At 38.6% G+C, this 144,179-nt stretch overlaps 2 protein-coding genes across 3 annotated transcripts in view; one reads left to right on the forward strand and one right to left on the reverse strand.

Annotated features, from left to right (window-relative positions):
* The first annotated feature begins 5,592 nt into the window (after positions 1–5,592).
* On the forward strand, positions 5,593–78,452 carry PCOLCE2 (procollagen C-endopeptidase enhancer 2). The gene is made up of 9 exons (XM_011958077.1): positions 5,593–5,967; positions 6,981–7,089; positions 46,165–46,420; positions 52,084–52,208; positions 56,503–56,639; positions 66,243–66,397; positions 72,579–72,662; positions 75,125–75,292; positions 77,850–78,452. Exons 1-9 carry the CDS (start codon positions 5,885–5,887, stop codon positions 77,978–77,980), a joined length of 1,248 nt encoding a protein of 415 aa, XP_011813467.1. The 5' UTR covers positions 5,593–5,884; the 3' UTR covers positions 77,981–78,452.
* Positions 78,453–92,239: 13,787 nt separating this feature from the next.
* The window catches only part of TRPC1 (transient receptor potential cation channel, subfamily C, member 1), an 81,841-nt gene continuing 29,901 nt past the window's right edge, over positions 92,240–144,179 (reverse strand). For both annotated transcript variants that reach the window (XM_011958079.1, XM_011958078.1), the window contains 9 exons: positions 121,325–121,456; positions 118,006–118,201; positions 113,975–114,311; positions 107,564–107,703; positions 105,795–105,938; positions 96,340–96,515; positions 94,680–94,881; positions 94,230–94,424; positions 92,240–92,866 (listed from right to left, as the gene is read on the reverse strand). In XM_011958079.1, the coding sequence (XP_011813469.1) occupies positions 92,639–92,866; positions 94,230–94,424; positions 94,680–94,881; positions 96,340–96,515; positions 105,795–105,938; positions 107,564–107,703; positions 113,975–114,311; positions 118,006–118,201; positions 121,325–121,456 (1,750 nt within the window). In that variant the 3' untranslated portion in view covers positions 92,240–92,638. The remainder of the gene's footprint in view (positions 92,867–94,229; positions 94,425–94,679; positions 94,882–96,339; positions 96,516–105,794; positions 105,939–107,563; positions 107,704–113,974; positions 114,312–118,005; positions 118,202–121,324; positions 121,457–144,179) is intronic.

Consider the following 144,179-nt stretch of genomic DNA (forward strand, 5'->3'; position numbering starts at 1 on the left):
TTCCAGAAGAAAGAAAAGGAAAGAACCTCTTAGGCAGCATCTCCAGAGTAGCAGGAAGAGCTCTCTGATTGGACAATCCTTGGTCGCATGTCCCACTGGGGCTGGAGAAGCAGTGAATGGAATCAGTGCTCACAGAAGCACACGGCATAGGGAAGGGTGGCGTCCCAAGGAAGGGATCCTGAGTAGATAAACAGCATAGGTCTGTTCATGCTGTCTCCATGTGTACTGAGCATTCCTGAATTCCCAGAAAGGCTCTGATGGATTTGCATGCAGTACTGATGAAAACCTTGAGTTTTCCAGTTAGCCTGGGTTCAGATCCCAGCTTTTCTTTTTCTTTTTTTGAGATAGGATCTTGCTCTGTCACTCAGGCTGAGTTGCAGTGGCAGGATTGTAATTCACTGCAGCCTCGACCTCCTGGGCTCAGGTGATCTTCCCATCTCAGCCTCCCAAGTATCTGGGACTACAGGTGCACACCACCATGCCCTGCTAATTACAATTTTTTTTTTTTTAGTAGAGACAGGGTGTCACTGTGTTGCCCAGGCTGGCATTGAACTCCTAGGCTCAAGTGATCCTTCCACCTCTGCCTCCCAAAGTGATGGGATTGCAGGCATAAGCCACTGTGCCCAACTCCCAGCTTTTTTTCCCCCCAGCTTTTTATTTATATATTGTAGGTCTTAAGACCAGACATGTTGGCTCACACTTGTAATCCCAGCACTTTCAGAAGCCGAGTCAGGAGGATCAATTGAGCCCAGGAGTTCAAGACCAGCTTGGGCAACATAGTGAGACTCTGTCTCTACAAAAATCATAATAATAAAAAAAATTAGCCCAGGCTGGGCACTGTGGCTCATGCCCGTCATCCCAGCGCTTTGGGAGGCCGAGGCAGGTGGATTACTTGAGGTTAGGAGTTTGAGACCAGCCTGGCCAACTTGGTGAAATCCCATCTCTACTGAAAATACAAAAATTAGCTGGGCATGGTGGCAGGTGCCTGTAATCCCAGCTACTCAGGAGGCTGAGGCAGGAGAATCATTTGAACCTGGGAGGCAGAGGTTGCAGTGAGCTGAGATTGCGCCATTGCACTCCATCCTGGGCGACAGAGACTCCCTGTCAAGAAAAGAAAAAAAAAATTAGCCTGGTGTGGTGGCACATGCCTGTAGTCCCAGCTACTCAGGAGGCTGAGGTAGGAGGATTGCTTGAGCCCAGGAGGTCCCAGCTGCAGTGAGCCATGATCACACCAGTGCACTCCAGCCTGGGCGATAGAGCAAGATCCTGTCTCAAAAGAAAAAAAAAAGATTTTGGGTTATAAATCTCAGAATGTTCACCTGTAAAATGATGATGCTTGTTCCTACCCCGTAAGTTTGTTAAGATAATTATACAAAATATTGTTTGCAAAGCACTTAGCACAGTTCCAGGTGTATAATAAATGCTCAGTAAAAGTCTGAGCTAATGATGATAATGACAGTTCATTATGGAGGGACTCCACTAAACAAAGTTTCATTCCACACCAACAAGAAGCAGCTAATTCCCTTGTGTTCCGTTTGGCCGGCTTTCACGTGGTTGCCTTTGACTCAAACAAAATGCCTGACCCAGTCCAAGGTGGATAGGTGAGTGGAACTAGTTTCATTCAACACATCCTATTAACTCTGCAACTTCATATATCAAGACTTCCTTGGGGCTGCTTTCTTCAGCAGGGAGACAGGCTAATTGAACTTTGTAGATCCCTATCATGGACATTAATCATACTTGTGCCTGCCCATTTTGTTTTAGTAGCCTTTTAATATTTGGAGGTATTTCTACATTATGTAACCTCACCTCCTAATAGTGTTGAATTTCCAGCCTCCCTTGTGGCTGAGACACTGCAAGTCATGTCACATGGACAGTACCAATCATATAGGCTTGCATGAGAGTTTGACCAAGAGATCACTGAGCAGAGAGGTTCTGTGATTCTCTTATTCTGTAGGAGGCAACAGGCTGTCTGGTCTTTGGGGCAGAAGTGTGGCAAGGTTGAATTTCCCAAGGCAGAAATGTATCTGAAGTGCTCAACAACAGTGGCGACTGCATTCAGTTCAAGTACCTGCATTTAGTGCTTAGTCTTGGTGGCAATAATGACAATAGAGTTCTCACTGGCCATTTCTGAGGCGAGGTTTTGGCTATTATCCCAGGAAAATGAGCTTTAAGACTGTTTCTATGATTCTTTTGATGGTAATGTGAACTTTCTGCTTTTACTGCTTGAACCAGAAGAGGGGAATCATTCTGAGTGGACTCAGTTGTTTGTAGCTAAGAAATCTGACCAGTACAATTCCTCTCTAATATCTTATTCTTGGCAGAGAGGTGTGTTGGGGTGGGGCAGGGGAAAGAGGAAGGTCTACATTTGTTCCTAATGTATATTTACAGACATCAAAAAACACTGAACTTTTTTTTTAGACGGAATCCCACTCTGTCGCCCAGGCTGGAGTACAGTGCTGCGATCTCGGCTCACTGCAACCTCTGCCTCCCGGGTTCAAGCGATTCTTGTGCCTCAGCCTCCCGAGTAGCTGGGATTACAGATGCCCGTCACCACACCCAATTAATGTTTGTATTTTTAGTAGAGACAGGGTTTCATCATGTTGGCCAGGTTGGTCTTGAACTCCTGGGCTCAAGTGACCCGCCCACCTCTGCCTCCCAAAGTGCTGGGATTACAGGCCTGAGCCACCGTAGCCAGTGTGAACTAACTTATGAAAATTCTGGAATTTTTACAAGATGAGTACCACACTATGGAATGAATGTGCACTGGATTTACACGACATTTTCAGATGTTTACAAGGTTGATGAGTGAATCAGAGATTAACTGACAATGATGTTGACATATTGGGCCCAGCTGGATGCTAGTATTATGTAGCAAGGAATGTTTGAGTGGGGCCTAATTTTATAAGTGGTCAGTTCATTGGTGAATATTTTCATTTTCCTATGATGTTGATGCTCTGTGCAACCTGGTAACTGCAGAGGCTGGATAATAAGGATCAGTTCACCCAGCACTCCACTTTTTGTTTTAAAGAATCTACCCACAGGGCTTTTGTTCTTTCTCTCTCTTCACTTTTCTACTGCCTGTGTGGGTAGCTCCCTGTCCATTATACTAATTGTTATCACGAATGTCCAGAAACTGGTCTTACAGACATGGACCTCACAAATACCTTCAAAGTGCACTTGAGTCTTGATATGGTTTGGCTGTGTCCCCACCCAAATCTCACCTTGAATTGTAATAATCCCCAGGTGTCAAGGGTAGGACCAGGTGGAGATAACTGAATCATGGGAGTGATTTCCCCCATGCTGTTCTCCTGATCGTGAGTGCTCATGAGAGCTGATGGTTTTATAAGGGGCTTTCTGCCTTCTCCTATCACCCCATGAAGAGGTGCCTTCTGCCATGATTATAAGTTTCCTGAGGACTTCCCAGCCATGTGGAACTGTGAGTCAATTAAACTTCTTTTCTTTATAAATTACCCAGTCTTGGGTATTTCTTCATAGCGGCGTGAGAACAAACTAATTAACAAGTCTCTCTCAATTTTAACACATCAACTTCTCAGGACATTTAAGGTTTATAATTTTGGTCAGAACTGTAGTTCCAAGTCAAATACATGTTTTTAAGAGCAAATAATATGGGTCTTAGTAAATTCTAAAATCACATGGTAAAATCAATGTCTTTCTTATGAGTGTCAACAACAACAGAATGATTGGTGTTAAAATCCTAACTCTTTAGTAAGCATATGAACACAGCCATCAATCTATAAATTAAGAAATGGTTGTGTATCTTAGTTCAAACAGTTTCCTATTTATTGAGGCACATTTAATACTTTGTTTTTTATTTTAAATTTTGAAAGCTTAGCTTAGTCCTGAATGAAGTATTTTCTGGCTTACGAGGACTGCAAATCATTACCAGAAAGTGAATTGAGCAATATTTTCACTTTATAATTTAAAACTATGACTTTCAAATAAACAATCATGTAAAAACACTTATGCTATTAGATAGCATATTCTTGAAATGCATGCAAAATAAACCATTTACTCTCCTCTTCGCTGTTTTAAAGACATTTTTATTGGGTTGAGGGTGTTTCAGGATATAAAGCAGTTTGCCAAATTCTGTCATTCTTTTTTTTTTTAATGTCATAAAGGGTGTGGTGCCTGTAGAGAATTTTTAAATTTGTACTTTATGATGTTTTTGCCTTCACTTTTTAAAAAATTGGTAAGACAATCTAAGTCCTGTCGGTATATTCTGGTTCCTAGTATAGGCTTCAGGGTTCCCTCACTATGAAAAGTCAGAATATTTCCTGTAGTCAGTTTTACTTACTTCCTTGCCAGGAGTGTTTTCTTTTTTTTCTTTTGTGAGACGGAGTCTCACACTGTTGCCCGGGATTGGAGTGCAATGGCATGATCTCGGCTCACTGCAACCTCCATCTCCTGGGTTCACGCGATTCTCCTGCCTCAGTCTCCCGAGTAGCTGAGATTACAGACGCACACCACAACACCCGGCTAATTTTTTGTATTTTTAGTCGAGGCGGGGTTTCACCATGTTGGCCAGACTGGTTTCGAACTCCTGACCTCGTGATCTGCCTGCCTGGGCCTCCAAAAGTGCTGGGATTACAGGCTTGAGCCATCGCGCCCACCCGTGTTTAGATTCTTAACAGCTCATTATTAGAAATAAAGTCTTGATAAGAACCACTTTAATACTTAATTGTCTTGCTTAGACAGGTGAAAACAATTTAAAAGGAACAACACGAGGCACCGAAGTTAAGTTGTATCTACCACGGCTGGTGATAATTGAAAATCTCAATGAATCTAGTCTGTTCTGTTATTCTTTTATTAATCCCTGGTTATTGGGAAGCTCTTAACAAAATAAATGTTTCAAATTCTTTTCTGTAATTAAGTAAAAGAGAGTATTGATTCCACAAGGCTAGAATTGTTCATCTAAGAAAAACAAATTCTCCATAAATTTTAACCCGTTAATACCACAGAAAGATGTTGGAAAGGTCTAAGAACAGAGATATGCCAGCAGAGAAACACCATTTTCAGAACATGACATGAGATGGTGAGATTTGCTGATTTGGTTCCGTCCTCATTATTTGACATTTAATGACAGTTCACACAGAAATCGCTCGTCTGAGAACCCGTTTAAATCCCCGCACAGAGACTATCTTCCTTGTCATTGTCACACCAGTAAAAGGAAAAGAACCTAGAGAGAGAGAGAATAAGCACAAAAGTTAAAATATGATAAAATCTCTCTCCTTTTCCCTTTCTTTCCTTGGATCTGGGTTTTGAAGGAGACAAAGAAGGACCCCCAGGCTTTCCAGCAGCCAGCAAGCACTATTACTTTTTATTTAAAAGCAACTGGGAGAAACATTCCCCAAAGCAAAACCCGAAGCCCTCCCTGAGAATCGTCTGTGGGCGTCCGGGCCCGGGCCGCTGGGGTGCCACTCCGCAAGGGGTTCCTCTTCTCCCCGGGGTCCCTGAGGGCTGGACGCGAGAGGACCCGTCGATCCCGGGGGGCCGGGAGGAGACGCCCGCCCTCCCCACGAGAGGGGGCGGCTCTGGCCTTGGAGCCGCCTCTCCTGCCGCCAGAGAACAAACGGGATATTCAGCAGTGGCCTGTGGCTGCCAGAGCAGCTCCTCAGGGGAAATTAAGCGTCGAGTCAGACGGCACCGTAATCGCCTTTAAAAGCGCCTCCGCCCCGCCGGCCGCGCAACCCCCGGCTACCTGGGCCGCCCCACGGCGGTGCGCAAGTGAGAGGAAGCGCGCGGGCCGCCGAGCGCCGGTGTGAGCCAGCACTACTGCCAGTGTGAGCGCGGTGGGTGCGGAGGGGCGTGTGTGTGCCGGCGCGCGCGCCGTGGGGTGCAGACCCCGAGCGTCTACGCTGCCATGAGGGGCGCGAACGCCTGGGCGCCACTCTGCCTGCTGCTGGCCGCCGCCACCCAGCTCTCGCGGCAGCAGTCCCCAGAGAGGTAACGCGACCCCCGCCCGGGCTCCCTCTCTCTCCCCTCCCTTCCTCCACCTCTGCAACCTCGCCGGCTGCTTTACTCAACCCGCTTCGGCGCGCCTGAGTGACCCAGCGCTCCCCGAGCGGTGCAGGCGTCCGCCACCCCCGCGTGCGCTGAGCCCCAGACCTGGGGACCCATCCCTGCTCGCAGGGCTCCCTCCTGGGTCTCCGGCCCGGCCTGCCTGATGGCCCTGCAGCTGGCTTGGCCACCACGTGGCGGGGCTTAATCTGACTTGTGTCTCCCCTCTCCTCGTGTCTATGGGGGCGGAGGGAAGCACTGGGGCCCAAATATGTGGATTTTGGTTTACCGCTGTTTTTTTTTTCTTCCCGGAGAGGCTTTGCCCAGAGACATAAACTAGGGAACAACCCTAGCGGCGCGGCGCCTAGGGAGCCGCTCTGGAAAGTTAACTCTTCGCCAACCTCGAGACGGCCCCAGGAGCTGGGCTGTGGGACCTGCCCGGTGGCCAACGTTGGCATCGCCTCTTCAGCCTCCGTCAGTATCAGCCTCCCTTTCGATGGGAAGCTCTGCCAATGGCCAGTAATTTTCAGAAAGGGGGAGGAGAACTGGGCATGTCTCCAAATATGGGAACGGCAAACTTTTTTATATTAACCAGTTGCTTGCCTATCTTTCTTTAAAACCGTGTTCTTCATTCAGCCTGGCTCTTACCTTCTCCCAGTTAAACTGATGTATTTACCATTTTCCTACAAGACTTTGCCACAATGCCGAGGACTTGATTATATATATAAAATCTTGTGTTATTGTGATGGAGACAGATGGCAGCTGGACAGAATGCTTTATCAGGCTGTAATTTAAATATTCTAAAAGCTAGCAAGCTTTCGGATCCCATTATGGTGCAAGAATTGATTAATCAACATTAACTTTTATTTATATTAATAGGCTACACCTTTCTGAAGGTAACATCAGATTGTTAGACCATGTTTCAAATTACATTATCTTTTCTTCTTTTATGTTCCCAGACCTGTTTTCACATGTGGTGGCATTCTTACTGGAGAGTCTGGATTTATTGGCAGTGAAGGTTTTCCTGGAGTGTACCCTCCAAATAGCAAATGTACTTGGAAAATCACAGTAAGCATTTTTAAAAAAGGTATTCTCCTGGAAGTGGGTGTTGGAAACAGTGGGAGGCTGCTGCCTTTTTCCTCTGGTGGTAGGATTTCAGTAAGAGGCAAATGCCTGAAATAGTGAAATGTTGGATTTACCCCAACTGTTGGGAAGATTTGTATTCATATAATAGATCTAGTCGCGTCTTGCATTAGTGATTACAGAGGGCACAAGGTAATGCTTGAAGGAATAAATTCTCAAAGCAGATGTGTTCTGAAAGCCCAGTGTAACTCAGTTGAGTTTTATAGATTCATAATTAAAGCTGTTTTCAGTCAAAGGCCTGTTGTAATGACCTTTAGAGGTTTTCTGTTGCTCGTGCCTTCATAAATTCCCAGTGGGAAATAGAAGATCAAAGATAGTGCTTTGACTACTCTATGCCCATTAGGAAAGGAAAAAGAAAAAAAATTTAAAAAGCCCACTTAATGTTCCTGGGTTGAAACCACCTCTAAAGGCAGTGTAAGAATAGAGAATTAATGGGGGGGGTGGGAATCTAAATAGCAGCCAAGGGCCAATAGAAAGTCCATGCTGATTAGTAATAACATAGATGATGCTGAGTCAAGATAAGCTGGATTTAGAGACGGCCATTTTTTTTTTAAAACTGATTTAGAGTCAACTAGAGTGAATCATCTTTGCAGTCAGCTTAGCATTGACTGTTATCTTCACGTTTTGCATTGTTGGGAAGTTGTTTAGTAATTGAATACATTGGTTCACTGAGAACTTCTTTCAGTCAGGTTGTGCCACTGGAGGACTTACGTACGATTTTTTAAAAAGTAGCCCCCGCTGACTGTGTAAACTAGCAGTTACTGTGTGCAGGCATTTACCGTGCCAAGTAGTTAACAAGTATAATCACCCAGAATCCTCAAAACAACTCTATGAGAAAGTATCTATTATCATCCCCATTTTATAGATGGGGAAGCTGAGGCCTGAAACAATAACAGAAATTGACTTAATCAGACAGTTGGTAAGCCCAACTTTATGTAAAGTAAAACCTACTCCCACTGAGGTCATTTTGCAGGCAGATATGAGAGATCCCCTTCCACAATATAAAACTCAGCTCTTAAATACCTTGACAACCTCTTGTAAAATACCAACCATGTCACAAACTGGTACAAATTTCATTATGTTATAGCACATATGGCCAGGAGAGAAGTCATAGAAAATAAGTTTGAAATAACATAAATGTGAAATAAGGCTCTGAAACAAAAATAAAAGCAGCTTGATTTTCATATCGTAATTGTGTTTTAAATGTAATTAAATGGCTGTAAGTTTTAAACGACCCTAGAAAATCAATGGCTCAGAGGCGCCATGTGCCCAAGAAGAAATTCATGGTTGGCTATGTGTTCTGAATATTGTGGACAGTGTTGATGTGACAGTAAACTTTGACTGAGGCTGGGGGACACGTCCAGTGAAAGCTTTCCTTGATAAAGGAACGGTTTACCTCAGGAGAGGCATGATTTCCTGTGTAGGAGTGAGGAAGTTAAATGGACGCTCCATCTGGATGTCTTGTGAAGGGAGAGCCTGTGAGCTCAGCAGTCACTTCCCTGGATTCAAATTCCAGTTTCACTGTCATAAACTCTGTGTCCGGAATTTACCTCCTTTAAACCTCAGGATTACTGTGAAGACAAAATGAGATAGTGCAAAACGCTTCAACTCAGTGCCTGAGTGGGGAAGAAGCTTGATTTGTCGGAAGAACAAATCAAGGAGGTCGGAGTGGCTGGAATGGAATGAGCAAGGGGACAGTGGGAAGAGAAGCGAAGGTGAACAGGACTCTGTAGGCCATGGTGGGGAGTTTGAACTTTGTTTTGAGTAGGAGTCACTGGAAGATCTTAAGCAGAGGAATGAGCTTATCTGGCATCTGTGTGGAAGATGAACTGTAGGGAGTTAGGAGTAGAAGCAGACCAATTAGGAAGCTGTTGTGGTATCCGGGAGAGGGAAGATGGTGGAGTAGACAAGGTGGTAACAGAGAAGATGAAGAAATGCGGAGTCTTCTGCCTACATTGGTTTGTCAGCAGCTCTGCCTGCAGTTAGGGTATAGTGGCACCCCCTAGGAGGATACGCACCAGGCTCTGTCTCCTTGCTGCAGACAGGACTGTGCTCTACTATGGCCTTGTCCAAGGCCATCTATTAAAGGTGTTTCCAAAGCTGGTTGGTCCAGCCCATTTTTCTGTTCCTGCTGTCTCCTCCTGTCTGTCTCCTTGCTGCAGACAGGACTGTGCTCTACTATGGCCTTGTCCAAGGCCATCTATTAAAGGTGTTTCCAAAGCTGGTTGGTCCAGCCCATTTTTCTGTTCCTGCAGTCAGTAAACCAAGAATAGTGTTCCCATTGGGTGATTCAGTATCACTTTTATTAAAATATCACAGAGACCAATGGACATGGGAAAGCCTCAGAGTGGTCTTTAAACTGTAGTTCCTGTAGCTGGGGGGAAATATCTTGCTTTCACTCACTGGCCTCCCATTCTGTTCGTCCAAACTGGAGGTGTGTCCCAGCATGGTAGCTTTCACCACTAAATGGTTTTCATTAAACTCTATCTTATCAATGGAAGAATGGGAAATGTCTGATTTTAACTTTTGCTTTAGGAAAGGTGAATCCTAGTTGTTACCACCAAACTTCCAGTCCTTCGTATTGGACTTTCTGATATGGAAGTACAGCCCGCAGATTGGAAATTTAGATTTGTCCTTACATTATAGTACTTTAAAATTTTTATAGCAATTTCTTAGACAGCTGTACTGTTCCAACACACTATATTGGCTATTTAAATGTAAATTAAGTTAAAAATTTAGTTTCTTAGTCATAGTAGCCACATTCAAGTGCTCAATAACCATATGTGGATAGTGGCTGTCTTGCTGGACAATACGTAATATGGGTATTTCTGTCATCACAATTTTTCTTGTGGACAGTGCTGTGCTATTAATAGAAAAATTTTATGCTTAATTTTACTCACGTAAGGATATGTTGAAGACAGAGGTGCTCTGTGCTGCTTAGTTGTACTTCTGCTTTGCAACTAGGGAAGCTTTGCAAATAGGGAAGCTGCATTGGTTCTTTGTAGTTGTTGCAGCTTTAACTGGAACTCAAGACTCTTGATTCAGCTTTATCACCAAGAGTTGATGGCCTTAACTAGTCTTAGGTTTTTTTCTTTTACTGTATGTGTTCTCAAAAAATGTATGCTTAGAGACTAAATTAGAGAATTTGAGTGTTAAGAAACAGTTGAATATTTTGTAATCCATGATGGGGTTGAGAGTTTCTTAGTTTCCTGTAGGAGTTGATTCTGGGGACTATAACCTAAAAGGCATCTGCATAAAATCCCCTAATTCTCATATACGGGGATGTGGGCATGAGTGAAATGTGATTTGACAGCTAAGGTATATATAATCCTTTGGAAAGTAGTGACTGGTCTTCTAAGCAGGCTTGGAAGAACAGTAGGATTGGGGTGAGGCATAAGTCACCCTAATTTATTTAAGAATAAGAATCAGTAACTCCACCTGTATTAAGCCCTGCAGCAAGAAATGAAACTCCAAAAGTTGACATCCCACCACCTGGACCCCTCTATTACAGTGATTTTTCTGCAGTTCGAGATCGTGTGCAGGAGACAACAGTAAGAAATCTCCGAGATCCATAAAGGAAGTAGGGGAGAGTGGACCATTGTGAAAAAATAAACACAGCTGGTGTGATGTATTTCACTGCAACATAGGCAGGACATATTTAGAAGAGCCCACAAGGCATGGTGCTGGGTGCTGGAGACACATAGGTGAATTTGGAGGGGATAAGCACATGGGGAGCTACCTGCTAGGATGTCTTCCCAAGGCCCTAAGTGGGAAGTGAGAGAAATCCCACCAGGCATCTTATATTCTGTGCTCCACAGGCACCCCTGGCATAAAGATCACCATTCCATTAATAGCTTCATTATAAATTCATTGCAAACTCAGCAAATCATCAATACTTCTGTTCCTTGATATTTTCATTCATAACTTGTTCATTTTATAATTCCCATAATAAAATTAGAGATACATATTGATGATTTGACACAAATATGCATTTTGTTTTTTTTTTTTTAAAGAAAAATAGACATACGTTGAGAGGCTGAGGTGGGTGGATCACCTGAGGTAAGGAGTTCAACACCAGCCTAGCCAATGTGGTGAAACCCCATCTCTCCTAAAAATACAAAAATGAGCTGGGTGCGGTGGCAGGCGCCTGTAATCCCAGCTACTCAGGAGGCTGAGGCAGGAGAATCACTTGAGCCTGGGAGGCAGAGGTTGCAGTGAGCTGAGATCCCGCCATTGCGCTCCAGCCTAGGCAAAAAGAGTGAGACTCCATCTCAAAAAAAAAAAAAAAAAAAAAAAAAAACAGAAAAAGAAAAAGAAAGATAGACATTAATAGCAAAAATTAGACCTTGTGAAAGCAACTCTATTTAGAGTTTGACTTTGGATGCATATGGTATGGGTGGCTGAGTGAAACCAGCTGAAGCTTTGTTTATAGTAACTGCAAACTAGAGGAAACTTAAAGCCTAGAACCTTCTGGGAATTCTCCTTAAACAGGTATATAGGAATTTTTGTTTAAAATTGGTTCCCAAACTTAAAACTAAAGATCACATCTGAATGTGTAATGCAATTGCTGTTACATTATCTAATTGAAACAGCAATTGTTATGCAGAGATCGCTGGAATTGATTCTGTTCTTAGATTTAAAACTGGGCATAATTTACAAATCTGTTTTAAAAGGTGATGATCTGGCCAGGTGCAGTGGCTTACACCTGTAATCCCAGCACTTTGGAAGGCAGAGGCTGAAGGATCACTTGAGCCCAGGAGTTCAAGGCTCCTGGAGTGAGCTGTGCTCACACCATTGTACTCCAGGCTGGGCGACACAGTGAGACCCCTTCTCTAAAGTAGAATAATAATGATAAACAAACATAAAATAAGGCAATCCATGTATGTGGTCCTGTTGTTAAAAATCATTAGGTTTTTATTATTTATAATTTAAAAGTACTGAAATTGGCCAGTTATTTAAGGTTTCAGTCATTTCATTCTCAGCATAAATCTAAGAAGAATCAGCAAACATTCAGCAAAGATTTAGTCTTGGGGTCCACCTAGAATATAACTTTTTATCCCTTTATGAAGAAAATATGGGAGAGGCCAGGCATGGTGGCTCACACCTGTAATCCCAACACTTTAGGAGGCCGAGGAGGAGGATTGCTTGCAGCAAGGTGTTCAAGATCAGAGTTCAAGATCAGCCTGGACAACGTAAAGAGACCCTGTCTCTGCAAATTTTTTTAATTTTTTTTTTTTTTAGCCAGGAGTGGTGGTGCGCACCTGTAGCCCTGAGGTGGCTGAGATTAGAGGCTTTCTTGAGCCCAGGAGTCAGAGGATATAGTGAGCTATGATTGTGCCACTGCACTCCAGCCTGGGTGACAGAGCAAGATCCTGATGATGATGAGGATGATGATGTGGGAGGGTCAGAGAGTCAAAGACCTTTGACAGAAATGGGAGGAGAATGTGGCAATGGGTAGAGGCAGTCCCATTAAAGCAAAAAGTATGTGGCAAAATTTTCCTTACTTAGCTACTTCATGAAGAAAAAAGCGTTAAGTTGTCTTACACAGAAAACTCTTCAGATTCTCCAGGTAATTCCAGTATTATCATGTTTATAATTACATATATTTTTCTGTTCAGTTAGAGTGAAATACAGTCACACATCCCATAACAATGTTTCAGTCAATGACCACCACATACATGACAGTGGTGCCGTAAGATTATATTGCCGTGTTTTTTTGTACCTTTTCTATGTTTAGATATGCAAGTATTTACCATTGTTTTACACTTGCCTGCAGTGTTCAGTACAGGAACATGCTGTACAGTGTCGTAGCCTGAGAGCAATAGGCTATACTATATAGCCTAGGTGTGTGGTGGGTTATACCATCTAGATTTCTGTAAATGCACTCTGTGATATTTGGACAACAGAGTCACCTAGTGATGCGTTTCTCAGAATGTATCTCCATCATTAAACAACACCTGACTCTGTACTTGTGATAGAAATCATGGAACTAAAAATAATAATAGTATTTATAGTTTTTAGCATACCTTCAAATGTATTGAATCATTTTATTTTATTTGAATACAATTCTCTGGGATTGGGGTGACAGACCTTAGTATGACCATTTCATAAGTGGGGAAATTGAAGTCTAAAGAACTTGTATCTTAACTAATGTCATACTTGTAAATGGTATGAAAACGTCAGCACATAATGTTCTGACTCAGGATACCATTATACTTTCACGCACTTATTTATCAAATATTCACCAAGATTTTTTGAGCACCTCCTATGTAGTGGGCATTGCATTGGACCGTGGGCGTAGAAAGACAAGGCATGATTTCTGTCCTCAGGGAGTTTATAATCTTGGGGGGAGCAGTTAGACGAGAGAATCGGTAATGGTTATGTGTGTGAATTATTATAATGCCCACTGTAAGCAGTTTTAAGTGTTAATAATTTGGAATAAACCTCATTTTCACTTTTAAAAATTATTGAAGATCTTAAGATTAGTTAAGGTGAAAATAATAATTGCTTCGTGCAGAGTATGACCTGTTTTACATGTGTGCTACTCTAAGACTGGATAAGTTGTTATTGTATCCTTTGTAAGGATTCGTTTGACTTCCCAGGATTATTTTACATGTACCTTGATATTTCCAAAGATGCCTAATAAACAATTATGTGAAGGCATTCCTGTAACATTGCCTTGAGGGCAATTTTATAACTTACATATGTTAAAGTCATCATACTTAATCCATCCTCCAGATACCTGATTAATTTTAAATGGCATTCGTATTTAGTTGAAGGAACTAGTAGATTAAAAATGTGATTGGGGGCCGGGCGCGGTGGCTCACGCCTGTAATCCCAGCACTTTGGGAGGCCGAGACGGGCAGATCACGAGGTCAGGAGATCGAGACCATCCTGGCTAACACAGTGAAACCCCGTCTCTACTAAAAATACAAAAAAAAATTAGCTGGGCGCGGTGGCGGGCGCCTGTAGTCCCAGCTACTCCGGAGGCTGAGGCAGGAGAATGGCGTGAACCCGGGAGGCGGAGCTTGCAGTGAGCCGAGATCGCGCCACTGTGCACCAGTCTGGGCGATAGAGCGAGACTCCGTCTCAAAAAAGAAAAATGTGACTGGGATTATGTCTTCCCAATAACTTTTGTATGGCTTCATGAGAAGAGTCAGCAGTGGTGAGCAAAGGGTTTGCAAAAATTGAGACATAGTGATAGTCTGGTAAGATCAGTACTAGGTGTATAATTTGAGAAAACAAATAGTGAATTTAGGCAGGAACTCAACTTTTAAGTCACTTAATTATACCTAAGGGTATAGCAAGGGGTTCCAAAATTGCTGTAACTATTATTTGCCTGGTATAACCACAGCAGGACAGACAGGGGAATGGAATTTTGACTTTAAACACATATTTCCTGACTTTAAACTGCACATAGGATTTAGAATTATATAGAGACTTAAATTCCAATCTTAACTATGGGCTTTTTAAAGAAAATATATATGTATACATTGGTTGCACTAGGCTCATTATTTCAGTTGTCTGAATAGTAATTTAATCCAATGCTTGAGCTAGTATTCTTTATATTTAAGAATAGTAAAAATGAGTATAACTAACAGAAAATGTTTGCATATCCAGACTATATGAATGGGATAAGAGCACTATAGCTTGTTTTTTTTTGGGGGGGGTGAGTGGGATGGGGTTGTTTATTTTTATTAATTTATTTTTTTATTATTATTATACGTTAAGTTCTAGGGTGTATGTGCATAACGTGCAGGTTTGTTAGATATGTATACTTGTGCCATGTTGGTGTGCTGCATGGGGTTGTTTATTTTTTAATCTAGAAAGTATAATTTGGAAACTTTACAAATCTTTTTTTTTTTTTTTTGAGACGGAGTCTCGCTTTATCGCCCAGGCTGGAGTGCAGTGGCGTGATCTTGGCTCACTGCAAGCTCCGCCTCCTGCGTTCACGCCATTCTCCTGCCTCAGCCTCCCCAGTAGCTGGGACTACAGGCGCCTGCCACCACGCCTGGCTATTTTTTTGTATTTTTTAGTAGAGACGGGGTTTCACCGTGTTAGCCAGGATGGTCTCGATCTCCTGACCTCGTGATCCTCCCGTCTCGGCCTCCCAAAGTGCTGAGATTACAGGCTTGAGCCACCGCGCCCGGCCTACAAAAATCATTCTTTCCTGAAATATCACTATAAAAATAAAACATAAAGATAACACATTTTTTTAAAGTAGTATAAATCAAGAAGGCATTTAGTATAATTAAAACACTCAAAGGATTTTTAAGAATATATTATTTAAAAGACAGATTAAGTTACTTTTATATCCCTTGACCACCTCCAGAGTTAAATTTATGATGTGAAATTACGGGCAAATAAGAATTGTACCATAAATTTGAAAATGCCTTAAAATCTCTCAGATTTTGACAGTAAAAAAGGGAAGGGTCTCGTTTATTGGTTGCTTAATGCTGAAGACCAGAGAAACATTTAGAGGGCTCCTAATTCTAAGGAGTTCTTTCGGGTTTTTTTTGAGACAAAGTCTCACTTGGTCACCCACTTTGGAGTGCAGTGGCGTGATCTTGGCTCACTGCAACCTCCGCCTCCTGGGTTCAAGAGATTCTCCTGCCTTAGCCTCCCAGTAGCTGGGACTAGAGGCACCCACCACCACGCTCGGCTAATTTTTGTATTTTTTAGTAGAGACGGGGTTTCACCGTGTTAGCCAGGATGGTCTCGATCTCCTGACCTCGTGATCCTCCCGTCTCGGCCTCCCAAAGTGCTGAGATTACAGGCTTGAGCCACCGCGCCTGGCCTACAAAAATCATTCTTTCCTGAAATATCACTATAAAAATAAAACATAAAGATAACACATTTTTTTAAAGTAGTATAAATCAAGAAGGCATTTAGTATAATTAAAACACTCAAAGGATTTTTAAGAATATATTATTTAAAAGACAGATTAAGTTACTTTTATATCCCTTGACCACCTCCAGAGTTAAATTTATGATGTGAAATTACGGGCAAATAAGAATTGTACCATAAATTTGAAAATGCCTTAAAATCTCTCAGATTTTGACAGTAAAAAAGGGAAGGGTCTCGTTTATTGGTTGCTTAATGCTGAAGACCAGAGAAACATTTAGAGGGCTCCTAATTCTAAGGAGTTCTTTCGGGTTTTTTTTGAGACAAAGTCTCACTTGGTCACCCACTTTGGAGTGCAGTGGCGTGATCTTGGCTCACTGCAGCCTCCGCTTTCTGGGTTCAAGAGATTCTCCTGCCTTAGCCTCCCAGTAGCTGGGACTAGAGGCACCCACCACCACGCTCGGCTAATTTTTGTATTTTTTAGTAGAGACAGGGTTTTGCCATGTTGACTGGTCTCAAACTCCTGACCCCAAGTCAATCCGCCCACGTTGGTCTCCCAAAGTGGGATTTCTTTTCCCACATTGCTCTACTTAGAATCAGGAGAGTGCTTTTGTGTGCTGTCACTTTTCCATGTTTCTTGTACAGAGAAATGTTACATGTATGGATTGCTCCTCAATCCTATGAAAACTGTAATAACCACTGTCAACTTAGACAGTTGCAACTTATGAGTTCACAGCTTTATCAAGGGTGGCAATAGCACTTTGAGGGACTTTTGAATTTCTTACTCTAGGAACTTGGGAGAAAATAAGTGTTTTCCTCAGATACATTATTTGGTTGATCATGAGAGTCAGTATGGCAAGTCTTTAGGAAACAAATATAAACATCCCAAAATAAATGGAACACCCACAGAGAAGTGGGGAGTTGGAATTATAACTGCCCAAAGCACAAGCCCTGCCACTAAATATCACCTCTCTTTTACCACCTCACCCCCAAGCCGCTCTTGAGTACTGCATATAATAAAATAGTGTTTTCAAAAATATGAAGGGAGGGAGAGACCATTTAATCAAAGATGGGCTGTTACATGGACCAGACTGACAAGAAGAAAAGCACAGGAACCCAGGGGCAATCTTACTCCTGCTAAATGCTTCTAGAAATGAATAAGGGTTTGATTGCTAGACACAGACCTTCTAAAATCCCTGGGCTACAGTTGAGCGCCTCCAAATAAATTGTAATTTGTTAATTCATTAAAATTCTAAAGTACCCACCAGAGATCAGGTGCTGGATTGGACACAGAAACTGCAATAATTGAAAAATCACATTCCTGAATGGGGCTGGGTGAGGTAAGGAGGCTCTTACTAGTTGGAGTGATGGCCCAGAAACAATGAACAGTGGCACAGGGTGACAGGGATCATGGTACAGGGTTATATGTGTGATATTACTCAGTTACTAGAAGAATGGGCATTGGAGAGTTATACTGACATGGGTTCAAATCCCTGTTCAGCCATTTAATTTACTAAGTATGTGATTAAGTTTCTGGAACTTTCTGAAGTTAGTATCCTGGACGTAATGGTCAAACCTGCCTTGTAAGTTTGATCTGAAGACTGAAGGAGGCAGTAGATGAAAGGCCCTCGGCACAGCGCTTGGCACAAGCAGGCACTCAATAAATGGTAGTGTTGCTTTATTTATTTATTTTTTAACCTCTCTTCCAGGTCTGTAATAAGGAATAGAAGTGTGGTGTTTGTGTAGAACTTGTCTACAAGCCAACTTGTTTCAAGCTGGATGGTAATCCCTTTGGGGCATGGCGAGTTCCCATTGGAAATACCCATTCCTACTCACTATGCCCTTTCTTCATTTAAAATATGATCTTTCATAAGATCTGGACTTTGTCCACAGAAGCGCTTCCAAACCCTCCCTACTTCAACCAGCCACCGCTACCCCATCACCAACCAAGGGCATTCCTTAACCGTTAAGTTTTCAAAGTAGAGAAAAGATTGTCAGTTAAAAATTGCAAATAATTTTCTCTGTTTACAGATGGAGATTTTATTTTACCTTTGGAGTCCCAAATCATCAGAATAGGCCTCACTAATTATACAAATTAAGTAAAGACTGTATTCACTTATTCCTAATAGAGACACAACATGATATGGTGGTTACAAGTGTATTTTCTAACAGTGTAGTTTCTGGAGCCAGACAACCTGGTTCAAATACCAGCTCCACTATTGTGCTGGTGAGTCTCCAAAGATGACCTCCCCAATCACCACACCTCCTGGTATTCATGCCTTTTTCTGGTATCCCCCAGCATTGAATCTGGGCTTGCCCTTGGAACAAATCGGATGGAGCAGAGGTGACACATTGCATGACTTCTGGGGCAAGAACATAAGAAGCTGCCATATAAGGACCACCATGCTGTGAGGATGCCCAACACAGCCGTGTAAAGAGGCTTTGTGGAGAGAAGGAGGGGCCCAGAAAGTCCGTAGTAGTTCCAGTCTTCTCAGCTGAGGTGCCAGACATGTGAATGAAGTCGCTTTGAAGGCCTAGTCCAGTGAGCCTTCAGATGACTCAAGCCCAAGCTCCTAACTGATAGTAAATGCATGAGAGAATTCAAGGCAGAACCATCCAGCTGAGACCAGTGACCCACAGAACCATAACAAATAAGAATACATTATTGTTTTAAGTCACTGAATTTGGGGGTTGTTTGTTGTGCAGCAGGAGATTACTGTAATAGTTACGAGCTGTATGACTTTGGGCTTGCTATTTAACCTCCCTGTGCCTCAGTTTCCTCATCTATAAAATGTGGATGATAATACTCCCTACCTCATAGGATTGCTTTGGGACTGAAATTAGTTGTTATGTGTACGGCATTAAGAACAGTGCCTAGCACATGGTAAATACTCAAAAAATGTTATTTCTTCATGAAATATTAAACTTATTGAACACTATGTGCCATGGCCTGTTTCATATCCTGGGCACACAGTGAGAAGGTTCCTGCACTAATGGTGCTTGCATTCTAGAAGCAGGAGAGAAACCATAAAATAGATAGGATGGTGATGTTAAGAGTGACACTGATGAGGTGACATTTGAGTGGAAACCTAGATGATGCAAAGAGTCTACCAACTGATGGTTCTTGGAGAAACTGTGAGGTCACCACTCCTTTGGGTGCAGTGATTTATTATGTGGCAGCAGACAGTATCTCTGGGGCTTCTTGCCCATCATAAGTAAAGCACAAAATGTCTCCTGGATGTTTATAAATGTAAAGGCCTTGCTCATGGATTAAGGTTAGCTCCTGTGGTGAGGGTGGTAGGTTTGGATTGCTTCTTTATGTTTGGTTTCTTTGGTTTTTGACTTTTGAGAGATGCTTTGGGGATGTGACAGGGGGAGGAGGGAGCTGAAGGGTCTGTTTTTATGAGTAATGTTGCCTTGGGTTCTGGGTGCCAGAACTTTGCACTGTGGTGCAGAGTTGGGAGGAAGCTGTTTTCATCATCTCCATTCACAACTCTCTGCAACCTTTGTTGGGGGAATCTTAAGAACATCAAGAAAGAGCGCCCTTGGAACAGATAGAGATTTCCTCTTCATGGGTCTGTTCAGGGTACTTCCATCAGCAGGGACATTTCATTTATACATTCATCTGTTGATTGACACTTGGGTGTGCTTCTCCCTTTTGGCTATTTTGAGTATTTTGAACCATGCAGTGCTTTCACTTCCTTTGCATATGTAGTCAGGAGTGGAACTGCTGGATCATGTGATAATTTAGGTTTTGAGGAATCGCCAAACTGTTTTCTAGAAGTGAAAGAGAAAAAACCTGGTGAACACTGTTACCAGGAAGCCAGACTGCTTTGTAGGTCAATGTAGATGTCCCCTGGAGTTGCTCCCAAACAACTGGCATTTTGAAGAGAATGCTGGCACAGTCATCAGCTGCTACAAATTTGAGCCATTGTGCTTTAGTGGTTACAACTTATGCATTGTTTAAAGATACATATATTTGTGGTTGAAAAAATGTTTTTAAACAAGAGGATCATCAGGAGCCAGGCAGCTACTCCAGGATATGCCCAATATGCTTGTTTTCATTATGATACTATAATTTTAATGAACTTACTATTTCCCCATAAATCTTAGATACATGAAAATTTGTTCCTATAAATCTTAGCTATGCATATACTATTTTATTATTCCTTATCAATCTCAACTGTATACATCTGCAAATAATAAAACTATATTTCTTAGAATAGAAATAACAGAATTATAAAATCAGAAGGGAATTATCAGACAGTCTTCCTAACTACCTCTCTGTACCCTAGTACACACCGAATGTCCACTTCCTCTGTGTTCCCATAGCATTCGGGGACATCTTTATTATAGCACTGATCACCCTGTATTATAATCATGTTTATTAATCTGCCTTCCCTACTAAACTATAAAGCTCTTGAGGACAAGGCCCTTGTTTTGGTTGTCTATTTTCCTGGTAGCTAACATAGTGGTTGACACATACAGTAGTAGGTAAGTGAAAGAATGAATTGATTAATCAATCAATTCATAGCTCCATCCACCTGCTTCTGGGCAGAACAGCACAGAAATGATAAATCTCTGAAGAAAAATATTAATTCGTTTCCAAAGATGTCTGAAGAAAGGAGATGTATTAGTCCATTTTCACACTGCTATAAAAAACTACCTGAGACTGGGTCATTTATAAAGAAAAGAGGTTTAATTGACTCACAATTCTACATGGCTACGAAGGCCTCAGGAAACTTAACAATCACCATGGAAAGTGAAGGGGAAGCAAGGCATGTCTTACATCATGGCAGAGAGTAAAGGGGGAGTGCCACATTTCAAACCATCAGCTCAGCAGAACACAGTGGCTCATACCTTTAATCCCAACATGATCCGAGGCAGGTGGATCATGAGGTCAGAAGATCGAGACCATCCTGGCCAACATGGTGAAACCCCATCTCTACTAAAAATACAAAAACTAGCTGGGTGTGGTGGTGTGCACCTGTAGTCCCAGCTACTTGGGAGGCTGAGGCAGGAGAATTTCTTGAACCCTGAGGCAGAGGTTGCAGTGAGCCGAGATTGCACCACTGCACTCCAGCCTGGCAACACAGCAAGACTCTGTCTAAAATAAAATAATAAAATAAAATGAAATAAAATAATAAATAAAATAAAAATAGCAAAACCATCAGCTCTCACGAGAACGGCATGGGGGAACCGCCCCCATGATCCAGTCACCTCCCACCAGGCTCCTCCTGCAACATGTGAGGATTACAATTTGAGATGAGATTTGAGTGGATACCCAGAGCCAGACCGTATCAGGAGACTTCTAAGTTTTTGTACTCTGTAGAATTCTACATTGAGAAAGATGTTCTCTTCCTGTGTCCTCCCCTGCTGTGTGTCTAGTTGCATTCCATCCCCCAAGTGTGTCATTTTCTGTCACCATATGATTGTATTGAATGACTGTCAGTCAGTGTACCAACATGGGTGACATGAACAAAGCAGCAGGCTGTTTGGACTTATTGTTGGTTTCTGAATACTCACTTTCCAGTATAGGTGAACATTCCAGATACATCATTAACTGAAGCTCCTATGTGCTTTCTCTATTTACATTCCACTAGTCAGTTGAAATATAAATATGTATTATGCTTCTCGTAGATGCAAGAGTATAATGCTACAATTTTAATGTTAACTTTGTTAATTATATGTGTAAAACTATTTTGTGTTGAATTTTCCAGTCATCAAATAAGGAAATAGGTTAACAGTTAATATGAATTAAGAAAATATATTATATAGGTAGTTAACTTTAAAAAAAATTTTTTTTTTTTTTGAGATGGAGTTTCGCTCTAGTTGCCCAGGCTGGAGTGTGATGGTGCGATCTTGGCTCACTGCAGCCTCTGCCTCCCGGGTTCAAGTGATTCTCCTGCCTCAGCCTCCTGAATAGCTGGGATTACAGGTGCCTGCCACCACACTCGACTAATTTTTGTATTTTTAGTAGAGATGGGGTTTCACCATGTTGGCCAGGCTGGTGTTGAACTCCCGACCTCAGGGTGATCCCCCTGCCTCAGCCTCCCAAAGTGCTGGGATAACAGGTGTGAGCCACCATGCCTGGCCAGTGTTTTCTTTTAGAGTCAACAAGTGCTTATGAAAATGTAAGTAATATAAGGTTGAATGATATAGATGAGGTTTTATCATAGTTCTAACATTTATAAAATTGAATATTGAACTAACATTTATAACATTAAATAAAATCACCTTCAGTATGTCTTTAAGTTTTCAGTATTTCTTTCCATTTGGACCATAAGGGAGGTTTTATCATAGTTCTAACATTTATAAAATTGAATATTGAACTAACATTTATAACATTAAATAAAATCACCTTCAGTATGTCTTTAAGTTTTCAGTATTTCTTTCCATTTGGACCATAAGTCTTTTGGGGGAAAATTAAAGCACTTTTTGGGGGGGATTTCTTTATATCTTCTCAGGATGAATTAATAGTAAATCTTATTCTTTTGATGATACTTGGCTCTGGCTAAACTGTGATTTTCACACTTGCCCAAGACATGTATTCAGTGATCCTGGAGTAAATATATGAGGGAAACAGGCATTGTGGCTTTGTGATGTGGAGCCATGTAACAGGAGAGAAGATTTTTTTCCCTTAGTGGTTATTTGGTGAGCTATATGAAGACAGAAAGTTGAACACCTGCTATGGATGCAACAAGGAAGGATGTTGGAATGGGGATCAATGAGATTATTTTATTCGGTTCATACAACAAATATTTACTTAGCTTGGACTGTTCTAGGCACATGGGATATATCAGTGAGCCAAACAGAGACTCTTGCCCTTGAGAAACTTTACATGCCTGGGATGTTCTAGGAGCAGCAAAGAGGCCTATGGGGTGAACAAGCAGAAGGTTGTAGAAGCTGAGGTTGTTGAGAAGGAAGTGGGGGTAGATCCTGAAGAGCCCAGTGGGCCATTGTGAGTGAAATGAAAAGCCTATCAATAAGGGCTCCCGTAGAAAATAGCACAGTCAAAATACAGTGATTCAAGGGGGGTTGTTTACAAAGGGACTATCCAGAAAGAGTAGGTAGGCTACAAAGGATAGTACAGTAACACAGAAAGTGGCAGACAGGCTGTCACCGCTTCTAGTCCCCAAAGGAGGTGTGGAGGGTGTTGGTACTAGAAGCCAGGAGTCAGCACAAAGTGACCTCACAGAGAAAGATACAGGAAAGTAAATGCCCTGACCTGACTCTCCTCCCTGTTTTCAGTATCCTGTTGGGGCTTTGGCCAAAAGCAACTGAAAGACAGTTGTTGATGCATTCATTTAGGTCAACCACCCAAGAAGAGTAGGGTGAAGATGGGAGGAGAGTGGATCTGGAGGGGCAAGTGGACAATGTTTGGCACAGGGAGTCTGTATCAGGGTTCTCCAGAAGTAGAACCAATAGGAGATGTAGATATATAAATGTATATGTATATAAAAATGTGTATGTCTATATTAATGCAAGTACACATGTATATTGAATACACACACACACACATATACACACATATAAAGAGCTTTATTTCAAGGAATTCGTTTATGTGATTGTGGGATTAGGGAATAGTCAGTCTGAAATTTGCAGTGCAAGTCAGCAGACTGAAAACTCCCAGTGAGAGGATACTGCTGCAGTCTTGAGACAGAATTTCTTCTTCCTTAGGGAAACCTCAGTTTTGTTCTTAAGGCCTTCCAGCTGATTGGATGAGGGCCACCCATATTATCGAGGATAATCTCTTAAGGTGAACTGATTGTAGATGTTAACCGCATCTACAAAACACCTTCATGGCAATACCTAGATTATTGTTGATTGAATAACCACTTACTATATATAGTCTAGCCAAGTTGACCTAGAAAACTAAACTATCTCAGAGCCACAGCCACTCAAACCCACTGCAGGGTTTTAAGCAGAGGAGTGCCATAATGTGGCTTGTGATTTAAAAGGATCACCCTGAATACTGTGCTGAGAACAGATCATGGGGTGCAAGAGTGGAAGAAGGGAGAGCAGGTGGGAGCCTTTTGCTGTAACTCATATGAGAGATAATTAGGGCTTGGGCCAGCATGGGAACCATGGAGGTGGTGAGGGGATGGTCAGTTTTCTGGATATATTTTAAAATAGAGCCAATAAAAATTATTAATGGACAAGATGAAGAGTATAAGAGAAAAAAGAGGAGTCAAGAATGACCTCACAGCAAACTGGAAGGATGAAGATGCAATCAGCTCTACAGGGAAGACAGAGGTGGAGCAGCTTTGGCAGGGGAGGCCAGGGGTCTGTCTTCGACATGTAAAGCTCAGCTGTACATTAGACATCATGATGTCACAGCAGATAGCTGTTCCAAATATGATTTTATCATCAGGGAGAACAGGGAGCAGGTAACAGTTTGCTTCCTGTTCTTGGACCAGTACTTCAGGATGTAACAAAAATTGGAAACATGATAAATGGCAGCTGGTGAGTCTGTGTCTTTAAAGCATGCAGTTCAGGGAACTGGGTGGCTGTATCCAACTATGTGTAGGTGTGCTGGCTGCTGAAGATAAAGCTGCTCTTGACTTAGGTTTTGAGAAGAACAGTATATAGTTTAAAAAAAAAAAAAGCCTCATTCACTGATAATGGCAATAAAGACACTTCTGTTTCAAATGGCTTGCTCTAGTGTATCACAGGAATAAATCCTATTTCTTGCCTAACCTGAGTCTGTTATTCTGAACCAAATGTCACCATTTTACATTGAAAGTAAGACATCAGGATTTTTTGAGGTTGAACTGTGGTCAAAGGGCTTGGTTGTTGAGAGTTTGGAGTCTTCCTAACGCTTGATGTTTTTCTTCACTCTTCAGAGAAATCGTAATTTTTTATTGCACAAAACCCTACCCAGATGCTGCAGCAAAACATGAAAAATACTTTCTAGAGCTAAATGCTGTCAGAGATAGAATCAGGGACACGTTCACTGCTATTGTCCAAATTTAAACAGTCCGCTTTTTAGACCTTGAGTGTGATCTATCCATGAACCTAACACATTTTACATAATACTGGAATTTGTAATGAAGAATCATTCCGTTACTTCTGGGTCCTAATTTGATTTGACTATCCAGAACCATCTGATGAAGCTAGCAAACACTTTGCCACCGTTGACAGCCTGTTATTTTGAGTTAGGATCTTCTAACTTACAGAGACAGAGAACAAAAAAGTGACTGCTTTTGCGATAATTACCTAACAGATTGACATATGTTAAAATTAGCCCTCTCATTCATGTGAAAGTAGTATTAATTTTAAGATAGGATGGTTAATTTTTATTTTTAAAAAACAGGCCTACTATTGATGGTGTTGACAAAAAGAGAAAATCTCTGTAAAATATTTGGAGAGATTTATTCTGAACCAAATAGGATCATGACCCATGCCACAGCCCCAGGAGGCCCTGAGAACATGTGCCCCAGGTGATTGGGCCACAGCTTGGTTTTAGGCATTTAGGGAGACAGAAGGCATCGATCATTACATGTAAGGTGTACATTGGTTTGGTCTGGAAAGGCGGGACAACTTGAAGTGGGGGGGCTTCTAGGTCATCTGGATTCAAATATTTTTCTGATTGGCAGTTGGTTGAAAGAGTTAAATTATTATCTTTAGACCTGGAATCAATAAAAGTAAATGTCTGGTTAAGATAAAGTGTTGTGGAGACCAAGGTTTTTATCATGCAGATGAAACCTCCAGATAAGAGGCTTCAGAGAGAATAGACTGTTAAGTGTTTCTTATCAGATTTCAAAAGGTGCCAGACTCTTAGTTGGTTCTCTCCTGGATCAGGGAGAAGATCTGGAAAGGGAAGGAAATTCTCTACAGAATGTAGATTTTCCCCCAACAGACAGCTTTGCAAGGCCATTTCAAAATATATGAAAGAAATATATTCTGGGGTAAAATACTTGGAATTCTTTCAGGGCCTGCTATCTCTCATGTTGATATCTTATTGCTACAAAGAGTATTTTGTCAGTCTTAAGGTCTCTGTTTTAATATTAATGCTGGTCACCTGTGCCTGGATTCCAACGGGAGGAGAGTATAATGAGTCATGTCCGACCCTCCTGTTATAAAGTTTCGGTGCTGCAAAAGAAATAGCACTCAAATACAAAATTTTCTTTTAATTCTCAGCAAGGCAAGTTACTTCTGTAGAAGAGTGTGCCCTTACAAATGGAGCAATGGTGAGCACACGCTTGGACAAGGGAGGGGAAGGGGTTCATATCCCTGACGCGTGTGGCCCCTGCTGCTGTGCCGTTCCCCTATTGGCTAGGGTTAGACTGCACAGGCTAAACTAATTCTGATCGGCTAATTTAAAGAGAGTGATGATGTGAATGCTTTGGCAGGGAAAAAATGGTTGTGCAAGGTGGAGAATGAGTCAGGGTGGAACAGGTAGCAGGTAATCTGAATAAGTTAGGGTGGAGCAGGTGATTGAAAAAGGTTGCTTTACCCGGAAGGTGAGTTTAAAAGTAGAAGGCAAGGAAGTGAACATACTGACATATTGATTCTTTGAAGAGAAATTTAGAACTTATATCTAACACCCTTTCCCATCATGGCTGAACTAGTTTTTCAGATTAGCTTTGGAATGCCCTTGGCCAAGAGGAGGGGTCCATTCAGTTGGTTGGGGGGCTTAGAATTTTATATTTGGTTTGCAATGAACTGTGTATATTACCAGTATCTATTAAGTGGTCCTTGGCGGCCATAAGTTTGAGAAACACTATCCTAGACAGTGCTGTCCTTGAGAGTAGAAGCCACAGTTACCTTTGTCCTTTCCTTAGAGCCCTGCACCTGACCTGACACATAGTAGGTATTTAATAAATATTTGATTAATTTATTTTAAACATTGTGTGGCCTTTATGGGAGAAACAAAAGAATTGTCATTGTTTCCTCCTGTTCCTTGCCTTCTCCTCAAGTAACTTATATTAATTTGGGAAGAGTTTATAACCATTTCTTTTCTGAGTTTTACATTCTGCTTCAGTTTTCTCAGACATCTCAGGTACTTTTCTGAGCTGAAACCAAAATGAAGTCACCATCCTCCACAATCGGGAAGCTACCAAACTAACCACTGATATTTATAATTTATTTATACATGTAGGTATATGCTTTACTTCACGAGAAACTACCAGACCAGTTTCCAAAGGGGTTGACCATTTTGCACTCCTATTGGCAATGGTTAGAAGTTCTGTTTGCCCCACATTCTGATATTTGGTATCATCAGTCTTTCTAGTTTTAGCTATTCTACTGGGCAAAATTATAGTCATATCACATTGTGATTTTAGTTGGCATTTCCCTGATGGCTAATAAGGTTGAACTCTTTTTTCATGTGCATATTGGTCTTTGTTTGTGAAGTGTACGCTAAGTCTTATGTCCATGTTTTTTATTGGATTGTCTTTTATCAGGAAGTTGTAATTCCTCATTCCGAATACAAGTTTGTCAGATATATGTATTGCAAATTTTTTTCCCATCTGTAGTTTATCTACTCATTAACAGTTACTTTTGATGAGCAGAAATTAAAACTTTTGAAATCCAATTTAGTAGTTTTTAACTCTTGCAGTTACTACTTTCTTGATACCCAAGATTGCAAAGATATTCTTCTGATATGGCTCTGTTGTCTGGGGAAACACCCAGGGTCCTTTATTTCGCACCGAGAAAATTAGCGATATGGACACACTTGTGGAGTGGATTAAGGAGCAGAAAGTTTAATGGGCAAGAAAGAAGAGAACAGCTCCCCAGACAGACGGAGGACTAACCCCCGTGTGTGGCAGACAACAGTCAGTTATAGTGGGAGGCTTGAGGAGGTGGTGTCTGATTTGCATAGGGCCCAGGGGATTGGTTTGATCAGGTGCATCATTCACACAGCCCTCGAAAAGAGTGGCCCTCCCACCCTAACCTTTTATTATGCAAATATGGCTTCTACCTGGCGGGTTGCCATGATGTCTGTACTTGTGGCTTCTACCTGGCTGGCCACCATGATACCTGCACACGTGGCAACAAGGAAAAGGGAGTGGGAACTGCCCTGTTGGGTGGACCTGGTTCTTAGCCACCTGCATTTACATATGCAGGCCTGTGGCTTGCATATCAAAGCTTGCAGGTCTGGTTTTTCAGGCCATTTTCTGTTAGAAAAGAAATGTTTTCTAGAACATAAAGTATAATAAAAAAAAATAAAATTGTGAAAAAAAGAAAAGAAATGTTTTGGGGGCTGCTTTTTTTTTTAAAGTAAAAGCCTTACCAAAGACTGTTTTACCCTTTCTAGCTGCCTAAAATAATTTCTTAATAACTCCTATAATGTGTCTATGTTTTTTTTAGAAGCTTATAATTTTAGCTTTTACATTTATGTCTGTGATTCATCTCAAATTAATTTGTGTGTGGTGTGAGATGGGGTTATGATTCATATTTTTCAACATTTTTTGTTGAAAAGACTGTTCTTTTACCCATTATATTAGTCAAGATTCTCCAGAGAAAGAGTCAAAAGATTTTATTTATTACTGATTGATTGATTATGGAAATTGGCTCATGTAATTATAGAGGCTGAGAAGTCCCACCATCTGCTTTCTGCAAGCTGGTGAACCAGGAAAACTGGTGGTGTAATTCAGTCCAAGTTCAGAGACCTGAGAACCAGCAGGGCCTCTGGTGTAAGTCCTGGAGTCCCAAGGCCTGAGAACCAGGAGCTCTGATAATCCGAGGGCAGGAGAAAAGGGATGTCCCAGCTCAAGGAAGAAGAGAGAGAGAATTTGCCCTTCCTCTACCTTTTTGTTCTACTTGGGTCCTCAACAGATTGGAGGACGTGCACCCACACTGTTGAGAATGGATCTGCTTTACTCAGTCTTCTGATTCAAAAGGTAGTCTCTTCCAGGCAAACCCTCATATACACTCCCAGAAATAATGTTTTATCAGCTACCTGGACATTCCTTAACCCAGTAAGTTGACACCTACAAATCAACCATCACACTTACTGAAGAACATTGACACCTTTGGCAAAAATTGATTGACCATTATATATGTGGGTCTATTTCTGAACTCTTTTCTATTCCATTGATCTGTTTGCCTATCCTGACTATTTTTCTCTTGCTAACAGGGAGTCTTTTTAGACATCGTTATTATGTTGATACTTAACAATATATTAAGTAAACTACTTTTTTAAAAAGAGAAAAATAAGCCTTAGATTGAAAGACTATATCTACATTTCCTTTCTTCCTATCCAGTCACACAAATTATTCCAAGTTCTCCATACATTGATTTTGTTGACATATTTATATAATGAGCATGTTGACTACATAATACCTGTATTTGTAGTTATTTCTAAAACTTCACCATGTGTTTTAATTTTTGCTCTTTCATATTATCCTCTAAAAAGCAGTAAGAGGCCCTCCATCCTTCACAGGATGTTGTTTATTTTTATATTCTGTAGAAATTATGGCTGATCCAGAAATTAAAGTGAGAAACCAGTGTTCCTAGCCAATGCATTCTTTAAGAGATGTTGTTGTCAACTCACTTATTTTGTATAGGGTAACTTCATTAAACAAGCTTGTAAGGGGTTCCTTGCCTCTCACTCTTGGCATAAAATGGATGTATGAAACCAGATTTTGCAGTGTGACTCAGATGTTCATCTTTATCACAAGTTAAATGTTGATGCTTTTCTATTTGTATTTTAAAAGTGCTTTGGGGTTGACAATTTTAAAAAAACAGGCAAAAAGATTTGAATAGAAATTTCACCAGAGAAGATATATAAATGGCCAATAAGCACATGAAGAGATGCTCAACATCATTAGTCATTAGAGAAATGCAATTAAAACCACAGTAAACTATTACTTCATACCCATTAGGATGACTTTAACAAAAAAAAAAACCACAGAGAATAACAAGTGTTGGTGAGGATGTTAAGAAGTTGGAACTCTCATACACTGCTGGTAGGAATGTAAAATGGTACAACCATTTTGGAAAACAGTTTCTTTTAAAGTTAAACATTTACCATATGACCCAGCAATTGTACTTTTAGGTGCAGGAGAAATGAAAATACATCCACATAAAGACTTGTACAAAGATGTTTATGGAAGCATTATTAATAATAGCCAAAAGGAGATACATTTCAAATACCCATCAACAGGGTAAATGGATAAATATATGGCATATTCATACAATGGAATATTATTCAGCCATAAATTGTATGCAGTACTAATTCATGCTACAACATGGACCTCAGAGACACTATTCTAAGTGAAAGAAGCCAGATGCAATAGACCACATACTGTTTGATTCCATTCATATGAGTGTCCAGAAAAGGCAAATCTGTAGAGACAGGAAGTAGATTAGTGCTTGCTTGAGGCTGTGGGTGGGAATGAGCAGTGACTGCAGATGGGCATGAGAAATCTTTTTGGAGTGATGGAAATGTTCTGAAATTGGATTGTAGTGGTGGTTGCACAACTCCGTACATTTTCTAAGAATCATTGAAATGTACACTTTAAAATGAGTGGGTTCGTATGGTTTGTAAATCATACCTCTGTAAAGTTTGTGTGTGTGTGTGTGTGTGTGTGTGTGTGTGTGTGTGTTTTAAGGAAAAAAGTGTTTTATGATTGAAAAACCCTGACCTGAATTGGGTCTGAAATACCAAGGAAAAACACCAGGACCCTGCCTGAAACTTGTGGCCAAGTGGGGAATGATAAAAGCAGAACTGCTCTATATGGCATTCTAGGACTCTCAGTTTTAAGAATCAGCTTCTCCTTGAATTGAAAAACCACAGCATCAGTGCTTCTCATCAACATCAGCCATCTCTTCAGACAGTTGAGGGCTTTGAGGAAAAGGTGCTTGATGAAACTTGAGTGTTCGCATTTTATGAATAACCCTAAGCTTTGCAATTGTACCAGGTCACCATGCAGGAAGTACCAGGCATGTTTGAACGTAATTACCCTCAGCCTGCCATAACTTTCAAGCCATCTGTGCCAGTTGCACGCAGTCTGGACTAGTAAGTTCTTTCTGAGATGCTCCCCAGTCTTATTTTCCTGCCTGCTAGTGTCTTCTTTTTGTGATTTTTTTTTTCTTAAATGTGTTGTTGTCACAGAACATTTAATTTAAATGCCACACCATCTGAGCAAAATGATTCACTGTCTTTTCTTCTGCTGACTAAACTCTCCTCCGGGAATCATGAGGTTTTTCTTAAATAGCATGCTAGTTTATCCACTTTTGTTTTTAATTTCATTTACATTTTTAAAAAAGCTTTGTGTTTGGAGGAGTCTGAGTGGAAAATTATTTATTTAGCTAGCTTGAAAAGAATTTATAAGCAAAGTTAGCTAGGTTGTTGGGAGGCTTGGGCAGACGGGTGTGGAAATAATGAAGGTGCCTCCTCTGTTGATGCTCCTAACCACCATCCCAAGGATGTGCCCTCGGGTTGTTGCTTCTGGCACCTCTTAGCCCTTCCCACACCCTCTTCCTCTCTTACTCGCTATTTGAGGCTACACATTTGTGAGCCATCTGGCTAGAGTAAGACAGTCGTCTGTGGCCTCAGACGTTGTTTTCTCTTGTAAAAGTTTTTCCATGTCCCATCTATCTGATCAAATGTCCTCTTTCCTGAGAGAACTGGACCTTTTGAAATGTTTTTCCCCATCATTCTAACTGCCTTATGATGTTGCAGCATTCAGCTCAAATATCTTAACCTGACATGTTCAAAAGCAAACTTTATGACACCCTCTGTCCCTCTGCCCTACTTCTCTCTAAAGCAAAACAACATAAAACCTTTCTCACCTTCTTACTGCCTTTGTATTGTGGATGGTACCTGCAGGGCTTGAAACCCTGAAGCTATCTCCAATGTTTTTTTTTTAACCTGCCATCAGACATCTGGCCTCTGCCACATTAAGTGAACCAAGCTTTCCCATGCAAATGCCCACTGTGAAATTAAAACAACAATGGTGTCTTCTTTTTTTTTTTTTTTTTGCCTGCTGGATTGATAAGTATTGACAGGCATCCAGTGAAGGAGAGGGTGTGAAAAATGGGAATTAAGACAACTTTTCTTGGGGGATATTCTGTAATCATCTAAAATGCCCAACTCCTTGATTTAGCAAGTCCATTTCTAGGAATTTATCCTATAAAAATATTCCCTTAAGCACAAGAATATTTTTATAATTATGTTTATAATAGCATTATTTATATTAATGAAAATTTGGAAATATGCTAAATTTAGAGAAACTTGAGATTTCTTGTATAAATTATGGTACAAGTGTACATTAGAATAGTATAAAGCCATTACAGATGGTAGTATAGCGTCTTTCAGTCTTTTGGAGGAGTTATCTGGATATTCGATAGGTACTTAACAGATCTGGCTTCCATTTTAAAAATATACTCATATATTATTTTATAATGTTATACATGATATTTTCTTCTAGATAACCTACAACTATAGCATCTATCATTCTTATTATATCCTAATAAAAATCACCTCAGTGACTTCTGGTCAAACATGATGAATTAAGCATTTATTTACATATTTAAGCATTTATTTAAATATTTCTCTTCCCACCAAAATTGCAGTAAGGGAATTGAAAAGTTTAAACTCATAGGACAAATGGAATTGGAACAGAACTAATAGTACATGAGAGATACCAACAAGATTTTGGAAGGTAAGAAAGCAGATGGTCAGTGGTGACTGAATTAACAGAAGAGAGAGAACGAACACTCCCCTGCCAGAGGGGAAGGGAGGTGTCAGTAGGAAACAAGCCGATTTGTGCCACAGAATTCTAGAAAAGCTCTGGAGCTGGAGGCACCTGGTTTCTTGGAAGGCAGAAGGGCAGATGAGGTTAGAAATTTTAGTTCTGTTTGAAGGCCTCTATAAGAGCGGTCAACCCTACAGGTTCCCTCCTCTACCTTAAGCAGCAAGAGTGCTGTCTCTCTTCCACCTCCCCACCTTCTCCCTCCAGCCTGGCAGGGATTATGCTCTGGGAACCACAGGGGTTCTGGGCTTCAGAACTGCAAGGCTAGCAGAAGAGGTGAGGCCCAGGTGTGGCACTGAAAACAGGGTAATTACAGTCTGCGTGCATACTAGAATGGTGAGACCCCTGGCCCCACCTCTCCCTCTGTTCCCACGAAAGCTGCAGCAAGGTCTTTACCCCTCAGGCGAGGCATTGAACAATCTTAGAGAAAATGAACAGCCCTTGAGAAAGGACCTCTGTCCAAATACTGACATTGGGAGGCCCAAGGAAAAAGCCAGCTTGTCCCCATCACACTGGTGATAAGCCCTGCCACAGAGCTTCCAGTCAGCCTCACCTCAGTTCTGAATATGAACAGGCAGTTGAGGATTATTAGACATTTGAGGAAAGCCTCTTACATGAAAAGGCAGAGCCCAAACCGAGGGAAACAAAAACTCCAAGGAAACAGAGACAAGGCAGAGCAGAAGAAAATGTCAAAATAATGATCATTATCATCCTCAGGGAGATGCGAAAAGACACTGTGCACATAAAATCAAAGCAGGATACTAAAAACAAAGGAAACAACAAGGAAAACACTGTTGGAAATTAAAAGCTTGATAATAGAAATGTAAAAAATTATTGTTAGGGCTGGGAGATAAACTTGAAGACACTCAGCAGGTAGAACAAAATTAAGAGGTAGAATATTGAAGAGAAAAGATAAGAATATTAGAGAATCCTGTCAGGGAAGTCCAAGTCTGACTAATGAGAGTTCTAGAAAGAAAGAACAGGGAATTTGGAGAGGAGAGAATTATCAAAGAAATAACACTCAGCACAAATGAGTGAAGGAAGATAAACACCAAGGTGCATCTTTGTTAAATTTACACACAAAAATCCTACAAGTCTCTGCAGGGGAGGACAATCACATAGAAGGGGGAAGAACAGCATCAGCCTATTGCTGGAAGCTAGAAGGCAGTGGAGCAAAGCCTTTAGAGTTCTGAGAAAACAATTTAAAGCTACAATTCTGTACCTTGCCAAACTGGCAGACAAGTGCCGAGTAGGGAATAAAGACATTTTCAGAGGTGTACTATCTTAAACTTGTAATCTCTGTACACCCTTTGTAAGAAACCCAAAGGAGGATGATCTCCAGAAAAATGAAGGAATAAAGCAAGGAGAATGACATAGAATCCCTGGGAACGGGGGTTCCTGAATTGGTGAAGAAGCGAAGTCTCAGCCCACAACTGTGCTGCAGGCCTTGAGAGTGGCCAGTCCAGACTGGATAGAGGGTGGGCAGGAGGAAGGAGAGCTCCAGAATGGGTGTTTCCAAGAAGAGAATGGAATTGATAGAATACTGGTGCCTGGCCAGTATTGAGACAGGTTTTAGTGATAGGCACATAGAAAACTAAGCTAACCCAAAGAACAAGGCATGGGCCGGGCGTGGTGGCTCACGCCTATAATCCCAGCACTTTGGGAGGCCGAGACAGGCAGATCAGTTGAGGTCAGGAGTTTGAGATCAGCCTGATCAACATGGTGAAACCTTGTCTCTACTAAAAATACAAAATTAGCTGGGCGTGGTGGTGGGCACCTGTAATCCCAGCTACTTGGGGGGCTGAGGCAGGAGAATAGATTGAGCCTGGGAAGCGGAGGTTGCAGTGAGCCGAGATTGTGCCATTGCACTCCAGCCTGGGCAACAAGGGCGAAACTCCATCTCAAACAAAACAAAACAACAACAACAAAAAGGCAATTATTAGCTTTAGGAAAAGTGAAAAAAAAATTAGCCGAGCAGTGAAAAATTTAATATTCATGTGGGCGTAGTCATGAAAATCTTGAATATGGATTTAACCAGAACTTTTGACAGAGGAATGGGGGGAATAACAGAAAGTAAAGACGTAAATAAAAGGGCTAAATCAACAAGTAGCAGCATAAGCATATAATATATGAAGCAACAAGGAAATAAATTTCAGGCAAAATGTCTGAAAGAATTACACTGGTTGCTTCTGAGGAGTGGCTGTCAGGGGCAGGAAAAGGGCAAGGACTTATTTCCCATTGCTGTTATAAACTATGGACATACTTTTATATTGTAAGCTATGGACATACTTTTTAATATGAGAACTGGATTTGAAAACAATTTTAGTTTTCTCTTGTAGCAATTTAATGCTACCATTTAAAGCCTGTCTTTTACTCATTTAAGAGAACATTCGATACTCACATATACATCTGTTCTGTTTTAAATGTGCTTGCTTCTTTACTCTGATTTCTCTTATTCTAGAAGGGAAGGGCCTTTTGTTTCATTCCTAATAAAATATTAGTATAGCTGGGTGCAGTGGCTCATGGCTATAATCCCAGCACTTTGGGAGGCCAAGACGGGTGGATCAGAGCACCCTGGCGAACATGGTGAAACCCTGTTTCCACTAAAAATACAAAAACTTAGCCGGGCGTGGTGGCGCGTGCGTGTAATCCCAGCTACTTAAGAGGCTGAGGCAGGGGAATCGCTTGAATCCGGGAGGCAGAAGTTGCAGTGAGCTGATATCATGCCACTGTACTCCACTCCAGACTGAACGACACAGACTCCGTCTCAAAAAAAAAAACAAGAAAGAAAAGAAAAAATTAGTATAATTTTGTGTTCCTGACCAATAAAAGATTTATCAGATGAAATTCCAGTTTATGGAGATATTTTCTTGAAAATATTTCAGATTTGTTTCTTAGATTATTGCATAGAAGTCAGTTCTGTCCTATAAACACTTTTGAAAAAATATATATATTTATGTGTCATTGAGAAGAAAACATGGGCCAGGTATGGTGGCTTATGCCTGTAATCCCAGCACTTTGTGAGGCTGAGGCAGGGGGGTGGGAAATCACTTGCGGTCAGGAGTTCAAGACCAGCCTGACCAATATGGTGAAACCCTGTTTCCAATAAAAATACAAAAGTTAGTTGATAGTGGGTGCCTGTAGGTAGTCCCAGCTACTTGGGAGGCTGAGGCAGGAGAATCACTTGAACCTGGGAGGAGGAGGTTGCAGTGAGCTGAGATCGCGCCACTGCACTCCAGCCCGGGCAACAGAGCCAGACTGTCTCAAAAAAAAAAAAAAAAATAGGTGTTGTATGACAAAAAGGCTCCTAGCTATAATGGCAAAAGTCTCCCCCAGCTTTTATGTCTGTTACCTTTAAGAATATCTGCCAGACAATATGTACTAGTGGTTTAGCCTACGGATGCTTTTTCTCCAGGAATCTCCACCTGTCATGTCTGTCTTCTGGATGAATTTATGTTGACAGCTTCTGGAGAATTGAAAGAATGCCCTAAAACGGCTTAAGTACTTTGTTTCAGTTTTCAAAGGTATAAAGAAATTGGCTGGGTGATGGAGCGAGACCCTGTCTCTGTCTCTCACACATACACACACACACACAATCCTTTATACATGGGTTGAGGGAATATAACAAAGCAGACTGCTTAGAACGGGCATATGAACAAACTGTTGGTGCCATCTCGCACATGTCTTAGTGGGACCCCCCACTTCCCCCAGGGAGGCACTGCCAGGTTCTGGGTCACATGGACCCTTGGAGTTTATGTTTTGTCCTAGTTTGATACACACACACACACACACACACACATGCACGCACATATATGTGTATGTGTGTGTGTATATGTTGCTGTGCCAGCAGCTGGTATTTGATGAATACTTGTTGATTTGCAAAATAAATAAATAGCAAAGTAAATCCCAAAACTATTCACAGATTTGAGACCAAAATATATGAAGATAGGAAACTTTTCTCTATCTCCATCTTCACCTTCATTGTGCTTTTGGGATGCCGGCTGCCAGGGGCACATGGGTTCAATTACTCAGACACAAATGACTAGAACATTCCTGTCTGTGCAAGGTTCACAGTCGGCTGCAGGACCAGATGCACACCGCAGACACCTGCGAGACCTGTGGATGCTGAGGAGGTACTGAAGGGGGAGAGGGAACAGTGGACTCTGTCTCTGGGAGGTGAAAGAGGGAAGATAACATCCCCCAGGTCTAGGAATTGGGTGGGAGAGGATGAGTTCCTGGAGAAGGTGTATTTGGCCCCAACTTTGAAATTGGAGCGGAAGTTAATAGTCTGAGAAGGGAAGAAAGAATATTCCAGGCAGGGAATTTACATACGACCTCACGGAGGTGGGAAAGGAAAGGGGCCAGGTGTGTTTGAGGATGGACAGAATGATCCCAAGACAAAGGGCTGGGGGGTAGATGAGGCCAGAATGTCAGCCTGGGGTGGGCCTCGTGCCCTTATGATTCTAAGGAGTTTGGACTTCATTCTGCAGGTAATAGGAAGCCCCTCTGTTGTTCTTTCATTCTTTTATTCATTCAACAGCTATTTATTCATTCAGCCTGTGGTTGTTGGGAATTCAATGGGGCAGCTTCAGACATTAGAGGAGAGGCCTAGAGGTTCTAAGGCCAGGGTGGCCCTGTGTCCACATTTGTCCTGGACAGTTCTGAAGTGTACTTGTCATCCAGGGCATCATATGATTTACCATTTGTCACGGATTCTTCATTGTTTTAAAATAAGTATTACCTTTTTTCCCTTTTTAATAGTCATTTTAAGGACTTTAGAAATATTGCTCTTAATAGTTGCTTTAAAATAATCTAGGATGGGTTTGGTAGAGCTTCACTTAGTACTTCCACCTTTTACCATGGTCTTGTCTAGAAGTGTTTCACACACATATGCAGTGCCCAGAGTTCTCCTTCAACACATGGCAAATGCGACAGACAACCAGTGATAACCTGTCTCTCCTTTCCCAGCACAACTGACACCTTTCAAGGACAGCAGACGGGGCGCACACTAATCACATGAAACAGCTTGGGCTTTAGCCACTAGATACTGCTACTCCTTCCAGTCTCGGGTTGTGGAGGACTGAGCATTTGCTGCTGCTGTTCCTTGCAGCCAGGGGAGGTGCCAGTGCTGTGATTGATGCCAGGCCTGGTAAGGCGCCCGAAGCACCAGGCTCGCACCAGCTGGTTCAGTGGGAGGCATGGGAAAGTACGGGTTCACTGCACACGTACGATAGATTGGGAAATGGGGACTCTTACTACAGAGTATATAGAATATCCTGGATGCTCTTGCCTAGAGTATTTTTGAAATTTATTGCTCGGTGTGTATCTACAGCTCTTTATCTTATCATTTGGTAATGCTTTTAAAAAGTTTTTTGCTGTAAACCCTTTCAGGAGCAAATGGCTAAAAAAAAAAAAAAAAGCTCCTGTTTAGAGAAAAACTGAGTAGTGAATTTCCAGTTTTCTCAAGAACATGGATGAGGAATGTATAACTTACTAGAAGATTTGCCACCACTAATGTCCACAGTAGGATCTCAGGGTATCATTGGCCAAAGGAAAACTGCAAGACAAATGTATGTGAAAAGGAATACTCTTCGTTTTCAACGTTGTCTCTTTCCCAACCAAAACCTAAGGCGGCAGCTCTTGGCACGATTGCCTGTCTCCTCATCCTGCTGCATCTACCTTAGCCTTCCTGCTTCTCTGGGTTCTGCTTTGTTGTTCCTTCACGTTTTTCCCATTTGCCTTTCCACTTGGCAAACTTGAGTCTGAACACCCTCCCAGTGCCGAAGGGCAGGGCCTGGCCCAGCCGGGATCTTTCTGACTTCTTCATGCTTAGGCAGCATTTGTACAAGAAGCATAACCTGAAGTCCTGTCTCTTGTTTGTTTTGTAGCCAAGTCTTCATTCAGCTCAAGAAGTACTAGTGGCTGCTGATTGCCTGTCACCCCAGCTGACCAGCCACAGATAAAGGACTCAGGGGTGATAACTCAGAGGTGATAACAGGGGCTAGTTACACTTTTGCAGCGGCCATGGAAATTACAGCATGTGCCTCGATGATTCTGAATTTTCTCACCTTTGTGGTTGCTCCAGATCATCCACGTCTACTCAAAAGTGAGGTGCTTTGACCTGAATTCAGCCCACGGTACTCCAAGCAGTCTACAGTTAGGCAAAGCTGGTACCTCCCTTACTATTCACACAGCCTGTGTGGGCTTCCTTGGTGGCCACGTCACACTGTTGATTCCTAGGGAGCCTATAGGCACCCCAAACAACAAGGGTGTCTATACAGTTACCTGCCACAGGGGTGCTGGGTAAGGACACCTGGTGAATGTCACTATCCATTTGTTAATCAGGGTAATTAACACAAAGTGCAAAACGGCTCTAACAAACAACCTCCCAGTCTCAGTGGCCTAACCCAACAAATGGCTGTTTCTTGCTCCCTTCACAGTCCAGTGCAATGGGAGAGCTGTTCTGGGCAGCTCTCTTTTAAGCACTGACTCCTTCTTGGGTGGCTCTGTTGTCTTCTAGCACCTCCACGTTTCTTCTACTGAATCCCCTCCTTAGAGCAAAAAGAGAACTCTCCAAAAGGATTGCACGGGGTGTATTATGGCTAGGGCTGGAGGGAATGGGTGCATCACTTCCATCCACATTCCATTGACCAGGACCCAGACTCGTGGCCCCAACTTAACTGCAAGGGAGGCTGGGAAATGTCGACTCCATGTGTGACCTGAGAAGAAACAAGGTTTGGGAGCATCTCCTCTGCCTCTGCCACAGTCAGGTCATGGAAAAACACAGCAAGGTGGAAGTCAGGTGACCTGAGTTCTACCATTGACTTTCTGGGTGGCCTTAGGCAAGTCATCATAACCGCTCTCAGCCATTTCTTCCTCCCTGTAAGGATCTTAATGATGCTTGCCCTGTGCTTGTTGAGTTTACATTGTTATATAAAGGTATGTGCTAGTAAGAGGAATCATGGCCTGCACTGTTTTTTTTTATAAGATTATAAGGATCCCAGTCATGTATTCAGTGAATATTTTCTGAGCACCTATGGTAGCCAAGCATTGGACAAACTGTAGACCCACAGACGAACTGTTCTCTGTAGCTTACATTCTGATGGTGAGACAGATGATAAATAATCTGTGAAGAAATAAGAGGGCTGTGTGATCTAAGTGACTAGGGGTGCTCAGGATAGGCTTCTCTGAAACGGTGACTCTTGAGCCGACCTAGATGATGAGGTGGAGTCAGACCCGTGAATATCAGGAAGAAGGCTGTGCCGGGCAGAGGACCAGGCTGTGCAAAGGCCCTTAGGTAGAAACCAGCTCGGAGGGCTCCTTGAACAGAAAAGTGGCATGACAGCCAAGTTGTTGCTTGAAGGAGAAAGATGAGAGATAAAGGGATATATCATGCAGTGTTTTAACCTCTCTATGCCTCAGTTTCCTCACCTGTAAACTGTAAAGTTGGGCCAATAATAATATCAACTTCATAGGGTTGCTGTAAGGGATTAAATTAAATGATACATATATACTGCATAGAAAAATACCTGGCACCTGATGTTCACTAAGAGTGTGAACTATAATTAAGGTGAAGATTTTATTCTAAAGTGCAGCAGGAAAGTTTTGGGTGGTGTTCAGCGGTTATCTCCACTGGTGTCTTCATGCTGGGCTCAAGGTGGATGGGAGTTTCCACGCTCCTTCTAGATATCCGGGGTAAAGTTTTTTTGGTGAAATCCCCAAAAACAAAAGAAAATGTTCAAAACATCACGTTATTTCTGCTAATCAAAATATGTTTTATTTTTAAACGTGTATGAGATTTACCTTTAAAAAAGTAGTATTGAAATATACCTAGAATATAGATGAATAAGATCTTGTAAGCTTCTGATTTATCCCCCTCTAGAAAGACCGCCAAATATTTGTACATAACTTGTCTATAGATCTTTCTGGAATACCTTTGGAGGTACATGAGAGAGGTGACACTGAGTGGCTGTGCCTCGAGCTTTACATAGATAAACTGTGGTTTGCATTTTAGAATGCACGTTCCCAAAGGTTTGTTTGTGGAAGAGGGAAATTGTAGAAGATTAGAATGATAGCTTAAAAAAAAACACATGTGCTGCAAACACAGTTCTTTTTGATCCAAGTAGTAAATGATGTGTTTGGGGAGGAAAACCTGCAGACACAAAGGAACATTCCCATTCCTGCAGAAACGCACTCCTCCACACAGAAGAAGCTGGCCTCCTATTTTCATTTTGCTCGTAGTGTCCTAAAAATGCAAACCATCAGCTTAAAATGCAGTTCCTCTGTCCTCTGGCAGGAGCCCCGGCATCGAGAGCCTTGGCATGTTTGCCTGTGACAGTGAGGACATCCCAGGAGCTGTGGGGTGAGTTGAGGTCACTGTGGAAGCTCTAGGTTTTGGCCCACACAGGACTTTGCTGTTGATAGGAAAACACACAAACATCAAATTGTTTCTCTGCAGGCAGATAATGAATACCCAAGTCAAGATAATCTCACAAAACAGTAGCTTCATCTAATTGCCACCAAAAAAGCACCTTGAGTTTCTGCATTAAGTGTTAGCATTTACAGGAGATTTGAAATATAAAGTTTCCAAAAAGATATTCATCTTCTTTTTGCAAAGAATGGCTTAGAGAAGAGGGTGGTCTTTTGGAGCTCCGCTCCCAGGCAAGGTAGGATATATTAGAATGAAAGAGGTAGAGCCAGCAGTAGGTATATTGTCTGTGATTTGTGCAAGGAAGCCAGTGATTCATTGAGTACCTAATGGGTTATTCATTTAACAAATATTTTTAATGTTAAGCTTCAACTTGGGGCCATGTCAGATCCTGGTGATGCAACAGTGAACAAGGCAGGAAGGATCCTTGCCTTCTCGAGGTTGAGCTTTATAACATACAGTGAGTGAGTGGGCTTAGCCTTCCCATGCTCACAGACCTGAGAGGTGCACTGCTAATTGGACAGTGCCCACCTTGGGGTTTGGGGGTGTCTAGGCATGTCTCCAGGAGGAAGTGACCTTGAAACTGAGACCCTAAGCATGAGTGAGAGAAAGGCAGAAGTGGGAACATGTTCCAGGTGGAAGGAATAGCTTGTGAATGTCCTATGTATTTTTATTTTTCCTTCTTTTCTTCCTCAGCCAGAAAATACAAGGATGCCCAGGTTGTGGAGTTATATGTACAATATTATCCCATTTTCCTTTTTTTTTTTTTTTTTTTTTAAACAGGGTCTCTCTATCCTCTAGGCTAGAGTACAGTGGTGTGATCATGGCTCACTGCAGCTTTGATGTCCCAGGCTCAAGTAATCCTCACACTTCAACTCCTAAGTAGCTGGGACTACAGGCATGCACCACCACATCCAGCTAAATTTTTAAATTTTTGGTAGAGACACGATGTCCCTACGTTGCGCACACTGGTCTTGAACTCCTGGACTCGAGCGATCCTCCTGCCTTGGCCTCCCAAAGTATTAAGATTACAAGCATGTATACATAATGTATACATAAATATTTATGTGTATAGATACACATATTTATGTGTGTGTGTATATATATATACTCATACATATATATATATAAATTATATATACACACACACACACACACACAAATATTTTGATCAGCATGGAAGGAAACACACTAAATTTGTAACAGTGCTTGCTTCTGAGGAAGGAGGAGGAAATGGGGCCTGGGATGAAGACAAAGGAAATCTTATTTTTATCTGAAATGTTTTATTTACTTCATTAAAGGAGACTTTAAAAATATATTAATAAAATGTTAACAAAAGTCAATTTTGTGTTTGGTATCTAGGTGTTACATTATTCTGTGTATCTTTCTGGTTTTTTCTTTTTTTGCTATTCTTAACAAAATTCAAGGATACGAACTGTAGATTCTCCAAGTGGAAAGGCCATCTTCAGAGAATATTCTTTCTAAAGTCCTTTAGAATGACAATCAGGAGCTCTTATCAAAGCTTGCTTCAGAGGGCATCAGACAATCTTGATCACTCATATAAAAATGAAGAACAGATGTTGTGTTATACTGAAAAGGCTCACAGCAGTATGCATCTCATTTGCAATAGAATTTCTCTCTGGCCTTCAGTGCGAGATGACGTTTGTCTCTGGTTCTAGGAGACTCACACGGATACAGATTACCTCTGCATCCTTCTTTCAAAAGAAACTTTGCCGGGGTTGTTCGGGTCAGCATGTGTTCAAAATTGCATTGATGTAATATCTGTGTCTCATTCTCAAATTTTCATTGCCATGGGAACAGGTACAAAACTTTTTGGAACAAATAATTTATTTTATTGAGAATGAGTATCCAAGTCCTGTAGTTAATTTCAACACCTGTCTACAGGAGAAGTCGACAGAATTGTCTAAATAGTGTCAGAGGACTAAGAACCTGCCAATGAAACATGATTATATCTCCCTGTTCCTCTCCTCGTTGAAATCGTCTAAAGCCTCCAGGACAGTCTTCCTCACTTCTTGCAAATTTTAACTCCTGGTTCACTGTCACTGTCTTCAACACTCTTCCTTGTCCTAATCCACTATAATTTCAGTATCTATATGGGTGATCTTCTCGGGTCTTTAACCTCCTTTCCGCCAAAGAACATATCCTCCATAATTCCTCAGCCTCCCACCTCCTTATTTTGTCCTTACTCCACCACAGTCTTGGTTGTTACTGTCCTCACCCCACTGGGTCCTGATTTCCATCCTAACCCAGTTTGGATTGCATGGCACGTCATTAGGGTCACTCTCTTGCCTATGTCTTCAACTCCCTTGTCCCTCTCTCCCGCCATATCCTCACTTGGCAAAGCTCACCACTCTCCCCTACTGTTTATATCCAACTCTCCACCTGCCCTGTACCTCTGCCCACGGAGCTGAATGTGGCTGGGGAAGAAGACCATGAACAAACAAAAACTAATACCTCCACCTTGCAGAGAGGTCTTAATTTTAATTCATTTACTTGAAGTGGGCCCCCAGCAGTCCTGGTACTCCTGCTGCATTTCCTTAATCCATTTCCTCACTTTCTCTTCTGTTATCAGATTCCCAGTAGCTCCTCTCTCTTCCACATTTGCTGCTGGTGACCTTGTTTTCTATTTCACTAAGAAAAGCAATCCAGAAAAAAAATTCTATGTGCTTTCACCACCTTACCTACATCTGCCTTCCCTCCTCTCACTGGGCAAAACTGTCCATGCTCCTATTAAGGCCAACTCCACAGCTGTTCCTTCTATAGATCAGATCCCTCTTTGCCTGCTCAAGGACATCTCTTAAGCAATCCTCCCTCTCTTTTGCTTCATCAGTTTTGCCCTCTCTACAGAATCTTTCCCATCAGCATGCAAACATGCCTTAGGAAGCACCCATTGCAAAAACCCTGCCTAGACCCCATATCCCCTTCCAGCTACCCCCATATTACTCTGTTCATCTTTATAGCAAAACTCCTTCAAAAGCTTGTCTATATTTATTGTCACCATTTCCTCTCACCCCATTTTCTCATGATCCTTCTCTTACACAGTTTTCTCCCCATGGTGCCACCAAAACAGCTTTGTCAGCATTACCAGTGACTTCTGGTTGATAAACTTCTGTGTTGCTCAATCCGCTGGTCTTTCTCAGCAGCAGTGCTTAACTCAGTTGCCCATTCATTCCTCCTTGACGTACTCTCTTCACCTGGCTTCCAGATGCCACACACTTTGGTTGCCTTCTACTTGCTGACTCAGTCTCTATTGTGGTTTGACCTCTTCACAGAGTTGATGACATTGGAGTGTTCCAGGCCTCTATACTTAGACCTCTTCCTTTTTTTCTATCCATATTCACTCTGTGAGTGACTTCACCAAGTTCCATAGCTTTGAGTTACTTAACCCCCTATACATTTACACAAATAGTCACTGTTCATACAAGAAAAAAACAAATTAGTTTGAGATTCTTTTCATGGCTAGGACTTTTTCAGTGATTCATAGAGAGCCTGCTTATATTTAAGATTACAGATGTGGCATCATATTTTGATAACTTTCTGATCATTGTACAAATAGAGGTTGTACGCAAAACAATAAAGCAAAAGACAGGAAGTTCTACAAGAGATATCTTGGTGATAATGTTTAAAATTTAAATTGTTCTTTATGCTGTTAGCTTCTTAAGCTGTTGTAAGTTCTTTGGAACTCGGATATTCACACCACTAAGATAAGCTTCTAGGAATTAGAATGCAACCATGGCAAAGCCAAACGTATCCCTTTTGGGGACTATGCCATTACAGTTTCTACCATGAGGTGTGTAGATGTGTTTGACACAAAAATTAAATAGCACTGAAAACACTTCATCTTACCGTAGGAAAATAAAATATATGGCACTGTACTTACCAACATGGGGAAGCCGCATTGATGTCAAAGCATCTATTGACCCTTGAGTCTGAAATAGTTAATTAAGATGAATGTAAACCAACCACTTTTGATTGTGTGTGTTTGGATTTTTCATTTTGGTTTGTTTAATCACTGAGTTTTGTTATATGTAAGTTTTTACAGAATGGAATTCTCCACTATTAAGTGGAGACCTCATCTGATTAAAGGAGTAAAACAATTATGATCAAGACTTTATGACTGAACAACTTGAATGAAAATATTAAAAGGTAGTGTGAACTGGGAAAGAAATGGGGCTTTTGTAACCTGAGAATCCTACCAAATGCTTTTATAGCCATTTTTTTTCTACCTACTCAGGGAATAAGGAAGGAACCATCATTAAGAATTTTATGGGGAAATTATGATGAATAAAATATGAGAAAATGAAAGCTTATCTTTTTCTTCATTAGTGCCTTGTGTTTCAAGGCTTCCTGACATATAAAGTCTTCACCTGGAAAACAAGTGAACACAAAACTCAGTGACATTCAGAAGAGATGATTCAGCAATTACTCAGTTCGTTTATTCAGTATAGTTAGTTCATCTGGATGTTTCAGGACCCAAAGTGAATTACCTGTAAATTAACTACACAATTACCAAATAAATTATTTATTTTGAACTTCATAGAAACATTCTATACACAGACATTGAGTGTGTTCTACTGTATTATTTGTAAGAAATGATATTTTAAAATGTTTCTTTGCTAAGCAATATCTCTAGGTGCCATGGTGTTTTAGAATATGCAGATATATGCTAAGGTCCAGTCAGGACTGGTATTCTTTCTACGCAATGACTCATCCATTAATAAGACTGATCTAATATTTTGCAACTTTGTTGACGTAAGTTCTTAAGGAATAAGATTGTGAATCCTGGAGAATTGTGGAATTTGTCAAAAGAAAATAAGTACTTAAATTTTTTAGGAATGCAATATGCTAGAAAACTTCCCTTGGGTTGGTTCAGATGTGAGAGAGGAAAAAGCATTATCTTGGATATTATACTTTAATCTACACACTGAAGTAAGTGACTAGATGTCAAAGCCTCAGATATTGTTTTCATGACAGTTTTCTAATTGGCCCTTTTCTTGGCAGGTTCCCGAAGGAAAAGTAGTCGTTCTTAATTTCCGATTCATAGACCTTGAGAGTGACAACCTGTGCCGCTATGACTTTGTGGATGTGTACAATGGCCACGCCAATGGCCAGCGCATTGGCCGCTTCTGTGGCACTTTCCGGCCTGGAGCCCTTGTGTCCAGTAGCAACAAGATGATGGTGCAGATGATTTCTGATGCCAACACTGCTGGCAATGGCTTCATGGCCATGTTCTCCGCTGCTGAACCAAACGAAAGAGGTACTGTTTCCACATAATGGCAATAACAACAGTAACGTTGGTTCACTGTTCTTGGCACTTGATATTTATTTACTCCTTTAAAGCTTAAGAGTAGTTCTCAAAGAGCTAGTGAATGCCATCAAACCATGACAAGACCAATAAAAAAAGAAATCAGCCTTTTAAGTCCACATGCATTCTTGTAAAAAATCAAATATAGAAACTCATAGAGTAAAAATGTGGAGCTTGCATACATAAGCACACATGCAAATATACAAACACACCCCTACACCACTCCATAGTCCCTTCTCCAGAAACAGCCATGGCCAGTGGTTCCCATACCTTTCTATGTGTGCTTACTTTTATTTCAGTGCTTATATAATAGCTTTTAAAAAATAAAAGTGGAGGCCAGGCATGGTGACTCATGTCTGTAATCCCAACACTGGGGGACCAAGGGCAGATGGGTCTCTTGAGCTCAGGAGTTCAAGACCAGCCTGGGCAAAATGGTGAAACCTCATCTCTACAAAAAATACAAAAATTATCTGGGTGTGGTAGCACACACCTGTTGTCCCAGCTACTCGGGAGGCTGAGGTAGGAGAATCACCTGAGCCCAGGGACATCACAGCTGCAGTGAGCCATGATCGTGCCACTGTGCTGCAGTCTGGGTGGCAGAGTAAGACCCTGTCTCAACAACAAATATGTGTATATATATATATATATATATATGTATACACACACACATATGCTTATTTATATGGAGACATACACTCATATTATTTTACAGCCTTTTCTTTTTACTTAACGCTAGGTCTTAGGATATTTTCACGTTAGTACATGTCTCCTAAGGGTGGAAATCTCTACTTTTGAAAGATCACTGCAGTGGGCAATATTTGTATGTTTTCAGCCAAAGAGCAGTCCATAATCTGCTTTTGGATTGGACTGTAGTGCTGCATTTTTCTTGAAAGGTCAGAGGACAGAATCTGGGGCTGAAAGAGTAGCCAGAATGTTGGGGAAGAAATCCAGGCAGGGAGCTACAGAATTGAGGCGCAAAATATTCATATAAAATCTACTGAAATCTTTGACAGCTAAATTCTACATGTGTGGAGGAGAGCCCAGTTGGCCTGGCACAAAAGCATCAGCTGAAAAATGAAAGAACTGAAGAGAGATTACAGCTGCTGCCTGCTGCCAGGGAAACAGATTTTAAGTTTGAGTCTAGCCAAGTTAAATGCCTGCTAAAACAAAATCATTTTTATCAGAACACAACAGAATCTAGAGTATAATGTATCATGCATAATGTCCAGTCTATAGTTATGTAATGAAACAGGAAACGTGTGTCCCTATTCAAGGACAAATGCAGTCAATAAGAACTGATCCCAAGATAACTCAGATGTTGCAACTAGCAAACAAGTACTTTAAAGCTGCTATTACAAGTTTGTTTCAGGATTTATAAAGGGAAATATGTGCATAATAAACAAATTGAGAATCTCAGAAGAGAAACAGGGACTATTAAAAAATAAAGTCATTCTAGAGATAAAGGAAACAGGATCTGAAATTTTAAAATGTACCTGTTGTGCTCACAAGTAGATTGGAGATGGCAGAAAAAAAGAGTCAGTGAACTTAAACACAAATCACTCAATCTAAAGAAAAAGGAAAAAGATTGAAGAAAAAGGGCTCGAGAAACCAGTGAGACGATATCAAGTGGTCTAAACTAATCTGTAATTTTTCTCCCAGAAGAAGAAAGTGATAATAAAGTAAAAAAAAATTTAAAGATATAATGACTCGACTCTGCTCAAATACAGTGGAGAACATCAACTTACAGAGTCACGAGGGGCTGGGCACGGTGGCTCATGCCTGTAATCCCAGCACTTTGGGAAGCCAAGGCAGGCAGAACACCTGAGATCAGGAGTTCAAGACCAGTCTGGCCAACATGGTGAAACTCCGTCTCTGCTAAAAAATACTAAAAAAATAGCCAGGCATGGTCGTGTGCTCCTATAATCCCAGCTACTTGGGAGGCCGAGGCAGGAGAATCGCTTGAACCCGGGAGGCGGAGGTTGCAGGGAGCCAAGATTGCGCCACTGCACTCCAGCCCAGGCAACAGAGCAAGAATCCGTCTAAAAAATAAATAAATAAAAATAAAAAATAGAGTCAAGAGCGTCAACACACTCCACAGGACAAATAAAAATGAAGCACCACCTATGCAGCTATGCACATTATAATTAAATTACAGAAATTTAAAGACAAAGAGAAAATCTTGAAATCAATCAGATGAAACTAAATTACATACAGAAGAACAGTGATAAGAATGATGGCTTCCATTTCATCAGAAACATTGGAAGCCAGAAGGCAGTATCATAGTGTCTTTTGTTTTTTTATTTTTGAGACTGAGTTTCACTCTTGTTGCCCAGGCTAGAGTGCAGTGGCGTGATCTCAGCTCACTGCAACCTCCACCTCCCAGGTTCAAGTGATTCTTGTGCTTCTGTCTCTCAAGCAGCTGGGATTACAGGCGTGCACCACCACGGCTGGCTAATTTTTCTATTTTTGGTAGAGACGGGGTTTCACCATGTTGGCCAGGCTGGTTTCGAACTCCTGACCTCAGGTGATCTGCCCACCTCGGCCTCCCAAAGTGTTAGGATTACAGGTGTGAGCCACTGCCCCTGGCCTGTCATAGTATTTTTAAAGCACTGGAATAAAACTGTCAACCACTATTCTATAGCCGGCCTTAAAGAATGTAAGTAAAATAAAGACATTTTCAGATTAACACTACAAATCTCTGAAAGACATTTTTATACTTGCACTGGTAGAAATATTGAAGAGAATTCCTCAGGTTGAGGGAAATGACCTTGTAGGGTAAAATGAAAGTAACAGAAGAAATGAAGGTCAATGGAAATAGTAAATATAAAAAGGCATATATTTTTTCTTCTCTTCTCTTAATTTCTTTACATGTATCTGTTCAAGACAAACCTTAGCACTGTGGTGTGGAATATATAGTGTGTGATATAATATGTTTGACAACCAAAGGATGGACACATAAATGTAATTACACTGTTGCACATACATATACAACACATGGAGAAGTACAATATTAACTGAGTAAATTTTGATAAGTTAAACATTCATATTGTAACTCCTAGAGAACCCATTAAAAATGCAGGAGTTATCACTAAAAGCGAAAAGATTAAAATAGAATACTAAAATTATCCAACTAACCCAAAGAAGGCTGGAAGGAAAAATAGATGGAATAAAAGAAAGGTAAAACAAATAGAAAAAAATAGTAAATCGCACATTAAATCAAGAAGATCAATAAATATATTAAATGTAAATTATTAAATACTCTGATTAGAAGACAGTTATTGTTAGAATGGATTGAAAAGTCAGACCCAGCTATATGTTGTCTACAAGAAAGCACTTGAAATACAAAAACCAAGCTGGTTGAAAGTAAAAGGAAAAATATGAAACTTCACTAAAATTAAAACTAATGCTTATAAAAAGACACAGTTACAAATATGAATAGGCAGCCTACGGAATGGGAGAAAATATTCACAGAAGTATCTGGTGAAGAACTTGTATTCAGAATATACAAAGAACTCATACAACTCAATGATAAAAAGATAAAGATTCCAGTAAGTATAAAAAGGCAAAACACTTGGACACTTCACAAAGGAAGATATGAATGGCCAATAAGTGCATGCAAAACTACTCAGTATCTCTCATTAGTCATCAGGGAAATGCAAATTAAAATTACAGTGAGGTGCCATTACTTACCCACCGTGTTGGCTAAAAAATCTGACACCATCAAGTGGTAGCAAGAATGTAAAGCAACCAAAGTGTTCCTACTCAGAGAGGTGCAAAATGATACAGCCACTTGGAGAAAAGTTGCAGTAGTTTTTCATGAAATTAAATATTTGCATCTACTCTTGGCCCAGCAGTTGCAGTCCTGGGTATTTATATAAGAGAAATGAAGACACATGTACAAAAGTGTACAAAACTGTTCATAGCAGCTTCATTCACAATAGTCCAGACTGGAAACAACCCATCAGCAGGAGAATGGGTGAACAAATTTACATGGAGCTGTGAAATTAAACTCATCTGATGCAGCTGGAAACCATCATTCTCAGCAAACTATTGCAAGAACAGAAAACCAAATACTGCATGTTCTCACTCATAGGTGGGAATTGAACAATGAGATCACTTGGACACAGGAAGGGGAACATCACACCCCGGGTCCTATTGTGGGGACGGTGGGGGAGGGGGGAAGGGAAGGATGGCATTAGGAGATGCATCTAATGTAAATAATGAGTTAATGGGTGCAGTACACCAACATGGCACATGTATACATATGTAACAAACCTGCACATTGTGCACACGTACCCTAGAACTTAAAGTATAATAATAATAAAAAATTAAACTCATCTACGGGGAAGTTTTTCAGAAAAGTAGTATAGAGAACTGGCAGGATGGGCAGGGGTGCACAAATTTAGTGGGAAATGGATTCTGTATCATAGGCGTGTGGTTTACACAGGTGTATCCATTTTTCAAGTTTGTACAGCTAAGATTAGTGCATTTCAGAGTATGTGAATTTATCTCCCAAAAACCTGTAAAATAATAATAATAAAAACAATGAAGCCGGTGGTGGGGAGTGGGTAACAATATAGATAGAATAATAGAATGATAACAATTATTGTAACTGGGTAATGGATATGTAGGAGGACGTTATATTATTCTACTTACTTTGTATATACTTGAAATTTTTCATTAAGTGGAGATTTAGAAATTATTCCAACCTCCATTTTTATAATACATTTTCTTAAATTTAGAAGTTTAAGAATGATTATACTCTGTGTCAAAGAAATATTCCATTAAAGTATAATTATTTTAGTTTCAGTTCAGTTTTTGTTATTTACATTCAAGTAAAATTAAATTTAGAACTTCGTATTAAAATAATTCTTACATTATTTCTGCCAACCTATAGGTACATGTGCAACCTATGAGTACAGATGCCTGAAATGTTATTTGTCACCTATTAAATGTGATTAGTTTTCGGTGGCTGAAACTAGGGATTTGGGGGTAGATTTTTACTTTCTTCCTTATGCCTTCCTGTACTGCTGAAAATTTATAAATGTATTATTTTTACAAACCAAATTTATTCTTAAAACTTATTAAAAATATATATATAATTTACATGTTTTATATATATGTATATATATGTATACATATATATGTATAATTTACATGTTATATATATATATAAAACATGTAAAGTTTTCTAGTAATGAGAGCTGTCTATATCAACTAATTCAAATTTTGTCCCTGGGTATTTACTAAATACCAGTGCCTTGAGGAACCCTCACATCTCTGTGATTATTTGAGCCTACAAGCTTTCTGAATGAGTGCAAATTCAAATGTTTTGTCTTCCTTGTCTAAGAAGAAAAAAAAAAAAGAAAAGAGGCCCTGAGTCTACTTCTCGCCTCTCTTGTGTTGATACGCTATGTCAGGTAAGGGAGACATTTATTGTGTGTGTTGGGGGGTTATATATGTAACCATATTTTTAAGACAAAATGTAAGCGCTTCTGCCATTGCCTTTATTTACTGTACTCTCACCAAAGATCCCACATTCCTAATCTTCACGTGGTTGTATTGCTGTAATCTACATAAACTTGTGGACTTTTTTCCTTGTTTAATACTTGAAGGGGATCAGTATTGTGGAGGACGCCTTGACAGACCTTCCGGCTCTTTTAAAACCCCCAACTGGCCAGACCGGGATTACCCTGCAGGAGTCACTTGTGTGTGGCACATTGTAGCCCCAAAGAATCAGGTGAGATTCCCTGGAAGTGTAAAGAAAGCATGCATGTGTGAATTGCCCAGACAGTGGGAGGGGCCCACGAATTCTCAAGAGCCTCTGGTTGTGGGGTCTATTCGAGAGCTAAGGGATACAAGAAGAGGAAGGCTCCTGGACACAGGTATTTCTTCATGCGAAAACCCCAGATTGATTGATTGATTGATTGATTGATTGATTGAGACAGAGTTTCGCTCTTGTTGCCCAGGCTGGAGTGCAATGGTGCAATCTCAGCTCACCGCAACCTCCGTCTCCTGGGTTCAAGCGATTCTCCCCCTTCAGCCTCATGAGTAGCTGGGATTACAGGCATGCGCCACCCCGCCTGGCTAATTTTGTATTTTTTTAGTAGAGACGGGGTTTCTCCATGTTGGTCAGGCTGGTCTTGAACTCCCGACCTCAGGTAATCCGCCTGCCTTGGCGTCCCAAAGTGCTGGGATTACAGATGTGAGCCACCACTCCCGGCCTAGCCTTTGCATTTTTTGACTTGCAAAGTCATGCATTTAATTTCCTGCTATATAATGACAATTTTCAAAACAGTTTTAAAAATACAAATGGTAGGCAAATGCCACATAGGATTGTTTAACCCTGCAGTGGATATTATAAGCAGCAACAACTAACTGTGGGAGGATAAAAATCCCTGGGTCCATGGACATTTCAGGTTACCATTTGCTCACATCACAAACCCATCATGTCCTGGTAATAGTTATCCTAGTCACTAAATCAAAAAGTGTGGATGCTTTTCCTTAACAAAGCCAGCAAAAGCAAGCCACATTATCTCTTCAAAGAACAAGCTGGTCTGCTTTAGGGTGTTTTTGGTTGTCATTTAAAATAAAATATGTGCAGATTCCCCACAAAAAGCTTTATTCATTGTTCTAAAATAATCCACAGAGAGGGTCAACTTTTCTAGTATTTATTAATTTGTGGTTACATACACAATTTTTACCCTTTCTGGGAACCACTTTTACATATTAATTGCAGGAAAGAGCTTAGCATGGAAACAGATGAAATCTACTTTGTGGACCGTTAAAGATAACTTTATAAAAATTATTACTATTAGAAACACTATAGACTTTAATCCAAACACTATGAGGTAAACATTATGATATTGTTTTTAAAAAACTTTTCTAAATTGACCTTTCATATGGCTTGCACAGATACCATTTGTCATATATTTCTTTTTTTCATAGAAAATTATTTAAGCTAATATACCATGCAAGTTAGTGATTTGAACATATACACAGACATAAACACTGATCATAATCCCAAAACTTGGTTTTATTTTTAAGAAGAAATATATGGCCATTTATTTAATAATGGAAGATTTTATAAGTCTGTTGAATGTTTTATAGTTTAAAGTAACTTTAAAAATTGTGTTTCTGAAACTTTTTTTTTTTTTTTTTTTTTTTGAGATGGAGTCTTGCTCTGTCGCCCAGGCTGGAGTGCAGTGGCTGGATCTCAGCTCACTGCAAGCTCCGCCTCCCGGGTTTACGCCATTCTTCTGCCTCAGCCTCCCGAGTTGCTGGGACTACAGGCGCCCGCCACCTCGCCCGGCTAGTTTTTTGTATTTTTAGTAGAGACGGGGTTTCACCATGTTAGCCAGGATGGTCTCGATCTCCTGACCTCGTGATCTGCCCATCTCGGCCTCCCAAAGTGCTGGGATTACAGGCTTGAGCCACCACGCCCGGCCGTTTCTGAAACATTTAAACCTTTATGTATTTCTTGAAATTGTATTGATCATTTTCTCTGTAACATTTGTAAATATATTTGACCAAATAATTCCAACTTAATTATACTTGCAGATTATGGTTAAGCATCTCTTTCCCATTCTTCCCTTTGATCATTTATATTTTATGTTTGATGTTTATTTTATTCATGTGATTTTTGGCTTCAGTCAATTGAGTTCTTAATCACTGTGTTTGAAATCACTGGCAGTTTCTCAAAGGAGAGAAATAGAATGGGAAAATTAAGTCCTAAATAGTTTCTATGCAAGGGAATGATTCTACTGAAGGAATTTTACTGGAATTTTCTTCTATTAAAGAATCACCTTACCTTCATTTGTTACCACAGTTTTTTTCTTTATCTTCTTTACTTTTTAAAATCTTCTCAGCAAAAACTGTTGTGACTTATTTATTTATGTATTTTGAGACGGAGTCTCGCTCTGTCGCCCAGGCTGGAGTGCAGTGGCGCGATCTCGGCTCACTGCAAGCTCCGCTTCCCGGATTCAGGCCATTCTCCTGCCTCAGCCTCCTGAGTAGCTGGGACTACAGGCACACACCACCACGCCCGGCTAATTTTTTGTATTTTTACTGGAGATGGGGTTTCACCGTGTTGGCCAGGATGGTCTTGATCTTCTGACCTCGTGATCCGCCCACCTCAGCTTCCCAAAGTGCTGTGATTACAGGCGTGAGCCACCACGCCCAGCCTTTGTGACTAATTTCTAAGTAGAAAAAGTTCGCCAATTTTTTTGATAACCTGGAAAGCATTTTATTAGTAAGTGGTGAGAAATCACTGGACCCAAAGAGGAAATATTTTAATACAATTTAAAGCCGCGTTAAGTATGAATAAGCATTATTCACCTATCACTGGCACTGACTTTTTAAAAGGTAGTTCAGTATGAAGATATGCGGCAATTATGTTCAAAGCCAAAATTACCTTTGTGTCCACCTGTGATGCTGTTGCTATTATCATCTTCAGCTGGAGTACTGTGTGTGAGTCTTCTTTAGCTAATAGGAATTAATGCCCTTTATCTTCCCTGAAGTAGCAAGGAGGGTTCTTGCTCACTTGCTGCCCAGCTGTTGTAGGTAGTAATAAATCCAGTGAGATTTCCTTTCATTCACATGTTGGAAATGTTCTTTTAAACATCTGCTTGTATGGGGAATGATTGATTGCCTATTTAATCAAAATTTCCTATTCACTTGAATAATTTAGGATACTATTACTGGTACTAGTGCAAAAAATGGAGAAATACTAAAATCCTAACACTGACTTTGTAGATCAGTGCTCCTATGCAACTTCTTCAAAAATAACCACATCCCGATTAGGCTGTGCACGGTATCACACATTTCAAACATACTTCAAGAAGACACTGCCGTCAATTCCACTTCCCTGAATAATTGGTCCTGAAAATTTGACTCCTTTACATCGGATAGAAATGTCAGTCTCCTTCCCTCAAAAGAGGAAGAACTCTCTCACTCAGCTCACCCTCCTACAACATATATGCACACACACTGCTCCTCCCTGACATAGGCTAATATAAGGAGCATCTTAGATAATACTTTTTATTTCTATTAGCTTCTATTAGGGTATATAGACTCTTTTCCCACTACAACACACATCCAATTATCCAATTACAGTCTTGTTTTTCTCTTTTTCTTTTTTTCTGCAACTTTATTGAGTATAGTTGATAAGTGAAAATTATATGTATTTACTGTGTGCAACATTGTATTTTGATATATGTATACATTGTGAAATGATTACCACAATCAAAGTAATTAACATATCCACCTCAAATAGTTATTCTTTTGTTTGTGTGTGGAGGGTGGTGGTAATATTTAAGATTTACTCTTGGTTGGGCATGGTGGCTCATGCCTGTAATCCCAGCACTTTGGGAGGCCGAGGCAGGCAGATTACTTGAGGTCAGGAGTTCGAGACCAGACTGGCCAACATGGTGAAATCCTGTCTCTACTAAAAATATAAAAATTAGCCGAGTGTGGTGGCGGGTGCCTGTAATCCCAGCTACTCAGGAGGCTGAGGCAGGGTAATTGCTTGAAGCCGGGAGGCAGAGGTTGCAGTGAGCTGAGATCATAACACTGCACTCCAGCCTGGGCAATAAGAGTGAAACTCTGTCTCCAAAAAAAAAAAAAGTACTCTCAGCAATTTTGAAGTTTATTATACATTATTGTTGACTATAGTTACCATGCTGTACAATAGATCTCCAAAACCAATTATAGTCTTAAAGTAGGTTGCTAGCATTACATAATGTTCCCATACTTTTGTAGCTGTAAGTGAACAGAATTCTTAACTTTAATATCCTAACTAGAGTGAGTTTGAGATGATCTTTTGGAAAGATTACAATGAAAAGCAAAAGAATACCACAGTTTTTTTTTTTTTTTAACTAAAGAAATATGCAACAAAAAGCACTTCAACATAATGCATACTTTTTTTACAAAGGAAAATTGTAGTATCCTCCAAATCTGGGGAGAGGAAGAATTCCATTTGAGGTTATTCAACAATGCTATTAATATTTGACACTTCTATTGTGCTTTCTCTAAAGCTTATAGAATTAAAGTTTGAGAAATTTGATGTGGAGCGAGATAACTACTGCCGATATGATTATGTGGCTGTGTTTAATGGCGGAGAAATCAATGATGCTGAAAGAATAGGAAAGTATTGTGGTGATAGTCCACCTGCGTAAGTAGCACCTGTTTATGTCATTAATAGTTTTATGGCTCTAAACTTGTTTCTTGTTCAGTTTCCCAATCACATTTATTTTCTGGAAAATTTTATGTTGTTGTTGTTTTGTTAAATTATTGGGTCCTCTGTTAATCAGTTCTTGCACTGCTATAAAGAAATACCTGGGTTATTTATGTATAAAAGAAGAGGTTTAATTGGCTCAGGGTTCTGCACGCTGTACAGGAAGCATGAGGCTTCTGCTTCTGGGGAGGCCTCAGGAAGCGTACAATCATGGTGGAAGGGAAAGAGGGAGCACACACATCACATGGCCTGAGTAGGAGCAAGGTCTGGGGGAGGTGCCACATGCTTTTAAATGACCAGAGAGCAGAGAGCTCACTCTGGCAATGGCAGCATCAAGGGGGATGGTGTTAAGCCATGAGAAACCGCCCTCATGATCCAGTCATCTCCCAGCACACATGCCCCTCCTCAACATTGGGGATTACATTACATTTGGGCAGGGACACAGATCCAAACCACTACAAGTCTCATAACCATGGAGTCAGCACCACCAACGAAGAATAGCCAGCCCAGACCCTGAGACAACATTAACAGGAGTGTCAACAGCCAAACAGAAACGGGTAGAGCTGGTGATACCCCAGGGTAAGATGCAGAGCCAGGTACCTGGATACATCACTGCCCTGTAAGAATGAGATCAAGCATCAGAGTGGAATGGGAAAATTCTGAAAACAAGATAAAACAAAAACAACCAGGGGGCCGAATACCAGGGATCCAGACAAGGAAACCCAGAAGTTTACGACAAACCCAAATGATTTTACCTTATCAGAGATCTGTCCTGGACTGTCTGAGGCCTTATGCCTCCCCCTCACATTGCTATCCAAATTTTTGCTAAGTGGACCTTGAAGGTACCATGTATTTATTCAACAAACATTTATGGAGCCAAGAGTTCTGCCACTTAATAACTGTGTGACACTGAGCAAGTTACTGAACTCTGCTGTATTCTGGTCCGATATATAACTGTATTTTGGTGCAAGGTATTTCACAAGTTCACTGACAATATTAGTAAAAGCAACAGCTGAAATTATTGCAGCTTGCCTTCAAGTCACCATTATGCCAATTTAAATACCCTTTTCTACTCTGTTGCTTAAACATAATTAGATTATATGCATCACTTGATTTTATATGCATTACTATGATTTTTCATTGACATATTTGAGTTAAAGGAAGGTATTTTTCTATTGCAATTCATTTACATTTACATTGATAATATTAAGAATGTTTTAATACATACAAGATAGTAGTTATAATTTAAGCATAACCATACCCAAATTTGGTTTACAGATGAATATATTGGAGAAGGGCCTATTTCTAAACTCCTAGATAATTATTTTCCCATTGCTGCTGTAACGAATTGCCACACATGCAGCGACTTAAAACAGCACAAATGTATTCTCTTACAGTTCTGGAAGCCAGAAGTCTGAAGTCAGTTTCACTGTACTAAAGTCAAGGTGTCGGCAGGGCTGTTTCCTTCTGAAAACTCTGAGAGAGAATCTGTTTCCTTGGCTTTTTCCGCTTCTAGAGTCTGCCTGCATGCCTTGGCTTGTAGCCCTCTTCCTTCATTGGCAGAGCGTGTCACTTCAGTCACTGCTTCTGTCTCCTCTTCTTAGTCAAATCGCCCTCTTACAAGGACACTGGTTACATTTGGGGCCTACCTAGGTAATAAAGGACACTCTCCCCTTCTGGAGAGTCTTACTCACATCTGCAAAGCCCCTTTGCCATATAAAGAAACATATTTACAGGGTCAGGGATTAGGATGTGGACATTTTTGGGGACCACCACACCCTGTTGAAAGCCAACACATTCATCTATGTCTTCCTTCCTCCTTTTTCCCCTTGAAACTTTCCTCCATTAATTAACCCTCCTCTTTTTCTTCATGTTTATCCTCTACCTCCCTTTTTATTCCTTCCCCATAGCCTATAAACCTAAGTTCTCCCAAATTAAAAAAAAAAAAAGTTATAAATTCTGTTGACTGTGTCCTGCTCTAGCTTTTCTTCCATGTCTCTCCTCTTCATTTCCAAATACCTTTAAAAAGTAATTTCAAGTTGCATTTTCTGGCAATATGTAAGATAAGATATCCTTAAAAACTTTTCATAAACACTAAGCAATGTTCCTTAAAGTTTAAGAAAAAATTTTGAAAACATTGCTGAGTTGACAACAAATAAGAGAATTCATCAGAGGTCAAAAGTGGTAAGAAGCCCAAAGCCAGAGAGAGAAGCACATGCTGAAGGTGGCAGCTCCCCCAGGGCATGTGCCAGTTCCTGGAGGCCTAGCACTTCATTCTAACAGACCGTGCTTGCGGACAAGAGACAAAGCTCGGGGTCCAGGCAAGGGGAGTTCGGAGCAAAGACCACACAGCATGTATAGAAAAGGGACCCAGAGAAGGTGACACCAATATAAGTAAGCTAACTTTCTCTCTTCCTTAAGGGAGATAAGGAAAACTGGCTGTTTTTTGCCTTGGCTTTTGGTGAAGGAAAGGATAGTCTCCGATGAGAATTTCTAACCAAAAACCAGCCAGCATTTGGGGTTAGAATTTACACTACCTGACTGTCCCCAAAAAAACAGGTCAAGAATTTAGTTTAAAGCTTCCAAGTTGATAATGCCCACAGGAGCTGACAGATGAAAACACAAGTCTCTGGAAGAATGCATCTGAACTTAAGCTTCAGAATCCTTATAAAGTTTCGAGGAATGTAAACTCCCAATCAAAAAATCACAAAACTGAAAGGAAAGCCAAGATAAACAGAGTCAGTAGAAACAAACAGTATAATCAGACCCACAGAGATTATATTTCTTAAAATTATTAGATACAGAATGTAAAATCATTGTGCTTACAGAAAGTCAATCAATAGCCTACAAAGTACAGGCCATTGAAAGTATGACTAAGAAACAAGAATCTTTAAGAAATGATCGAACAGATTTAACAAGGAACCAAGTAGAATTCCCAGAACAGAGGCGTAAGAATTTAAAACAAGAAACTTAGTACTTGTGTCAAATAGCTGATAAGACAGTTACAGAAAGAATTAGGGAATTGAGAAATATGTCTTGAATGAATTCAGTCTAGAGATTCTGAAGGAAATTTGATAATATAACATACCAGCAGACCCTCACTGCATCCTCATGTACTAGACGCAGAAAGATAATGATCACAGTATAAAGGACTGACATGCAAAAGGAAGCACTCCAAAGAAAATTTGAGCATAGGGTGAAGATATTAACTTTATAATATGCTAAAGAAAATGTGGATGTTAAATTTGGAATGACCTCTGAGAAAAGTAGAAATACGGTCTTTAACTTGCAAAACAGTGGAGGGAAACGTGAAGTGACAAAAAATTCAGTGCAAAAGAAAGTAAGAAAAGAAAAAATGAGAAATATTTTCAAAAGCATGACAAAGCAGGCGTGGTGGCTCAAGCCTATAATCCCAGCACTTTGAGAGTCTGCGGTTGGAGGATCAGTTGAGCCCAGGAATTTGACACCAGCCTGGGCAACATGGTAAGATACCATCTGTACAATTTTTTTTTTTTTTTTAATTAACTGGGAATGGTGGCATGTACCTGTAGTCCCAGCTACTCAGGAGGCTGAGGTGGAGGATCCCTTGAGCCCAAGAGATCGAGGCTGCACTGAGCTATAATCGCGCCACTGCACTCCAGCCTGGGTGACAGAGCAAGACCCTGTCTCAAAAGACAAAAAGCACAAAATAAGATGGTAGAAATGTATCTACCGTCTAGATAGATATACGAGTATATCTATAAATATGTCTGTAATCAATATAAATACAAATGGACCAAATAATTAGTAGAAAACAGTGTTACACTAAATAACAAAACAAGGTCCAGTTATATGTTGTTTACAAGACACATCCCCCAAAATAAAAACAGAGAGTTTGAAAATAAAAGGATATAAAAACGATTAGAAGCAAACACTAATTGAAGGAAAATTGGCATAGCTTCATTGATATCAGGAAAAAATCAATTTTAGGCAGAAAGCATTACCAGAAATAGTTGCTATATAAATGATAAAAGATCCAGTTTATCAGGCAGGTGTAATAATTGTAAAATTGTAAACTTGTACATAAGATTATATGAAACAAAAAAATTTAAAAAATTAAGAAAGGCAGACCTACAAAGTTCATTATTATAGTTGAGATTTTTAACACATCTCTTTCAATAATTAACAGATTAACTGTTAATGAGAGAAAGATGGGAAATTAGGAGGTAGAAGATTTGAAAAACAATGAACAGGCTTGGTTTAATAGACAAATAGAGAACACTGCATCCAGCAACTGGAGAAAATAGTTTTTTCAAGCAAAAATGGACACAGGAGAAAGAAAAAGCCATATTTGCCAAATGATCACTAAAGAAATTTAATCAGTAGTTAAAGGTTTTCCTGTCAAGGAAGGAAAAGTTCTGACAGATATTTGAGATACAGATGTTTCTAATACTGCACAGAATCTTCCAGAGAAAAATAGTGATTGTTCCACTTCTAATTTTATAAAGCTAGTATGAACCTGACGCCAAAAACAAGGTAAGGACAGTACAAGAAAAGAATATTAGAGACCAATCTCATTTATCAGTATGATATAAAAGAAATCTTGAAACAAAAAACTTGGCAAGCCGAATTTAGCAATGTATGAAAAAATACTCTGTGACTAGGAGTTCAAGGTTAGTTTGAATTTAGAAACTTTATTAATTTAACTTTGTACCTTACCAGATTAAAGTGTGACTTGTGGACTTATAATGGAAACATCATTTTATTCACAAATATTTTTTCTTAAATAGCTTGAACTTAAAAGTTTATATATTTTAAACATATATGATTTTAAAAGCACTAAAAATGTTGCTCAGGAATAAGTATAAAAATGTGCCTTAATAGGGCAAATTATGAAACCTTGCTAAAACATATTTTAAAAGACCTAAATAAATGGAGCTATATACAATGCTCATGAATAGGAAGACTCAATATCATTTAAAAATGTTAAAAATGGTTTTCCATTAAGCCTAGCAATCTAATTCTAAAATGTGCATGGGATTGCAAGGGGATAGGAAGAAGGGGGCAAAAGTAAGACAGTTCTGAAGGAGAAGAACCTGGCAGGAAGACTTGCTTTACCATGTATGGAACCTTATCAGAAAGATGTTGTAATTAAGACAGTGTGGTTTTGAAAGAGTGATGGGCAGACTGGCTAATTAAACAACAAGGAGATGCCAGAAACATATCCACATATATCTGCGGATTGGGCCTGTCACAGAGAACCATCAGTCAGCAGGAAAAGGATGGCCTCATTGAAAAATGGGGCCTAGACTATTTTTATTCATATGGAAAAAGGAAATTATATTCATAGCTAATATCACACAAAAAAATCAATGACAGATGGATTAGAAACTTAAATGAGAAACTTAGATGAGAATTTCTGTTCATCAGAATATACCTGAAAGAGAGGGAGAAGAAAAGGCACAGATGGAAACGTATTTATAACATACATTTGACAAAGGCCTAGGTTCCAGAATGTATTAAGAAATCCTAAAAATTAATAAGGAAAAGATGACCACCCAGTAGGAAAAAAAAAAAGGGGGTAAAAGACATTAAAAGGCATTCCCAAAGGAAGAAAGCTGCGTAGTGAATAAACCTTTGAAAGATGTGTAAATTGGTATAACCACTTTTGCACCCCAAGACATATACACGAATGTTCTCAGCAATAAGGTTTGTAATGAGGGTGGGAGAGAGTAAATAGCCCAATGTTTATCAACAAGAGAATTTTTAAATTGTGTTATAGGGCACACTAGATAGCAATGAAAACAGTGAATGAATCTCATAATGTTGAATTTTTTTTAATATGTTATAAAAGCAGTTATAATGTTGAATGAGCTTTTTTTTTTTTTAATTAAAAAAAGGCTGAGCGTTGTGGCTCATGCCTGCAATCCCAGCACTTTGGGAGGCCGAGGCAGGTGGATCATTGAGCTCAGGAGTTCGAGACCAGCCTGGGCAACATGGTAAAACCCTGTCTCTAAAAATACAAAGCAATTAATGTCACCTGGTAGTGCATTTCTGCCTGTAATCCCTGCTACTTGGGAGGCTGAGGTGGGAGGATCCATTGAACCTGGAAGACGGAAGTTGCAGTGAGCCAAGACCACGCCACTACACTCCAGCCTGGGCGACAGAGTGAGACCTTGTCTCAAAAACACAAAACAAAAACAAAAAGAAAAGAAAAATGCACACCATACCCTTTCATTTATGACGTTTAAAAACGTGCAGACCTATACAACATATTGCATAGTGATGCATATGTGTGATAAATCTATAGCTAAAAACAAGAAAATGAGAAGCACAAAATTCAGGGTAGTGGCTGCCTCCACGAGGGTGGAGGAAGGGCAGCACCGGCAGCCACTGTTGAGCGTCACTCATTTACCAGGGGTTTGACTGGAAGAGCTTGGCTGCCAGCTCACCGACTAACACTTTTATCCAAAGGAGTATTTTTCACAGTTAGAATACTTCTGGGTTAGAGCAGTGCAGAAAATGAGAAAACCTGTTTGGGGAGCTTTTCCCTGTTAAAATATGAGCAGGAGGAGCACTGGGGATAGGTAGACGGCACCCCATCATACTTGGTTTGATTCAATGTAGATCAACGCCATTAAGAATTCTGTTCAGAAATATTGATTACTCCCCAGCTATGTGCTGGGCACCTGGAATACAAAGATAAATTAAAACTGCAAAGATAAGTACTGGGACGGAACAAAACAAAGCAGATAAGTAAATTGGCTAATGAATGTCCTGGGTGGGTTTCTGAGTTCTTTGGCCCAGTCTGGACAAGTGATTAGGGAAAGCTTTTGAAAGGAGACTGCGCCTCTCAAAGATGAGTCTTGAAGGAAGAGTTGGAGTTAAGAGAGAGCAGGGAGGACAGGCTCATCTCAAGCAGAGGTAACTCCATTAATAAAGATATACAGGAGAGATGTATGTTATTTCTACAGACAAAACCTTGAGTTGGGGCCTCTATAGAGATGAGGCAGGAGGGTTGAGTTGGCTTCTGTGTGCTGCAGAGATGGTAACACTCAACTGAATTTAGGCCAGGCGTGACAGGACCAGAGGCTCTAGAACCCCCGTCCTAGACAAGGTGAGCAGGGAGGCTAGTTTGGAGGCTGTTGCAATGGTTCAGGTACAGTTGAGGAGGTGGAGAAGGGTGGTAGAGATGAAGAGGAAGATGTGGATCAAGAAATATTTAGGAGGCAAAATTGGCAGGACATGGTGTTTGGTTGGCTATAGTGACTGAAGGACAGGATGGCTATGGAATGATAACTGAGCCAGCTAACAGTAACTGTCTCTATACGACATGAAACAGCATCTCAGTCCGTTCTTGGAATTTGCCAATGTAGAGCGGATCTAAGTGAAATTTCCTCTTGTCTGCCTAGTGATTTATAACAGTTTGCAGATGTAACATGGCCCCCAGTACATTTGTGGCACTGTGGTTCTGTCACATTTATCCTAAAGCTCAGTTGCAACAGAACAAAAATATGTCTTTGTTCCTAAAATACTCTTCCTTGAGAAAATTCAGTTTCCAATATAGCACCCCCAAAGTTAATTCATAGAAAAGGCAGTGAATGATCATATAATTATAACATTGTGTCTAGAAGGCTGACCTGATTGAGTCTTTCCTTTGCTGCTTATAAGTGCTTTTTTTGTAATTTTATTTAAACAAAATTAACATGTTTTATTTGTAATTGTGAGAATTGTGTTTAGTGCATTGTTTTTATTTATTTAATGGAAGTGTTTTTCAAACGCATGATAGAATATTTTCATGAAAGGCTTGAATCTCAGAAGCAATATTTAAATAACCTGATCACTTTTGTGGCTGGAACTGTCTTTGTCCATTTTGTGTTGCCTATAACAGAATACCTGAAACTGAGTAATTTATAAAGAAAAATAATTTCTTGATTGTAGTTATGGAGGTTGAGAAGTCCAAGGTCAAGGGACCACATTTGGGGAGAGCCTTCTTGCTGGTGGGGACCCTCCGCAAAGTCCCCATGTGGCACAGGGCATCCCATGGCAAGGGGGCAGAGCGTGCTCACTCAGGTGTCTCGTCTTATAAAGCCATCAGTCCCACTCCCATGATTACCCATTAATCCATTAACCCACTTATCCATTAATCGATGAATGGATGAATCCATTCTTGAGGGCAGAGCCCTCATGACCCAGTCACCTCTTAAAGGTTCCATTTCTCAGTACTGCTCCACTGGGCATTACATTTCAACATGAGTTTTGGAGGGGACAAATAGTCAATCCATAGTAAGCTATAAATGTAGATCACAAAGCTCACTTTTTGATTCATCCCATCCCCTGGATCAGAAGGGTATATTCAGGATGGACAAGATCATGCAGTTTTTCTAACTGGTTGGGTCAGGTAGATCTACCCTCTCTGCCACCCAACCCCACTCAGCATAGCTGACAGTAGGGAAAAAAAACAAAAGAGGTGCCTTATTATTTGCTGTCCACGATGCATAAGAAGTGATTGGCTGAGAAGATGTCTCAAAAAGGTGTTCAGTCAAACCACTGGGTAATTCATTTAAATAACTTGTTAACTTTTTTCTACTTCTGAATTAGTTTTTAAACAGAATTCATCAGACAGCATTTTTTTTTTTTACCATTGTGTAAATAACAATAGCAAACCTTAAATGAAACTATCTTGTGTAATATAGTAATCCCCTAAGATTTAAGAGAGCTTTCGAGCCTCAGTTATCATTTCCACTTAATCTTTAGTGCCAGCTAACCAGGAAGCTCCTAAAATTAGAGCTCTTAATCAGTGATGCCGTTCATGAACACCAAAACAGATTCATCACTCTCTTTTTTTTCCTTTGCAGCATTTTGCTAATGGAGATTATAATAGAAATATTTCCATTTCAGGCATACCTAAGAACCGCCATTGAAAATGAAATGGAAGTCCTTTGCATGGCCTTCTTAGCCCAGGGTGGATAGAAAAGATAATCAGCCCACTGAGTGAATCCCTCAGCTGTGTCCTTACAGGGTGTGGGAATTTGTTCACCAGATTTGTCCATTTTATGCTCTGTAGCCAACATATGGCAAACCCAGGCCAGCTTGGACGCAAGAGTCTTAGTTCAAAGAAACTGCCTTTTCCCAATCAGGCAAATCATGAGGTGCTTTTTGAAAACCAGCGATGTCCCAGTGTCTGCCACAGTCTCTGTGGTAGGAGTTATCTGGTCCTGGGTTCAAGTTCTGACTCTCCCAACATACTAGCTGTAGGGCCTTGAATAAATCACTTGAACTCTCTGAACTTCAGTTGCCTATTCCATAAAAAAGAGATAAAAATAGGGTTGTTGTGAAGGTGGAATGTGACAATTCACATAAAGCACAGTGCCTAGCTGAGCAAACACGCAGTAAATGTTAGCTATTAGAATTGGTATTTTTAAACGTTTTAACTTTTAAGTTTAAACAACTGGTAATTCTATTGTCAGAAGTTAATGGAGAACTAGAAAATTTTACATTTTCAGAGAGGCACCACTTTTAAGTATTTATATGTTTAAAAACACATTTTTCTTTTTTTAGGCCAATCGTATCTGAGAGAAATGAACTTCTTATTCAGTTTTTATCAGACTTAAGTTTAACTGCGGATGGGTTTATTGGTCACTACAAATTCAGGCCAAAAAAACTGCCGGCAACTACAGCACAGCCTGTCACCACCACATTCCCTGTAACCACAGGTAAGTTTTTCTGTTTGGAAGTTTGTGGCAAAAACTTTAGGAGTTTAAGAAGAATTCTTTTAAAGTAGAAAAAAAATAAGAGAAAGATACTTGAAATTAAATAGGATGAAAGCTTTGGTAAGAGAATAATATGACTGCATTAATCAAAGAAAGGTGTAGGGGGTAAGAATGCTTATAAGCTAATAGTTTTAAAATATCCGGTGAGAAAATTATGACCATTGAACAATGACTAGGAAGCCTATTATAAGCACAGATCATTCTAAGCCTAAGTTTCCATTTCCGGAACTGACAAAATTGTCGTTTGCTTTTTATTACATAGAATTGTGATATTTTAGGTTGAAGTTTTAGGGCCTTGCTGTTTTTCATATTCTACCAATGTTTGTTTTTGATTTTTTGTTTTTTGTTTTTTTTTTTGCTTCTCAGCAAAATGTCATATAAAATGTTATTTATTTATTTATTTTCAAATCGGAGTAAATTAAACAACAATATTCAATAAAGTACAGAGGCTGGTTGGGAAACTGGCCTGGGTGCTGAGGCATGATGTAGGGAGGCAGGGTCTCTGTAGCTAGTACCTGGCCTATCAGTTCCACCCCCTGGGATTTCAGGCCTCAGATCTAAAAATCCAAATCTAGGGAGGAGGGGGAAAAGCAGGAAGGAAAGACTGAAGGTTAAGATATAAAATAGGCTGAAATAAGCCCAGCTTTATTGCCCCCATTTTCCATGTACACCCAGACTGAGGCTGAGTACAGGCAGGCACCTCTGGGTCTAACGTTTCCTCTCACTCCGCAAGTGCGCCACCGTGTGGTCTGGATGTGTACTGCCTCTTTGTAACTGCTGTGTTTCTACAGCTCAGCTCAATAAGCCTTGGTGTCCATGTTCTTTCCAGTGAATTATCTGGTCACACCCATTGAGCTAGTGGTTCCCCTGCTTTTATCTCCATCCTGAACTTTCTCTGAAATCGCAAGCATGGATTTGTAATTCTCTCTTGGACACAATGTGACTGTAGCTGTTTAAATGAAAGCATATACAAACTTGTTTTTGTCACACTATTTTCTGCCTCAAACCTACTTCTCCACTTATTTTCCCAAGCACGTCCACAGCATCAGTAGCCTCACTCAGGGTCATCTTTGATACCCTCTGTCTTTTCTCCCGACCTCATGCCCCACCCCGCTCCCATCACACCGAATAGACCATGTTGTTCTTCCATTAAATGTATAGTCTACAGCTATGCTATCCAATATGGCAGCCACTGTGAGCACTTAAAATGGGGCTAGGATATTGGGGAACTGAATTTTTAATTTAATTTTGATGAATTTAAAATTGAAAAGCCTCATGTGACTAGTGACTACCAGATTGGACCACATGGGAGCCCAAACCCCTTCCCGTGGTATGTCAGACCCTTCACACTTTGTCCCCAGCCTCTCTTTCTAGTTTCATCTTCAGGCCTTGCCAACTCTCTCCTATGCTCTAAGTATTTCTGTTTTCATCCTATGTGTGGGGGAAACTGTTGATGGGTTTAAGCAAAGTTCAGGATTCGTTCCACATTTTACAAAGATCACTGTGGCCACTGCCAGGTGAATGAATCGTAGAAGTCCAGCGGGTCATCAGAATCTCGTGCTGGTCCAGGTGAACTGTGCTACGGCACAAATTCAAAGAGAAGTCAAGAGATGAGAGGGAGACAGTGACAGGCCTTGGTCTGTCAATTTACAAATAATTTTACAATTATTTGTAAAAATACAAATAATTTTGTATTTTTAGTAGAGACGGGGTTTCTCCATGTTGGTCAGGCTGGTCTTGAACTCCTGACCTCAGCTGATGCACCCTCCTTGGCCTCCCAAAGTGCTGGGATTGGACTAGGGAGGTCAGGGAGGTGTCAGGAATACTTCCCAGGTCCTGGGCTTGCACAGCTGGGGTGATACTGCCACTGTTCACTGAGGTAGAGAACTGGATTTGGAGGTGGATTTATAAATTAGGCAGTGGCTTTGTTGGGTTTGAGGTGTCTGTGAGATTTTCCAGTGAATATGCTATGCATTGGGATACATGGGTCTCCAGACCAAAAGAAAGATTTTTTGTTTTGTTTTGAGATGGAGTTTCACTCTTGTTGCCCAGGCTGGAGTACAGTGGCACGATCTCGGCTCACCGCAACCTCCACCTCCCGGGTTCAAGTGATTCTCCTGCCTCAGCCTCCTGAGTAGCTGGGATTACAGGCATGTGCCACCAAGCCTGGCTAATTTTGTATTTTTAGTAGAGACGGGGTTTCTCCATGTTGGTCAGGCTGGTCTTGAACTCCTGACCTCAGCTGATGCACCCTCCTTGGCCTCCCAAAGTGCTGGGATTACAGGCCTGAGCCACCACGCCCGACCATCCAAAAGAAAGATTTAAGCCAGATTTAAATTTAAGAGTGACCCATCACCCACAACCCAGGCCACAACGCACGCCTCGCCAAGGTGGTCTTCCGGGATCCGTACCGGTTTAAGAAGTGGGTGGAGCCGTTCATTGCTGCCGAGGGCATTCACACGGACCAGTTTGTGTATTGCGGCAAGAAGGCCCAACTCAACATTGGCAGTGTGCTCCCTGTGGGCACCATGCCCGAGGGTATGATCGTGTGCTGCCTGGAGGAGAAGCCTGGAGGCCGTAGCAAGCTGTCCCGGGCGTCTGGGAACGATGCCACCATTATCTCCCACAACGCTGAGACCAAGAAGACCCGTGGGAAGCTGCCCTCTGGCTCCACGAGGGTTATCTTCTCAGCCAACAGAGCTGTGGCTGGTGTGGTGGCTGGAGGTGGCCGAATTGACAAACCCATCTTGAAGGCTGGCTGAGCCTACCACAAATATAAGGCAAAGGGGAACTGCTGGCCACGAGTATGGGATGTGGCCATGAACCCTATGGAGCATCCTTTTGGAGGCGGCAACCACCAGTGCATCGGCAAGCCCTCCACGGTCTGCAGAGATGACCCTGCTGGCTGCAAAGTGGGTCTCATTGCTGCCCGCCTGACTGGACGTCTCTGGGGAACCAAGACCGTGCAGGAGAAAGAGAACTAGTGCTGAGGGGCCCAATAAAGTTTGTCTTTATGCCAAAAAAAAAAAAAAATTAGGAGTCATCAATACATAGATAGTTGAAACAATGATCAAGAATGAGATGACCTAGAGAGAGATTGAGGGCAGGAGGAGGAGAGGAGCTGAGATTAACCCTCTAGAAACTTCCAGCTTTTAAAAAAGAAGGTTACACTGGCAAAGGAGACTGAAAAGGAGTGGCGAGGGAGAAGGGAGGAGAACTGGGAAGATGTGTTGTGAAAGCCGAAAGCCGTGGAAGGGAATGTTTCAAAAGGGAGTGATCAGTGAGTCAAGCGTTGGTGAGACTTCCAATAAGGGAGGACAATATTTCCATTTGGTTTCATGACATGGAGGCTACTGGAGACGCCAGCACAATCTGTGTATGTGGCGTTGTGCTGGCAGAACCCAGACAGTGTGTGCTGAGGGGAGTGTGGAACACGGCAAATTGAAATAGGAAATTCAGTAGCTCATTCCCCAACTTCGGCCTTAAAGAAGAAGGAGAGGCTTTGAGAGTCTTAAGGCTACTTATGTTGATGGGAGTAACTAGCAAAGAAGAAGAAGGCAATGGCAGACAGAAGCAATAAACTGAGAAGGAAAGTTTCCACAAAGGTGCGAGGGGCTGGCTCCAGAGGACTCGCAGAAGGCACGACTCCAGTTCGGAGGCGGTGTCCCCTCTCTCGGAGGAGGAAAAGAAGAGAGATGGTATAAAGATGACTCGGAGGTTTGGTGGGGATCTCGAGGACATTTTCTGCTATGCTTCTCTTCTTCCTGGAAAATAGGCAGGGTCACCTCTGAGAGGGAGAAGGGAGTGGCAGCACGGGAGGTTAGGAGAATGAGAAAGAATCTGAAAAACCGCTGTGGAAATCGGAGAGTAGGCTGATCTCCAGCCTGTCACTCTGCTGAAGGCCCGTTTGTGTAATCAGTTGTCTGAGGGCAGGCACAGGAAAAACAGATTTCTCTGCAGATTCATACAGGGCTAAAGGACAGAGGGGAAGGACCTTAAGGCATTGTGTAGAAAATAATTGAAATAATGGACCATGGAGATGAAATAGAATTGCTAAGGAAGTAAAGACAGGCTAGGGTTGATGGGTTGGGAAAAATGAGAGCAGCCAATGTGTTGAACCATCAAAGATGGAAGAAAACGTAGTCATAGAGTAATTAAATAAATAAGCTTGAAGGGGAGAACGCAGGATGCCAGCAGGTCTAAATTTGATAGACTGACAATGAACAGCCATAGCATGAAGACATCTGAGGCCGGAACTGAGTGTCTAGGAAAGTCCCTGGCGTAGATGAGGCCACGGGACTGCGGGATCAGGCATGGGAGGGTGAACCCACAGAAACAGTCTCGGGGACACAGCCAGGGAGGGCCGAGAACCGGGGACCAGCTTTGTGAGTGAAGGGCAAGGAGACAGGTGACAGTTAAAATGAGCAGGGAAGGAGAGAGCCAGTGACTCGCAGGCCAGACAGCAGGCCCCACCAAAGCGGGAGAAGGGCATGTGGGACGCCCACCCCACTTCCAGACTGACCTTCCGAGGCTGAGAAGCAGTGGGTTCCCACTGGGCCCGGGAAAGGGCCCGCCATCAGAGACACCACAACTTTTTGACTCGGTTAATTGAGTAAATTTAAAAATTTACGGCTGAAGTGAGTTTCCCAACTTCTGGAACAGTGGTGTGACTCTTCCCTTGCAAACACCTTCTGAGCTCTTTTTAAAAATGCATATTTAACCTATTATATGTATTTTAACATTAAATTACATATGTTTTAATATTGCTATGTGCTTCAGATTCTTTTTGGAGTTAAGTAGGGGGTACAGGCTGGGCGCTGTGGCTTACGCCTGTAATCCCAGCACTTTAGGAGGCCAAGGCAGGCAAATCACCTGAGGTCAGGAGTTCAAGACCAGCCTGGCCAACATGGCGAACCCTAGTCTCTACTAAAAATACAAAAGTTGACCACGTGTGGTGGTACACACCTGTATTCCCAGCTACTCTGGAAGCTGAGGCAGGAGAATCACTTGAACCCGGGAGGCAGAGCTTGCAGTGAGCTAAGATCACACCACTCCCAGAGTGAGACTCCATCTCAAAACAAACAAATAAATAATAAATTAACAGAGGAGTTGGTGGGGCCTGTTGGAAGAGCAATGTTACAATTGCGGATATTCACCCAACAAGGGCAATTCTGTTATCGCAGTTCTGTTTAGTTTTTCCTAGCATATTGTCACACAGAAAGAAACAATTAGCAACTATTTTTGAAATATTTTTAAGGTGATTATGAGGATGAACTATTTTCACGTTGTTAACCCAGGGTTTCTCAGCCTTGGCACTGTTTATATTTTGGGCCAGATCCTTCTGTGTTGCCGGGACTGTCCTTTTCTCTATGGGATGTCAGCAGCGTCTCTGGCATTTACCCACTAGATGCTAGCAGCACCCTCTAGTTGTGATAACCAGAAATGTTTCTAGATATTGCCAGATGTCTACTGGGGGCAGCATCACCTGTACTTACTTGTACTTAAGAACTGCTGTGTGTGTTTTGTCTGTTTGGTTTACTTTTAAATTTGTCTGCTTCTTAGTTCTTAAGACCCTTATAGCCAGTGCCAGGCTCAAAATAAATATTTAGTGATTGGTTGCATCTAATTACAGATGTAACACACTTTACACATGAACAGTATTTCTAAAAACCTATACTACTCATGTTGAGGCAATTGCATATTTTAAGGACGTCCTCAGGGGAACACCCTAGGATTCCTTTTGTAAAGTGAGGGATTAAGCTACGTTCTGTGAGTTCCCATTTGTTGTTCTGGGTTTTTCTAAACAGGGCACACACTCAGAGTATGTCTGTATTTTCTTATAGCATTAGTTTTATACAAAGGAAGAAGAGAACAGGGCTACATTTGTGCTATCTTTGATCCCAGGTTTAAAATTCAGTAGAGGGTATTGAGTTGCCCTGGTGAAAGTAGAGCAGTAGTTGGTAGCATGGAGAATTTCTTTTGCATGGTTTTAAATTTTGTCTTCGCAGTGATAGATGGGTGGCTCAGGGAAATAAATGATAAGTTTAAATGGGTGGATTCGGAACTAAAGACCAGTTATGCTTGAATTCACTTTTCCTGAAACTTATGTCTTCTTTGAATTAAGGTTTAAAGCCCACGGTGGTCCTGTGTCAACAACAGTGTAGACGGACGGGGACTCTGGAGGGCAACTATTGTTCAAGTGACTTTGGTAAGAAAGAAAAGCCAGTCTTTTTCTCTTTAACCAGAAACTTGAGGCTGCATGCTTCATCTCAAAGGAATTCCTATGAATTTATGGCGAAGGGTCAGTAACACCACTCGTTTATCCAAGAAAATACTTGCCTGTACACGAGAATGGTCAAATTGTTAGATTTCACAACTGAGAAAAATATGGATTTAGAAAATATAATTTTTGTCCTGTAAGTTTAATAATTTGGGTCTTGTTACATGGTACTGCCACACTGTGTATTCTGGCTGACTATTCCTGCAAAAAACCTATATACTTTTTTCCTCACATATTTTTCATATGCAGAGTATTTTTTCACACATCTGTACTTCAACTTAAGTAAATTAAAAACATACCCAAACTTATATTCAGAAGCTGGCCTCTCTCAGAAGAAATTCAAGTATTTCCCCTGTACTGCCTTTCCAAAGTACTGAAGCAAAAGTTGGAAATCTGGAGTCCATTTGGAAACTCTTACAAACTGGAACCTGAGGAGGTATTCTTTAATGATTTAGAATTTTCAGAGTTTTTTCCAACGGAAAAATTGTACCATCTATGAAAGCTACTTAAGAGCGAAAGATACAAAATTTAATTATCTCAGTTATTTTTTAAGTGGCTTAAAAGGAACATTTAAGACAAATCTGATCAGGAAGACCAAGTTGCTATGGCCTAAATAGGTTTCCCCAAACCAGACTTCCCCAGAGAGGCTTTGCTTGCTTTTTCTGTGCCTTGAAGTGACTTCTGTAGTCCAGACGAGCTGTATCATAGTGAAGGTGGGAAGACACTGAAGACTCTGGGGCCCTAAACCTTACTAGAGTTCACATGCTGAAATTCAGATAACTGGCATAAAAGTGAAAGCAACACCACGTGTAACTGCTACCACGTCCGGTTTACTCTTCTGTAGGAGGTGCTTCAGGAAGTCTCCCTCCCTGTGTCTTGGGAGCCACTGATTCCACCTGACTATACACTGAATTTTGCAGTGAACACTCATCACACAGGATCGAAGTAAAGCATCACAGGAATTCTGATTTTACGAACACTGCACACTGCCTGAGCAGTGAGTGTTCACTTTATTCTGAAGGAGTCAGATTAACCCAGTCCAAAACTTGATTTATTCCATTAATGTGACCACTTACATGGCAAAATGACCAAATCTATCACTAGCCACTGGTTCTCAACCAGGGCTGGTAATGGTTCCATGTTAGATTACTGCATTTTTCTGGTTGTCACAATAACTAGGAACTGCTACTGATTTTTCTAGGAAGGACAAGGCTGGTAAAAAATGTATTCGGTCCAGGTGAGGTGGCTCACACCTGTAATCCCTGCACTTTGGGAGGCTGAGGCAGGCGGATCACCTGAGGTCGGGAGTTCGAGACCAGCCTGACCAGCATGGAGAAACCCTGTCTCTACTAAAAATGCAAAATTAGCTGGGTATGGTGGCACATGCCTGTAATCCCAGCTACTTGGGAGGCTGAGGCAGGAGAATTGATTGAACCTGGGAGGCGGAGGTTGTGGTGAGCTGAGATCACACCATTGCACTCCAGCCTGGTCAATAAGAGTGAAACTCCATCTCAGAACGAACAAACAAACAAACAAACAAACAAAACCATATTCAGTGCAAGTCCTGCACCACGAGGAACTGTCCTCACTCAAGCCCCCAGAATGCCGGAAGCACCTGCATGAGAAAGACAACATCTTTCCTTCTGTGGCACTAAAGAGAGACTTTTCTCAGAGTGTCTGATGGAAAAAATGGGATTACGTAATGAAAATCAACTGAATTTCACTAGAGTTTTTTTAAGAAAAAAAATGTTTAAGTTAATACCTCAGTTCTATACTTCAGCTTGTTAAATGAAATAAACAAGAGTGGATAAGAAAGAGAATAGAGCACAGAAGACAGAGCTTTACTGATAATTAGACAGAGGTGAGGACCCAGGGAATGAACAAAAGTTCGGGAAGAAAGGACAGCTACAGAGAAGGGTGAGGAGAACACAGAAAGGTGGCTACACACCCACACCGACTCAAAGACTCACATCTTAGTGGCCCAAACCCCCATTGCGCAATCTCTTAGCATGGTGTTGGCTCTACAGATACAAGGTCTTTTTGAGTATTCACAGGTAGAGCCTCATAAGCCAGACTATCCCCTATCTGACAATCAACCACATGTTGGATAAAACATTTTAAAGAGTTTCAGCCTTGGCAATCGACCGCAGTGTGGCAAGTATTTAGGCTTCTCTTCTAGTTATCAGTCCCCAACAACCAGGGTAACGTGACAGCTCCAACCTGCATTTTGGTGACAAATGTACAAAAGCAAATGTGAAACCTCTATGAGGGCCTTTTCTTTAACATTAAAATATTTCGTATCTGAAACTTAGAAGAATGTAAACTTGTTTTTCAGTTCTGCTTGCATTTGTCTTCACTGTCACATCATTTCAAAATGTTTTCTTCTGCAGTGTTAGCCGGCACTGTCATCACAACCGTCACTCGTGGTGGGAGTTTGCACGCCACAGTCTCGATCATCAACATCTACAAAGAGGGAAATTTGGCGATTCAGCAGGCGGGCAAGAACATGAGTGCCAGGCTCACTGTGGTCTGCAAGCAGTGCCCTCTCCTCAGAAGAGGTGAGTAGGGAGAAAACTGGGTCTCTCTGAGCAAGCCATGGATTTTCCATGCTATGGTTGGTCTAGGGAAGTAAAATCAGGGCTAATATGTTGCCCACTTCTTTCAGAGCAGGAAGGCCTTTGGAGTCAGGAAGGATTGGGGTCTCATCCAAGTCCTTGTAACTTGTGGCAGAAGAAGGGGTAGTGGACATGATGAACAAGTGAAAGAAGTGTTTGAAGTTGAGTCAATAAGCAACAGACACACAGAGCAGTGCAGGGTGGAGAGATTTTAGATTATTGCACTTAAGGTGCCAGTACTATCTAGGTTTAAAGAAAATATCCAGCAGCCAACAGGAAATGCAGACCCGACGTTCAGAAGAGGGAGGTATATCTGGGCTAGACTGAAAGATCTGGGAATCATTTGCAGAGATAGGATATTAAGTCCATGGATGGGAATGAGTTTATTGAAAGAAATTACGAAAAACAGTTACTCTAGAGCTAGAGGCACATGACTTTTTAGGAATATATATTTAACAACTTATAAAAGTAACATATGTTTCATGGTTTTTAAAAAGTTGAAATAAGTAGGTAAGAGTATTAAAAGTGAAACCCTTTTCCTTTCCCTAGAAGTACTCTGAAAAGTTCCTTCCAGCCAGACATGGTAGCTCATGCCTGTAATCCCAGCATTTTGGGAGGCCAAGGTGGGAGGATTCTTGAGCCCAGAAGTTCGAGACCAGACTGGGTGATGTAGTGAGACCCTATTTCAAAAAAAAAAAAAAATTTAAGTTCCTTCCAGAAAGTTTCTATCCGTATAAAGCATAGGCATATACACTTATGGAATCATACTACACACAAGTTCTGCAATTTTTCCCCTACATAAGCTCTAGACATCTTTCCATAACAGCACATAGAGACAGATTTCTTTCTTTGGAATGGTATCATGCCTGGTATTCCACCACATGATATACCATGATTTCTCAGTTCAACCTCAGCTCATTCCTTTCCTCAGTCTTGTTACGAACATCTCCGACAAGAAACCAAACCAAACCACACACATACACACTCACAATGAGAGAGAGAGAGAGACAGAGAGACAGAGACAGAATATCCACTTCAAGAAAGCTTTACCGTCCCAGCAATTTAGGAGGCTGAGATGGGAGGATTAGTTCAGCCCAAGAGTTAGAGACCAGCCTGGGCAACATAGTGACACCTCCTCTCTACTGAAAATCAAAAAATGTATCCGGATGTGGTGGTGTGCACCTGTGGTCCCAGCTACTCGTGAGGCTGAGGCAGGAGGAATCCGCCTTGAACCTAGTAGGTCGAGGCTGCAGTGAGTCATGATCACACCACTGCACTCCAGCCTGGGTGACAGAGCAAGACTGTCTAAAAAAAGAAAAAATTTAAAAATAAAGCAACCTTTACTGTGAATTCAGATTGTTCAGAAAAGTCAGGAGGCTAGTAGCCTCATGTTGACTCTCCAGAGAGAATCACAAAAGCTCTGTAAAAGAGAAACATTTCTTTCCAGAACTGCCGGAATAGCAGATATTGCACCTCAAGATTCTATAAGGTCTCATAATGCTGCTAGCACTTCAGCCTTGAGGCAGCATTGCTTGCCCAGACTCTCACAGACCACTGTGATGACATGGTCAACCCACACAGGAAAATACAAGAGAAAAAGGACACATTTTCTCTATGACACACCAGGGGAAAGGGAAATTAAAGGAGGAGTTAACACATACCTTTTTTTCTGATTTATTTCTGAGGTAATATAAATATTCAGAGTTACCCAACACTTCAGGCCCCAGTCTAGGCCTAACTTAGCCAGTCACACCAATATATAAAAGCATAGTATAACCAATATAAGTACTCTTGACATTGATGTTTTGCAAGAAACTGTACAAATGCAAGTAGTATATGATCCATCTGTGCCCTCAAGAAGCTTACATAGCATACATGTTTGAGAGGCTGATTAAAGTTCAAGACAACAGCAACATAAGAGAGTGGATCTTTGGTTGCCAAATGCCAAGAAAATCCAGACACATGATGGGATTGAGAAGCCACCTGAGGATGGCCCATCATGGAGCCCTGGAGGCCCCTCAAGGAAGGAGAGTCTTTCACGTTAATGCGGTACAATCTTCCTATCAGGCACTTGGAACCACAACAGACCAACAGCACTGAAGAGCGGGACATGGCTGGATCTAACCACTCAGTCCAGTTTCCTGGTGTGAGCGTAGCCGAAATACCTTACTAGTTGAATTTGGCTTTTTGCTGATGAGAGTCTTAAACCAGATTTTATCATCCAGGCGCAGTGGCGTGTGCCTGTAGTCCCAACTACTTTGGAGTCTGAGGCAGGAGAATTGCTTAAGCTCAGTAGTTGAAGACCAGCCTAGGGAATATGGCAAGACCCCCATCTCTAAAAAGCAAAAACAAGAAGACTCAGATTTTATCCTAGATGGAATACATGTATAATCTTATCATTCGCAGAAGAGAACATTTATCTAGAGGTAACTTACAGTCTAAGTTGTTTCATACATCATACATAGAGAAAAAGATTAATTTCTGTATTCTCTTTCTTTAGGTCTAAATTACATTATCATGGGCCAAGTAGGTGAAGATGGGCGAGGCAAAATCATGCCAAACAGCTTTATCATGATGTTCAAGACCAAGAATCAGAAGCTTCTGAATGCCTTAAAAGACAAGCAGTGTTAACAGTGAACTGTGTCCGTTTGAGCTGTATTCTGCCATTGCCTTTGAAAGATCTTTTTTATCTCAGTAGAAAAAAAAAATACTTATAAAATTACATATTCTGAAAGAGCATTCCGAAAGATGGGACTGATTGACTCTTCACATGATGGAGGTATGAGGCCTCCGAGATAGCTGAGGGAAGTTCTTTGCCTGCTGTCAGAGGAGCAGCTATCTGATGGGAAACCTGCTGACTTAGTGTGGTGATAAGAAGCCAAAAGTGTCAAGCGTTGACGGCTTGGAAGCAGTTTATTATACATCTCTGTAAAAGGATATTTTAGAATTGAGTTGTGTGAAGATGTCAAAAAGAGATTTTAGAAGTGCAATATTTATAGTGATATTTGTTTCACCTTCAAGCCTTTGCCCTGAAGTGTTACAATCTTGTCTTGCGTTTTCTAAATCAATGCTTAATAAAATATTTTTAAAGGATTACAGAACAGCCACTAAACTTCTTTTTATAGATAGTGGGACATTGTAGAAAGAACATTCCCTTTTAGCAATAAGAATAGTGTTATTTATGCATAAGATTCCCTTTGTATCAATTTACGCTTTGCTAAAAGAGCATTCCAAGAATTTCAGGGACTAAATGGATTCAGTAATGTCAGTAGACTATCATTCTTCTATCTGTAGAAACAGAGAATGTTAGTGCTAGAATAATATCTCTCAGGGATCTAGTTCACACTCTTTCATTGTGTAATTGAAACGGAAGCTCAGGTATGTTTAGTGAGTTGCCAGAGCACATGTCTCCTAAGAGACAAAACGATCAAACTAAAGAGTCCTAATTCCAAACCCTTTGCCCTGTCACCAGAATAGCCTTCCCTACCCCCAGAAGAAAACCCTCTTATCCTGATTTGAAGAGTGAAGTACTAAATACTAATACTTAGGTTAGTAAATACTAGCCTATATAATTGGTCATTTTACAGAACTTGAAATTAGAAGTAAGCTTGATACTCCTGGCCTGTTCATCCCCATTTAACTGAATCAGGCTGTATCAGCTAAGAGCCTTTGAGAAATCTATTTTCACTCATTAGTGGAAGAACAGCAAAAGGACCATCATTCACACAGAGCTGCTTAAGGCACAACTGTATGAGTGCAGCAACCAGCCCTGTAGAAGGTTACCACCAGCCAGGGACTGTGGGAGAGCGGACGACCATCCCTATCCAAAGAAGGCTGAAAGAACATTAGGGATGAACAAAGATGTGGGTCACAAACTCTTCCACAGTAGAAGCAAAGTTTTGATAATAAGGGAAAATACTCTTTTAGGTGAAAACAATAATTCCCAGTCCGAGGATGACCAGACATTTAAAGGGTGGCAAAATAGAAGTTCAAAAGGAATATTCCCTCTGTTACAGCAGCTGGGTGAGCATAAGGAAGCTACAAAATTGGGCTGGCAGGCAGGTCAGAAACTGCTCCTATACTTTCCCACTGAGGAGTCATCAGCACCAGGGAATTCTGCAGCTGAGGAAGTACATGAACTAGAAGACCCTGATGACTGGGTGACTGGCTTCCTTGGCCAGTGGCAGCTTTTAGAAAGTTCTCTTAGCCAGCTGAACTTCACAGACCAGCTGCGCCCAGCCAGGATGTGACTATGGACTCCTTATTGATTCCAGCCTTCTCAAAGCAAGTTGCTTCCCTTCAAGAATACATGTCCTGGGACTTAGGAGGGAATCCTAAAGATTTCAGTATTTCTTCCTTCCGAATAGAATCTCCTATTGGTGAATTATAAGCAGCATGCTGGCGGGTATCAACCTTCTTCTGCATGACCAGCGGGAAGACTTCTTTAGGTGAGTGGGGGCTTGTGTCATAGTGGGGTAAAAACTGAGAAGAGTAATCTAAACTACTCATACTATTGACATCTCTGACACAATATTTTACAACTGTTTAAGGGATTCACGGTTAACAGTGTGTGGCACTGGTTTGTCTTTTACTTCAATTATTCAAAACAGAGATAATCAACATGAATCATGAAGCTGCTCTTTCTGGAATAACATCTACTTTGTAACTTCTTTCCTTTTTATAAAATCATTTTTCTATAGTTTGAATGTATCCTCCAAAGTTTACGTGTTGGAAAGTAAATCCTCGGCCGGGCGCGGTGGCTCAAGCCTGTAATCCCAGCACTTTGGGAGGCCGAGACGGGCGGATCACGAGGTCAGGAGATCGAGACCATCCTGGCTAACATGGCGAAACCCCGTCTCTACTAAAAATACAAAAAACTAGCCGGGCGACGTGGCAGGTGCCTGTAGTCCCAGCTACTCGGGAGGCTGAGGCAGGAGAATGGCATGAACCCGGGAGTCGGAGCTTGCAGTGAGCTGAGATCCAGCCACTGCACTCCAGCCTGGGCGGCAGAGTGAGAGAAAAAAAAAAAAAAAGGAAAGTAAATCCTCAATGCAACAGTGTTGAGAGATGGGCTCTTTTATGAGGCAGAGCCCTCATGAATGGATTAATGACATTATCACGAGAGTGGGTTAGTTATCGTGAGAATGGGTCCTTGGTAAAAGGATGAATTTGGCCCCCTGCATTCCCCATTCCATCTGTCTCTTTCTCTTTTGGGCATGCACATGTGTTGATGTGTTCATGTGTTCATGTGCTCTCTTGCCTTTCTGCCTTCTGCCATGGGTTGGTGCTGCGAGAAGGCTGTCAGCAGATGTGGGCCCTTGACTCTGGACTTCCCAGCCTCCAGAACTGTAAGTAATAAATATCTGTTCTTTATAAATTACCCAGTCTCAGATATTCTGTTATAGCAGCACAGAACGGACTAAGACACCTTTATTTTGACTGAGGTTTAGTTTCCTTAGTTATAATTTGAGGGAGTTAGACTACATAACTTTTGGGATCCCATACTATTTTCTCTTTTAGGAATTGCTTATTTTTCAAGAAAGTTGATGAGGTTTTTGTTTTTAATAAGTATTTATACTTGGGGAATCAAATACACATGAAGAATGAATAGGTGACCGTACTAACATATCACGAAACATTTCAAAATTCTAAATAAATCTCACTGTTTCAGAGCATCTTGCTAGCTTGATTTTCATCCTTTGAATTCCCGTAAACGAACATTTAAGAATTTTGCCAAGTTCCAAAGTCTTAAATTCCATTATTTATTTACTTGCAAGTTAACCTTAATTGGAAGACATTTACCTTCTTTTCTTTCATATGTTAATAGACCATTGCTACCAGGCTCCCATTTACTTCTGGACTATTTAAATAGTATCAACTAACAACAAAAAAAATCTCCCTTAAAGAAAAGCCCTATAATTAAACAGCCACTAATCAGAAAGTTCTAACGTGAGTTAGGTAATATTAATCAGAGACACCTTTTGCTTTAGTTCATGGATTTAAGCAAACAAATTTATATATTTTTATATAAATGGAAACAAAAAAATCTGCAATTAAATTCAATTAGCAAGCAAACGTTTTTTAAAAAGGTTTGACCTAAGTATTTTAAAGACGTCATATTGAGAGAGAGAAAGATAAAAATATTAACTTAGGACTTTGATAACTTAAGTATTTCCATCAATTTATGTAGGGTAATATAATAAAATAATAATATAAATAGAGCATAAATAATATAAATACAGCATCAACATTTAAAACCAGCAGAGGAAAAAAAAGAAGTTACAGAAAGTGAAACCAGGAAAAGTACAACAAAGTAAGGTAAAAATACAAACATATCAATAATTTCAATAAATACCTAAACTAAATACTGAAAGTTATACGTCAAAATGGTCAGACTGGCTGAGAAAAAGAAATACAACTATGTGCTGTTTGAAAGAGACATCTAAAACATGAGGACCCAGAAAAGTTGAAAGGGATAGAAAAAGATAAATATGGTATACCAGGCAAACATTAACCAAAACAAAATGGTATGGTTTTATTAATACTAGAAAAAAAATACTTAAAGGCATTACTCAAGATGAAGAGAGTTACCAGGAGATATAACAATTCTAAATTTGCACACAGCTAATAAAATCCTTCAAAATATATAACAAAATCTGATATAGTATAAATAGAAATGGACAAGTTCACCATCATAACAGGAGGTTTTAACATGTTTCTCTTAGTAATTGACAGATTTAAAAGAGAAAACATTAAAAATATAGAAGTGTTGAACCACACAATTAGCTAGATTTACCTAACACACATACATAGAACAGAACCAAGGGCGCATTATTTTTGAGCTCATATGGAACAATTTCAGAACTTGCCATGTACCATGGAGCAAAGTCCAACAAATTCCAAACAAGTAGTATCAGATAGCCTTCTCTAACAACAGTAAACAACTAGAAATTAATAAAAAGTAAACAACAAAAAACATAAGAAAAAAATTGGAAATTAAGAAATGTACTTTCAACTCACGATAAAAGGAAACCATAATGGAAAACAAAATATTAAAAACTGAACAATAGAAAAACTGCATTTTAAAATGTATGAAATGCAGCTTAACCAATACTTTAAAATTTATAATCTTACGTGTTTTCATTATAAAAGAAAGGGTGGAAATTTGTGAATGACACAAATTGGGAACTTAGTAAAAGGAAAACAGCATAAACTTTTAAAAGGTAGGAGAAAATAGCATAGAGCAGAAATTGAATAAAATTGTCATCTTAAATAATAGAAAAAAGGAGCCGGGCGTGGTGGCTCAAGCCTGTAATCCCAGCACTTTGGGAGGCCGAGACGGGCGGATCACGAGGTCAGGAGATCGAGACCATCCTGGCGAACACGGTGAAACCCCGTCTCTACTAAAAAATACAAAAAACTAGCCGGCGACGTGGCGGGCGCCTGTAGTCCCAGCTACTGGGGAGGCTGAGGCAGGAGAATGGCGGGAACCTGGGAGGCGGAGCTTGCAGTGAGCTGAGATCCGGCCACTGCACTCCAGACCGGGCGGCAGAGCGAGACTCCGCCTCAAAAAAAATAAAAAAATAAAAAAATAAAAAAAAAAGGAAAAGCCAAATGTTCTTTAAAATGACTAATGTAATTGACAAAACTCTGATCAGATTAAGCAAGAAAAGAAGTAAAAACAGATAAATAAACCAATTTTGTATTGAAAGAGGACTTTACTGCAGATTTTTCAGAATCTTGAAAGGTAATAAGATACTATGAATCACTTTATGCTCATAGATTTGAAAACTTAGGTAAAGTGGACAAATTCCGAGGGGGAAGGTGAAGCTGGGTATTGAGAACTTAACACAGACTCAAGTAGAAATAGAATACCTAAATAGTCCTATAATCATTAAAGAAATTTAACCTGTAGTTTAAAATATTTCCTCAAATAAAACTTGGGGCCTAGTTTTACCTGGAAGGCCTACCAAACATTTAAGTGATAAATACTATCAATCTAACATAAACTATTCCAGAATAAAGAAGGAACACTTTATGTTCCAACATAAAGAAGGAACACTCAGCAGTTCTTTTTATGAGATTAATATAATCTTAATACCAAAATTTAGAGACAGTAGGAACCAGGAAAATCTCCAGTCCACTTGCTTCCACCTATGAACATAGGTGCGAATATTGTAAACAAAACATTGTCAAACAAAATTCAGCAAACAAAACAGATCATGATCAAGTTGGGTTTATCCCAGGTATGCATGGTTGATTTAACATTAGAAAACCAATGAACGTAATGGGTGCGGCACACAAACATGGCACATGTATACATATGTAACAAATCTGTATGTTGTGCACGTGTACCCTAGAACTTAAAGTATAATAATAATAAAAAAAAAATCAGTGAACATACTTTACAGAATAAATAGATCTACAATACTAACTAGGGAGACTGAGGTGCAACGAAACCTTCAGGCTCTAAAAAGCACCACGGATCTTTCTTGGTACCAATGTCTTCAGAAGGATATAGCACAGGGATGAGAGTTTAACAGGACAGTGTCAGAATTTATTTTTCTGTGAGAATCCTTGTAGCATTCTGGCAGAAGTTTACACAGCCAGACATTAGCTGTTTTCTTTTGCCTCCCTAGATGATGTCTCAGAATCAAGGAGGAAAAAAAGATTCAGTCAGGTGAACACAAGTGGGTGTAGACACACCAGCTGAAAGGTCACATCTCCACAGAAGCCAGTATCTCTTACAACTCCATAGCACAGCTTCCTGACTTCTCATAGATGACGTGCCTAGTTGTAAGAGTTACGCACTCAGGAAAGCGCAGCCAATGTCCCTCCATCAGGTATTCGCAGTTCAAGGATTGTTCCCCCCAATCCAGATGCAGTTTACCTATCGGCTCATTTTTACCATAAGCAAGTATGCCTAGCAACATAGCTGACCTACTGTATTGTCAGATTACTAGGTAACCTAAACTATAGTTAAACAAAGGTCAAATTCTTAACGGAATGGGGAAAGGTACTGTTAAGCCCTGTTCACAATAGATGGAGAACATTCATTTGATTTTAATAATTTAGAAAAAGCATTTAATCTAATTCAACATTTATTCCTGACAAAAAATTAACCCTGAGAAAACTATGAATAGAAAGAAATGTCCTTAAGTTGACAAGAAAATCTGCAGCAAAGCTCATACTTAATGGTGAAATATTGAAAGCATTTCTGTTAAGATCAGTGGTAAGACTCGAATGCCTGAAATTGTCATATGTATTAGAAATTGTACTGAGGGATCTAGACAGTGTGGTAAGGCAAGACAATGAAATATGTGATATAAGGATTGGAAAGGGAGAAACAAGACTATTATAGTAGAGAGATGTTATGCTTATCCAGATAGAAAAACCCAAGGTAACCTGCAGGTGATTCAAATAGAAAATTTCCCATGCTTATTATCTCTTAGGTGTGTAAATAAACCCTAGCCTAAGGACAAAATATTGATTTTTTTTTTTAACCTTTTATAATTAAGAGCCTTGAATTCAGGACCCTTTGCACAAAAAGCCTTTTTCTCCCCCCCGCCCCCCGCCTTGGAGACGAAATTTCCCTCTTTTGCCCAGGGTGGAGTGAAGTGGCACAATCTTGGCTCACTGCAACCTCCGCCCCCTGGGTTCAAGCAGTTCTTCTGCCTCAGCCTCCCGAGTAGCTGGGATTACAGGTGCCCGCCACCACGCCCAGCTAATTTTTGTATTTTTTTTTAGTAGAGATGAGGTTTCACCATGTTGGCCAGGGTGGTCTTGAACTCCTTACCTCAGGTGATCCTCTGCCTTGGCCTCCCAAAGTGCTGGGATTATAGGCGTGAGCCACCACGCTGGGCCACGAATAGCCTCTTTTTGACAGAGGCTCTCTGGATGTACAAGTGTGGGATTGCCCATGGATGCACGGAATCGGGTGTTCTGGGTGAGTAGCTCTAGAATATACATAAAAATTAAGTCAACAATTGAGTTTAAAAGGCTAAAATTTGATTAGATATAAATGAAACATCTTTGCTTGAAGGATGTTCTTGTAGCATTCTAATACTAAGATTGGGTTAGATTTCAACAATGAGATGAAGCTTTTAAGTATAGAAACCTATTAAAATTTACAAGCTGAAAGCAAGACTTCATACATCTGATTAATTCATCTCATAAAAAAACTGATATTAATAGTAACATAAGGCAGGTAAGAGCCTCCTGAGTGAAAAGGGAAAAGACTTGGATTCTCATTCACAGCGTGGCAATGGAATAACTTTAGTTTCCTTATCTGTAACATGAAGTTGAATTGGATCCTTTCTGAGATCCCTTATGGTCTTAAATGGTTTCTGGATCCTTGAATATTCCATTTTTTTTTTTTTTTTTTTTTTTTGAGATGGAGTTTCACTCTGCTGACCAGGCTGGAGTGCAATGGCGTGATCTCAGCTCACTGCATCCTTTGCCTCCCAGGTTCAAACTATTCTCCTCCTCAGCCTCCTGAGTAGCTAGGATTACAGCCGCACACCACCACACCCAGTTTCACTATGTTGGCCAGGCTGATCTGGAACTCCTGACCTCAGGTGATCCACCCCCACCTCATCCTCCTAAAGTGCTGAGATTACAGGTGTGAGCCACCACGCCTGGCTGAATATTCAAACTGATAAGGAAAGAAAGTGGCACAGAAATGAAATTCACCAGTCTGTGTGCTCTAAACACTGGTCCCTTCTGGTCTGGTTGTTACTTTCGGAGGCTAACTCCCCCTTTCCTACGACGTTCACTACCTACCTGTCCATCCTCTTCCTCCAACTCTTGTTCATCTTGCTGTCTCTGCTTGACACTTGTCATAAAAGTTTTTAACAAATTAGTCATTTAGAAAAGTAGGGACTTAAGCTCTGTTTGCTGACCAAGATGAACCTACAATGAGAAGCTAATTCAAAAATGGAAAGTTTTTGGATATGTATTGACTGATAGGAAAAATAAATTGAATTCAGTATCTCGAGTCAGTCAGTATATAAACTTGGACAAATTACTCAAAATGTTAGTTTTCCTGTGTATTAAATTAGAAGGTTGAAGTAGGGAATCTGGGTTTTCTTTTAATCCAGTTTGAGAAAATAGGATCTGGAACATACAATTGTTAAGATATTTAATAAACTAGATGTCATTCCTATAATATTTACACTAATGGATAATGGCTAAATTTTCATTGAATAACTTTGTGCCATTCAACATTAATACCATACTTAGAGTGAGGATACAGAAGAGAATGAGAGAACTGTTCCTTCCTGTGCCTGGTCTTGTTTTACAGCTTTTCAAAAGAAAGAGGCTGGGTGTAGTAGCACACTCCTGTGGTCCCAGCTACTTGGGAGGCTGAGGTAGGAGGTTCTCTTTAGCCCAGAAGTTGGAGGCTGTAGTGTGCTCTGATGGCCCCTGTGAATAGCCACTGTACTTCCAGCCTGGCAAATATCGTGAGACTCTGTCACTGGGTTCAGCGAGGGTGGGTGGGAGAAGAAGACATCTGCATTCAAGCAAACACAGAAAATATTGTGATTGCTTTTTCTGTTGAAATAAAAATGGAGGAAATGAATTTTAAAATGAGAAGCTGAATTACCTCACAGAATTAATTCAATTTCTGAATGAATTACTGAGGCAGCTTGTGTATTTTCCTCCTTAAAATTCTTAAAACAGCACGCAATCATTTTATCTTTCTTCTTTTTTTTTTTTTTTTTTGAGACGGAGTTTCACTCTTGTTGCCCAGGCTGGAGTGCAATGGCGCAATCTCGGCTCACTGCAACCTCTGCCTCCCGGGTTCAAATGATTCTCCTGCCTCAGCCTCCTGAGTAGCTGGGATTACAGGCATGCGCCACCACGCCCAGCTAATTTTGTATTTTTAGTAGAGACAGGGTTTCTCCATGTTGGTCACGCTGGTCTCAAACTTCCGACCTCAGGTGATTCACCTGCTTTGGCCTCCCAAAGTGCTGGGATTACAGGCGTGAGCCACGACGCCCAGCCCATTTTATCTTTCAGTTAAGAATAAATTTACCTAAAATTGAAGGATGGATTAAATAACCTTTCTAATGGGGAGAGAGAGAGGGAGAGATAATTTTCCAGATTGCTGGTAGCAGGATGAAAAAAAAGGAACTTACCTATCACATATTGGACTGGCTGGGATAGTCATTTTTTTTTTTTTAAATACATTTACCTCCTACACAAACCTGCTGTTTTGCCTCTTTTATTACTATAATTTAATTTATATCAGAAATAATGTCTCTTAAAGGTTTTTGTTTTTGTTTTTTTGAGACGGAGTCTTGCTGTCGCCCAGGCTGGAATGCAGTGGCACGATCTCTGCTCACTGCAAGCTCTGCCTCCCAGGTTCACACCATACTCCTGCCTCAGCCTCCCGAATAGCTGGGACTACAGGTGCCCGCCACCACACTCGGCTAATTTTTGTATCTTTAGTAGAGACGGGGTTTCACTGTGTTAGCTGGAATGGTCTTGATCTCCTGACCTTTTGATCCACTCGCCTCAGCCTCCCAAAGTGCTGGAATTACAGAAGATGGTTATTTTTAAAGCATCAACTAGCATATAAAATTTTTCCTAATTTATGTATTGCATATCTGAAGTATTTATTTCAGTCTGTGGGTAGGGAGAGCAGAATAGGAAAACACAATATGAAATTGTCAAATGAAGAGAAGCACTGTAATGGGAAATTCTTCTAAGTATATCCTTCAGAAACACAGCTTGTTTATGAATGGGGCTGTAATGCCAGAAAACTAATAAATTAACTTACAAGTGAGAAATTCAGAGCAGTGATTATCCCTGATACTATTACTAGTTTCTTAGTGTAATCTGAATAACTAGACCCAGTTGGTTTACTCCCAGGACCTATACCCTCAATTTATTTTTTTATACATGTATTTTCTGAGGAAAACAAAAATTTTGAAGTCTAAGGAATCAAACAAAGTTTTCTTTATCAGGTAGAAAAGAGGTAATAAGTATTTTTTAATAAGATTAAGAGCACTTCCATTTTTATCATTTTAAGAAAGACTGTCAATGATTAGCAGTTGGTTTGCATCCCTCAAACAATTAATAATAACAACCTCTAGTTACTTTAAGGAAAGATGATAAGCTTTGAAATCTGAACACATAACTAAATGATAAGCAACCTCATCTTCATTGGGATTTCATGTGAGTAGAATCTCATCCTATTTTTTTAGTTATTAATATACAATGCTATTAGATTTCAATGCTAAAAACTATAAAACATTGCTAAGGGAAAGTAAGGAAGACTTAAATATATGAGAAGCTACATCATGTTGATAGTTTAGACAATACTGTTAAGATGTCAATTCTTCCCAAAGTGGTCTCTAGTTTCAAAGCAATTCCAATAAAAATCTCAAGGTTTTTTTTTTTTTTTTTTTTAGAAATTTGAGGAGCCGATTTGTTTTATGAACAATCATAGAACCCAAATAGCAAAAATAAATTTGAAAAAGTAATACAAAGTTATTCACCTTGGCATTTATTACTGTATCCCACCATTGTGCTGTGTGAGTGATGGGCTACCAACTTGCATATGCAAGCACCGCTTTCTTTGGCAGTGGTAACAAATTGGAAGATTCCACTGCTATTTTCTTATTTATTTTAGTATGTTGTAGCATTATATTTTAGATTTTTTGTCTGGTTTGTTAAGGCATAATTTCTATACATTAAAATTTACTCTTTTTAAGCATACAGTTTGATGAGCTGTGCAGTCAGTCGTCTCCTAGACCACTAGATCCTGGTACTCAATGATCTGATTTCAGTTCCTATAGTTTTGTCTTTTCTAGAATGTCATCTAAATGGAACCATGCAGTATTGTAGCCTTTTGTGACTGGCTTCTTTCACTTACTTTAAAAATTCATCCATGCTATTGCATATATCAGCAGTTTGTTCCTGCAGTGGCTTTATAATGTATCAACTTGGCTAGGCCTAATTATATTTCCCAAAATTCCCTTCCTTGTATTTTTCCAGTTACAGGAGACATTTTAGCGTGAGACTGGAGAGCAGAAGTGAAGCAGCAGCCATTTTGTTCTTGATGTGGGCACTTCTGCAGCTCACACGTGCTGTAACTTATCTGCTGGTTCACTTTGCTAATATGGGGCAGCAGCAAGGCCTATAGCTGACCCACCTTTTCTTGGATCCTCCTTCAGCTTCTCTGATTCCTGGGCCAAGTGAGTGTTTAGCAACATACTTGTAAAAGCCAGTGGCAAAGGGCAACACTCCTCCAACAGGGTACCACATCATAAAGTTGGAGATGTGAGGAGTCACATGGGACTTGGTCTGTCTTCATGGGTTCCAGCTTGTCCCTGATCTCTCCCACTTGACATCCATCTTTTCTTCCCACCTGCCTACCCTGTGGACTTCCAGCTTTGCTCCAGCATTAGATAAAAAAACAGAGACTTACAGAGACTGCTTACCAACTCCAGCAATTGTGTAACGTCAGATCCCTGTAAACAAATCACTATACACACACATACATGTGTGTCTGCAAATATCCTGGTAGCTCTGTTTCTCTCATTGTGACTGATACAATTCCTTTTTACTGCTGCATAAATTGTCATTGTATGGATGTACAATTTGCTGATCCAGTCACTAGTTAATGGACATTTGGTTGTTTTCAGTTTGACAGCATGAATACAGCTTCTAGAAATGTTCACATACAGGTCTTTGTTTTGGCAGATTATTTCAAAACATGGCACAGTAGTCCCCTCTTATCCCCAGGGGATATGTTCCAAGACCCCAGTGGATGCCTGAAACCACAGATACTTCTGAGCCCAACTGCTGTTAACTGGAACACGCTTCTGTTCATACCATCTACCCACAGATTTTAATGCCTTTTCCATCTTAACTAAGCACTTCCCACACTGTGGCTGTAACTTTTGCAGTTTCAGGTGTAACAGCAAAATTAGCATAGATTTTTTTTCTTTTTCACAATTTCCCAGGCAAAAGATTCATTCTTACTGTAGATGTTGTTACCATATGTACATTTTTTCTCTTTCCTGAAGTTCCTTAAGTCAAGAGCTTTCGCCTTTTCACTTAAAGGAAGCAGGCTACAGCTTCTCGTTGGCGTATTCAGATTGCCTGCATCACAACTCTTGCACTTTGGGGCCATTATAAAGTAAAATTAGGGTTACACATAAAGCAAGGGTTACACAAGCAGTGGGATGCCATGACAGTCGATCTGAAACAGAGAATGATGCTAAGTGATAAAGTGGTGGATAGTATATACTGTGTGAATATGCTGAACAAAGGGATGATTCATGCCCAGGCAGGATGGCATGAGATTTCATCATATGACTCAGAACAGTGAACAACTTAGAACTTATGAATTGTCTGAGCATGGAGGCTCACACTTGTAATCCCAGCAATTTGGGAGGCTGAGGCAGGAGGATTGCTTGAGCCCAAGAGTTCGAGGCTGCAGTGAGCTATCATCATGCCACTGCACAGAGAGTATGGGCAAAGAGAGACCCTGTCTCTAAGAAATAAACAAACAAAGCCTCAAGACATTTCTGGAATTTTTCATTCAATATTTTTGGACTATGATTGACTGTGGGTAACTGAAACCATGGAAAGTGAAACTGCAGATAAAGGGGGACTACTGTATATCTCAACTTTTAAAAATTGGTAATACAATGGACAGACTCTATCCATTTATCATCTAATGTCAAATTTTATTCACCTTTTTTCTTACAAGATGCTGTCATTCAAAATGTACCTCATAGGCAACTCAACTCATGCATACAGTAGGCACTCTATAAATGTTTTAATAATTAGGTATTTTTTAGAATGACTAAAAATCCAGATGTAAACTCCCAATTGGGAAGTGCATAATCCCATTGTAGACAAAATATATAACTTTACAGGAAACATTTTTATAAGAATTTGCCCCAAAGAGGGAACACTTAAAATTTAGAAATTAAACAATAAAAATGCAAAAGCCAGATGAAACACAATACTAACCTATTTAGACAATGATCCCTGGATCGGTGGTGCTTACAGACCAAGAGTTACCTGCACCCTGTGGTGTAAGACCATCTGACATTCAGTTAAGAAGAGAATTATATACCTAATACCCTCTTAACTGGAAATGCTGCGAGAATATATAATAGCCTATGAAAACATTTTAGCTACATTCCTTTATGTGAACACACAAAAAATTTAAATATATATTTTATTCTCTAATTTTAAAAAACCAATTATTTTCATCTTAAGCAGCAAGAATGATCCACAAATAAGTATGAAGTCACTTTTATAGAAGCTATGTTAAATTCTGGAAAGTACCTTGGGAGATAAGCTCAAGAACCTTAGTCCAAATATAAAACAAATCATTCCATTAAACAGACTTCCTATGTTTTACAAAAACAAAACAGGTTGTGACTACATGTGATAAAGTGTCTCCTATCTTAAAACTATAAACATTCACTCCAACTTAAAAAAAAATAGGACTATTATGATACGAAAAAATTAAAACCAACCAAATGTTGACAAGTAGCTATGCAAACTTATAAACATAAATGAATGCTCTAGCTAAAAAATAAAACACCTACTGACTATATTTTTCAAAAACTATATAATTCTATAAAAATTTAAATATGTGGACTAACTACATCAATACATGGAAACGTATATATAAAATATTAAGTGAAAAAAACGTTAAAAATATAAAGTGATTATAACCATGTAAAGGTAAATAAATTACAATAACAAAAACTGAAGTGAATTTAAATTGAAAGACATAAACAGATTCAAATATTAGGGTTTTTTCTTTGTTGCTTAAGATTATAACAAAATACAAAAGAAAAAAAAGACTATTATTTTAGATAAAATTATACTCCTAAACTTAATACTGAACTATACGTGAACTCCTAAAACAGATATTTAAAATGTAACTTCTATATTTCAAGTGTATCCTATGAAGGAGATCAGCCCACATTTGCTGATCTTCATTTTATAACTGCCCCTCTAAAACATAAAAAGAAAACATTTTAAAGCACTAAGTGAGAAAACCAAGCAGCATGCTAACAAATCTATCTACTTAATCTGTTTTGCTTCTGCAAAAAGCCACTAACAGAAGGTTTTAAAAAACTAATTCAATATACATACTTTACATAACATATATTTATGCTATAAATATTTTAAAGAATGGCTTTTACATAATTATTTCAATATATATCTCATTAATTTCATTCCAAGTTATGTAATATAGTCTTTTGGATCTGTTATTGAAAATTATTCTCTTCATGATTTAGAAAATGGCTAATTTCTTGGATAAAACATAGCATATTTAGAAGTCCGAAAGCCAAGTAGATCTCTTATTTCATTTCGGAATTTTGACAGATCTTGACGCAGTTCATTTAGATTTTCCACAGTTGCTTGATCTGTACTTTGCATCTTCTGTCTCATGGAAGTCAAGTAACGATGCACTAGGCAGCACATCACTTTTTGATAGTTTTCATCTCTCTTCTGTTTTAAATTTCTCCATTCCTTCAAAACAACAATATGATACTAAGGATATGCAGAAATAATATTTAAATGAGGTGGAGTTCAAAAATATATTCACAGACACAAACACATCTTTAAATGCTTTATTAGACTACAGTATTGCTACTACATGGTATAATATTCAACACTTGTTTAAAACAAATATAGCCTGCATATTAGTTTAATGCATTTAATTTTATGCTTATCTTGATTGAAAAAAATTAGTCTTAGGAATCCTTAGTTTATAGCAGGGATTGGCAAACTACAACCCACAGGCCAAATATGGTCCATATCCTGACTTTACAGCCTGTGAGCTAAGAATAGATTTTACAGATGAACATTTATCATCAATTGATAATAACATTAATTTTAAACTCTAGTTAAGGGAAAATTTATCCCCTCCCAAAAGGAATTCCATTCTTTTCACTAGTAGACCTGTATTTAAAAAAAATTATTACTGTTATTGTTATATTTTGAATTTTATCCATAAAAGTTTTGTGAAAATTTGTTTTCTCTCTTCTTGTATCACTGCTTACACAATATCTCTGATTTTGTCTCAGCCTGAAAAGTGTAAACTATTTACTATCTGGACCTTTACAGAAAAAATGTCCCAACCCCTGGTTTATAGTAACATATATTGAATTATTGATGTATTGAATGGCTTTCAAGAAGAACCAGAAAAATATGAGCTGATTCTAGTAGTCATTCTTTAGCTACACTGACAGAATAGGTATTTCGAATATTTCCCATGTTTTAAAACTATGAGATGAAATTTTATATATTGGAGGAATCTGAAAAGTAAAAAAAAATCTCAGTACTGTCTCTCATTCTTAATAATTATATGTATGTGTATATACACACACACACACACACACATATATATTTGTTTTGAGGTGGGGTCTCACTCTGTCACCCAGGCTGGAGTGCAGTAGCGTGATCCTGGCTCACTGCAACCTCCACCTCCTGGGTTCAAGCGATCCTACTGTCTCAGCCTCTTGAGTAGCTGGGACAACAGGCATGCACCACCACACCCAGCTAATTTTTGTGTTTTTAGTAGAGACGGGGGTTTCACCATGTTGGCCAGGCTGGTCTCGAACTCCTGACCTCAAGTGATGTGCTTGCCTCAGCCTCCCAAAGTGCTGGGATTACAAGGGTGAGCTACCGTGCCCAGCCCTCTCATTCTCAATAGTATTTATTGAATCCTTACTTTATGTTGGATGCAATGCCATACATTAGGGAATATAGCAGTGAAAAAAGTCAGACAGTCACAGCCCTTAGGGAACTTGCATACTTATGCTTTAAGAAATATCTGAGATTAGGAATTGTTAAAACTTTTATGTTGCCATTCAAGCTTCTAATTTCTTACCTTTAAACTGTTTTGCCGTTTGACCTTGCCTTTTGATGTATGAGAGCAAATCCACTTACTGAGGCTACTAATCATATAGCAGATAGTCTTTGGTGAAGGAATGATGTTGAAAGGTGGAGGTAATGTACATTTATCATCAAAGTAGCTAAGCCATAACTTCGCTCGAGCAAACTTCCATTCTTTGTCTTCATGATTCTATATAAAAGGCAAATTAAAAAGCAAAGCAAAGTAGAATATGAGTACACACACAAATATGGGGGATATTTCCACACCTTGTAGAAAAAATTTTGTTCAACATCTGCAATTATTATACAGTACTTACATTTTAAAAATCTATAGTTAATTTAAAAATACTATTTTTCAATTCTTACAATCTTTGGCTCTCTTATCTATTGTATGCACTTAGTATGGTCTGAGGAGAATATAAAGTTTTTAAAAGAATGAACTTACTGCTATCAACTGAAAACTTTTATGAAGCATTGCCACCAGCAGTTTGGTAAGCACAATCACAACCACCACATTGTATGTACCAACAATGACAGCTCCCACAAAGGACTGCAGTTCTTCTCCATAGCTAAATCTTGTGACAAAGATTGCCACATGCGCTAAGGAGAAAATATACCAGAACAAAGCAAAGCAGGTGCCAATGAACCTGTAAAGACAATTGCATTTCTGTTTAAAAGGCAATTAAAGAAATTAGCAAAAACGAATAATTTGTTTATATCAAAATTATTTAAATAAAACATTGATAATCCATGAACAATTCTTTATTTAAAAATGATGTTGATTTCCACAGTACAGATATGTCTTACTTTAAACAAAGAGACAGGCCCTAAGAAGATAAATTATTCATAACTGTTTAACCCCTTGCTGCCTTTCTGTCTGTTCACAACAAGGCAGCCTATATGATTTGTTAATATCTAATTAGATTTTGTCACACCTCTGCGCAAAACCTTCAAATAACTCAATTTCAATAACTCAAAATCCTTACAAGGGCAAAAAGGTCCTACATGATCCCCATTACCTTTCTGACTTCATTTCCTACAACTCCCCCTCCAATTCAACACATTGCATCCACACTGCCTGCCTGGCATTTTCTTGAACATGCCAGTCATGCTCCTACCTCTGGACACTGGCCTTTGCTGTTCTCTCTCTCTGTAAATGCTCTTCCCCCAGAAATCTTCTTCATGGCTTGCTCCTTTACCAGCTTTAGATCCTCACATGAATGTTATCTCTTCTGGGGCACTCCCTAGCTCTTTAGCTAAAACTGAACTCTGACACACAGATGCTCTTTAGCTCATGCTTTATTTGTCTTTGTAGCCCCGACCACTGTGTAACATAGTAAGTATTTTACTCCTCTTTTTATTGCCTGTATCACCTCCCTAGAATGTTAAGCTTCATCAGGGTAGTTTTGTTTACTAATGCTTCATTTGCTCAGCACTTAGAGCATTGTCTGGTATATAGTAAATGCTACACTGACACTCATTAATCTTATTCTTTACATAAGATGACACACAAAATAACTAAAGAATAGTTGACACATAATAGGAACATGACAAATGTGTCCTTCCACACCCTTTCTCTCCATTGTTTTATTTAAAAATGAGGGGAGGTATTTTGTTTACTCAAAGCAGGGTGTTCAAATCCTTATGATACATTAGAGAAAAAAATGTTCATGAAGTTCTAATGATTCTCAATTCTAATGACCTCTTAAAAAGTGTTGAAGCTGTGAGTGTTTCTGGCTGTAACAATGACTGAGAGTTGCTACTGACATTTAATACCTGAAGGACAGAGATGCTGAACATCTTGCAATATATGGGACTGACAAAGAATTGCTCAAAATGCTAAGAACACACAAGATGCCAATAATTCCTCTGTTAAGATAGACTGCAGTAGGGAAGACAAGGTAATAACCTGGACCCACTGTTTAAGATTCTGTATGTAAAGATGACTATAGTGACTCATGAAAAATAAGTATTTATTAAAGTTTATGAACATTAATAAGGAACTTCTTAAAGAAAATTTGAAGTTCCGTTTCTATAGATACTAATTCATATAGAAGATGGTTAAAAGACAAATATATTTACTAAAACATTTAAAAGACACTCACGAATGGAAGGTATCATTGCTTTGCTGTTCACAGAAGATGCCTACACAGTCTTTCTGCTCCTTTGAAGTATATCCTTTATCATACAGTTGTGTCAGTCCAATTGTGAAAGAAAACAAAACAAGAAGAAACATCCCAAGAAATTTTCCAAAATCTTGTAACATCTGTCCCATTGAAATCTGTGGAATATATTACACAAGTATTCATTAAGATTATCAGAAAAACAAAATATTAAATATAAATGACCCAGCAACAAAAGGAAGACAAACACATAATCCACAGGCCACCCCTTCTATTGCATCTGGTTGAGACAGACCAGCATTTTAAAAACATTGAAAATCCAGCTGCCTAACAAAAAGTCATTTTAAGCATACCAACACTATCATTGTTAGGTGGCACGTTCTTGAACCTGGATCAGGTTTTCAGAGGACATTATTGCTATGGAGATAGAGGCAGAGATATGGAGATTTAAGAAAAGGCTGAATTTGCAAGGGATAAAAGGAAAATACCCTGATCAAACTTAAAGAGAAATAAATGCTTATATTTACATAGCTTCTTAAATTTTACAAATATAAAATCATTATGGGGCAAAGTATTTCACCTGATTTTTGAAACCAATTCTAAACCAATTCCTAAAATCAGCATTTCCTCCTACGGGACTGCCCTAATTTCTTTTGCTGAGGTGACAGACTTTCTTTCACTTTGGGTCCATTTTAAGAAAATACTATGTGTGCAAGCCAAATGAGGGTGTCCAGTATTAGTAGTGAGTATATTTTGTAGTTTAGACATGTATAGTGCATATGGAAGCTTTAATCCTAATTTCATTCTCCTTCAAAATTTAGATTAGGTACTTTTCATAAATTCTTAGTTTTTAAATTGGCATATAAATTTGGGGAATAATGTGATAGTACTTTTTTGACCCAGAAATTCTATCCCTAGAAATTTAACCGATAGAAGTACACAAAGATGCATGTATATACAAGGATTTACACTGCAACATTGTTAGAGGTAGCAAAAAAATTTTAGAAAATCCTCAATATTGTTTTTAGTTTTTATTTTTAAATATTTTTTTGGGGGGGACTTTCCCGCAAAAACCGGAAAGCCTGCCAGACAAATTCTAAAAGAGCTGTAACATTACTCAACATTGTTTTTAAAAAGAATGAAGAACACTACATGTGCTAGCATACAAAGATGGCTATAAGACAGTAAGTCCAAAAAGCAGGGTATAAAACTGTATGTATATGTGGAACGGCTCCCATTTCTATTTTGTTAAAGGATAGACAAGATACATATTTTAATATAGATATGATTTAATATGCATAGGAAATTTCTGGAAGTTCACACAAGAAATTGTTAACCATGTTTATGGAAGTATATATAGCTAAGGGTATAGAAGGCAGACTTTTTTTTTTTTAAAACAGAGACTCTGTTGCCCAGGCTTGAATGCAGTGGCGCGATCTCGACTTACTACAAACCTCTGCCTCCCGGGTTCAAGCGATTCTCCTGCCTCAGCCTCCCAAGTAGCTGGGATTACAGATGCCTACCACCACGGCCGGCTAAGTTTTTGTATTTTTAGTAGAGATGGGGTTTCACTATGTTGGCCAGAATGGTCTGGAATGCCTGGCCTTAAGTGGTCTGCCCACCTCAGCTTCCCAAAGTGTTGGGATTACAGGTGTGAGCCACCATGCCTGGCCTCATTATTTTTAATATACAAAAATTAGTGTTTTGAAACAACCCTTCCTCAAATTTAACAGGTCAAATTTATATAATTAATTACATCAAACTTCAAATAAAATTCCTAATTGGCCCAAATCTGCCAGCATAGCACATCCCCGCTCTCAGTGATACAAAATGGTAGCCACAGGCAATTGGCCAGATGCTTCCAGCCCACTAAAGTGGACCAGCTACTTAAGTAGAAGAGGTGAGTTTAAATTCTTAGGCCCGCCACAAGCTAGTAACCCAGACTCTGCCATAGTGGAGAGATCCAATATGCCTGACTTGTGCTTTTGACTAGACCATGCGGTACTTTTCAAGGGCTATGCTTCCCTTACTTGGCCCCCTTATAAAATTCTGACACAAGAAGCGGGGGACACTTAGAATCAGAAAACTCAAAATATGTAAGAAGGAGAAGAAATGCATTTTCCTCTTAATTAATGACAGCTTTATTGGATCACCTTGAGAAAGAAAAGCATCCATTCAGATTGTGGTTGCTTAGAATAAAGCTATACCATCTCAGTAGAGAACTCAATCCCTTATGACAGTAAGAATACAGTAACTGCTTTTGATAACTACAGAAAAGATCACCTTGAGGAAAGTCTGGACACTGTAAGCTTACAGGTAAATCGGGTTTTCCAGTAGTGGCCATGTATGATATAATTTTAATTTTAAAACATGTAGTCAAAGTAGCTTTAATTTAACGTAAGTTTTAAATAAATGTAATCCGAGTTCAATATCAAGGTAAAATTCTGAATGAGAACACCACAAACTTCATGACTTGCTTAAATTTTAAATTTAAAAAGAAATTTTTAAGAGACAGAGTTTTACTCTGTTGCCCAGGCTGGAGTATGGTGGTGCAATCACAACTCACTATAGCCTTGACCTCCTAGGCTTGAGCAGTCCTCCCTACTCAAGCCTCATGAGAAACTAGGTGCATACCACCATGCCCAGCTAATTTTTAAAATTTTTTTGTAGAGAAGGTCTTGCTATTTTGCCCAGGCTGGTCTTGAACTCCTGGCCTCAAGCTATCCTCCTGCCTCAGCCTCCCAAAGTGCTGCAATTAGAAGTGTGTTCCACCATGCCCGGCCTGACTTGTTGTTTAATAGCATGATATTGGTTCTTATACAAGAAGAACTAAAAGTAGAACAGTGGATGTCACTTAGGTGAATACTGGCTTGAAGATACTAACCAAATATTCATGTGAAAGGCAAATATTAAAAACAGTAAATTTATTTTATACCAAGAGATTATAAGGTTTATGTATTTGTAAAAGTAATACTAATGCTTTCTCAAATATTTTTAAAAACTATTTGGCAGTTTAACTTGAGAAATATGAAAACTTGTGAAATGGAAAGAGAAAGGTAATTAAAATATTAATACTGAATTTACATAGGAGTTAATACTAGTACACACAGAGGAAAAAACCCTTGCTAATCAGAGAAAGGGAATTTAAAGCAAACCACTAAATTAGCATAACTTAAAAAAAGCACCAAATGCTATTAATGTAGTGAAACTATTTTTATACTGCTTGTGTTGCAGAAAATTAACACACTCTACTATAAAAAAATAAAAATACTGAGGTGTCACGTGGATCACATATTTTGATCTGTTAATACTATTTTTGGAGACTTATCCTTAGAAATAAGAGGCAAAAAGCCTCATACACACGAGTACTATGCAGAACAACAAAAACAACCTAAATCCCTGATAAGGGAAAGGTTGCTATCATTAGGCTCATTAAATTACAAAAGTTGCTAACAAAAGAAAGCAATAATAATGACAACTTCTGGTCATTGTCTTTCCAAATCTCCCTCCAGAATAAAGCCGTAATTGTCTGTCCAAAAGTTCTATCTAAGCAAGCCACCCAGGCTCAAAAACCTCCTTTGCACATGTGGTATTAAAATTCCTGGCAAAGAGACCTTCAGTCTCTTCAGTGTTCAGCCCAGCCTGTCTTTTTTAGCCTCATTTCCCCAACTCCAATCCACAGTCCAACTATAAAGGATAGGCTGTCTTCTCCAAGCACACTGTGCTTTATGACTCCACACTTCTGCATGTTATCTCCCTCTTTGTCCTTTGCCAGGCAGGCTTCTCATCCCTTCAAGGCTCAGATCAAATGCCACCTCCTCTAAGGAGCGAGCCTTCCTGACTCTCTCCAGCTACTTCCTCAGTCATGATTCCAAAGTAACTGTTATTGCTAAAACAGTCTTTTTGACTTCATACTAGTATTTATGTTATGTTTGTCTCCTCTAGCAGTCTTTAAGAGCAGGCACCATGTCTTAGTAAGTTCCAGAGCCCGGTGCATTAATTAAAATGTTGAATGATTCTTAACATTTTCCTAGTTTCTTAATTAACTTAGCTAATTATCACCAAGTCCTGGTTCTAACACTGTGTGAGCTGGGCCTTAGTTTCCTGATCTATACAAGGGATACAGTCAAATGCTGCATCTGCATGTAATTTTCCAGCTTTAACCCAATCAATTTAACCAGTATCTCTGAGGGTAGGACTTAAGAATCTAGGTTGAACATGCTGCCCAGGTGATTCTGCAGCCCCACCAGTTTGGGAACCCCTGGACTACATGACTCCTCAGTTTCTCTAACTATAATATACACCAAAAATGCAAAACACCTGAAATAGCTCTTTACTCATTAGAAGCAGCACCAACATGCCACTTATATTATACAGGCTACTAAATAAAACCTGGTAATTATCCAGTAAAACCAAACAATTCACTAGAAATAAAACACACACTCATGTCTCAAGTACTAAGCTTTCTAAGTTTTCCTGTATTATTTTTCAGGTCTGCCATAGTTAACTAACTATAAAAGGAATGGACAAAATGGACCTAAACATTTATATAAAGCCCACCATGTGTCAAGTACTCTGGTATGCATCTTATATACACTGACCCATTTAATCCTCACAACAACGGATTAAGAAACTGAGGCTCACAGACACTATAAACAGTAAGTGATGGAGCAAGATTTTGAACCAACCTGTCAGAATCCAAGGGGATGTTCATTCATTTGTAATAGTAGTTCTAATAATCAGACCAAACAGAAAAGCAAGACATTTAGATACAAGCACTTTCAAGTACCACAAATGTTGAGGCCTAGGAATGCATGCATAGACCCTCAAGAGCTCCCCTCCTTTGGTCTGATTTGCTCATCACCACCACTCCAGAACTAATCCTTGCCAGAGACTTCTGCTTTGGGGCTCCTCCTCAGAGAAACCTAAACAATGTAAGTGCTGCCTTTAAACTGTCTAGAATCACATGATGTGGCAGATTTCCCTAGGAAACATTTCAACCTCTGGGAAAGAAATGCACCTCCTATCCTAAATGGAGTAGGAAGGGGAGGAACTTTAGGGAAGAAAAGGGATTAATATTTGAGAAAATTCCCAAATAACATATTCCCCTCCAAAAAAAAAACCAATATTTTTTCCACTTAGTTTCTCTAGATGTGAGGCCTGAAAGCATGAGGTCAAAAACAAGCTGAAGTGGGAGACTTGTTTCTTTTGTAAGGACTTGTTAGCATAGCACCAAAGAAAAGGTGGTGATGTTTTACAGTGGGAAGGGGAAGAAAGAAAGAGGAAGGGCAAACAGGTCCACTCGACTTGATGTCTGGGTCTTATCAAATATGACAATCATAATAAACCTTAGCTTTCTCTGGATTGATTTTGGATTTGACAGTCCCTTGGACAGCAGGAGTAAAACTCCTTGAAGGGTTGCTTTCTCTGAAGGCCTTGCCTCTTTCTCTTCTATCCTCCTCAACCCACTCCACCCTACACTTTAAATGTCAGATTCAGTTAGAACCCTCTCACTACTTAGTACCACTAACTGCCCTCAAAATATAAGCATACCTCATTTTATTACCCTTCACTTTGTGGTGCTCCACAGATACTGTGTTGTTTGTGGCAACCCTGTTTTGAGTAAGTCTATGTGCGCCATTTTTCCAACAGTATGTGCTACAGATGGGTAAGAATCAGGGACCCACGCAGCAGAGTCTTGGAGCAGGAGGAACTGTTAATAAACACATCTTTTGTACTAAGCTACAAGAATAAAGACAGGAAGCGTGTGGGACCTGAGAGGGCCCCACCCTGGGACCAGGTAAGGAAAAAAGGAAATAAGGAAATAAGGAAAAAAGGGTAGAGTGCTGTGTGGTCATGGGTTGTTCTGTCTAAATTATCCAACTGTCAGTGTAAAAGGTTGTTTAATTCATTTGAAACATGTGACTTGAATAATTTTTTAAAAATCTGTAAAGTATTAAAGCCTGCCCACAGAAGTTACTATACAATAAGAGTTAATGAGGGAATCATATTATTCTGTAATATTATACAACCTGCGGGGTGATTTAGTATAGTGATTAAGACCACTGGCTCTGGAGCCAAACCACCTAGGCTGGAATCCCAGTTCTGCTACTTACCAACCATGTGACCTTGCGCAAGTTACTTAATGTCTCTATGCCTCAGATTCTTCCTCTGTAAAATGGAAATAAAAGAGTCTGCCTCTTAGAATGGTTGTGAGGATTAAATGAGGTAATAAATGTGAATAAAGACTTTAGAACAGTATCTGGCACATAGTAAGGGCTCAATAAATGTCTGCTGTTATTACTGCTGTTACCACAATTATGTACAGATTCTATCTTCATGTCTTTTTTTCTTTAAAATATAAAGCATTACTGATTTATGCCCAATCATGTTTCTTGTATCTGCTGAAGTGGATTAGCTGGCATCCTTCATAAAAGCAAGAGAAGAAACAACAAAAAAATGCCTATTTATTTAGCTTTGTAGTTACTGTTCCCTTTGGGTATATTTGTATTTTGTTCATTCTTCTGTTTAGATCCATATTCCCCTATGTTATTGTAGTCCTTCCACCTGAAGGACTTCTATTAATGTTCCTTGTAGTGCTGGTCTCCAGTGATGTATTCTTTTAGCTTTTGTGTGTCTGGAAAAGTCTACATTTTACCTTCATTTTTGAATGATACTTTGTGAGGTAGAGAATTCCAGGTTGACAGTTGTTTTTTTTTCTTTCAGTGCCTTACAAATGTCACTCCACTGCCTTCTTGCTTGCATTGTTTCTGACAAGAAATCTACTGTCATCCTTACCTTTCTTTTTCTGTATATAATGACCTGTTATTCTGTTTGCTTTGAAGATTTTTTCTTTATCACTGATTTTCAGCAGTGATATACTGAATATGATGTCCCTTGGTGTGATTTTCCTCATGTTTCTTGCGTTTGGAGGTTTATTGAACTTCTTGGATCTGTGGGTTTGTAGTTTTCTTCAAATTTGGAAAATGTCTGCTATTATTTTTTCAAAAATTTTTTTGGTCTCTCATTTTTTCAGGGATTCCAGTTACATTAGTATTAATATTAGGCTGCCTGAAGTTGTCCCAGAGTTCACAGATACTCTTTTCATTTTTAAAAATTCTTTCTTCTCCATTTTATTTTGAATAGTTTCTATTGTTACCTATTCAAGTTTACTAATGTGTTTTTCTACAATGTCTAATCTGTCATTAATCACATCCAGTGCATGTTTCATGTTACAGTGAAATTTTCATCTCTGAAAGTTTGTTTTTTTTTTTTTTTACATCTTCCATGTCTCTACTAAACTTTAAACTTTTTGTACGTATGGAACACAATAATAATAACTGTTGAAGAGTCGTTATCTGATAATTCTAACATCCATGTTGCTTTTGGATAGGTTTTGATGAACACATTTAAGTTACTTGGAAAAAATTTAATCCTTTCACATCTTGCTTTTAATATTTGTTTGCTGAAACCAGAACAGTGTGTAGGCTGGAGATAACTATTGAAGCAAGACCCTTCTGAGTACTCTACCCAATGATCAGTGTATTAAACAGGCACTCTCCTCTACGTGAGCTCTAAGTACTGTTTCCACTAATCCTGTCGGATGAGATGGTTCTTTCCCTGCCCCAGGTAGTGTCCTCACATGCATATGCTAATCAGTACTCTGCTGAATACTCAAGGGAGACAACTGCAGATCTCCAGAATTTTCTTTCTGTGCTGCTGTGTCCTCTCCAGTACCTTTCCCGCAAACTCTAGTCTTTTGGGTCTCACTGGCCTCTCATATCGGTCTCCTAAATCCAGAATTCTGCCAGGCTCTGACTGCACTGACCCACTCTGCACAATAGCCTAAAAATTCTCACAAAGCAGTAAGCTGGAGTAATCTTTGTTTCTTGTTTCTTAGAGATCACTGTTGTTTATTGCCTTCTGTCTAGTTTCTTATAAGCTGTTGTTTCATATATTTTGTTCTTTTTTCCTTTTTGATTGCTTTAGGTAGAAGGGTAAATCCAAATTGACTCTTCATTCCTAAACAATATTATACTTTCTCCTTTTTTACCCTTTAGAGGGGTCCATAAAGAAATTTGTAGTATAGAAACCTAGTTCTGTCATCCATTTTCAGTTAAAAAAAAAGAAAAAAAATCAATGTGCATGTAAAAACACTGTAGACTCTTGATTAAAGCATTCATAGATGATATTAGTGACAAAAATAAATCAAAAGAACAGATAGTTTAAGCCAGTGTTTCTATGGCTTACTATGTTTTAGAAAAATACAGAGACTTGCACATATTTCATGAAAAACAGGTATGAGGTTAAATGACTTTAGGTAATGATGATTTGAATAAGGCTAAACAAATTTCTTTCTTTCTCAGAGGCTTTAATGTGATAACATGCACTGTCAATTCCCAAAAGAGGTATACAGTATGCAGCGCATCCCAAACTTACTTAATTCAGAGCATCTCACAGGACTTGGTTAAGAAAGAGCCATACTTCAGGCAACACTGTTGCTGGATGACAGCACAAGCCTAATCAAATCAGGTTTTTCCTATATATTTTATTTTCATATCCCTGTTTGGAGAAGGTAATTATGCCTTTTATTTAAAATATCACCTTTAAAAATATGAGACAATCTAAATTGTTAGTAAATTTTGAATTAAGGAAAAATGAATATCGTTCAGATTTTCAGAATTAATTAAGCAATAGTATTACATAGAGCTAGCAGAGTTGACCCCACCTTCTGAAAACAACCAGTTACTAAACTCTGTGGGGTAAATGCAACCAATTGTGAGTCTTTTCTTTGGTGCAAAGTGACTGAAAATTTAGTCTTGAATTCTCGTACATAATAATCATACTACTTTGGACAAATCAAATCCCATCTCAAAAGCTCAATTTCTTTAACTATAAAGTATTACAAAATATAAAGCTGAACTACATAGCCTCTATAAATTTTTTAGCTCTAAGTATGCTACTTTCCAACTTATTACATTTAATATTTATTAAACAAAAGTGAAGGTATTCTTTTAAATATAGCTTATTCAAAATCATCAAATATGATCATTTTTGTTTGCACAGGTCCTCCTTTATACTTACAACCTAAAATATTTAAAACTTTAAATGTGAGATTCATTTTGATAAAAACCAGATTTTTATGTTACTCTACTGTCTGAAGTGTAATTATATTTTAAACATATCTATGTCTATGGAGTGAGGGGAGGAGGCTAATGGATCACAGCGTAATAAACTTGGAATACCTGAAAGCAAAGGATTATCACTGAGCCAGAAGCAAAGCAGATAAACATGCTGTGTCCTTCTAATTGCTACTTATTCTCAAAAGCGAAGTTTAGCTTTAATATCATGAGAGAACAGTATTCCAGTGGACAAGTAGAAAGATGTAACAATAATGACATCTAACAAATGTTCTTTAAGAAATTTTAATTATTTACCTGTAATGGACCCAAGATAGAGCTGGTTGTATACATAAAAAAGAGACGAAGATAACTTAGAACATTTGCAAATGCAAAAAGCCCTTCTGCCACCAGTGTAGGATGGAATGCATCCCAATCCTTCCGATCAGCAAAATCATGAAACTAAGATTAGGAAGAAAAAGCCAAAGATAAATAAGCTCTCTCAATTTAGGAAAATAAAAGCAAGTATTCTGACTGTTGAAAGAAAGCCATTTTAATTTTGTCTTCTTATAGGGGGATCTCCACTTATATTTTATAGGGTTCTTCTTTTTAAATAGAAATAATATTTTAATAAAAGATTATTATGTATGTGAGGCATTATCACTCTACATGAAGAGGTTTTTCCATAAACTCTTAAATTTTAGAAAATTAAATAATTTTTAAATGATCATTAAACTTTTTATCAATGAAATGTTGGCTAGTTTTCTTAAATTCCACAACACAAACGTTAAGTACATGTGCTGTCAATCAATTCCCTATTATATTACATTAACCTACTCCTTTGACTTGGAATTAAGAGTTTTTTTCCCCCTTTTAAATACAAAATAAAAAAGAGGGCATTATTGTACCTAGACATAGTGGTCAAATGTCCCCATTGCCTGGGATAGTTTAAGATGCTGTACCAGTTGTCCTGGCATAATTATTAATAGTGCCCCCTTTCACTCTCAAAATGTCCTGATTTGGATAATAAATTATATGGGTACTCCACTTATAGAACTAAAGAGATAAATCTGAAAAAGCAATGTCTGTCAATCCCATTATCAAACAATTTATCTATATATGACCAATTTTTTATTTTCTTAGTAATTTCACACTCTAGACACTGAACATAACTAACATATTCCATAGTACTGATCGATTAAATAGAATTTTTTAATAAAGTAAAATGATGTAAAATAATGTTTGCCTTTTCAATAATCTATAAACTAATAAAAAAACAGAGAATATTGTATATTTTAGTTCCTTGAATGTGACACCCCAGAAAAATTCTAAACTCAGGGTTTAAACAAAATTAGTTAACATAAAATTTATTACCCTTTCTAGGCTTGGGGGAGCTTAGTAAAATTAAAAGTTATCTATAAGGGTAGATTTTTGTCAAATTCTAAATAAAATATATAGTTATTAGAAAAATAACATTTACATCACTTTTAAAGCTGATAATCATGATTTGAAATGTGTAAAATATTACATAATGGAATGGAATGGAAACTCTTTTTCTGGCAGATATAAAGATATCTAAAACTAATCATTTTAAGTTACTTTGTTCTCATTTTAAGTATATACAGGTTAATAAGCTAAAAGAACCTAGGGTCAGATATAAGGAATTGGCATGTAGTAGAAAGAATATGCCTAGACAGAGCAGGATTTAAATCCAGTCTTGGTTTCTTACTGTGTGGTTTGGACAAGTTGTTTAATATTTTTAGGCTTCATTTTTCTTATTTGCAAAATGGGAATAAGGAAATAAGGACTTCAGTCTCAAAGAATCCCAGGGTAGATAAAAAGAGATCAAGTATACCAAATGTCAACTATGGTCCCTGTTATGTAATACATAACCATCATGTAAAGGTAAGTAACACCCTGTAAACTACTGGTAAAATAGGAAACTATGTGCACACAGATAGGCTTAGAATGAAAACACACCAGACACTGATCTGGCTCAATGTAACTCTGAGTTACATAGCTAAATATCTTAGTTATCTCCAAAATAAACTTAATTTGTGCCTTCAATTGACATAGTAAATAGTCACCTTGTTGTGAGCAACCACTTTGAGGGCAAAGGTTGCCAAATAAAGAGAATTCATGACAAAACTGAGTTGATTACGAGATTCTTCTAAAAAGTCTTCCAACCCTTCATACCAGAGTCTTTTAATGTCTGACCAAATCATCCCTAAGAAAAGGAAGAAAAAAATCAGATAACACTTTCTTAATTCAGTAATAAACTAAATAATACTTTAAGACTCAAAATATTAAATAAATAATCCTTGGGCCACCTATAGCCTTATTCAAAAGAAAAGTAACAAAAACAAAAACATTTTAGTGAAAAGTTCTTAAAATCTGAAAGAAAATAACCTTAACTTTCATATGATTTGAAGAAAATAACCTTAAGTTTCATCTTTGGATGTGGAACAAACATAAGAAACCAAATAAATTGATGCCAAACACACATGGGCACAAACACACATGGATACACACACATGGACACACACACAGGGATACATACATACACGGAGACACACACGGATACACACGGACACATACACACACATGGATGTGCGTGCACAAACATACACACACCCCCGCCCAAGGGGCTCAGTCCCTGATCCTTTTCTTTACCTATACTTACTACTTTAATGATCTCACCCAATCTAATGGCTTTAAATATCATCTATATGGCAAAGGCTCTCAAGTTTATATATTTAAGTTCAAATCTTTTACTTCTACAAATTTAAGTAAACCTAGTACCAGGTTTCAGCCTATTTTGTTCTGTGAGTGCAAATGTCAAAAAAAAAAAAACAAAACCACTGCTGCTGATTGTGCATAGTGGGCATTGCACCCTCCCTTAAATTCCATTTTATTCAGAATCAAAACCAGTCTTTACAATGGCCTGCAAGGCTCCATATTACCTATCCTCTCTGACCTCATCTCCTACTAATCTTTCCTTGTGCTATTCTAGTCACGCTGGCCTCCTTGCTTCCTTGCTGTTCTTTGAACATGTGACTCCTGCCTTTAGGGCCTTTATACTGGCTGCTCCTTCTGGCTGGACCCTCCTCACTCAGAGATTTGCCTAACTACTTCACTTTTTCATGTCTTTGCTCATCACCCTCCCTGACTACCCTATTTAAAATTGCAAACTCTTTGCAATTTTAAAATTGTCCCCCACTCCCAATTTTCCTAACTATGCTTTTACCTTTGTTTTGTAGTACTTACCTCTTTTCTAACACTGAATATAATTTACTTATTAGGTATATTATTAATTGACTATCTTTCCCCCACTTTGGGTAAGCTCTTCAAGGGTAAGAATCTTTGTTTTATTTACCAATGTTTCCAAATGTCCTGAAAAGTACCTGATACAAACAAGGTGCTAAAAATATTGCTAAATGAATAAATATACAAAAATAAAAACCAAAGCAAACAAACAGAAAAACTTTCCCTTTTTTGGCCAGAAGCTCCTCTATAACTATATATTTTTAGGAGTACCAGACTTCAGTAACATAATTCAGGATCATTTTATGGTACACTCCTTCATTAAGTCATTTTCAGGAAGAATATAGAGTAACAAAAGAATAGAGTGCTGTAGCATCACACATGGGTGGAGATCAAATTAGTCCAATCAGAATCATTCTCTGGCTTATCAGTAGGCAAAATAATTCCCCTGGGAAACACAAGAAACATCCTTGAAGATCTCTGTTCAAAACATTGTAATTATGCAGTACCCATATTTTATACAGAAAAAAAGTTTTTAAAACATTTGCAGATCTGACTGAAAAACATTTTTAACAATTCCACCTCAGTATGTTTTTACTCAAAATGAATAGATGAAAACTGTCTAAAAATGCTAAATGAAATAGTCTAGCAGGTAACATTTTATTAACTCAAATACTGTTTTATTTGGGGAAGGAGTAGGAATGAAAGCTTTCTGATATTTCTCATGTTCAATCTTCACCTACCACTCAGAGCTGTGGAGCAGAAACATATTAAACAAATCCTCTAGGACCATACTTTCTTGAAGACTCAAAATTATTGTCTAATCCTAGATCCTGATGTGTGCAAATCCTTATTTATGAAACATCTTCAAACAAAAACCCTTATATTTAAACTTTAAATACACTCCTGTTAATATTAAATATCAAACTAAGAAAGATGCTTACAGAAATGTATTTCTGTGAAATGCAATATTTCACCTAAAAGAAACTCTTAACAAAAACTTACAACATGAATTGGAGAAAACTTGATCAAAAAAGACAGACATGAAAGTACAGTGAAGATCAGTTGGTTAGTTTCCCAGCTCCTCTGCAATACCCCCACAAAAATGAAGCTAATACACTTGATGTATTCCATGTTTCCAAGCTGGATCAAAAAGAACAAAGTAAGTTTAAACTAATCCAAGCAATGCAAACACTACATAACCAACATTCTATATTTTAGGGTCTTTTTTTTTTTTTTTAGAATTAATGTTAATAACAACATTAGAAAGCAGCAATCCCAGCCATCTTGGGATTTCTCAAGGGTTTGATCTTAGGTCCTCTCTTTTTCTCAATTTATTCTTTCTCCTTGTGTCTCACCTATGCTTATAGTTTCATATACCACCTATTTTCAGATATTCATACCTTTCTAACTCAAGCTCCAGACCAACTGCATGCTTGCCATCTCTTTCAAATATCTCAAAGGCTTTTCAAACTCAACATATCCAAAACTTTACTCAGGATCTACCCCCCAACACACAAATCCCCAAACCTAGTACTTTTCCAAAAGACCAATATTGCTTAATAATCTCCCTGTCCTTCACCTCTCATATACTATGTATTTCCATGTCCTACTGGCCTTACATTATAAATATCTCTCAAGTCTGTTCCCCTCTCTCTTTATCACAATCACCCTAAGTCCAAGGTACGCATCAGCTCTCATCTGGATTAGTGCAACAGCATCGATATTGGTCTCCATCTACTCCTGCCACAGCACCATCCTCCCAGCCCATCCTCCACATTGTAGACAGAATGATCCTTTCGAAAGGCAAAACTGATGATGTCAGTCGCCTACTTCAGGTAGGCAATAGTTTCCCCTTGTTCTTAGTATAAAGTCAAAATTACTTAAGCTGACCCACAAGGCCATGCATGGTCTGGTACAATATGTTTCTACAGCGTCATCTTGAATCAAGATCTTCTAATTCTCCCTGCTCCAGTAATGTTAGCCTTTACTCAGATCCTTCTTTGTACCATTCTCTCTTGCCACTGGGCTTCTGAATGTGCTTTTATCTCATCCTAGAGTAGCTTCCTCTCCCAGTTCCCTCAGTTGACATCTATTTATGTTTTAGATCTTAGCTCAATTATTACTTCCTCAAAGTGTTTTTACCAACCTCCCTGACTAGGGCAAATGCCCCTATAATATGCTTGCTCTCCTAACACTATGACCTTTAATCAATAGCACTTAATCTATTTTTGATTTTTCATTTATCTGTATGATTTTCAAGTCAAGTTTTTGATGGTTTTATTTGGCTTTTATTAGATCATAAGCTCCATGAGTGTAGGGGCCATATCTGCTTTTGCAAACAGTGCTTAGACAAAGTAGGTACATGACATTAAAAAAATACATTTTTCTAATAGCCATTCTATTATGTTTAATAGCAAAAATTAAGTAAAAGGATACCACTAATATTCTGTGCATTCCTCAACAAATTATTCTCTTTTTACGTACCTTCCTTTTTATAACCTAACCCTACTTTTTTTCTGAAAAGCTAATGAAAGCAAACAAAACAAATATACAAAAATTGGTCATGATGAATTAAAAAGTCACTGTGTTCATTGTTTGAAATAATAAGTTGAACTAAGCAATGACTTTAGGCAAGCAAGCAAAATACTCCTCCATGCTCACTTAGAGCAGGTTTGGATCTATATACTGAAAAAAAGCCCAGCGTGACCTAGTTACATAAAAGGCTTAAGAAGACTTCCTTGGCAAGGCTTATTGAGATCAAACTGTTTCAAAGCAGAAGCTGTGCTGAGGAAAGTAAAATACTTCCAGGAATTTTACTGGCTTAATGCACATGCATTCTTCTAGTGAGGCAGAATATGGTTAGAAAATTAATCATATTATGTGTGTAAGGGGGTACATGTTTATATACATGTAATATCATTGAAAACAGCATCATCATTCTTAAAAGGGAAGAACCATAGTTTTACCATTATTATGAAAATCGGGGACAGTAGTAATATTTATGCTATTCAAAGAGTGGTATGACTTAGTTCGGTGAATTTTTACTCATTGCTAAGACATACAAACTTTAATTTGATTCTTATACAGACTTGGGTAAGCTGAATACAACAAAACACAGAAAATATTCTTTCTTACTACTACTTAAGCAATAGGTTATAGAGATAAATGTTATAAAATTTCATCTGTTTAAGACTAAGGAATATATAACAATCAAATAGTTGAAATGAATATAGGGAAAGTGCTTCTTAGCAATTTTCTTTAAACTAATGTGTAAAATACGTCCAGGAATTTTTTAACTACTCAAATAGCAATACAAACATATTTCACATTGAAAAGAGTCCCACAATCCAATATAAAACCATATATGATAAAGTTTAAATTATTTCCTAAATTAAAATATTACATTTTAGATAAGAGCAAAACTACAGGAAATAAAAATATTAACAAGAAGGAATTATTTAATTCTCTTTAACCTAGAGTTTAGATGTATATTATTTTTACTTTACCTAATTTTAAACATTAATGCATCATGGATTGAATACTGTTAAAAGCAAAACTCTAATTACAATCAAGTTACCTGAAAGTAACTGATTTTCAAATAAACATTCTAAAATATAAAAAGTATTTGTATAGCTAAAGAAGAACTAAGGGGGCCGGGTACGGTGGCTCAAGCCTGTAATCCCAGCACTTTGGGAGACCGAAACGGGTGGATCACGAGGTCAGGAGATCGAGACCATCCTGGCTAACACGGTGAAACCCCGTCTCTACTAAAAAATACAAAAAACTAGCCAGGCGAGGTGGCGGGCGCCTGTAGTCCCAGCTACTCGGGAGGCTGAGGCAGGAGAATGGCATGAACCCGGGAGGCGGAGCTTGCAATGAGCTGAGATCGGGCCACTGCACTCCAGCCTGGGCCACAGAGCGAGACTCCGTCTCAAAAAAAAAAAAAAAAAAAAAAAGAACTAAAATTGACCATTGTGAAATAACTTATCAAAGTACTAAATAATTGAATCAGGAATGTATTAATCAAAAGATAAATACGATCAATACTTTGTACCACAGATAAGACTAAATTTTAATACCCTTTTACTCTATAGCAAATAGTAGATGGACAGATGGGAAGTGCTGAGGTTAAAAACAAGGTAGAAGATACAGATGGAAATAAAGAAAGTGTCTTTAAAATACCATAAACAGATAATGTGATTCTACCTCAACTCTCCACATGCACCCCGACACACAGAGGGCAAGATAAGTAAAAACTGTAGAAGGTGATTTAAGATATTTATTATATAGTGTAATACTTATAAAAATATTTTCAGAAATAAAATGTCTAATACTTTTTAAAAAACTATCATTTCTGAAGAGATCTGGCTATCACTACAAAGAAATGATTTATGGAATGAGTCACCAGGGACTCCTTTAAATCTAAATTAAATAATGTTTCCAAAATAGAGATAAAGCAAGATGTATGTGCAAAAGTTCATAGGTTCTAGGCTGGGCACGGTGGCTCATGCCTGTAATCTCAGCACTTTGGGAGGCTGAGGTGGGGGGAGCACAAGGTCAGGAGTTCGAGACCAGGCTGGCCAACGTAGTGACGCCCCATCTCTACTAAAAATACAAAAATTAGCCAGGTGTGGTGGCAAGCACCTGTAATCCCAGCTACTCAGGAGGCTAAGGCAGGAGAATTGTTTGAACCTGGGAGGCGGAGGTTGCAGTGAGCCAAGACCTTGTCATTGCACTCCAGCCTGGGCGACAGAGTGAGACTGTCTCAAACAAAACAAAATGAACACCAAAAAGATCATAGTTCTTAAAAGGAAAACTAATGTTATAAATGAAATAGAATAGTTAACTTTTAAAGTGCAGAACAGTATAAAATAGTTTCAAAATACCTAAGAAAACTTCATATTCTTACACCAAAAAAGCATTCACGTGTTAAAGCTGTTTTTCTGTTTTACAATCATAAATAACTGTAGGGTCTGAGAATAAATAATTTTAAAATTCCATGTATTTGAGAAATATTAAATAAGAGATATGCTTCCTTATCATCAAGTTCAGGAACATTTATCTTTAAAGACGTGTTAGTTAAGTCTTCAGTGATCATGGAAGTATTCAAATTCTTGTGGAGTGAACACTGTGAAACTGTAAATTGAACTCAATATTCACAATGCCATCAAGCAAGAAAGAATTAGTGGGCTAAATAAAGACAAAACCTTTCAAACTAACTTGATACTTACCAATAATCCACAGTATAAGAAGATAGTCTATTCTTTCAAGGGCTGGCCCCATTGTATTTTTCTTATCCTCATTGTAGACAAGAGAGTATAGATTAAGCAACAGCAGGAATGTGAAATATGATGCTCCATGAATGATAAATTTCATAAAAGGTGTGTGAATGATTCTGCCAAACTGAGATTTGGGAGCTATCAAATAACAAAGTGACAAAACTGGCCAAAAGATGCCTACTGTCAAAACAGTCATTATCTTCTTACAGGTGGGCTTGCGTCGGTAACCTGACATCTGTCCAAACCAAACAGTGTTCAGGAACTGCTGGCAGTTAGACTGGGAGACAAACTGAAAAGGACATACACACACATTAAAAAGAAAAAAAGTAAAAGGAAACCTTTAAATACTGATTGGTTGATATTCAAAGTTTACTGAATAAGAGTTTACAGATCAGTTCTATACATTGAACATAGTTTTGTTGTTTCCCTTTTTCTAACAAGTAATAAAAGCATGTAGAAGTTAGGAAGACAGACTATGGAGCCAGATTACCTAGATTCAAATCTGGGCTCTGCTACTTGGTAAATGACCTTTACCAAGTTTTTAAATTTCTTTAAGCCTCAACTTCCCCATCTGTAAAATGGGAATAATAATAGTATCTACTCATAAAGTTGTGAAGATTAAAGGTAAAGCCCTTAGAATAGTGCCTGGTTCATAGCATGCACTCTTTAAGTATTAACTATTATTATTAGCCTACTTAGCCATTTTGTCATGTTTAATATATAAAAACTCTTATAATAATATTTATGAAATTTCAAAGTTAGCACGCACAATCCATAGAAAAAGATACCACTAACTAATGTTGGACATCTTCAGTGTAAAGAAACTATTGAGTTTAGTTACAAGAAGCCAAGATGTCAAGATAGCAAAAACAATAAAAAGCTAAATATTAGACCTATTCTTGCTCCAAGAAAACACTGCGGATTTTTTAAAAGGTATTAAAGACACTCTTAAGCCTGCTTAAAACTGAATTTCATGTGAGAAGAAAAGGAAAAAATATTCCCAAATATGAGAAAAATCTTAGTTCAGGTATAGAAACTAATTTACCAAAGTTTACAAATCCTCTTAGTTGGCAAATTTCATAGGCAATATTCTTCCAATATAATGCTCATGTTGTGAAGTGTAACTTAAGGGTCCTGATAATTCTATATATAATCATGTGATCAGGTTTGAAATTATTATAAAACGATATTATTCAGGTAATCCACAATAATATTTGGTCAACCTTGTGTTTTAAAATGATTTATCCCAAAATAGAATATAATTTGTAGAATTAACACTGTAGTGAAAAAAAGAATTGGACACAGTTTTGTTGTTTATTGTGCTTTCGAGAAAATTTCTAATATACTATACAGTTGGCCCTCTGTATCTGTGGGTCCTACATCTGTGGCTTAAACCAACCATGGATCAACAACATTTGGAAGAAAAAATCCACAAAGTTCCAAATAGGCAAAACTTGAATATTCCTTACAGCAAGTACTATGTTGATCAAGTACATGAATGAAATGAGGTGTAGGCACTGTATTAGGTGTTATAAGTAATTGAAAGACACTTTAAAGTATATGGGAAGATTTGTGTATGTTATATGCAAATAATTTTGGCAATTAAGTCTTACTTCATTCTTTACTCTTCTGCTCAGATTCCAATGTTCTTGGGAAATCTTAATTTGTCCCTCAAGGTGAAATGCTGGGAGAGAAACAGATTTTCCTTTCACCAATGACCAGGTTTAGTAACATCTCAAATTTAGTAGTTTCACCTTTCCTCCAAATATCAAAGCAATCTCAGGACTGATTACTGTCCTTGCTATGCCTCTATACAATGATGATTTAATTCACAGTAATGCTAACTATGTATTTGGAATAAAAAGTTTAACTAGAAATGTTCAAAGTCTGCAGTAAAAGATGGACACTCTTTCTTCCCATCATCAAGAGGTGGGGAAGGGGGAGGTCAAAATTTCCTACTCTTCAATTCAACAGGCCTGTGATTGATTTAACTAGTAGATTCTAACAGAGGTGATGCTATGTGACTTCTGAAGGTAGGTCCTAAAAGACCATGCATCTTCCACCTTGCTCACTGGAACACTTGCTCTTGGAGCCATGAACTGCCATGTAAAAAGCCACTTTGAAGCCACCACGCTGTAAGGAAGCCCAGGCTACATACAGAGGTCACATACATGCACCCCAGTCAGCCCGCAGAGGCTTCTCAGATCACATCCTCAAAGTCTGCCCACTGTGATGGCCATGCTTCTCCTTGGTTCCTGCTGTGAGTTCTGAGGAGCCCCACCTTCTGTGGACTCACCCATCTGAGCACCCAGACCACTCAGAGCTCCCTGTTCCTGAGGCCTCAGCTGCTGCTCAGACACCAGACATGTGAGCGGAGAAGCCTCCAGCTGATGATAGCCCCGTCATTTATCTCCAGCTGAATTCTCAGACACGGAGAAACAGAGACAAATCATGATTGCCATGCCCTTTCCTAATTCCTGACCTAAGAATCTACAAGCAGAATAAAACGATTATGAAATTATTATAAAATAACTATGAAGTGTTTTATGCCACTAAGTTTCAGGGTAGTTTGCTATTCAAGATTGATAACCTAGACAAAGCTTACCAACTGTTTGAGAAAATATCTTCCCAATTGATCATATTTAGAAATCTAGTTTTAAAAATTACTTTACATTTTCATTCATCTTTAAAATAGCAAAATATCTTCCTTTCAACTCACAAATATTACTGTTACTTCCTGTCTTTTCTTTCATCTTCTTTAAAACGGTACATTTGGTTCTATTTTGACTCCACTCTGTGAGTCCTTCAGGGATATAGCTATCAATAGAAAACTGCCTCTTAGATTTTTTTTCCTAACCAGAATAATTTTAGTTCTTTACACCTTTCAATGAGATTCTTTTTTTAAAATCACTTTAATTGATTTTATACTTTGTAATCCCCTTATTCTAACATTTTCTAGTAAGTACTTCATGTCCCTTTTAGGTTGTGGAACACAGAAGCAAATATATTAACCAATAAACATCCTCCATCAATTCCTCCATCAATTTCCTAATAGCTTTGTGAGGCTCAAATTTTTAACCAAGATAAGAAAAAATTCTGCCCTTAGCACCAAAGGTCCTGTATCTGGCCTTCTATCATTATATATTTCAGGCCCCATTTTTGTAATAATATAAATTTGATAAGCAAGTTTTATTTAAACATCTATATTAATAATGAAAATAGTCTTAGAATACCTAATAAATACCATTTACCAACATCCCATACTATCAATTATATATTATTATCTACATACATATGAATCTCACTGTTTAGTTAATTATCTCAAAAATGAAATTTAAAATGCATATCTTCTTGATTCAAGTTCCTGGATCACGTGTATATGTATGCATGGGAGTAGAAATGGGCATTTCTCTTAACAGAAAGGGATGATGCCAGAAAAGTCAGATTTAACTTAGTTATCATATCATGTACCTCTCTACTTTTGAGTTTCACAATGAATTATAAATAAGAAGAATCAGGAAGTATAATATCTGATACTTTATTTTTAAACAGAAATCACTATTACTATAGAAGGGGCTATTTATAACCAGATCAATGAAAACAAACCTATGACAGACAAAACACAAGATGGAAACTTCACTATAAAGTTTGTACCTACTACAAAGGATCTTACCTGTGTAGCAATTATTTAGCAAAAACATTAAATCAACATCCATGTTATAATCAATATTACTAAAAATAATAAAAACTACCATTTATTGCATACTTGCTTAATGCTAATACTGTGCTAAACCCTTTTAGTATATATTCTTAATTAATTATTAAAACAAAAGCTCAGACAGATTCAATAACTATCCCAAGACACAATTTTTAGGAAGCAGAACTAGGATCTCAACCCAGACGAGTTGCTCCAAAGCCTTTGCTCTGAGCCACTAGACTACTGTAGAGAAAATAATTTAAATATGTTACAGAAAGCCTCATACCTCTTTTTGGTTATATTTGATAGCAAGTTTTAGACGACTTAAATTCATTCTTTCTTCTAATAATCCCCGTTTGTCAAGAGGCTCGTCACTAGACGTATGGTTTAGAATAACTTCCAATTCACGGGAATTCCGGGCTTGCGCAAGTAAATCCTTAGCAAACATTTTACATTGCCGGGCTAGTTCCTCATAATCATTCCTACAAAATGCAGCATTCTATTATCAGAAATGTCATTTCCATCTTCTAATTAAGCTATATTCACTAAAAACGTTTTTACTCAGCAACATTTTAATTCTGACAGTGTTATATTATACAAAATCTGAAGTCATTTTCTGTGGATAATCAAAAGGAAACTACTGGTGCACAAATTTTCCACAGCTTTGGGGAAAACCATAACACAATTATGTTCCTTGTGTTCATACTAATAGTCTTAGATGAGCACAGTTTTCATTTATATATACTGATGTTATTCCTAAAAATTCTAATAATGTTTGTCAACCAGTTCTTGACTTAACTGATTTTCCCTGACTCTCTGTAAGCTTGGCTAAAACTTCCTTTTATATTACTCACCTTAATGATAGACATAGTATCTTAATGCTATCCAATCACTATCATAAAATTTTTAACTAGAGCTTTTTCAATAATAGTCATCTACAATATGTTCATGTTACTTCTAATATTAAAATAGCATTTTGATTCATAAAGTTCTCATTTGAGTGAAATTCAAATTAGAAAGAAAGATATTAAAATGCACCTAACAAAAAACTCTCTTTCAGAATCCCTATTCCTTGAATCTTGGGTTTGAACTGCTTATTAAAGGCAGGCCTGAACTAATTTGTGGGAAATGAAGAAGTTTTAGTATATAATTCTTTTAAAAAATATCAATTACGGCTGGGTGTGTTGGCTCATGCCTGTAATGCCAGCATTTTGAGAGGCCAAGGCAGGTGGATCACCTGAGGTCAGGAGTTCAAGACCAGCCTAGTCAACATGGCAAAACCCTGTCTCTACTAAAAAATACAAAAATTAGGCATGGTGGCAGGCACCTGTAATCCCAGCTACTCAGGAGGCTGAGGCTGGGAGAATTGCTTGAACCCAGGAGGGGGAGGTTGCAGTGAGCCAAAATGGTGCCACTGCACTCCAGACTGGGTCTCAAAAAAAAAAAAAAGAAAGAAAAAAAAATCAATTACATTAACTTTATGTCTAAGCTTAATAATAACTTAGGAATGAAGTCAGAAATAAATAATTATGAGTCATGGTCTTGAGGTTGGGCTTCAGAAAATAATGTTTTTATTCCGTTTTTTCCCAAACAGAAAGGAAGGGGAAACAGGAAGATTTCCCACTGGTTAGTCTTTCTATATAATGGGGTTTTCCATGAACTGGCTATATAAAAATTATAACTTAAGAATAAAAACTTCTTTGCCTTAACTTCTCTCATCATTCTTTATACTTTCTATGTAGTCAAAACTCCTGAGAATAAATAATTGGATTTATTTAACAAATGCGGCACTCCCTGCTTCTTGATTTGGGAATCTAACTGCAGATGGGAACGTTTATCAAAAGTATATATTATTACAAAAATATTCCATCTTTGGATAAACATTTGATGGACTATGAGATTCAAAAGTGAAACTTATACATCTTATTAATCTAATCCATTTCTAATAGATTACTGAAGACAAATAAGTGGCTGTATAGTTTAGATGGAAATACAGAAAACCAGAAGCAAGGATTCCTATATTCTAGTTATAACTTTGCTCCTACTTTCAGTTTTAACTCTATTCCTAATTAGATGCTGCTATTAGTAAAAATCTAGCCTTTATAAATCTCTTCCACTGTCTATAAAACACTGGATTGAAGTAAATGGGTTCTATGATCACTTCCAAATCTAACTTTATTATGTTATGATTATATAATCACAGAAGTTTCTTCAAATTCTGTTTGAAAGGAGTTGAATAAGTTTTATTTTACATAACTCAGACTCAAATTATGAGGTTATAATAGGAAGTTCTTCATATTTAAACAGAATAATTTAACAGTCCTTCTTCATATTTAAACAGAATAATTTAACAGCCTTATGTGCTAATAAAGTTAAAAGTAGCAACAAGTTACATTTGAACCATGTTTTGTGTGTTCATCAAAGTAAAGTACATACTTTATGTCATATCAAGTTCAAACAAAATTTAAATTATCCAAGTTACAAGACAGTAGTTCCAAACTTGAAAACACAAGCAGGTCTTTTTTCAGTTTCTGGAACTCAGGTCTATGAAGAACACATTAAGTACTGCTGTTAAAGCTAAAGAAAACTCCAGGTTTCTTACTGCCCTTCCAGGAAGTAGAAGTTTGAACTTTCCCAATTTTGTCAAGTCACTGAAAGTGTCATACAACACATGGGGCTCTAATAGCAGCTGTATAGGAAAGAAAAGGTAGGAATAGCTATAGATCCCCAGTAGAAACCCTGCAACAGGGGTTGGTAAAAAATTGCAATCAATTGCTCCTTCTTTAGAGGGCAACAGGGATACTTTTCCATAAAGGAAAATCTCAATGCTTTCTCTCAACTCCACTATTAATAAAAGTAGTTTTCTAAGGATTTTTTTTTTTAAAAAAGTTTAAATTAGTAGTTTCATAGGCTGCTATTACAAAGTCTTTTTTTTTTCTTCTTCAAATTACCCCCCAAAAGGAAAATAATAGGAGTGCTTCCTTGGTATGCCAAGTGCCAAAATTTAATCTTCATTTCAGAAGAGAACTCAGACTGGGTGTTTATCCCTCTTAATTAGTTGTATTTTATTTTTATGTTTACATGTATTACATTACATATATATTTATCTTACCAGAAAATCTGAGCAAATAGTGAAAAGGGACTATGTCTGTGTGTGTGGAATGTCCTTGACATACAGAAAGCATTCTATGTGCTTTTGAAAGATCTGAAGGATCATTACTCAAAGATGATTATAGAATTGGAGAATGAGGAGATGTGTGAGAGAGAGAGCAACTACGAATAAATTTGCTCCTGCTTTAGGCTATAACTCCTACTGTATTTCACACTGCTCTACAATGCCTTCAGTTAGGTTGAAAAGTGGGGAAGAGAGTAAGGGTGGTTATAACATGGCAGAGGGCAGATGGGGAAGGAATGACTTAAGTAGCACCAGGGTCTGTTCCTTTGAGGGAGAGCAGGGGTCTGTTGCCAAGTAAGTGGCAACAAGGTGTAGTGTTCTTGGATCAAATGTAAATATATACAAATCATAATTTGGGTAATGAAGAAACTGAGGTTGAAGATTTGAAACAAAAGACATTATATAATTTACAATTTGCATTCATTCCCACCTGAATTCCACCTCCACAAGACTTAGTTCTTTTAAATCAGCACTAAGTTCAAATGCTCTCAGAATTGGATCCTCCTCTGTTAACATTATTAGAGCCGGACTGGCCAAACATCGATATATATCGAGACGAAACCTGTGATAAAATTGGATTCCATAATGTAAAATAAATTTATACACACATAATTAGTATTCTAATCTATAATTTTCATAAATGCATACTTAAAATATAAAATTAAAAGAAAAACTACAGATTTATTTATTATAAGATAACCTCCATAAAAAGACTTAAAACAAATATTTTGAGATATAAATATTGAAAAACCTTGCTATCTATTGCTTTTTAGAAAATTGTTTTACTGTCTCTTTTCATAGATTCAAAATGCCTTTGGTATAATATAAAGATTTTTGTTTAATCCAATTTAATTAAGTTCATATTTCTGGACCAACTTTTGTTTTATTTAAAAGACAGGGTCTCGCTCTGTCACCCAGGCCAGAGTGCAGTGGAGTGATCACAGCTTGCTGTAGCCTCGAACACCTGGGTCAAGGGATCCTTCCACTTCAGCCTTATGACTACAGGTGCATGCCACTACACCAGGCTAATGTTTAAAAATTTTATAGCGACAGGGTCATGCTATGTTGCCCAGGCTAGGCTCAAGCTCCTGGCCTCAAGTAATCCTCCCATCTTGGGCTACCAAAGTGCTGGGATTACAGGTGTGAGCCACTGTGCCTTGTTTGAACTCAATATAACTTTAAATAAAATGTGGATTTGATGACTAATAAATTTTTTCTTTCTCAGTAATAAAAATACTTTTTTTTTTTTTGAGATGGAGTCTCACTCGAGTCATCAGACTGGAGTGCAATGGCACGATCTCGGCTCACTGCAACCTCAGACTCCCTGGTCCAAGCGATTCTCCTGCCTTAGCCTCCCGAGTAGCTGGGATTACAGGCATGCACTAATTTTTGTAGTTTTAGTAGAGATGAGGTTTCACCATGTTGGCCAGGATGGTCTCGATCTCCTGACCTTGTGATCCACCCACCTCAGCCTCCCAAAGTGCTGGGATTACAGGTGTAAGCCACCACGCCCAGACCATAAAAATATTTTAATATGCTCAATCTATATAATACATTGTTCATTCATTCAGGTTATGAGTTTGAAAGATGTTTCAAATCTTAAGAGTGAAATCATTTCCTTATGCCGTCTCTAATGTAAAAAGCACTCCCTTTGCCATCTATAAATATTATTTCCATACCTAAATAGAAAATAAACCAGAAAAATTTTGCTATAGTTCATTTATAAATATAATTCTTAATTTACAAATTTGGTAGATATTATATAATGCATATTTTTCTTTTAATATAAATTTAAATACATGCTTATTATAAAACATGAGGTAGGCAATTTGGAAACATGATACTCCCTAATCCTTGTCCTCCCATCACCTCCCAACTGCAATCCTCAAAAGTAGTCATTTTACATAGAATTGTGCATGTCCTTCTTGATAGTTTCTATTTACACACGAACATAATCAGACACAATAAAGGAACAGGTTGCTTTTTAAAAAATGTAACATATAATGAACCTCTTTCTATGTCACCACATACAGATTCATCTCATACAACTGGACGGAGGTCTATAAGCTCTCCATTAATGAACATTTAGGTTGCTTCTACATTTTTTCTGCTATAAAAAATGCAGCAATGAATATGCTTCAGTTTGCATATCTTTTGTGCACTTTCAATTTCTGGGGAATATGGCATTTGTATTTTAAATTCTGATAGATGTTTCCAAAGCAGTAATAACAAGGAGAGCTCATTTTCTCCAACAGCTTCATTAATACTGGGTATTACTATTTCAATCTAACAGAAAATAGAATTTTTATAGGTGGTTTAAAATGAATTTATTTAGATGCCTGAGCATCTTTTCATGTTTAATATTCATTTATACTTCTTCCTCTGTAACTTGCCTGTTCATATTCTTTGGCCTATTTTTTGTAATGATTATTTATCTTTCTTTTAGTCAATTTGTAAGGTCTCTTCATTATCAAAGAAATTAGCCCACTGTCCAATAAAAAGTGATTCAAATACTTTTCTTTCTTTCTTTCTTTTTTTTGAGACAGACTCTCACTCAGTTACCCAGGCTGGAGTGCAGCGGCGCAATCTTTGCTCACTGCAACCTCTGCTTCCTGGGTTCAAGCAATTCTCCTGCCTCAGCCTCCTGAGTAGCTGGGATTACAGGTGTGTGCCACCACGCCTGGCTAAGTTTTGTGTTTTTAGTAGAGACGGAGTTTCGCCATATTGCCCAGGCTGGTCTCGAACTCCTAGGCTCATGTGGCCTCCCAAAGTGCTAGGATTACAGGTGACTTGAATACTTTTAATCCAGTTTATTGTTTATCTTTCTACTTTGTTGTAATGAATTTTTCTATATGGAAATTCCAAATCTTCATTTAAACAAATTTATTGATATATTCCTTATTTAGCTTATAGGTTTAATGTCTTACTTAGATACAAAAGTAATCCCGTATAATACATTTTTAAGAAAACAATATTTATGAAATTCAGTTATGATCTACTTATTCAATTAATAAGTATATTAAGTAAGGATTTCTGAAGAGGTATTTACCTATACTATACTGTCAAAAAACTGAGAAAAAAATACGTAATTATGCAACTTATCCTTCTGTTTCCAACAATATGTCTACATTAATTAATTTTATCACACCATTTCAAAAACAGACTTTTGTATTAACCTACTTTATCATGTCTTAAGATATAGTAAGGATTAATCACAAAATGCACAGCAAGAGTAACTTCCAATAATGGTGGAATGAAAAGATTGGTAATCATTTGTTTCACACTATAATGAAGCACCATTGTGTGGAAAGCATTTAGATATAATCTGACAAATAATGAAGCCACTTCTTTCATAAGATCTGTCAATTTTGGTACTCAAAACATCATTAAGATAATAACAGTATGAAGAGGTCAGTAATTACCCTCCACAAAAAAAAATACATAAAACTGAACAAAATTATCCAAAAAGATCAACCACTTCAGGCCACTGGAAGCTGTTTATTGAGAATTGTTGATTGTTGAAAAACTGCCAGTGCTTCAGGCAGGAATGGCCTTGCCTAGAACTGCCTCTATCACCCCTGCCCCCAGTTCAATCAGTGAGGTTTGTAGTTTTGCCAGCTTGTAGCTGGTATACTAGTAGTTTTATGCCAGGGTGACAAAATCAATTCAATGAGAGGCAAAAGCCTACAAACCTACTGGCTGAAAGTAATGAACTTGGTGGACATGGACAGAGAAAACCTGCAGTTTTGCAAGACTGAGGCTGCAAACCAAGTTGAGGCAAGCAGCGGACCAACCAGAAACTTAACAGGGAGAACCTGGAAATAAGAAAGCCATAAATGGATTCACATAAGGTCTCCACAAATTCTTGGCTGACTAGAAAATTATATACGTGTGGAGAACATCAGAGAGTTGGTAAAAAGAAAAGACCAAGGAAAAATTAATAAATGCCCACAACTTCAAATGCATTCCCTAACTAACCCACAGATTGATCAGCAGACAGTAGAAACTTTATGGGTCCAAGGTGCATTATTAGCACAACCTCAGCCCAATTATTTGGCTGACATATGTAGACACTAGAAGAGTCCTTAGGAATCAAACCTAAAAAATGAAAATGAGAATAAAACACAAAGCACAGACATCAATAAATGTACACCACAAGGAGACAAATTCTGTAGGCTAGGCAAGTAACGTAAAAAATATAAAAAACAGGCCAGGCCAGGGGCGGTGGCTCATGCCTGTAGTCCCAGCACTTTGGGAGGACGAGGTGGGCAGATCATGAGGTCAGGAGATCAAGACCACAGTGAAACCCCGTCTTTACTAAAAATACAAAAAAAAATCAGCTGGGTGCAGTGGCAGGCGCCTGTAGTCCCAGCTACTCAGGAGGCTGAGGCAGGAGAATGGTGTGAACCCAGGAGGCAGAGCATGCAGTGAGCTGAGATCATGCCACTGCACTCCAGCCTGGGTGACAGAGCGAGACTCTGTAAAAAAAATAAATAAATAAAATAAATATATATATATATAAACAACAAAACAGGAAAAAAGTATGCAGAGTTGCTGTCATACATATGCAACTGTCCAGTTTTCAAACAAAGAAATACTAGATGTTCAAGGAAAAGGTGCCTCCCTGAGGAGCAACATTAGAGGTTTACCACTATGGGGGAGATGGGGGCAGGGACAGACTTCATTAAAATAATCCAATCCATCACTAAAAAACTAAACAAGTAAATAATAATAACAAGCCCCAGGAAAGAGAGTGGGTGGGAACTAGCACACAGAGCTGCTGCCATATTATCTAGAATGCCCAGTTTCCAGCAAAAAAATTATGGGACATGCAAAGAAATGGGAAAAGTATGACCCATACCCCAGGAAGGAAAAAAAAAAAAGCTGCCTGAAGAGTGACCAGATGTCAGGATGCTGGGATACAGGCATGAACCACTGCACCCGGCCTGTATTCCTTTTCATTGTTTCTCCCTTTATGGATATTCTCTATTTGATGTGACATTGTCCTCTTACTCTGCTTTACTTCCACAATCATGCTGTCCTTTTAGTACTGTGAGCATATTTATAATGGCTAGTTTGAAATCTTTTCCTCTTAAATCTGACATCTGGTTACTCTGCAGGCAGATATTTTTTTTTTTCCCTGGGGCAGGAGAATTGCTTGAACCTGGGAGGTGAAGGTTGCCGTGAGCTGAGATTGCGCCACCACGCTCCAGCATGGGCGACAGAGCGAGACTCTATCTCAAAAAAAAAAAAAAAAAAAAAAAAAAGAATATAATGGAAATTATAGAATTAAAAAGTACAATGACTGAAATTAGAAATTCAGTAGAGAGGCTTGATATGGGTTGAATTGTATCCCTCCAAATTTCATCTGCTGAAGTTCTGTCTACTAGTACATCAAAATATAACTTTATTTGGAGATGGAGTCTTTAAAAAGCAAATTAAGATACAATGAGAACATCAAGGTAGGTCTAAATCTAATATGACTAGTGTCTTTATAAAAGAGGGAAATGTGGAGACAGGCACACAAACAGGAAGAATGTCATGTGAACATGAAGACAGCCAACTACAACAAAGGAGAGAGGCCTAGAACAGATCCTTCCTTCATAACCCTCATTAAGATCAACCTTGCCAATATCTTCATTTCTGACTTCTAGGTTCCCAAACTGTAAAACAAAAGAAAACAAAATTTGTCTTTTGTTTTTTTTTTTTTGAGATGGAGTCTGTGTCACCCAGGCTGGAGTACAGTGGCATGATCTCAGCTCACTGCAGCCTCCACCTCCTGGGTTCAAGCGATTCTCCTGCCTCAGCCTCTTGAGTAGCTGGGACCACAGGTATATGCCACCATGCCCAGCTAACTTTTTTGTACTTTTAGTTTCACCATATTGGCCAGGCTGGTCTCGAACTCCTGAACTCAGATGATTCACCCGCCTTAGCCTCCAGAAGCGCTGGGATTACAAGAGTGAGCCACAGCACCCAGCCACAAAATTTGCTTTTTAAGCTACTTTGTGGTACCTCATTATGGGAGCCCCAGAAAACTAACACAGGGCTCAACAGTAGCTGTGAACTGGCAGAAAAAAGAATTAGCAAACTTGAAGATATATCAATACAGATTATGCAAGCTGAAGAACAAAGAGAAGAAATAATTAAGAAAAATGAACAGAGCCTAAGAGAGATGCGGAATACCATTAAGCATACCAACATACTCACAATGGAAGTACCATACGAAGAAAAGAAAAAGGAAAAGAAAAATATTCAAAGAAATAATAGCTAACAACTTCCCAAATATCTTGAAAAACAATCAACACATCCAGGAAGCTCAAAAAACTCCAAGTAGGATAAATGCAAAGAGACCCACAAACAGAAACATCATAGTAAAAATGCTGAAAGTCAAAGACAAAATCTTGGAAGCAACAAGAGAAAAATATCAGGCCACTTACAAGGGAACCCAAATAATATTAACAGCTGACTTCTCAGTAGAAACAGATGCCAGAAGGCAGTGAGATAACATATTCAAAGTACTCAAAGAAATTTAAAAATTGTTAATCATAAATCCTAAATCCAGCAAAGTGAATACTCAAAAATAAAGGAAAAATAAAAACTTTACTAGATAAACAAAAACTCACAAGATATATTGCTACCAGAACTGCCTTACAATAAACATAAAAGCAAGTTCATCAGGCTGAAAGCAAGTGATTTAAAAAGAAATTATACAGAATAATATTTATAGAACAGAAAGTAATGTTTGGCCTATAACATACAGAAATGTAATATATTTCTATTTACATTTGGTGTAAATATTTTCCAATAACAGCATATAGTAGGTAGGTGGGGCCAAAGTTGTAATGAGCTAAGAAAATGATGAGATGGTAAAGTAATCAATTATAACAATGTTTTCTTGGGTTAGTAATATTAATAGATATAGTATATATAACAAAAATATCATGAGGAAAGAAAATACAGATGTATAGGAGTAACATTTTTATATGTTATTGGTATTAAGCTAGTATAAAACTGAAGCTGCTGGGCACAGTGGCTCACACCTGTAATCCTAGCACTTTGGAAGGCTGGTGGGTGGACTGCTTGAGTCCAGGAGTTCAAGACCAGCCTGGGCAGCATGGCAAAACCCCATCTCTACCAAAAAAAAAAAAAATCTGACACTGACTTTGACAAGTTACAATGTATATGACAAGCCCTAGAGAAACCAGTTTAAAAAAGAAAGCTCAAAAAATTCAGTGAAAAAATCATTAATAAAAATGCTGCATGATATAGTTTGGGTATCTGTTCCCTCCAAACCTCATGATGAAATTTGATCCTCAATGTTGGAGGTGGGGCTTTGTTGGAGATGTTTGGGTCATGGAGGTGGATCTCTCATGATCAGCTTGGTGCCATCCTTGCAATAATAAGTAAGTTCTCACTGTATTCATTCCCACAATATCTGATTTTTAAAAAGAGCCTGGTACCACCTTCTCTCTCTCTTGCTCTTTTTCTCTTGCTCTGTGACATGCATGCTCTCCCTTAGCCTTCTACCATGATTGGAGGCTTCCTAAGGTCCTTAATAGAAGCAGATGCTGGCACTATGCTTCTTGTACAACCTGCAGAACCATGAGCCAAATAAACCTCTTTTCTTTATAAACTACCTAGCCTCAGGTATGCTTTTATAACAATGCAAACAGTCTAATAAATCACATTAGAAAATATACTCAATGCAAAAGACAGCACTAATGAAGAAACAGGAACAAAAAAAGACATGAAACACATAACAAACAAAAAGTAGACACAGAAAACAACAAGTAAAATGGAAGGCACAAATCCAACTATCAATAACATTAAATGTGAACAGCTTAAACAATCCAATCAAAAGGCAGCAGCTGTCAGACTAGATTTTTTAAAAATCCAATTATATGTTGTCTACAGAAGACAGACTTTAGATTCAAGGACACAAATAGATTAAAACTAAAAGCTGGAAAAAGATGTATAATGCAAACAGCAACAACAGGAAAACTTTAGTGGCTATGGTAATATGAGACTTTAAATAAAGAAAGTTACTAGAGATAAAGAGGGATACCTTATAAGAATAACAGGGTCAATCAATCAGGAAGGTATAACATCTATAGGTTGGGCACAGTGGCTCATGTCTGTAATCCCAGCAATTTGGGAGGCTGAGGCGGGCAGATCACTTGAGGTCAGGAGTTCAAGACCAGCCTGGCCAACATTGTGAAACTCCATCTCTACTAAAAAGACAAAAATTAGCCAGACATGGTGGTGCATGCCTGTAGTCCCAGTGACTCAGGAGGCTGAGGCAAAAGGAACCCAGTAGCCAAGACTGCACCACTGCATTCCAGCCTGGGTGACAGAGTGAGACTCTGTCACAAAAAAAAAAAAAAGAAAAAAGAAAAGAATATGCAACATCTGTAAATATATATACAACTAACAACAGAGCACCATAATACATTAAGGAAAAACAGACAGAAATGGAGAAACAGATAACTGAACAACAACAGTTGGAGACTTTAATATCCCACCTTCAATGATGGAGAGAACAATGAGGCAAAAGATCAATAAGGAAATGGAAGACTTAAACAACATTATAAATGAACTAGATGTAGCAGACATCTACAGAACACTCTATCAAACAAAGGCAGATTATATACTCTTCTCAAGTCTACATAAAACATTCTCCAGATTAGACCATATGCTACACCATAAGGGGAAAAAAAACTTCAATAAATTTAAAAGGACAGAAACAACACAAAGTATGTTCTCCAACCACAATGGAATAAATTAGAAATCAGTAACAAGAAAGTTATTTTAAAAACCCACAATATGTGGAAATTAACAACACACTCTTAAATAATTAATGGGTTTAATATAGAAGGAAAATAAAAAACTGAGATGAAATAAAATGAAGACACACCATATAACAAATTATGGGGTTCAGCTAAAGCAGTGCTTAGAGGAAAATACCTATATTGAGAAAGAGGAGGCCAGACACAGTGGCTCATGGCTATAATCCCAATACTTTCGGAGGCTAAGGTGGGAAGACTGCTTGAGGCCAGTAGTTCAAGACCAGCCTGCGCAACATTGAAAGACCCCATCTCAAAAATAAAAATGTTTTAAAAATAGAAAGAAGATCTCAAATCAGTAACATGACCTTCTACCTTAAAACAGTGACAAAAAAAGAGCAAAGGGTATGAGGGTTCTTTATAATGTGTAAAAATGTTCTAAAATTGACTGTGGTGATAATTTTACATACCTATAGATATATGAAAAAACACTAAATTATATATTTTAAATGGGTGAATTGTATGGTATGTGAATTTTATCTCAATAAAGCTCAAAAAGTGAAAGTGAAATAAAAATTTTCCCACATAAATACTAACAGAATTTTCAGATAGTAGACTTGCCATACTGAGAATGCTAAAGCTGAAAGGAAATGGTAACTGGAATCCACAAGAAAAAATGAAGAGGAACAGAAATAGTAGTAATGTGGATAAATATAGAAGACTCTATATATGAGTATTTTTTCCTTGCATTTCTAAGAGTGTAAGATTGTTTAAAGGAATAATCATAATACTGCATTGTGTTTATAACATATTTAGATGTAATATATGTGAAAATAATAGCACAAAGAAAATGGGCAACAAAGTGGTTACACTTTAAGTCGATATCAAGTTGAAATAGATTGTAATACACTAAAGATATATACTATTATCTCTAAAAGAAAAAATTCTTAAATAGCTTAAAAAAAGAGGAAATAAAAAGGTATACTTTTTTTAACACAAAGAAAACACCAAAGGAGGAACAGAGGAACAACAAAAATACATGAGAAATATAGAAAGCAAATGGCAAAATAAAAAAAAATAAGTCTGTCATACCAAAAATTACATTACATGTGAGTGAACTAAACAATCAAAAGTCAAAAACTGTCAAAGTAGATAAAAAGCAATATCCAATAGTACACTCTCCAAAAAAGACTATTTAAATTACGAAAAACAAACATATTGAAAATAAAGGGTTGGAAAAAGTGCCATGTAATCAGTAACCATGAGAGAGATAGAATGGATAAATTAATAGCAGAAGGAATATATAGCAAGTATAAATGTGTAGATACCTAACAACAGAGGCTGAAAATACACAAAGCAAAAACTGACACAGAAAAAGATACTGGAGCAATTGTAGTTAGAATTTTTAATACTCTTTTCCCAGAAATTGATAGAAAACTGGTAGGGATATGTAATATTTAAACAACACTATGAAACAATATGACCAAACTGAAATTTATAGAACATTTCCCTAAAACAGCAGAATGTATATTATTTCAAGAGTACATAGAACATTTCCATTTTAGACTATATGCTGAGCCATGGACCTACTCTTAACACATTAAAAAGGCATAAAATCATACAAAGTACATTCTCCAAATTAAGCAATGGCTTCTTAGCTATGACACCAATATGCAAATGACCAAAAGAAGAAAACAGAAGATCAACTGGACTCCATCAAAATTTAAAACTTTTATTCTTCAAAGGATACTATCAGAAAAGTAAAACAAACAAAAAAACAAAAAAAAACACACACACACAAAATTCATCTATAAAAAAATCAGATAACCAATTAAAAAGTAGGAAAACAATTTGAACAGACATATATCTAATAAAGATATGCAAATATCCATTAAGCAACCAAAAGATGTCATTCATATGAAATATCCAGAACAGGTACATCCATAGGGACAGAAAGTAGATTTAGTAGTTGCCACCAGCTGGGAGAGTGACTGCTAATGAATATAGGGTTTCTTTTTGAAGTGATGCACAACTTTGTGAATATCCTAAGAGCTGAAATGTACACTTATATCTCAACAAAGATATCATTAAAACTAAAGTATAATCTCTAACCACAACAGAATTAAAGTAGAAATCACCAAAAAAAGGAAATCTAGGAAACTCTCTAATATGTGAAAGTAAAACAGCACGTTTTAAAATACTCCATGGATCATGAGAATGAGAAGGCAACCCAAACACTGGGAGAAAATATTTGCAAATAACATATTGGACAAAGGACTGTTTAAATATTTTAAAAATTCAACCATAAGAAAGCAACTCAATTTTAAAATGGGAAAGATCTAAACAGATATTTTTAAGTTAGCTTTAAACTTTTAAAGTTAGCTATGAACAGTGAAAATAAAATTAAGAAAATAATTATTGTATAATAGTATCAAAAAGTATAAAATACCTAGGAATAAGTAGTAAAAATAAAGAAGCACAAGACCTGTACACTGGGGACTACAAAATATTGCTGAGAGAAATTAAATGAAACCTATTAAATGGAGAGATACACCATGTTCAATACTTGGATAATTCAGTATGTTTAAGATGGCATTTCTGCCTAAATGATTCAACACAATCTTTCTCAAAAATCTAAGCAGATGTTTTTGTAAAAATTGACAATTGATTTCAAATCTTATTTGGAAATTTAAAGGACACAGAATATATGAAATTTTCAAGAAAAAGATTTTAGAATGGAGTACCTACAGTGTGTATTAGGGTTCTCTAGAGGGACAGAACTAATGGAATAGATATATATATAAAGGAGAGTTTATTAAGTATTACCTCACAGGACCACAAGGTCCCACAATAGGCCATCTGCAGGCTGAGGAGCAAGGAGAGCCAGTCTGAGTTCTGAAACTGAAGAACTTGGAGTCCAATGTTTGAGGGCATCCAGCATGGGGAAAAATGTAGGCTGGGGCCAGGTGCGGTGGCTCACACCTGTGATCCCAGCACTTTGGGAGGCCGAGGGGGGTGAATCACCTGAGATCAGGAGTTTGAGACCAGCCTGGCCATACTAAAAATACAAAAATTAGCCAGGTGTGGTGGTACATGCCTGTAGTCCTATCTACCCAGGAGGATAAGGCAGAAAGATGGTTTGAACCCGGGATGTGGAAGTTGCAGTGAGCTGAGATCGCAACACTGCACTCCAGTCTGGGTGACACAGTGAGACTCCATTTCAAAAAAAAAAAAAGATGTAAGCTGGGAGGCTAGGCCAGTCTCTCTTTTCAGATTTTTCTGCCTGCTTATATTCTAGCCACACTGGCAGCTGATTAGATTGTGCCCACCCAGATTAAGGGTGGGTCTGCCTTTCCTAGTCCACTGACTCAAATGTTAATCCCCTTTGGCAACACCCTCACAGACACACCCAGGATCAATACTTTGTATCCTTCAATCCAATTGAGTTGACATTCAGTATTAACCATCACACAGTAATTGATTTTCAAACTTATATAAAGCTATAGTAATCAGTACAGAGTTATATTGATGTAAATATAGACATATAAGCGTTCCTTTTTCTCCATAACCTTGCCAGCATCTGTTATTTTTTTACTTTTTAATAGACATTCTGACTGGTATGAGATGGTATCTCATTGTAGATTTGATTTGCATTTCCCTAATGATCAGTGATATTGAGCCTTTTTTGCATATGCTCGTTGGCCACATGTATGTCTTCTTTTGAAAAGTGTTCATGTCCTTTGCCCACTTTTTTTTTTTTTTTTTTGAGACAGAGTCTCGCTGTGTCGCCCAGGCTGGAGTGCAGTGGCCAGATCTCAGCTCACTGCAAGCTCCGCCCCCCGGGTTTACGCCATTCTCCTGCCTCAGCCTCCCAAGTAGCTGGCCACCTCGCCCGGCTAGTTTTTTGTATTTTTTAGTAAAGATGGGGTTTCACCGTATTAGCCAGGATGGTCTCGATTTCCTGACCTAATGATCCGCCCGTCTCGGCCTCCCAAAGTGCTGGGATTACAGGCTTGAGCCACCGCGCCCAGCCCCTTTGCCCACTTTTTAATGGGGTTATTTGTTTTAAGTTCTTTATAGGTTGTGGATATTAGGTCTTTGTCAGATGCATACTTTGCAAATATTTTCTCTCATTCTATAGGTCATCTGTTTATTCCCTTGATAGTTTCTTTTGTTGTGCAGAAGCTCTTCAGTTTAATTAGGTTCCACTTGTCAATTTTTGTTTTTGTTGAAATTACGTTTGAGGACTTTAATCCACCTTAATTTTTTTATATGGTGGTAGGTCCAGTTTCATTTTCTGCATATGGATAGCCAGCTATTCCAAGCACTATTTATTGAATAGGAAGCCTTTTGCCTCATTGCTTATTTTTGTTTACTTTGTCAAACATCACATGGTGGGGGTGCAGCTTTATTTCTGGATTCTCTATTCTGTTCCATTGGTCTATGTGTCTGTTTTTGTGCTGTACCATGTTGTTTTGGTTACAGTAGCCTTATGGTATAGTTTGAAGTCAGGTAATGTGATGACTCCGACTTTGTTGTTTTTGCTTAAGATTGCTTTAACTTTTCAGTTCTTTTTTGGTTCCATATGAATTTTAAAATAGTTTTTTTCTAAGTCTGTGAAAAATGATGTTGGTAGTTTGACAAGAATAGCATCGAATCTGTAAATTGCTTTGGGTAGCATGGCCATTTTAACACTATTAATTCTTCCTATCCATGAGCATGGAATGTTTTTCCATTTGTTTGTGTTGTCTCTGATTTTTTTCAGTAATGTTTTGTAGTTTTCATTGTAGAGACTTTTTTTAACCTTCTGAGTTAGCTGTATTCTTACATATTTTATTCTTTTTGCAGCTATTATAAATGGGACTGCATTCTTGATTTGGCCCTCAGCTTGAACAATGTTGATGTATAGAAATTCTGCTTGAATTCAGATCAGTTATTTGAAAATACACATTCAGTGGAGAAAAAAGACAAAAGAACAAAAGGGAACAAAGACTGCCTATAAGATATAGAAGAGTACCTCAAAAGATCAAATGTAAGAATTCCTGTGTTTAAGAGGGAGCAGATCAAGAACAAGGGATAAATAACTTATTCAAAGAAATAACAACAGAAAACTTCCCAACACTTGAGAAAGATATAAATATCCATGTACAGGAAGGTCTTAGACCACCAAACAGATTGAATCCATATATGACATATAATAATCAAACTCACAAAGGTCAATGACGAAAAGAATACCCTAAAATCAGCTACAGAAAAGAAGCAAATAACATATAAAGAGGCCCCAATTCATCTGGAAACAGACTTCTCAATGAAACCACGCAGGCAGGAGGGAGTGGAATGGCATTTTCAAAGTGCCCAAAGGGAAAAAAAGCCCTGCCATCCAAGTATTTTGTATCCAGAAAAAAACTGTTACTTAAATAAGAAGTAGAGATAAAGTCTTTCCCAGACAAATGAAAGCTGAGACAATTCACCACCACCAGACCCACCTTGCAAAAAATGCTAAAGGGAGTTCTTCAATCTGGAAGAAAATACAAAACACTGGTGTGCAAAAGAAAAAATGTTCAAGGTATAAAAACCATTGGTAAAATTAAGTATACAGACAAACACAGAATAATCTATTACTGTATTTATGGTATATAATCCATTCACATCTCTAGTATGAAGCCTCCAAGACAAGTTTATCAAAAACAATAATAGCTACAGCAACCTGTTAAGAAATAGGTAATATAAAAATATATCAGTTGACAACTAAAAGTGAAAATGTTGGGAGATGAAGTTAAAGTGTAGAACTTTTTTTGCCTTTGTTTCCATTCTTTTGTCTGTGATCTAAGATAAGTGTCATCTCTTTAAATTAATCTGTTTTATATATATATATGAGACGGAGTCTCACTCTATTGCCTAGGCTGGAGTGCAATAATTTCTTATATTTATAAGATGTTTTTTGCAAGAATCATGGTAATGATAGTATGAAACCTATAATATATTCATTAAAAATAAACATCAATAAATTCAAATATACCACCAGAGATAATCACTTAACTACAAAGGAAGACAATAAGAAACAAAGAAAGGATAAGAGAAGTCTCAAAACAAGGAGAAAACAAGCAATAAAATGGTAGCATTAAGTCCATACTTATTTATAATCACACTGAATATAAATGGTCTCAATTGTCCAATTAAAAGGCATAGTGTGGCTTAATGGATAAAGAAATAAGACCCAACTATATGCTGCCTTCAAGGAATCCGTTTCACTTATAAAGATACACATAGACTGAAACTGAAAGTGAAAGATATTCCATGTAACTGAAAACTAAAAAAGATCAGGAGTATCTATACTTAGATACAATAGACTACAAATCAAAGACTAAAAAAAGACCAAGAGGGTCACTATATAATGATAAAGGTGGCAATTCAGCAAGAAGATATAACAATTTCGAATACCTATGAACCCAACACTGGAGCCCCCAAGTATATAAAGTTAGCGCTGGCTTTATATACATGGGGGGGGGTGTCCAGTGTTGGGTTCATAGATAAACTACAATACAATAATAGTAGGGGACTTTAACATGCCACTCTAGTAATAGACAAATCATCTAGACAGAAAATCAACAAAGAAAGAGTAAAATTAAACTACGTACTAGATCTAATAGGCCTAACTGACAGTTACGGAACATTTCACCCTATTGCTACAGAATATACATTATTTTCACCAGCACATGAAACATTTTCCAGAACAGACCATATCTTAGGCTACAAAACAAGTCTAAACAAATTCAGAAAAATACAAATCACATCAAGTATCTTTTCTGACCATATGGAATAAAACTAGAAATCAATAACAAAAGGAATTTGGAAAATACACAAATACATAGAAATTAAATAACATGCTCTTCAATCACCAATGGGTCAATGAAGAAATTAAGAAGAAAATTTAAAAATTTATTGAAACAAATGGACATGGGAATACAACATACCAAAATCTATGAGACAGAGCAAAAGCAGTACTGAGAGGGAAGGTTACAGCAATAAATTCCCATTCTAGAAAAGTAGAAAGAGTTCAAATAATCTAATGATGCACCTTGAGGAACTAGAAAATCAAGAACAGTCTGGGCACGGTGGCTCACACCTGTAATCCCAGCACTTTGGGAGGCCAAGATGGGTGGATCACTTGAGGTCAGGAGTTCAAGAGCAGTCTGGCCAACATGGTGAAACCCCGTTTCTACTAAAAATACAAAAATTAGCCAGCGTGGTGGCACACACCTGTAGTCCCAGCTACTCGGGTGGCTGAGGTGGGAGAATTGCTTCAGCCCCGGAGGTGGAGGTTGCAATGAGCCAAAATCATGCCATTGCACTCCAGCCTGGGTGACAGAGTGAGACTCTGTCAAAAAAAAAAAAAAAAAAAAAAATCAAGAATAAACCAAACCCAAAATTAGCAGAAGAGAAATAAAGATCAAAGCAGAAATAAATGAAATTGAAATTTTAAAAAATACAGAAGAGGCCAGGCATGGTGGCTCATACCTGTAATCCTAGCACTTTGGGAGGCCAAGGCAGGCAGATCACTTGAGTCCAGGAGTTCAAGACCACCCTGGCCAACATGGTGAAACCCCATCTGTACAAAAAATGCAATAATTAGACAGATGTGGTGGCACGTGCCTATAGTCCCAGCTACTTGAAGGGCTGACGTGGGAGTATCACTTGAGCATAGGAGGTCAAGGCTGCAGTGAGCTGTGATCACGCACGCCACTGTACTCTAGACTGGGTGACAAAGCGAGACCCTGTCTCAAAAAAACAAAAACAAAAACCACAGAAGATCAATGAAGTGAAAAACTGATTTTTTGAAAAGATAAACAAAATCAACAAACCTTTAGCTAGACTAAGAGAGATCCAAATAAAAAAATTAGAAATGAAAAAGGAGATACAACTGAAACCCTAGAAATACAAAGAATCATTAAATAATATTATATACTACTATATACAAAACAAATAGGAAAACCTAGAAAAAATGGTTAGATTCCTGGACACATACAACCTACCATGATTGAACCATGAAGAAATAGAAGACCTCAACAAACCAGTAAAGAATAACAAGATCAAAGCCATAGTAAAAAGTTTCCCATCAAAGAAGTGCCCAAGACCTGATGGATTCACTGCTGTATACTACCAAAAATTTAAAGAAAACTAATACCAATCCTACTCAAACTCTTTAAAAACATTGAAAAGGAGGGAATGCTTCTAAACTCATTCAAAGAGGCCAGCATTACCCTGATACCAAAACCATACAAGGAACCAACAAAAAAAGAAAACTACAGGCCAATATACTTTGACTTATTGATATAATAAATTCAACAACACATTAAAAAGATCACTTGTCATGATCTAGTGGGATTCATCCCAGGGATGAAAAGATGTATCAATAAACATGATACATCACATTAACAGAATCAAGAACAAAAACCATATAATTATTTCAATAGATGCCAGAAAAGCATTCAATAAGATTCAACATCCCTTTATAACAACAACAACAACAAACCCTCATCAAAACAGGTATAGGAGGAACATACTGCAAAATAATAAAAGCCAACAGGGAAAAATTGAAGGCCTTTCCTCTAAAGACTGGAACAAGACGATGATGCCCACTTTCCCGCTATTATTCAACATAATACTGGAAGTCCTGGCCACAGCAATTAAGCAAGAGAAAGAAATAAAGAGTATCCAAATTGGAAAGGAAGAAGTCATATTAGCCTTGTTCTCAGATGACATGATCTTACATCAAGAAAACCCTAAATACGCCACCAAAAAACTATTAGAAGTGATAAAAAAAAAATTCAGTAAAGTTGCAGGGTACAAAAATCAACATACAATGTCAATAACATTTATATATGTCAAATAACAATCTGAAAAAGAAATCAAAAAAGCAATCCCATTTACATTGGTTACAAAAAAATAAAACCAAAAAAACTAGGAATCAATCTAACCAAAGAAGTGAAAGATCTAGGCAAGGAAGACCATAAAACTCTGATGAAAAAAATAGAAGAGGTCACCAAAAAATGGCAAGGTTTTCCATGCTCACGTACTGGAAGAAAATTGTTAAAATGACAATACTACCCAAAGTAATTTTGAGATTCAATGCAATCCTTATCAAAATACCAATGACATTCACAGAGAAACAGAAAAAATAATACTAAACTTTATATGAAACCACAAAAGATTCCAAATAGCAAACTAATCCTAAGCAAAAAGAACAAAGCTGGAAGCATCACATTACCTGACTTCAAAATATACCACACAGCTATAGTAACCCAAACAGCATGGTACTGGCATCAATACAGATACATAGACCAATGGAACACACCCAGATATAAGTCCATGTATTACGACCAACTCATCTTTGACAAAGGTGCCAAGAACATATTTTGGGGAAAGGACAGTCTTTTTAATAAATGGTGCTGGGAAAGCTGGATATGTGGAAGAATGAAACTAGACCCCAATCTCTCACAATACACAAAAATCAAATCAAAACGGATTAAAAACTTAAGTATAAGACCTCAAATTAAACACTGGGGAAACTCTTCAGGACACTGGTCTGGGCAACGATTTTTTGTGTGTAAGACCTCAAAAGCACAGACAAGGCCAGGCATGGTGGCTCACGCCTGTAATCCCAACACTTTGGGAGGCCGAGGCCGGTGGATCATGAGGTCAGGAGATCAAGACCATCCTGGCTAACACAGTGAAACTCCGTCTCTACTAAAAACACAAAAAATTAGCCGGTGTGGTGGCAGGTGCCTGTAGTCCCAGCTACTTGGGAGGCTGGGGCAGGAGAATGGCATGAACCCAGAAGGTGGAGCTTCTGGAGTGCAGTGAGCAGAGATGGCGCCACTGCACTCCAGCCTGGGCGACAGAGTGAGACTCCCTTCCTTACACCTTATACAAAAATTAATTCAAGATCGATAAAAAAATTAAATGTTAGACCTAAAATCATCAAAACCCTAGAAGAAAACCTAGGCAATACCATTCAGGACATAGGCATGGACAAGGACTTCATGACTAAAATACCAAAAGCAATGGCAACAAAAGCCAAAATTGACAAATGGGATCTAATTAAACTAAAGAGCTTCTGCACAGCAAAAGAAACTACTCTGAGTGAACAGGCAACCTACAGAATGGGAGAAAATTTTTACAATCTACCCATCTGACAAAAGGCTAATATCTAGAATCTACAAAGAACTTAAATGTACAAGAAAAAATCAAACAACCCCATCAAAAAGTAGGCAAAGGATATGAACAGACACTTCTCAAAATAAGACATTTATGCAGCCAGCAGACACACGAAAAAATGCTCATCATCACTGGTCATCAGATAAATGCAAATCAAAACCACAGTGAGATAGCATCTCATATCAGTTAGAATGATGATCATTAAAAGGTTAGGAAACCACAGATGCTGGAGAGGATATTGAGAAATAGGAACGCTTTTACGCTGTTGGTGGGAATGTAAACTAGTTCAACCATTGTGGAAGACAGTGTGGCAATTCCTCAGGGATCTAGAACTAGAAATACCATTTGACCCAGCGATCCCATTACTGGATATATACCCAAAGGAATATAAATCATGCTACTATAAAGACACATGCACATATATGTTTACTGCGGCACTATTCAGAATAGCAAAGACTTGAAACCAACCCAAATGTCCATCAGTGATAGACTGGATAAAGAAAATGTGGCATAAAGAATACACCATGGAATACTATGCAGCCATAAAAAAGGATGAGTTCATGTCCTTTGCAGGGACATAGATGAAGCTGGAAACCATCATTCTGAGCAAATATCACAAGGACAGAAAACCAAACACCACATGTTCTCACTCATAGGTGGGAACTGAACAATGAGAACACTTAGACACAGGGTGGGGAACATCACACACCGGGGCCTGTCATAGGGTGGGGAGAGGGGCTGGGATAGCATTAGGAGATATACCTAATGTAAATGACGAGTTAACGGGTGCGGCACACCAACATGGCACATGTAACAAACCTGCATGTTGTGCACATGTACCCTAGAACTTAAAGTATAATTTTAAAAAAAGGAAAAAAAAAAAGTACAGACAACCAAAGCAAAAATAGACAACTGAGATTACATTAAGCTAAAACACTTCCACAAAGCAAAGAAAACAAAAGTGAAGAGCTAACTCATAGAATGGGAGACTATATTTGCAAACTATCCATCTGACAAGAGATTAATAATCAGAATATGTAAGGAGCTCAAACAACTCAATAGCAAAAAACCAAAAATAAATAATCTGATTTTACAATGGGCAAAAGATCTGAATGGATATTTCTTAAAAGAAAACATATAAATGACCAACAAGTACATGAAAAAATGCTCAACATCACAAATCACCAGAGAAATGCAAATCAAAATCACAATGTAGTATCATCTCACTCCAGTTAAAATAGTTGGTATCAGAATGGCACGCAATAACAAATGCAAGCAAAGATGTGGACAAAGGGGAACTCTCACACACTGCTGGTGGAAATGTAAATAATTATAGCCACTATGGAGAACAGTATGGAGGTTCTTAAAAAACTAAAAGTAGAACTACTATACGAGGGTAGTGGGGGTGTTAAAAGAAGGTGGGTGGTTAATGGGTACAAAAAAATTTAGCAAGAAAAAGACCTAGTATTTGATAGCACAATAAGGTGACTATAGTCCATAATTTAATTCTACATTTATTATTGTACATGATAAAAGAGTACAATTGGATTGTTTGCAACACAAAGGATAAATGCTTGAGGGGATGGATACCCCATTTTCCATGACATGATTATTACACATTGCATGCCAGTATCAAAAATCCCATGTACCCAATAAATACATATATGTACTATATACCCACAAAACTTTTAAAAAAATTATTATACTTTAAGTTCTGGGCTACATGTGCAGAATGTGCAGGATTATTATACAGGTATACATGTGCCATGGTGGTTTGCTGCACCAATCAACCTGTCATCTAGGTTTTAAGCCCCGCATGCATTAGGTATTTGCCCTAATGCTATCCCTCCCCTTGCCCCCATCCCCCAGTAGGCCCCAGTGTGTGATGTTCCTCTGTGTCCATGTGTTCTTATTGTTCAACTCCCACTTATGAGTGAGGACATGCAGTGTTTGGTTTTCTGTTCCTGTGTTAGTTTGCTGAGAATGCTGGTTTCCAGCTTCATTCATGTCCCTGCAAAGGACATGACCTCATTCTTTTTTATGACTGCATAGTATTTCATGGTGTATATGTGCCACATTTTCTTTATCTAGTCTATCACTGATGGGCATTTGGGTTGGGTCCTGGTCTTTGCTATTGTGAATAGTGCCGCAATAAGCATACGTGTGAATGTGTCTTTATAGAAGAATGCTTTATAATCCTTTGGGATTATTTTAAACATTTTTTTTTTTTTTGGAGACGGAGTCTAGCTCTGTTGCCCAGGCTGGAGTGCAGTGGCGCGCTCGGCTCACTGCAAGCTCCGCCTCCCGGGTTTACGCCATTCTCCTGCCTCAGCCTCCCGAGTAGCTGGGACTACAGGCACCCGCCATCTCGCCCGGCTAGTTTTTTTTTTTTGTATTTTTTTTTTTAGTAGAGACGGGGTTTCACCGTGTAGCTCAGGATGGTCTCGATCTCCTGACCTCGTGATCCACCCATCTCGGCCTCCCAAAGTGCTGGGATTACAGACTTGAGCCACCGCGCCCGGCCAACATTTTTTTTTAAAAGAACTACCATATGATCCAGCAATTCCACTATTAGATATATATATATACAAAAGAAAAATCAATATATCCAAGAAACATCTGCATTCTCATGTTTATTGCAACATTGTACACAATAGTCAAGATATGGACTCAACCTAAGTACCCATCAATGGATGAATGGATTTTAAAAACATGGTTTATATACATAATGGAATATTATTCAGCCATTGAAAAGAATGAAATCCTGTAATTTGCAGCAACATGGATGGAACCTGAGGCCATTATGCTAAGTGAAATAAGCCAAGCACAGAAAGACAAATTTCACATGTTCTCACTTATATTTCGAAGCTAAAAACAGTAGACCTCATGAAGATAAGAGAGTAGACCGGTGGTTACCAGAGGCCAGGAAGGAATGGGATGGATGAAGGGGAAAGAAAATAATATTCATGTATTTATTACCACTGAACTATACACTTAAAAATGGTAAAGATGGTAAATTATATATATATTTTACCTCAATAAGAAACAAAAATTTTTTTAAAAACACTGTAAGAAACCACTACACTTCTGCTAAAATGACTAAGATTAAAAAGACTAACAATATCAAGTTTCAATGAGTATGTGGCGGAATTAGAACCATCATACTTTGCCAGTAAAAATGTAAACCTGTTTCCAACCACTTTGGGGAACAGTTTGACAACTACTTAAAAAGTTAAACACACCCAGAAATTCCATTCCTGGGGTCTACCCAACAAAAATAAAAACATGTCCACACAAAGACTTGTAAGTGAATGTTCACTGCCAAAAACTGGAAACAACTCAAATGTTGAGCAACTAGTGAACAGATAAATAAAACAGAGAAATGTTCACTGCCAAAAACTGGAAACAACTCAAATGTTGAGCAACTAGTGAACAGATAAATAAAAGGTGGTACTATACCCACACAATGGAATACTACTCAACAATTTTTAAAATGAATTACTGACATATGAAACAATATGGATGGACCTCAAAAATATTATGATAAGTAAAAGCCAGAGACATGTCAAGATATTTTATGATTCCATTTTTATGAAATTTCTAGTAAAGAAAAGACTACAGAAATAGAAAAATCAGTGGTTGCATGGAGTTTGGGATGGAAGCAAGGACTGACCATGAATGAACAGGCAAGAGAGAACTTTTTTCAATGATAGAAATGTTAGAATATTAGATTACGGTAATAGTTACACACTTTAAACATACTGCTATCCTCCCGCCTCTGCCTCCCTGAGAGCTGGGATTACAGGCGTGAGCCACCGAGTTCAAGACCTGCCTGGGTAATACAGCGAGACCCCGTTCTCCACAAAAAGGAAAAAAAAAAAAAAAAAAAAAAGGACAAAAAAAAAATAAACATACTGCAAATTATCCATTTCCACACCGTAAAAAAAAAAGCCTTTTTTGAGGCCCTATGGAGTCAGGTGATTATGTTCTGTGCAACTTTTTGGGGTTTTGGTTTCATCGACACCAATATAAAAATATGGAAATATGTAATTCTCTATGTTTAAAGTGCTTTTAAAACATGAATTTCGTATGGTTCAACCTAAATATTTGGGCAACTATAAAAAGAACTGGAGTAAATGAGGCAAGATTAGTAATAGGCAGGCAAACTTCATAAAAAAAGGAAAGGAAACATGAATGGAATTCTGTATAGGCAGAAACTGGGAGAGGGGATTTCTAACATGTGACTAAGCCATTGATGAGACTAGCTGCCAATCTAACACTGTA

This window comes from Colobus angolensis, unplaced genomic scaffold (assembly GCF_000951035.1).
Source record: "Colobus angolensis palliatus isolate OR3802 unplaced genomic scaffold, Cang.pa_1.0 Scaffold46, whole genome shotgun sequence".
NCBI classification, from domain to species: Eukaryota; Metazoa; Chordata; class Mammalia; order Primates; family Cercopithecidae; genus Colobus; species Colobus angolensis.

What these genes read in the sequence shown, in the direction of transcription:
- PCOLCE2 (XM_011958077.1), top strand. Translation starts at nt 5,885, where the DNA reads ATGAGGGGCGCGAACGCCTGGGCGCCACTCTGCCTGCTGCTGGCCGCC. An exon ending in TGTGGTGATAGTCCACCTGC is followed by an intron (nt 56,640 to 66,242) that starts GTAAGTAGCACC and finishes TTCTTTTTTTAG; the next exon opens with GCCAATCGTATCTGAGAGAA. An exon ending in GTGCCCTCTCCTCAGAAGAG is followed by an intron (nt 75,293 to 77,849) that starts GTGAGTAGGGAG and finishes CTCTTTCTTTAG; the next exon opens with GTCTAAATTACATTATCATG.